The sequence below is a fragment of the Amia ocellicauda genome, unplaced genomic scaffold, assembly GCF_036373705.1.
Source record: "Amia ocellicauda isolate fAmiCal2 unplaced genomic scaffold, fAmiCal2.hap1 HAP1_SCAFFOLD_138, whole genome shotgun sequence".
NCBI classification, from domain to species: Eukaryota; Metazoa; Chordata; class Actinopteri; order Amiiformes; family Amiidae; genus Amia; species Amia ocellicauda.
The window spans coordinates 11,725-155,370 of record NW_027102701.1 but is presented as its reverse complement, the minus strand read 5'-3'; the positions used below and the strand labels follow the sequence as shown (position 1 = coordinate 155,370).

Below are 143,646 nucleotides of genomic sequence, written 5' to 3'. Positions count from 1 at the left end.
CCCCACCCCATATCTTGTTCATTTTCCAAAATACTTCAATTTTTGCCCTCTATCTGTTTCACTTCATCCTTTATTGACCTCTTGCTGTTGTAGTATTGAAAAAAGCTCTTTGCATTCGTTATAGAGCTATGTTTCTTTCTATTTCCCTCTTTGCTTTCCTGATCCCTTTCTTAAGATCTATTTGCAGTTCACCATATTCTTTGTATTTTGTTTAGTCTCTATCCCTTTTGTATGTGCTATACCACATTTTCTCTCTCTTCAAATTTTTTTGCATACTTCCATTAAACCATTTTGGCCAATGTTTTTTGGTCCTCAATTTGCTAAGTTTTGGTATAAATTTCTCCTGAGCCTCAAGTAGTATATTCTTAAATATACCCATCCATTTTCAACTGAATCTGATCCAGTGTGCTCCAGTCTACCTCTTCCAAGTGTCGCCTCATACCTTCAAGGTTTGCTTTTCTAAAATTGTAGACCATTGCTTTAGACTTGGGCCTTGTTTCTAGAAAGAATGCCTCAAAGATGACCATATTGTGATCACAGTTTGCTATTGATTCTATAACTAATGTCCCTCTGACTCTATCTAACATCTCGGTTATTTGAAGGGAAATCTGTCAAGGTCACTGTTAAGGTACAACGCTTCAGTTGAAGCAGCCCTTCGGATCCCAGTGAATCGGGCAGTCAGGCCAGTCAGCGTTTCAGCTACAGGGGAGACTTTTCAGCAGGAGACGAGCGCTCGGGAAGAAAAATGCACAGACACAGAAGTAGTCCGTTCGTTTATCTTCAGTTTATTTAAAGTTTCACACAGCCTTTATACAGTCTAACAAACATCTTCAGTGATAGTTACGGGGCAGTCCCGATATGTAGTTACACACCATAATAGTACTGATTTTGCAGTGTTCCCACAAGCAGGTACACATGTCATGCCTCGTGGGAATGTTATTGTCCGAGGATGTGTGTAACCCATAATATATTTGTGTTTCGGGAAGGGGAAAATGTAGCACATACTGTACGAACAACATGTTTTGTGTCTGCCACAGCTGCTTGGATTACAAGCAGTTCTGCAAGCTATTTCAGCAGTGTGCATAAGACATAGATAATAAGTAAAGTTATGAATAACTCACAGTTCCTAACTAGTAACTTACTGGAAAGTTTCCTATATTTTCTAACAGTTATACAGTGGGTATATACAATACATAGGAGGCAATTTTACCCCAACAGTCACCGTTGACAATTGGAAACAGCTCCTCAGTGGAAATAGGCCAGTAATGAGGACATAAGTGTACAAACATAAAGAAAGTCCTGCTATTACAAACTGCCAGCAAATGCATGTAATGCATTACTCATCTATTCAAAATACCTAGTTTACTGCATTACTATGATTATTATTATCCAATATAGAAATATATTAACACATTAGTCTCAGTAACGTGCATTTTTCACCTTTAATTGTGTGTAATTTCCAGGAAAATAGTGTTGATACATTTTGAATAGTCAGTGAAACATATCAATTTTCAAAGACTTCATGTCCCTCTTAACAGCCCTAGCAAACAATGCATTTACAGCATATTAATAAATAAAGAATACTTTAAGGGGGATGGTGTAAAACATCCATAGGAACAGCAGAGAAACTGTAAGTTAAACATGAACCTGAGATATTTCCACAATGTTTCTGGGTTAAAAAATAGGATCACCAAATAAATAAGCAAGTAAATCTTAAAGTACAGCTATAGATAATTCATTTTTGTAAGGATATTATACATTATTGACAATGTTTTCTGTACCAGTTGTTAAAACCCCTAAAAAGAGCACATTATAAATGGTCAATGTGATATATTTCCAGCACACAATCCCCAAAGAAATGACAGGAATTTAGGACTGTGTTGTGGAAATACCATTTTAACTTGTATAAAAGGAAAGCTTTAAAGTTAATCTCTACTTTCTTTGGGTCTCAAATATTTAATTCTTAATTCCCCTAACTGGTCTTGGTTTGTATCGTTGAAATGCAATTTGATCACAGAATTTATCTATTTAACATGTCAAACAGTAGGTGGCAGAGTTTACATTACATTATTTGTCATTTAGCAGACGCTCTTATCCAGGGCGACTTACATTTGTACCCATTTATTATTATTATTATTATTATTATTATTATTAATATTTTTATTTCTTGGCAGACGCCCTTATCCAGGGCGACTTACAACATAACTGCAAAAATACAGTGAAGTACAATCAATCAATCAATCCATTTTTATTTGTATAGCGCCCTTCGCAGGGTAGCCACAGAGTGCTTTACAGACTGGTAAACATACAACAAACGTACAGCAAAATAAAAAACATAAATACAATAAAATCAAATATAGACCTGTAAACATTTTACATGATCTAGAATAAAGTGAGTGAACATTTAAGTAAATAAAGCATTTAGGAACGGAGGAGAGAAAAACAAGAAAACTCCTAAGGATGGCATGTAGGAGAAAATGAATCTCTGGGGGTCCACGGCCTAGGGCCTAGGCCTAATGGTTGCCTCCCCTCCAGGCAGTATACTTATTACAGCAGCAAGGAGATCAGAAAGTTCTTTATCGGTGCTGCTGGCTGTGGTCTTCCCTGTGGAGGAGGCCTCTCGCTGGCCATCGGGGGTGGAGGGTTTGGACCATCAATAGGCTTTGGGTTGCGATGGCTCATCAAACCTTGGGTGTGGATGCCCCGTTGACCCTCCATTGTGAGGTGCTTCTGGGATGGGTTGTGCCTCATCAGACGGGTAGGGAGGTGCCAGTCCCTTTAGTGCTTTAAATGTTAATAAGAGCACTTTAAAGTCTATCCTGTAGTGCACGGGCAGCCAGTGAAGAGAAGCCAATACTGGAGTGATGTGTTCATGTTTTTATGTTTTTGTTAGGATTCTTGCAGCAGCATTTTGGACTGAAGTGCACAAATAGCTCTGTTTGTGCTGCCTGACAGAATGGCATTACAGTAGTCCAATCTAGATGTAACAAATGCGTGTATCAATTTCTCAGTGTCCTGTAACGAGAGGAATTGTCTTAGTCTAGCAATGTTTCTAAGCTGGAGGAAGGAAGATCTCGACACATTCTGAATGTGTGATTCAAAAGATAGATTATGATCACAGATGACACCCAGGTTTCATGCCATCCCCTTAGGGGAGAAATTAAAGTTATCATTACTCAGTTTTGTTAGTGAATGATGAACAGTTCGATTTTTGTCTCCTAAAATTATGACTTCTGTTTTGTCAGAATTAAGCATAAGAATTTTTTTTCTCATCCATGTTTTAATCTCAGACAGACAGCAGATTCGTTTTTCTAGGTCTATGGTGTTGTTAGGATTTACTGACAGATATAATTGTGTGTCGTCTGCGTAACTGTGAAAGTTAATATTATGTCGTCGAATGATATCACCTAAAGGGAGCATGTACAATGAAAAAAGTATAGGTCCGAGGACTGAGCCCTGTGGGACTCCGTACTTAACCTCAGTTAAATTTGAGTGGTTCTCGTTAATCTGTGCATATTGGAGTCTGTTTGACAGATATGATTTAAACCATGAAAGCACATTGCGAGATAGGCCAATACGGTTTTCTAAGCGGTGTATCAAGATTTTGTGGTCGATTGTGTCAAAAGCAGCACTTAAGTCTAATAAAATAATAACACTGGTGTGCCCTACATTGGAGGACTGAAACACGTCATTCAATACTTTTAACAGGGCCGTTTCTGTACTAAGGCCGGAACGGAAGCCTGATTGAAATTCTTCATAAAGATGATTATCGGTTAAAAAAGCTTGCAGTTGGTTTTCAACTACTTTCTCTAGAACCTTAGAAAGGAAGGGAAGGTTTGAGATAGGTCGATAGTGTTTAAGTTGGTTAGGGTCGACACTGGGTTTCTTAAGAAGTGGTTTAATTACAGCTATTTTAAATGATTCAGGAACAGATCCTGAGAATAAAGAAACATTGATAATATTGTGTATTCTGTGAATAATTCATGGCAGAGATTGTTTTAGCAGTTTAGTGCGTATAGGGTCTAGTGCGCAGGTTGTTGTTTTCATTTTAGTAATTAAGGAGACCAATTCCTGGTGATTTACTACGTTAAATGAGTCCAAGGTAGGCAGGGGCTGTGAAGGACTGCATGTGTCAGCTATAGTATCTGTGTATGTTTCCTGTTCTATCTGTTTTCTAATGCTGTTAACTTTGCTATTGAAATGATCCATGAAGTCACTACAGGTGAAATTGGGGGGGATGACCTCTGAAGGCTTTACCTTCTGGTTAGTAAGTGTCGCTATTGTATTAGAAAGAAAACGCGGGTTATTCTTATGCGTCTCTATTAAATTGGAGTAGTAGGCAGACCTAGCAGAGGACAGGGCCTGCTTGTATCTTATTATACTGTCATTCCATGCCATGTGAAGACCTCTAGTTTTGATTCTCTCCATTTACGCTCACATCTACGGCATTCTGTTTTAAGTGAGCGAGTGTGTTCGTCAAACCACGGTGAGTGTTTTGTTGGTTTTTATTTGTCGTGTCCTTAATGGGGCTACTAAAGCAGTGCTTAGTGTATTGTTGAAATTATTTAATAATTCATCTGCAGATCCTTCTTTTGATAAAGCTAGCATTTGGCAACAGGGTAGTGAATTTATGAATAGCAGTGGGATTTAGGCAGCGAGTTTCTATGTTCCTTTCCGTGTGTCTAATTCTACTCCTCCTACAAGGCAATCAATCATTACAAATTAAATTTAGCTAAAACAGCAATTCAAAATAATACATTTTACAATTTTCAATTTACAATTTACACAAGTACAGTAAGTGACATCCTACATCCTTGACAGTGAAAGCTAAGTGCTGTCAAGATGTAGGGTCACAGTCAAGGGCTACGGGAAAGGGAGCAAGGAGGAAAACAATCAAGAACGCGAGAAGCATAATACAATTGTGAAGTGCTATCTAGCAGGGATAGAGGACTAATATTACAAGTGCTGTCGGAAGAGATGCGTCTTGAGTAAGTGCCGGAATGAGGTCAAGGACTCTGCTGTTTTAACTTCGGTGGGCAGGTCGTTCCACCATTTAGGTGCCAGGGATGAGAAGGAGCGGTTCTGGAGGAGGCAGAGTTGGTCTATACAACTGGGTATTTTACTGGAGCAATCTAAGTGAAGTACCTTGCTCAAGGGTACAACAGCACTGCCCCACCTGGGATTTGAACCCAAAACCCACAATATGAGTCCAGAGCCCTAAGCACTACTCCACAGTGTTGCATTAATCACAGACTGTACCAAGGCTCCATGTGATTCTTTATTGCACTTATACTGTTATTATTGTTTATTTGATTTAATTTTAATTATTCACTGATTGAGTCGTGTTCTCAAATTGTTTGTTTTCATTGATTGTATTCACTGATTGATTGACATTAATTGATATTCACTATTATTGAACAGGCAGAAGCTTTGATCCCCAATGCGGCGCACCTGTATCACTGAGCAGCGGCCGAATTCCCTCATGGCCACTACACCTGTGGACACTCAGCTGGAGATAAAGGCTGCCCTGCCAGAACAAAGGGGCACGGCGGAGCACCAGCAGGGACAGTGACTGCGGGACGGGTTACAGAGGAGAGGATATCGGCTGTGAGGGTGCCAGCCGGTAGGCACTAACTCCTCGCAGGGTCGGAGCGGGTCCCTGCAGATCGGGAGCTGCCTGGAGAAACATTAGCCGCTGGACGCAGTGACTCGACAGCGACAAGAGGATCTAAGGGACTATTACTGGCCAGAGACATTGACTTGGCTTCTACAAGACTGTATTCCTGGACTTGCCTTCTTGGCTCTGCGGTTTCCAGCTTCTCGGCGATAGACGGCACTTTGGGGCTCCGGACCAGCAGCCGGAGGGAGAAGCACATAGCGGACGGGTGAGAGGGACGCGCTCAATATCCCTGTGAGCTTGTGATCGCAGCACTTGCCAGTGAGCGAGCGTATCCTCCTCCTGAGACTGCTCTTTGTCCTGGATTGGGGCTGCTTGTGCGGACGAGCTGCTCGTTTGTGAGGATCTCTAGCCTGGGACGGAACCGGAGGCCGAGCCGGGTTGGGACTGTGTAATTGAGACCATTCTCTCGCCATTCTCCATCGTTTCATACATACGTTTTTTGATTGTGAATATAGGGGGTATTGTCTGGGCTTAGTTTTATTTGGGAATTTAGTATAGTTTATTATATTTTCAGCTTTTGTATAGGTTTCTGTATTTTTATTTTTGCCCAGGTGATTAAAGGCAATTTTAATTGTAAAAAAAACATTGAGAGAACGGTCAGATTTCGTGCCCTGCTAGTTGCCCCTGTTGTATTGTACATGGTGAATTTTATTTAATGGACTAGAATAAGACCTTTCTTATTTACTGGTGACGTCTGTCCTGGGACCTTACCTGCAGGGGGAAATAAGTGAGTGGGAGCGAGTCCCCACCTCGCGTAACTCAGTTGGGATGGCGTAGCGAGACTTCATGCGACCCAGTCAGAGGTGATTCTAGGGTATGTGGGGGCCCCAGGCAAAATAAATCCTGATGGTGAAGCCAGGGAGAGCATGGTGGGGTTTCCCATTTGCGACACCCCTGGACCCACTGTTCACTGCCACTCGTGACAATTTTCAGGTTTTTCTGAATGCTTAAACACTAACAGTGATTCTTGAAGTACTATCTCTGAAATAATTAACACTTTTAGGCAATGTATTTAACAAGTGAGCAATGGGTTCAATCAAATATGAGCTGTTATACTGTTGCAGGTATAATTGGGATATTTTGAGATGGAAACCGGTAAGTGCTGTAGTCTTACTGGTACAGTAATATGTACTGTACTTTCATAATGTGAAGGATCTCTCACTACAGTTTCTCAGTCGTTTATACACCGTGACCGAAAGCATGCACAGAGTGATCCGAGGTTCAAGCTAACATCCCAGAACCACTTCTGCAGGACTATGCACACCTTCACCTTGCTTCAACTCAATTGGTGAGTCCAGTTCACTCATGTTGCAAAACATTACTCGCAACTCTCAATGTGTTGGCACAATTGTCATTGAGAAAACACCTGTACCTTTTGTGCAATACATGAGTCATCAGACAAAACTCAAAGTGCTAATGTACTACAACACACTTCACGTCTGCAAACCCATCCATCCATTTTCAAAACACACAATTCCTGTGAGGGTCGCGGGGCAGCCAGAGCCGATCCCGGCAGTGATAGGGCACAAGGCAGGAATACAACCAGGACAGGATGCCAGGCCATCGCTGGGCAACATATACACAGCAATTTAACATAACCTAAACTGCATGTCTTTGGACAGTGGGAGGAAACTGCAGAGCCTGGAGAAAACCCACACGGCACATGGCAAATAATGCGATTAGACTCAGAGAAATCCAAACGTGTATAATAGAGGATAATGGGATGTTTCAGAACATAGACCATGTTTCAATATCCACTATTGATCGTTTGCTGAGAAGGCACAGGATGAGCATGAAGCAAATATATCGTGTACCATTTGAGAGGAACTCTGATCGTGTGAAAGAGATGTGCTACTTTTACATGCAAGTGAGTATGAAACTGTTTCCAGTACTATTGTGCACTTGGAAGAGACAGAGGTCCAGGAAGTGCAGTAATGCACCATGTTCTAATCACTGTTCCTACATGGTCAGAGAATACTCAAGCTTGATGCCAGCGATGACCACATTGAGTTCATCTATGTGGACGAGGTAGGATTCAAGAGGCGGTGCTGGGGAAGGAACATCATTGGCCAGCGAGCAGGTCCCTGGCCAAAGGGGTGGAAACATAACCATGTGGGCTGCTATCAGTCATTGCATTTTGTTGCTTGTTATATATAAATACATTGATAATTTTTGGGTAGGCAGGATCATCCATGCATCCATCCATTTTCAAAACCACTTAGGGTCGCAGGGAAGCTGGAGCTGATCCTAGCACGCATAGGGTGCAAGGCAGGAACACACCCAGGGCAGGATGCCAGGCCAGCACTGGGCAACACACACACACACATACAGGGCAATTTAGTATGGTCAATTAAGCTAACCCACATGTCGTTGGACGGTGGGAGGAAACCCACATGTACCCGGGGAAAACATGCAAACTCCATACAGACAGGCAACCCAAGCTGGGTCTTGAACCTGGGACCCCTAGAGCTGTAAGGCAACACACCACTGTGCCACGACTGGCCAGGATCAAACATTGTATAATATAAAGTTCTTTACTGTCTGTGTTGATGGATTCTTTTTGTTTTCCTACATGAATCTTCCATTTTGAGGAGAGAGTTTTATTTTTCTAAACACAGTGTATTCTTAATGCTCAGTGTGAGAAACAGATATGATGTATGTGTGTGTGATTCTGACCCAATTCTTTGATTTTGAGGGCTGTGTATATAGTTTTTAGGCCAGAATTTTCCCCTGTGTGTGTTTAGCAGATGTGACTTTTTATTATGGGCATTGTGTTAACAGTTTAGGAGTATTGTGGTATAATAGTGTGTATGCAATTGGGAAAAACTATAAAACCATTCAAATGTTTTTAGAGAACTGCAAGAAAACCAGTATCTGGTCGACTGTTCACCCCAGAGCAGGAAACGCACATTGTAAATATAAAATAACTGCATCACACTCAGAGAACTGCAGGACCACATAATGGCAGATAACACACATTCCACAACATCAACAGAGTGAGTCTCTCGGCACTCTCTCGTCTACTGAAACTTAATAGAATTGGGATGAAGCAGCTATACAGAGTTCCTTTCGAACAAAACTCAGACCGTGTAAAACAACTGAGATATGAATATCTGCACGTAAGCTATACTATCCTATCATTGGTACTGGATCTGGAAGTGCACGGTGCTACATCATATTGACTGATCCCTGTCTTTTCATACTGTGCTACATTGTTTTGTCATGGAGCTAGAAGCAGATTCAGTGCATCGTGAGCTAATATATGTGGACGAGGCAGGTTTCAATCTTGCAAAAACAAGCGGCCACGGCAGAAATATCATCGGACACCGTGCAATCATCAACATCCCAGGACAACGTGGTGGCAACGTAACAATGTGTGCGGTCCTTCACCATCATGCAATCCTTGGCCCATACAACACTGCACACATCATCACATTTCTGGACACCCTCCACAAACAGACTAATCCCTAATGACTGGGTGCCAGAAAAGCCCAGGTACGTTATCATCTGGGACAATGTTAGTTTCCACCGGGCTGCTGTGGTCCGCAATTGGTTCACAGGTCACCCACTTTTCATCAAACTCAATCGCCCCCATAATCTGCGTTCTTGAATCCTATTGAAGAATTCTTCTCTGTATGACGTTGGAAGGTGTATGATCGCCAGCCCCACCAACGCATACCCCTTCTACAGGCAATGGAGGAGGCTTGTGGAGACATCGATCAGGGGTCATGCCAGGCCTGGATATGGCACTCCAAGCGATACTTTCCATGCTGCCTGGCTCAAGACAACATCGCATGTGATGTGGATGAAGTCTTATGGCCAGACCCACAAAGAAGGTGAGATGTAGCCTAATTTTTTCTGTTCTTTTTCCTAGCACAAATGTCTTTTCTTCTACTGCATTTTTGTTGTTTGAGGAGTGTTAGAACATTGAGAGAAAGAAAAAAAAACATTCCCCTTATTTGTATTGATAATGGGTTACAGTGAGGGAAAAAAGTATTTGATTCCCTGCTGATTTTGTACGTTTAAGAGAGTGCTCCCTTTAAGAGAGTGCTCCTAACCTCAGCTCATTTCCTGTATTAAAGACACCTGGGAGCCAGAAATCTTGCTGATTGATAGGGGATCAAATACTTATTTCCCTCATTAACATGCAAATCAATTTATAACTTTTTTGAAATGCGTTTTTCTGGATTTTTTTGTTGTTATTCTGTCTCTCACTGTTAAAATACACCTACCATTAAAATTATAGACTGATCATTTTTTTGTCAGTGGGCAAACGTACAAAATCAGCAGGGGATCAAATACTTTTTTCCCCTCACTGTATGTTCGGGAATACACATTATTAGTATTATTTTTATTTCTTGGCAGACGCTCTTATCCAGGGCGACTTACAAAATAGAAGCGCAATACAAAGTGCAAGAATACAATTCAGTACAAGGCATCAAACATTACAAATTCAAATTTACATTATACAAGGCAATTCAAAACATAATACATTTTACAACTTCCAATTTACACAAGTAAATACAATAAGTAAAGTCATACATCCTGGAAAGTGAAAGCTAAGTGCTGTCAAGATGTTAGGTCCCAGTCAAGGGCTACGGGAAAGGGAGCAAGGGGGAAATCAATAATACAAGTATTAGTAATACAAGGCAAGAAGCATGGTAAAATGTTGTGAAGTGCTACCTTACAGGAGAGTAAAGGGACTAATATTACAACTAATATATCCTTCCGGCGCTAACTCAAGACATCTTTTCAGACAGTACTTGTAATATTAGTCCCTTTAATCCCCGTTAGATAGCACTTCATAGCATTTTGTCATGCTTCTTGGATTATTGATTGATTTTCCTCCTTGCTCCCTTTCCTGTAACCCTTGACTGTACCTTACATCTTGACAGCACTTAGCTTTACTTTCCAGGATGTATGTCCGCACTTACTGCACTTAACTGTATAAATTGGAAGTTGTAAAATGTATTATATCTTGAATTGCTTTGTTTAATGTAAATTTGAATCTGTAATGTTTGATGCCTTGTATTTAACTGTATTCTTGCACTTTGTATTGCACTTATTTTATAAGTCGCCCTGGATAAGGGCGTCTGCCAAGAAATAAAAAAAATAATAATAATATTGTGTCGGTATCGGGAGCCAGTGGCGGGAGCGGAGCAGTGGAGTAGTGTGTGCGAGGGAAAGAGATTACCAGGCGAGCCGCAGAGTTCTGGATGAGCTGGAGCGGCGGGTAGTAGTTGCAGGCAGGCCGGCCAGGAGGGAGTTGCAGTAGTCCAGGCGGGAGAGGACCAGTGACTGGACGAGCAGCTGAGTCAAGAAGTTGGTGCGGAAGGGACGGATTCGGCGTATGTTGCTCAGGAAAAATCTGCAGGTGCCTGTCAGTGTGGTGATGTGCTGGGTGTAGGAGAGCGCAGGATCAAGAATGACTCCTAGATTTTTAGCGGAAGAAGCAGGAGAAAGTGTGGTGGATTCCAAGGGGATTGAGATGGGGGGATCAGCAGAAGGTGAGGAAGAGTGGGGGAAAAAGAGGAGATCCGATTTAGAGAGGTTGAGCTTGAGGTGGTGTGACTGCATCCAGGCGGAGATAGCAGACAAACAGGAAGAGATGCGAGAAGGGATGAGAGGGTCAGAAGAGGGAAAAGACAGGAAGATCTGGGCATCATCTGCATAGAAGTGGTAGGAGAAACCATGGGATGCGATGAGGGGGCCCAGGGAGCGAGTGTAGAGAGAGAACAGGAGCGGGCCCAGGATGGAGCCTTGGGGTACGTCTATGAGGAGAGGTTGGGGGGTGGATGAGGAACCTTGCCATGTCACTTGGTAGGTCCAGTCGTTGAGGTAGGAGGAGATCCAGGTGAGAGCAGTTCCAGAGATACCGAGGTCAGCGAGGTAGGAGAGGAGGATGGAGTGATCGACAGTGTCAAATGCTGCAGAGAGATCAAGGAGGATGAGGACTGAGGAGAGGGAGGCCGCCCGAGCACACCGGGGGGAGTCAGTGACTGCCAGGAGAGCCGTCTCGGTGGTGATTCTGAGTCTGAGATGTCCAGGGGTGTCACGAAGAGTTGCGAAGGGGAACAGCCTCTAGACAAGATGAGGTCTAACTGGCAGCCTGCACTGTGAGTGGGTGGAGACGGAGAGAGAGAAGTTAAAGGAGTAAAAGAGAGGAAGAAATCCGGCAGAGTGGGAGGGTTTGGAGAGGATGGTAGGTGAGGACAGCGAGGGGAGGGAGGAGAGAAGAAAGTCGAGTTCATCCAGGAAGGTGGTGAGTGGACCAGGAGGACAGTAGAGAACTAGAAGAAAGAGGTGAGAGGGAATTCAAAGCTGTTGGAGGCGATAGAGGAGAGAGAGGGGGGTGGCACAGAGAATAGCAGAGAAGGGGAGAGCAGGAGCCCTATTCCCCCCCCACCCAGTAAGACAGGGGGAGTGGGACAGGACAAACACAGAGGATAAGGCAGCAGGGGTGGATGAGTTCTCCGGGGAGATCCATGTCTCAGTGAGAGCGAGGAAATCCAGAGAGTGGTGGGAGGCGAAGGCGGAGATGAAGTCGGCCTTGTTGGAAGCATACTTTACACATTTGGATGCCTGTGTGTATGTGTGTTTACTACATGTATGAATAAACTTTATTGCAAACTGCTATGCCCTGTACATGAAAAAGCAAAAGCCACAAGTGTTTTTCATTTATACTATCATTCATGCTTAGTTGGCGCTTTGTGTGCCTATTCAAATAATGGTTTGTGTGTACTGTATTGCATACGCAACCTATCGTTATCTTTCAAGTCGGAAGCACTGCCCAAGGGGGAGGGGTTGCTGTATAACAAAGCCGTCGCAGGGGCGGAGGCAGCGAGCTGATAAGGGAGCCTGCCACGAGGTGCACCGCAAGGGTGCCTAGGCAACACAACTCCAGACAGTTACCTCAGGGATCCCGTAGGGCCGCACCTGAGCCGTCCAGGAGCGAGGACCATAGTCACGCTCTACCGGGAGCTGTCTGCTATCAGCATATACAAAGCGGGGCTACAGAGGTTAACTCTTATGCCCTCCACTTACAAGAACAAGGCCGGCTGCTCTACTAGTGCAGCTAGGAGCGAGGCCGTAATCTACTTGCACAATGTCTGGTGTAGGCAATCAAGCACTTGTGCGGCCTCCGCGCAATATCATGGCAGTGGACCCCTGATCCAATAGGAGCGGGTCACAGACCCAATGAGAAAAATACAATATAATACATAGCTGGCTAATCAGAAAGAGTAGCCGAGCTGAACAATATACAATATAAACATATCGCATGACAGGAAGACAGGACAGGAAAACTTCGGAGGTTTCAGGAGAAGCATGCAATCTGCCTTAATGTTTCAAAATAGCCCTATTGTAAATATAAACCAAAGATATTAAATGTTGTAATTTCCAAAACAGGGCAGTTGCCATAATATCAGGTACTGTCAAATGTTCTCTAGCCGAAAACTGTTTTTTTCAGTTTGTTACGCCATGGCGTCCAACTCGTAACACCTTTTTTCACTATGTCACCATAGAGACATTTCAAGCCAGGCAGTTTATTAGGTTTACAAATAATAATAAATAATCTAACTGCTGTTTGACGTCTCCCATGTCAGCTTCTCCTTGTACTGCTTCGAGACAGGACAGAAGATTGCTTTAGTTTCTATGTCGCCACAGTTTCAATGAAGGCACTGTTCCTCGGAAGATGTCACAGAAAATATACAGTATCCTCTTGGACTGGGGCTGGTATTGCGAGACCATGACCGTGCAGGCCCCACACCCCCATCTCCACAGCCATACTTCGTCCCAGTCAGCCTCACTGCGGAGACAAAGGAGTCAAGGAAAAACATCCTTGGCAAGAATCCATGAGCTCGGCAGGATGACGCAAAGAAGGAAATACTACAGAGTAACGAAACAATCACCAATCTAGATGTACACGTAATGTCACTTAAGGAAATATTGAAAGTTTAAAGTTTTTAAATACTGATTATCCCCCAGTCCATTATACTGTGGGTGCAAATATTATATTTCCTCATAGTTTACATTTGCTTACTATAGTATGTTTTTCCAAGGTTTTGCATGTAAACAATACAGCTGGTCTTCTCTTATAATATTATTATTGTTATACTGTTTAAAGTTATTGGATCCTATAGGGTATAAAGTTAAAAGTCACACATAAAAGAAAACAACAACATGCCAAAAAATGCAACGAAGTATCCCATAACCACAATATGTAATCTTTACATGCAAAAGTTAATAGAAACAAGAATATCGAAGTTGCCATGGTAAGAATACATAATGTCTCCGTATAGAATAGTATTCAAAGTTATACAGTATATCTAACCTTTAATTAGTTATTTTAAATCAAACTTATGTGTAATGATTGTAGGCTATTCATATTGCAGATATTAAACAACTAAAAACATGATCCTAAGTCAAACTCACTAACAAGCCATTCAGCGGTGGTTCTAGCCCCTTTCATCTCGGGGGGCATGGCTGGGGCCAGTTGTAATCGTAGCGGGGCCATCATCGGGGGGGTGTATTGTCCATGATGTTAGTGGTGGGGGGGGTGCTGACAGTGTTTTGTCCACGGTGCCAGTTAGGGGGGCCACAGGGGGTATGTGCCTATCCTGCGTTTTCTTTTCTTTCTTATTTCTTTTTTTTTTTACATACCAAAGTAAAGCTGTGACCTTATTTGGCAAAGTAGGGTTCAGGATTTAAATTCACAGTGGCTACCTGAACTAACAGTAATGGGGCACACAACAAGTAAACAGAGAAAATAACTACACTATTCCTACCCTCCCAAATCTTACAGGACAGGTGAGATGCCCCTACTCCAAGATACTTATACAATAGAAAAACTATGGTAATAATAATATAGCCCAAGACAAAAAATATTAATCTTTCTAGACTGTATTAAAGTTCAGCACTTCGGAAAAATAGAATTATTTTGTATTTCAATAAAACAAAAATAATTACTGGTATCCACACACCCAACCAATGTAAATGTCACGGACGGTGTTAATTAGCTCCTTAATCACCATTACTTATTATATTTATATTTCACTTCACTTTATGCAATATGGCTTGTGTATTTTGTTTGGTTCTATATTGCCATTATTTTGTGTGTTGATTATCTTTCACTTTATTGTTTAATTTGTTATTCACTTAGTATTATTTTGATTGTTTGCACGCGTGCCTTATTATTTGTGTTTCTTTGAGCCAATCACCACCGCACAACTCACCTGGGTCCACCTGCACTCTTCACACGCGTCCCCACTTAATCACCCTGCCCTGGGAGAGGAGAGGAGGGAGCGTCTGATACGAGCCGCAGAGACCTCCCACATTGGAAAGTGGACTTCAGCAGACAGGAGGGGAGGTGGCAGACCTGGGAGCAGGACCCAGATCAACACGGCGCACAGGGACAGAATAGGGATGTCGTTCGCGAATGTGCCGGGTCCCGTCTGAGAAAGGATGTCTGTTCTTATGTTTTTATTTCTTATAAATGAATACAAGACAGAATAAAAGTATGAATGTTGTGTTGATGTGCTGCGTATGATGACATTGTCCCGGTGCTCCCGTTTGGTGCAGCACACACACCTCAACACAACATTCAGTCAGTGCGAGTGGTGCGGCCGAGCAGTGTGGCGAAAAGTTCATCTTTAATTACGGGTCAGAAAACAAGATGAGTGACAGGCACAAACGAAGTAGCATTTGGATGCATTTTGATAATATAAACAACAAAGGCAGAATGTAAAAATTGTAAAGTATCATATCAAGCAGGGTCTACTAACAACCTTCACAGACACATTAGAATTATAAATCCATCAATGCAGTTGGAAGAAAACAGGAAGCTAGCATGCCTGCTACTGAAAATGAAAATACCTGTGCGATTACTGGAACCATTGCTGCTGCAGTGCTCACAGCCATCCCTCAGGCATCAGGTACTGCGACCTATTGCAACCCATAGTTCTATAAGCCAATTTATGCCAAAGGCCATGACCCCAGCAAGACCAAACACAATTGATGAGGTATTGGCTAAAATTATTGCAAGGGAATTCCAACCATTCTCAGTCGTGGAGGACAAGGGATTTAGAAGCTACACCCATGCTCTCAATCCAATGTATGTTCTTCCAAGCAGGAAAACACTCTCCCAAACAACTATTCCAAGACTGTATGACAGACAATGTGCTTCACTGCAAGAAAGGGTTAAAAAGGCTACAGCAGTTTGCCTGACAACTGACTGCTGGACATCCAGAGCCACCACTTCCTTCATGTCTGCTACATGTCACTTCATTGAAAATTATAAAAAATGGTGTCCAATCTTCTGGACTGTTTTGAGTTTAGTGGCAGACACACTTCAGATAACTTGGCAGAGGGACTGCTAAGAGTGCAAAAAAAGGGTGGCAAGTAGAAAACAAAGTGGATTGCTGTGTTACTGACAACGCAGCTAACATCACCAAAGCTTTTTAACATCTTGAAATGGACCCACCACCCATGTCTCGTGCACACAATCAACCTGGTTGTAAGAGATGCCCTGAAGGTGATGAAGCCCACTGTGAACAAAGTGAAGGCGATGCGGGAATTCTTCCATAAGAGCACACGAGCCACAGAGAAGCTGAAGTCTTCTCAACGCCAGATGGGTATGCCTGAGCTGAGGTCCAAACAAGAAGGTGGAATTCAACATTTCATATGCTGAAACGGGTTCTGGAGTCCAAGGATGCAATCATCTCTACCTTGGCCATTATCAATGCACCTGTTGATGCTCTGAGCCAAGAAGAGTGGGAGGAAGTGCGAGAGACATGCACTGTTCAGGAACCCTTTGAGCAGTCACTGTGGAGATCAGTGCAGACAGGTACAATGGACAACTGTTTTTACATTAGTATTACATAATTGCATATTTGAGGTGCATATTAGAGGGGAATGGCAGTAATAATAGACAAGAATAAACTGAACAAAGTCCATATACCACATAATAAAACAAAGCATAATTCTGAGTTTTCTCTTTTTTTTCAGCTACGTGACAGCCTCCAAAATGCTACTCCTGTGCAAGGGTCTGCAGAGAATAACAGCCCACCACCAGACAGGAGGAACAGTAACCAAAGGGAAAGAGAGAGAGTTGGTGACTGCTCTCTGTGCATCTATGGAAAGAAAGTTCCACAGAATGGAATACAATACCGTTCTCTCAGAAACCACCATAATGGACCCAAGGTTCAAACAGCTGTCCTTCAATGACAACAGAGCTGTTGATGAGGCACCTCAAAGAGTAACAGCAGCAGCAAGATGCAGCCCCAGCAGCCAGCAGGCTACACCACTAGGAGGCCAAGAGGGAGAAGAGGGAGCAGGGGCACTAGAAGTGGAGCCACAAACGTCTGCTGTTTGGAGGTTCTTTGATGAAAGAGCAACAGGAGACACTGCAAGAAGGAATCCCACAGCAGATGCTATACTGGAAGTAAGATCCTATCTTGAAGAGCCCCTTATCCAAAGAGCCACAGACCCGCTGAGCTGGTGGGAGACCGAGGCTTCAGTCTACCCACGACTGGTCAAGGTGATGGCAGGGAGACTCTGCATCGTAGCAACATCAGTCCCTTCAGAAAGAATCTTCTCCAAAACAGGGCAGATAATAACAGAAACCGGATCAGCCCCTGTAAGCTGAGGCACTTAGACTTTCTTAATGCCAGTCTGCACTAAAGACAAGGTCACTGGTAATATATACATCTAGAACTGTTGGATGCTGCCGTTATGCGCATTGTAATTCATTTTTTATTTGTTATATGGTTCCATTTTGAGTGTGGTTTGCTTGGAATGGTTTGTGTTTTGGATAGTTCAATATAAATAAAACGTTCAACACACATGTGTAATAGTGTTTGATGTTTTCACATGATTTACGTTTTTTTTTTTAATACAAAACATGTAAATTATGGTATTCTGGAAATTATAAGATTAAGTATAATTACATTGAATAAGTGATGTATGTGCACACATACCAATCATAGGTCCAAACATTGCTAAATTTGCCTGAATTATAAAAGCCAGAAGTGGTACTAAATGAAGAGCCATTTGGGAGCCGAAAGAGCCGGCTCTTATTGCTGAATTGAGCCAAATGGTCTGGCTCACTGAAACCAGCCGGAATTCCCATCACTAGGACAGAAGCAGAGAGAGATGGATTCCTCTGGAGGCTACAGTGAGTGCACCTTTGGTTTCGCTGATTTCCATGGAGTGTGGAAACGTAGAGAAGTTTAAGACGCCAAGCTGCGAGTGATTTCCTGCTGTGCCCACCCCTCTCCCCTCCTTGGATTATAAGCGATCGAGGAAAGACATTGAACATTACAGTGTCTGTTTACATACTGGACCTACTAACCTGGGCGCTGTGTTGCTTGGGTATTCCTCCATGCAGTGGGCAGGGCAGCTGGAAACCGGCAAACAGGGAAACCGGCAAACAGAGAAAGCGAGAAGAGGGTTAACATTAACGTTAACGAGGCTGACCCGGCAGTCCACTGTCCAGATTCCGCCCTGCAGTGAGATGGTGCTGTGGGCACAGGTGCCAGAGTTCCCCCACATAGCGGAATACTGTGTCCTGATCGAGGCTTGGGATGAGGAGCGAGAGCGGCAGGTGGCACGGACCATCACGTGGGTATGCCAGGGTAGGGTCCCGTTGCCAGTGTTAAATCTTTTCCCCTACCCTGTAGATGTGCCCCAGCGCTGCCCACTGGCTAGACTCTCCCGTATAGACCAGCAGGACATTATCACTGAGGATGAGGCGACATTCCAGTTCCGATATCCAGACATGGTAGAAGTGGGGGTCCGTCCGGTCCAGACACAGGGGGTGACAGGGACCGTGGACTGGACAGGGGGAGCCACCGACTAGTCCAGGGAGCAGTGAGGATGGTTAGGCCCTGTTGCAAAAGTGGTGTTGCATCTAGTAATGTAACCATTCCTTATATCCCAGGACATTAGTTTATAGACACTGTTGCACCGTTTGTAGTAGAACACTTGCATTTACTCATAAGGCAGTTCCCTAATCTCAATCCCTTACACTGGTTTATTTATGGACTTCCTGCCTAATTGATAGGGTATTACTGTTTGTGAAAGAACTATTTACATACAGTCAAAGTTTCATGACATTAGACTTTAAACTAACTCATATCTCATTCAATTATTTATTCATTTATTCTACATCAAGTTATATCTTCAGTAACGTCCGTATTTTCCCACGTTTCATTCAATCACCATCAGAAGCTCTCTGTGCTAAAAGTGGCAGCACATTTGTCTCACACACATCAAACTCGCCTTTTCCTGCTTCCCAAGCCTTATCAACTTACTCAGACCCTCGTCAACTTACTCAAACCCTCTTCAACTTTGGTCAACATTGCTCTGCATTCTAACAGATATTCTTTCTCCTATTCTTAATTTCTTACAAGAAATGTATTCAGGTTTTTTTATCAATATGTTTTATTTATATTTATACAGATGTCACTCCATTATTCGTTTATTGAAGTCATATATGTACCTAACAAAATATTAGCCAATAGGCCATTGATCTCAATAATGATTCCCATAATCCTAGGACACCTTCTCTTTTACTCTTCCTTTCCATTCTTACTTTTCTCCTGTAAAGCATTTTATATTACTTGAGCTTACTTATTCTATAGTTGTAATCTTATACTTCTGCGGTATCTTACCCTTTTCCTACATCACTCATCTTAAAACCATGGTCTACTTTGACTTTCATTTCAGGTATTATATGCTAGGCACCAATAACCAAACATTTTCTGAAAGACTGTAACATGTCACCAGACTGTTTACATTCTCCTGCTTTCACAGGCTGTCAGGGCTGCACCAGGCTCTCTTCTAGCCTTTCGTTTCCTTGAATTTGACTTTTGACAGAGCTTGTCCATAACATGATGTTTAACAAACAAATTCTGGTTCTTCTTGTGGAGACACCATGACTATTTATGTATTACTATTATTATCCATCTGTTTATTCAATGTATATTTTGGATTACTTTTCTTATAATAGTCTTTCTTTCTGATTTCTGATGCTTGAGGCACTCTGTATAGAGCCAAAGATCCTCATGAATATGATAAATCTGTTGTTACATTTTTAAATATAATTCTAAAATGATTGCCAAAACATAGACATTTACCTTATATCACCTTCAAACTATACATATACATAAACACACAAAGCACATACACATTGATATCTAAAGATAATTCAGATATCCGATCTGTGGCATGTTTTATTGACCCTGCAGTGTCTCAAACAGCCCTTATAACTTATTATTTAAGCTTATGATTATTTAGAATAAAATGTCAAATAATCCCACTCGATTATTTCATTATTTCACTATCTCAGTTTTCTTGATCCATTGTGAAAAAGTTCTGTTATTTCCTCCTCATCTGTAGAGGCTACATTAGCCCACTCCCCGGTCTGATATTCTCGTAGTAACTGTATCCAAATGTTGGGCGGACATTTAGCCTTCACGATGATGTGTACATCGTGCGGGTGAAGGAGGTGAATAACCATCTTTTCATCTAGAATATCCCAAAAAGTTGTGTTACCCTGGTTTGGTTTTAATTTTGGGAGGGACGCCCATATCATTTCTTTTTCTCCTGGGGAGAAGGGGACATGGGTTTTAGTCATATAGACTATTGATTGACCTTCCTCTTTACTCTGTCTAGTTTTGACTTGCATGGGTGCAGCTGGGACTGTTTTCAGAGCGGTCAGATCTGGATACAATGTATTATTATAACCAAAATCAGTGATTGATTTATATTCCGGATTATATGGGGGAGGAGCGCTAGCAAAACCTCCTTTTTCATATTCCCATGCTTTGCGATCTAAATCATCCCAATCGGGCCTGTCGTCCTCGGAGTGATCTGTGTCGCGACGCGCTCCTAACACGGCAGCACATCGCGCACCTACACCTTCACCTTTTCTGACCACTTTTCTTGCCCTTCTAATTTGCCTTGTAGTTCTATTAATTCTATCGTATTTTTCACAACTTCTGCTCTCAATTCACATTACTGTTTATGATGATCTTCCATTTCTGTTATTTTCTTTTCTTGATTCTCACCAACCTGACACAATATCACAATTCCTTTCTCTGTCTTATCTGGTTGTTGTTGCTTCCACCAGTCCCGGTGCTCCTTCGAAGACCAGTCTTTCTCCCAACTTCCTTCCAACATTTTCTTCTCTACATTCTGTTTTTTTATTTCTCAAAAAACCAATAATGCTGGTGTCACTCATTGTGACGATTTATCTGAAATATTACATTATTATATATTATAATATATATATATATATATATTATAATAAAAACAAACACTCTAGTAAGGTACGGACACCCGTACATGACACTGGCTAAGGTAAGGGAACCCATAAACAACCATAAGCACCCCCGGACCTAGGACAGCCTGTAACTTGCTAACTTGCTGTTTTGTTTGCTTCTCATCGCTTGCTGCTAGTTGCATGCCAAACGAGTTAGTTCTGTCCAAAATATAAGCTTTTTTTCTTCTAATAAACTCAATACAAATACAGTGCACTAGCAACTATTTCCCTTTCAAAAGTTGTAGTCCCGTTTCAGTTAAAACAAAATGTGTGCTTCAAAGAAAGAAAATACTATTGCTGCTGACTTGTGTTTCTTTTCCCTCTTTACCTGCTCTTATCACAAAGCTTCTCAACACAATCTCAGGTGCAGGTGCACTCTGCGCTATCCTTTGCCCGAGCTTTGTCCAGGAAAACTCACTGTAGCCATCTTAGTTCAACACGGGCTCTCCTTACCTGCGAGTCACACGGGTCCAGTTCACTTTGCAAGTGAACAGTCTCTTCTCAGAAACAATAAGGAAACTTGGAAAGAAACACAATCCCAGGTCGGTGTTAAAAAAAAGTTCTTTGTTTTCATATTAAAAGAAAACATTTGTATTTTCTCTGCACACTTCACAGCTCCAATTAGCACACTCAACTAATCCCTGCCCCCCTCAGAACCGTCAATAAAGAAAGGTACTCACAGTCATTTTAAATATGACATCCTGTAGTGTTTCATTTCAAAATATGATCTTATTATCACTTGAACCAAATAAATCCTTTGACCCACTAATAACAAATTACAGTTAGGGGGGCCACAGGTGTGATTTGAAAATACGATCTTCCATGTCTTTCTGTTGTGTTTTGACCTGGGGATCTGTAATTGTCCAAGTGGCTACTGCACATGTACTTATTTAATATTAAATGTGTTATTTAATTAGGCTTGGTTCTGGTGAGCATGTACAAGACGTCAGCTTTTTAAATAACTGTGTGTATTGGATCATACACATTTTAGAAATACTCTCACAAACTTCCCGCATTGGTACCTCACCAGGGAGGTAGAAAACAGCAATAGCATTGAAAAAGTGTGATTGTAGTTCTGCTCTTCTGCAATATATTTCTACAAGATCTTTAACATCTTCTTTAACATTGTTTTAAAGGCTGGGACCAATATGGTGGAATATCTCCAACACACGGACATTGAGAGACTCGACCCCTTTGTGCTGCTGCTCAGAGACCAACTCTCAGTTGTCTCTGAGTAGGCTATGGATCAACTTCCTTTCCTAATATGAAGGAGACAATGGATACAAAACCTATAGGCAACTATGAAAAACAGGCGATTATTGTTATTCTTCTCATTATAAACTACTTAATACATCTCTCGCATAAAGTACAACAGGATAGTGGTGACGTCATTCAGGATTGGATTGCCACTGGTCAAAAGCCCTCTGAGAGAAATTGTGTGGCGACACTCCACACTCTTAGAAGAAATTGTTCTGCACAGAACCATAAAGGGTTCCTCGAGTAATCGCTCTGGTGGATCCCTTTATGGTTCTATGTAGAACCCCTTCAAAGGGGTTACATGAAGAACCCCCAAACATAGCGTTCTATACAGAACCATTCGTTTTAAAATGTTATATATAGAACCCATTCAAAAGGGGGACACGTGCTATACCTGAATTTGTTTTCCAAATACAATCTTTAAAAAATGTATGAGTTCATATATACAAACACACATACACAACGTAGAAATCACACTACTAGTGAAGTAACTTCATTTACATTATATGCCACAACTCCTCAATTTGGAACGCAAAAACAAGACATCTGATGTAAAAGTGTAAACTAATTACGAACAGCACTTTTGATTTTTATCTTCAATTCAGGGGCTACTTATTCGAACAGTAAACTGTATTCTCTCTTCAGAGTGACTGGAATGTTTTTGCCTACATTCAACTTAAATATGAAAGTTTCCAAAAACGGCATAGTTTTCTTTAAGGCTATTCAATGCCAAACACAAAATTCTCTCTGCTTTCAGTGCTTGTCCTTCAGCACAATTACACAGGTTCATGATGTTCTCATTTCAATACATTGTTTTCTTATTTAAACTATTTGACTTTGAGCTTACATTGAGAATAAAATCACTTTTGCAAGTAAAACCTGGCCAAGAAAGGAAGCAGCACTACAATAAAACAATACACAGAATACAAAGCAGTTCCTTCAAAAGTGAAAGTGATAAAGAGTGATGTCTGTCAGTAAATTACGTTGAGATACATATTGGTTATTTTGAATTAGGAGTCCAACTTCAATATCTTCTATTAACAAGCCAAAATACAGATCAGAATTACGGGTAATTGAAAAGAATATGTAGCGCCTAGGTAAGCTTGGATGTGTTCAGAGAAACACTAAAAACGGATTGGCTTTATTTGTGGAATGCAATCCTGAAGAGTATTTGATATTTTGGGTAATAAGCTGACCGAAAATATTAGGAGAGCCATATGCACAAAATAGTATAGTCTCCTAGTGCACGTCACCGCCCTCTATTGCATAATCTACAACACCTTATACATCAAACCCAATTTACTAATATTATTGTTATGCATTCATTTGTCACATCTGCCTTTGCTGGCAAGGATAACAGTACAGGATCATCAAAATGTACTGTAACGAAACCTGTCCTAGTAAGGTCGTGTCCTAACTGGATTTGACAGAGGAGCGTGTAGCTGCCACCACCTTTGGTTTACCGGACGGTCTGGTCGAATAACGCTGGAAGCTAAAATTAGTGATGTTAAAGGGAGAGTGAAAAGCCAAGAGGAAGTATATAACCAAGTCTTTTTAATAACCAATTTAATACGCTGGGTACACAATGTGCAATTTAGGCAAATAGAATAACAATCACAGTATCACTAAACAATCCATAAAAAGTAAATATCCATTAAACAGTTAAGTTAATTTCTCCCTCAAATACATACGACCAATTAATATAATAAAACCGCAATTGACCTTCATTAAAGAAATACTAAAATAAACCATACAATAAACACCAATGTAAGTGAAAAGAAACCACAATATAAACATCAGATAAACCATACAATAAACACACCAATATAAGTTACCACAATTACAACAGCAATTTCAACTATAAAAGCAAAATACAAACTCTTCAATGTAAAGCCAAAAAAAAACAAAAAACGGGTTAATTGTTGTTTTAGATCAATTGATTGGAATATAGCTAATAGGATCAGCACAATCCAATCAATCAATCACTCACTTGGCCCCGTTACACAGACTGATTAATAGCAGTATGTTTAAGTCTAACCATAAATTCATAAATTAGAGCAAAGAAACTGTTACTATGTTTAAACTTGGTTTTATACAAGTCCTTGCCCAATGAAAACATGTAATCAAATACACATAATCCCACAAACAAACACATATAGATTTAAAATAGAGTCCGAGAGCTCCCGTCAACTGAACAGCTCCCCAGCATTTGGCGCACACTGCACACTGCACACTGCACACTGCACACTGCACACTGCACACTGCACATGTAAAAACAAGCAGCCCCCTATTATCTGCACACAAACCAACACAAGCAATGCTAGCCGTAGAAAGAGTCTCTCTTGTGTCTTCTGAGCACTGCTTATATCCCCATCTGCTCCCGGTATGACATCCCGTGATTGGTCGCAATGCTCAGTCCAATTAGGGTTAATAAGAGCCAATTCAATCAGTGACAGAGCCGACTGGCTCATCACAGTACTACTATATTTACAGCATGACATAACAGCGCGGCGCTGGAGCGGGAAAGTGCGCTTCTTTTTGCACATCGTCTACATGCGCGAAAAGCCTGGACACTTGGGCTAAAAAAAAGACAAACATAGAAAGTGTGAAATATGAACGTTAACATTGTAGCGCAAACATTGGGCTTCGAGCCACGTGTAACAGACAGTGCGATTCAGAACAAAGTCAAAAATAGCTTCTGCACAACAATACAACTCTTAGCTAGTAAATTCATGTGGAAAATGGACGCCCCGTCTACAGGGCTGCGGCAAGTCGTGGCCTATTTGTTGGGGAAGGATGTTGAGCTCGGTTTTCCAAACGAGCCGCTGCATATTGACCTATGTCTATTGTCTAAATGTCTATTTATTTATTGATGTATTCATTTATTTATTTCAACATGTATTGATTCATTGATGATTTTCTCTGTGTATTCATTTTTAATTCTGGCATGGATTATCCTGCATACAAAAGCAAAGGCCCGGGACAGTGCGAGCATGACTTATACAGCGCAGTGCAATCATGGTCGCTGCTTGACATCGTCCTGCAAATAAAAAAACATTGGCTGGATGTCAAGTCACACATTGCCGGGCCAGACCTCGAACCCGGATCCTCCGGATCGTCACCCTGCTGCTCTCCAGCTGAGCTACTCCGGCAACGGAGCATCGGCGCGGAAGGGCGCTATTAAGTGTGCGCTGTTTCTGCCGTCACTCATCTCCTGCAATGCCGTGTTTATGTGAGAGCTGTGACGCGCTGTAGCAGCAACTACATGTTTACTACATCTCATCTCCTCTGGGGTTTCAGTGTTTGTGAGACGGTGACACTAAACGCTGAAGTATAATGTCGGCCAATAAGCGCACTGGACACCGCCCACTGGCTGTGATTGACACAGCGGGCTTGTATGACGTCACTCACTGCTACAATGATCGAGCGCAGAAATACACCGTGGTCGTGCAAAAATGCTTTTTCTACTCTTGCGGTTTTTATTTTACACTACAGGAATAAATAACTAAACCAATATTAAATACATAGATACATGTCCCTGCCGATTCCAATGTTGGCGATTCATTGAACATGTAGCACTATTTGCACATGCATGTATTTATTGTCTCACATTAGAGATGAGATGTAGAAAACATGTAGTTGCTGCTACAGCGCGTCACAGCTCTCACATAAACACGGCATTGCACATGCCTGTAGCCAAAGTCCGTTTTTTTGTCTTCATTAAAATGATCCTTTACAGGAGTATTACATGCGAAGCCAAGGCCGGCCCTATCGGAACAGGCAAATGCTAGGGGCGCCCGAAAGAGTGAACATTTGTACGGAGGTTTGTTGCACTCAGTGCTTGTTATTGTGTGGAACCAAGTCACAGCAATTCCTGGTTATTAGCCAATAGGATGTGAGTGTTAATATGGGATGTCCTGTATAGAGCTGCTGTTAGGGAGTCAGTCAGTGAGTTGCACTGGGCAACAGCGGCACTTTGTACTGTCAAAAACAACACAAACACAGCTATTGGGTTTTGCTGATTTCTATACATAAGCAGCTAAAATTGGACATTGTCAACCTCGCCTCTAAAATATAAAAGTGCGCACACGACCGGGGGTCACGGTGCCATAGCTTGTGTTCACCTAGAAACTCGTCCGGCAGCGGCGGACGCAGCGGATTTCAGTGCAGACGCGTTTCAGCAGCGACACGTTTCCATCACACCCACCGGCACCGCGTCCAGTTTGCATATATAATGTTGCTTGATATGGGATTTTCCGCTGCTGATGTGTGGTTGTGAAGCAAAGATATGTTTGAGTCCAAATCTGCCTGATTTCATGGAGATTTTGAGCTGTTTTTTGACTTGTCTCCAGTTGTTAACATCTTCCCCAGAACCCGCACCCTGAATTACTCAATCGTCTTCGCCCTCATTTTTCAACACTAATTTTGTGCAGTGCACAGTGGGACAAAGGGAAATGGTACAGACTTGAATCTAATAAGACACAAAATGCTTGAAAGTTTCTATTATGTTTATCTATATGACTACAATAATCTTTAACAAATTAAAATGTAAGTGGTTTTAATACAAATATATACATTTATTTAACCAGTTGATTTTTGTACTTTGTGAAATGAATGTACTAAATATAAGCAACGGGGTAAATGACTAATTCACAGATTTAGTCCATGTCTGGACCTTGACTATACCTTGACCAAGAAATGTGGACCCTGACACAACATAATTGACTACCCCTGCTGTAGAACATTGCTACATTATGCATATTGCACTAAGGTGTCTGTAATATCGTTTTTTCGTGCAATACTTTTATAATACTGTATTTATAATTCATTTTATGTCACTTGTTTCTTTAATACTGTTTTTATACTGTTTGTGTGGGGGTTTTGTTTCTAAAATAAAGAAGATCTCAAAGACATAAAGCTATGCAGTCTGTGAGTGTATGAACACAATGACCCTGCGATGCAGGGGGCACCACTTAAAATCTTGCCTAGGGCACCAAATTGGCCCTGTGCGCAGCAACTGACGTTATGCAAACGACATCAAGCTGGATAGTGAGTATGGGGTGAAAAGAGCAGGAGAGACGGGAGAGAAAGCAGGCAGCAGCGTCATTGTCGCAGAATATTGAACATATGTTCAAAAACACTGCCAAACAGGGTAAGGTTGTTATATTTACTACCTAATCTAACAGTTGAGATAGATAACGCTAACTACGTGCTAGCAAACAGTCGTCAACTCCACGCAGAAGGTAGCTAATGTTTTTACTCGTGTGTGTCTGTGTCTGTCAGATTACACAAAAACTACAAGACCGATTTTCACGAAACTCAGTGGAGGGGTGTAGCATGGGTCAAGGAAGAACACAGTAAATTCTGACCATTATCCATCCAGTGGGACTAGCTAGCTACAGTGACCGATTCAGAAGATTTTTACCCTGAATATGTGTGATGTGTCGGCGCTCCATTCACGTGTGTGTGTGTGTGTGTGTGTGTGTGTGTGTGTGCGCATGTGTCTGTGTGTCTGCGTGCGTGCATGCGTGTGTTTGGACTGAAAAAGGTGGTACATGATCTTGGTAAGCAATTTGACAACATTGTAGTAAATATTTTCGGTGCATCAAAAAGCGTCCTCGTTAAGATACCAGCAGACAAGCTAATCCAGCACAAATTAGTGCATAAAAAGTAACCAAAATGAAGTATTTAAACCTCATAATTGAATACAAAATGAGGGGAAAAACTGCAAAAAGGTCCACTTTTTGAAAAAAAGAACCCCCCTTCCACTAGGCTGGCTACGGGCCTGTTGCAGGAGATGAGTGACAGCAGAAACAGCGCACAGTTAATAGCACTCTTCCGGGTCTTTCCGGAGTTGCCCGAGTAGCTCAGTCGGGAGCGCGTCAGACTGAAGGTATGAAGCCCCAGGTCCGATCCCTGGCTCTGGCAATGAGCTACACTGTTTCCACTTCCACACTTTTACTCTGCACAACAATCTGACGCAGAGCAACCATGATTTTACAGCAAAGTGAAATCATGGTCACTCTGCTTCAGATTGTTCTGCAAAGTAAAAGCTTTCATTTCATGTTGTGTAAAAAAAGTGCAAAAGTCCAAAAGTGTCTTGACAAGTGTTGAAATTAAAGCTAGACCCACGCTAACGCGATTCTTTAAATCCCAGACGATATTTAAAATGGTGGGCTGCTCACATTTAACGACAGGCAGGATTTCACGGAATTTAGGTCTTTTGCATCATGATGCCCCAAAACAACTATTGTTATTTGAGGTATTTGAATCAATACTTATGAAAGTCAAAATCAAAAACTCAAAATAATGTAACTTGTTTTCGTGGATGTGCTCGACTCTCATTGGCTGCTGCCGGTCTCGGACCCGAGTCGCATCTTTAATATGAATTGTGTTGGATCTACTCGCCTGCCTGGCGAGCTGCAGGTTTGAGCAGAGGGCAGCGGCTCATCGGTTAGGCCCCGACCTGCTGCTTTCTGTTCAACCGGACACTCAATGACTCCATTAAATGAACAACCGGCTTAGATTGTACTTTTCAAATTGTGTAAAAAATAGTTGGTTCTTTAATATGTTATTCATACAATTCTATGCTTAACTTAAACCCTCTACAGTTAAAAATAATGAAAATGCTCTGATTAAGGTTCAATTAAGCAATCGAGAGCTCTGTTGGAACAGATACCACAGGCAGTGCCCATCTTGCCCATCTTGCCAAAGACTATCAACATCAATATTATTAGCATTAGTAATGTAACTATTCTCAATTTCCCAGCTGAGCTCACAGACACTTTCACTGACCCCCCCCTCCTTCCTGGGGGGTGAATCCCTTCCTAATTGATAGGGTATTTCTGTTAGTGAAAGGACTATTTCCATACAATATCATGACTTTAGACTTTAAACTATCTCATTCAATGATTTATTTATTTTACATTAAGTTATACCTTCAGTAACTTCCTTATTTTCCCTCATATTCCATTCAACCACCTTCACAACTCTCATGCTGAAAGTGGCAGCACATGTCTTTCACACATATCAAACTCCCTTTTTCCAGCTTCCCAAGCCTTATCAACTCTTAAACCCCTCGTCAACTTCCTCAAACCTTCCTCAACATCGCTCAGACCCACTAAATTGCTCTGTATCCTAAAAGCTGTTCTTTCTCCTTTTCCTAATTTCTTACAAGAAAATTCAAGTTATATTTATTGACATGTATTATTACTATTTATACACACATTTCACTCCATTATTTTAACTAAAATATTTACTTAACAAAATATCTTTTAGAAAATAAGCCTTTTAATTGATTTCAATAATGATTCCCAGGTACCTCAGGAAAACAAAGTTTCAAAAAATGTGTCCAGTCAATGATTTCCCCAATGAAGAGTTTGCGTGGGCACTAAGACTGTCCACCTGCGCGGCTCATATGTCCTTATTGTGTCAACTTCCTCCTATTGAAGTCCAATCTACACCGGTACATGTTCAGAAGAACTGTTCCCGAAACTAGGTTGAACTGATCAATAGTTAATTTCTTACCTACACATTGTATTTAGGGATCTTATATCTGGGAATTTCAAAAACTCTTCATTGTGGAACTCACAGCTACCAAACGACCCTTTAATTTCCTGGAGTATCTGGTTATCTATTGAAGACTCTGTATAGGAAGTTGAAGAAAGTGTTTTGTGATAATTATATAATGTTTTATATTAATACTAGCATTAGAAGTAGTTTGTATACAGACTGAGCAGATTAGATTTAGCAGCACAAGTAAAGGGTCAACAAGGTTGATTTGTTAGAAACTCCTGTCAGAAATGAAAGATCACCCAGTGCCGAAATAGCCTACAGATGTCTGCTGAGAATTTGTTTATGACTTAATCGTTTCTCCAGATAGGCAGGAATTGTTTCTGTTAACGAGCGATTGACACTAGGTAAATGACGACCGTGGGATCGCATCTTCCTAGTGCACATCAAAGACGGACATCTGCTTTGGATCCATCACCTCTTCACGGGAGGACAGATCATAAAACGGACCCGGACCTGTATCTTCTGATTGGATGAACGGCCATAAGATGTTACGTCATTTTCCTATAAAGCTGCACTCATGTTGGTAAACATTAAGTTCTCACTGAAGGAATTATTCCTGACGTGGGGCTTCCGAGCGGCTTGATTAAAGTTCTATTTGCTTTATCTCCACGATTTCTCCACTTATTTGCGAGACGGTTCTACATCTATGTATTCATATCTTCACCATATTTTACTGTTTCCTCAGATTCCCATTTCAGAAATTAGCTCAAATTCAATTTTCAACATTTTATTTTGTATTTCTGGGTTGTAAAATAGTATTTTATTTTTATTTTCTCCTTTAAATGGTTCAATGTTAATTTAGCTCACTTCTTCAATGCTTGTCATTTTATATTTCTATAGTATCCTTCAAATTCGTACCCTTTGACTACTTCACTCATCTTAAATCCAAGGTCTAATTTATTTCAGGTATTTTATGCTGGCCCCAAACATTTTCTGAAAATAAGACTATAATATATCACTATTCTGTTTACATTCTCCTGCCTGGATTTTACATCAGGCTGTCAGGGCTGCACCAGAGTGCTGCTCCTGTGGATGTCAGCCTTTCATTTCCCTTTAATTTGACTTTATAGAATTTGTCCATAATATGATTTTTAACAAACAAATCCTTGTCCTTCTGGGTCTTAGACGACACCATTACTATTTATTTACTTTATTATTACTTTATTTTTATTATTTAGTGTATATTGTGTATTACTTTAACATTATTCTCAAACTAGAATATATAATTTATTTATAATTTGTGATGCCTTATGCACTCTATATACAGTTAAATGTTTAGATCCAGCCTGGAGCTGAACCTCTGGAGCCACTGGGGAGCTGTTCAGTTGACGGGAGCTCTCTGACTCTATTTTAAATCTATATGTGTTTGTTTGTGGGATTATGTGTATTTGATTACATGTTTTCATTGTTTAAACTTGGTTTTATACAAGTCCTTGCCCATAGTAACAGTTTCTTTGCTTTAATTTATGAATTTATGGTTAGACTTAAACATACTGCTATTAATCAGTCTGTGTAACAGGGCCAAGTGAGTGATTGATTGATTGGATTTTGCTGATCCTATTAGCTATATTCCAATCAATTGATCTAAAACAGCAATTAACCCGTTTTTTTTTTTTTTTTGGCTTGTTGTGAATTTTGGCTTTACATTGAAGAGTTTGTATTGTGTGCTTTTATAGTTGAAATTGCTGTTGTAATTGTGGTAACTTATATTGGTGTGTTTATTGTATGGTTTATCTGATGTTTATATTGTGGTTTCTTTTCACTTACATTGGTGTTTATTGTATGGTTTATTTTAGTATTTCTTTAATGAAGGTCAATTGCGGTTTTATTATAATAATTGGTCGTATGTATTTGAGGGAGAAATTAACTTAACTGTTTAATGGATATTGACTTTTTATGGATTGTTTAGTGATACTGTGATTGTTATTCTATTTGCCTAAATTGCACATTGTGTACCCAGCGTATTAAATTGGTTATTAAAAAGACTTGGTTATATACTTCCTCTTGGTTTTTCACTCTCCCTTTAACATCACTAATTTTAGCTTCCAGGGTTATTCGACCGGACCGTCCGGTAAACCAAAGGTGGTGGCAGCTACATGCTCCTCTGTCAAATCCAGTTAGGACACGACCTTACTAGGACAGGTTTCGTTTCAGTACATATTGATGATCCTGTACTGTTATCCTAACCAACAAAGGCAGATGTGACAAATTAATGCATAACAATAATATTAGTAAATTGGGTTTGATGTATAAAATGTTGTAGATTATGCAATAGATCTCAACGTAATTTACTGACAGACATCACTCTTTATCACTTTCACTTTTGAAGGAACTGCTTTGTATTCTGTGTATTGTTTTATTGTAGTGCTGCTTCCTTTCTTGGTCAGGTTTTACTTGCAAACGTGATTTTATTCTCAATGTAAGCTCAAAGTCAAATAGTTTAAATAAGAAAACAATGTATTGAAATGAGAACATCATGAACCTGTATAATTGTGCTGAAGGACAAGCACTGAAAGCAGAGAGAATTTTGTGTTTGGCATTGAATAGCCTTAAAGAAAACTATGCCGTTTTTGGAAACTTTCATATTTAAGTTGAATGTAGGCAAAAACATTCCAGTCACTCTGAAGAGAGAATACAGTTTACTGTTCGAATAAGTAGCCCCTGAATTGAAGATAAAAATCAAAAGTGCTGTTCGTAATTAGTTTACACTTTTACATCAGATGTCTTGTTTTTGCGTTCCAAATTGAGGAGTTGTGGCATATAATGTAAATGAAGTTACTTCACTAGTAGTGTGATTTCTACGTTGTGTATGTGTGTTTGTATATATGAACTCATACATTTTTTAAAGATTGTATTTGGAAAACAAATTCAGGTATAGCACGTGTCCCCCTTTTGAATGGGTTCTATATATAACATTTTAAAACGAATGGTTCTGTGTAGAACGCTATGTTTGGGGGTTCTTCATGTAACCCCTTTGAAGGGGTTCTACATAGAACCATAAAGGGATCCACCAGAGCGATTACTCGAGGAACCCTTTATGGTTCTGTGCAGAACAATTTCTTCTAAGAGTGTGGAGTGTCGCCACACAATTTCTCTCAGAGGGCTTTTGACCAATGGCAATCCAATCCTGAATGACGTCACCACTATCCTGTTGTACTTTATGCGAGAGATGTATTAAGTAGTTTATAATGAGAAGAATAACAATAATCACCTGTTTTTCATAGTTGCCTATAGGTTTTGTATCCATTGTCTCCTTCATATTAGGAAAGGAAGTTGATCCATAGCCTACTCAGAGACAACTGAGAGTTGGTCTCTGAGCAGCAGCACAAAGGGGTCGAGTCTCTCAATGTCCGTGTGTTGGAGATATTCCACCATATTGGTCCCAGCCTTTAAAACAATGTTAATGAAAGGTACTCACAGTCATTTTAAATATTACATCCTGTAGTGTTTCCTTTCAAAATATAATCTTATTATGACTTGAACTAAATAAATCCTTTGACCCACTAATACCAAATTACAGTTAGGGGGGCCACAGGTGTGATTTGAAAATACGATCTTCCATGTCTTTCTGTTGTGTTTTGACCTGGGGATCTGTAATTGTCCAAGTGGCTACTGCACATGTACTTATTTAATATTAAATGTGTTATTTAATTAGGCTTGGTTCTGGTGAGCATGTACAAGACGTCAGCTTTTTAAATAACTGTGTGTATTGGATCATACACATTTTAGAAATACTCTCACAAACTTCCCGCATTGGTACCTCACCAGGGAGGTAGAAAACAGCAATAGCATTGAAAAAGTGTGATTGTAGTTCTGCTCTTCTGCAATATATTTCTACAAGATCAAGAACGGGCTCTGAAAACACTGAGGGTACAGGACGAGGACAGCGAAGCAATGAGCAACACTTGATACAGGATAAGAGCAACGGATACTTAGAATTTATAGGTGTAGGCCCCGTAGTAAAATATTCCCATCCGTTTTCATGGTACAATACTTTGATAATGACCCCCAATAGTCTTTCAAATGCCTGAATATCTGATAAACATTTTTTTTTCTGAATTGAAAACCCCAGCTGGCTATGCATTCGTTTGGCACCATATAACATTTCGGAATCTGTGCATTCTTTACCCTTCCACAGGCGGTACACACTGGCAGCAAAACATAAATTGTTACCTTGGTTTATGTCTATTATTTTACTAAATAATATACCTTTTAAGCGCCTCCGCGCACCACCACCACCTTGCATATTTCTAATCACAGTGACCGTTATTCGCAAACTCACATGTGATAGAATTTTGTTGTGACTTTGTAGTAAATTAGCTATGCTCTCTAAGAAATCTGCAGCGTCCAGCTCCCCCACATTTCGCCTCCTCGATTAGAAAGGATTATTTAATGACCCCGAGCTCGGTCTCAGCTGTACAAAATCATTAGGACCCACATTGTGTGATATTTCATTTAGCAATCCTTGCACAGCTCCATGCACAATACGGACAGCATTCATATAAGATTGTACCAGATCCAGGTTCACAAACCTGAATTCTTCATAAAACTCCATAGCCCGAAACCTATTAATTTCTCGGTCATAGCGACGAATAATCTCCAAAAACCCCCAAGGAGGGTCCCCGCCAACGCCACCCTCAGCCATTTGTTCATCATTTTCATTATTCATCTCTAACATAGCAGCATCACCACCCCCGAACTGATTATCATTGTTATTAGCTACCGATGCTAGTTCCTTAGATACATCCTGATCTATATATTCCTGAATTTCCAAGTTTACCGGATGGCCTCCCGTCTGGAGAGTGTGCAACAGTGTCTGTGACCGTGCTAATTGTGACACATTTGTTCTAAATTTAAGCCTACGCAGCATTCTTTTCGCAGCATTAATTTTATTTCGCATTACCCCCCTAATTACACAAGCAGACTGACAGTTTTTGTGCTTCTCCTTTTTCATTGTTTGTCAATTGTTGTTTTCAGAATTGGTTGTTTTTTGTAACAACCCTTCTCGATCTTGCAGAGACTGATTGATTCACAGTGTGAATTACAGATTCATCAAACTCTCATCAGAAACGGGTCAATTCCCTATTTGTTTTAACAAATTTGTCAAAACATGTATTTTGCACTGAGCGGTGTTTAACGCCTCCACAAGCTGACTGCATATCTTGCTAAACACCAGGGCCCTACAATCACCAGGGGTCTGTATGTCAACACAGGGTGATTGATCACATTTCATCTCAGTATCCCCACTAGTGGTGGCTTTAACCGTGCTTTTACCCCGTTTACCTCTTTTTACAGTAGCGGAGCTCGGTCGGTTCACTTTCACACATTGCACCCCCACATCGGTGGTGTCGTGTGCCACCCGGTTTGTCTTACTCAGGGCTTTTCTGGGCGCTGTGTTTCCCCTTTGTGTGACTGGTGGCTGTCTCCCCCGCTGTAGAACGGACCTCCCTTTATCAGCACGATCGGATCTCTTCAGCTGTTTTCCACTTGACACGCCTCTCAAGCAGGGCAATGCAGGCTGTGCCGCATTTTTAGTTATAATAAAACAAACATGTCAATTACACTTTATACAGTGACTTTTCACTACATTTCGAACAAATACAAAATATAATATTATTATTATTATTATTATTATTATTAATAACATTGGTAAAAACGGTGAATGTTACACACCTCCATTCAAAGTTTGCTCTGTGACTTGGGGTGGGTGGGGGAGTGTGTAGTTATGTGGGTTAAACAACTGTCAAATCAAAAAACAAACATTGGTCACATAAATGTACACGATATTATGTTTTAGAAGATGTAATTAATTCATAATATGTAACAACTTGTTCTATGGCATACCATGAAATCTGAATAAAACTGGCCATTAAACACATTGCTTTGGCCCACCTTCAGAACACGTGTCTCCTGCGGTTTGGAAGGCGCTGTTCGGGACGTAGGCGTTGGGGGTTGTGAGTTCCACTCTCCGTGGTCCCCTGCGGGGTGCTCGGCCCGACAGTCTCGGCTCTGTTATTCTGTGCTGTAATATCTCGGTTCTCTCTCACCTTAAATTATACAAACCATGAACTATGCATGATATACTAACACTTTTAAACCCAACTCTATTACTATAAAAAACATTCTTACCATCAATACATGATAACGCATTTACTAGCTCTTCCTCATCAAATGGACCCCAGTCAGATGCCATTATGAAGAGTGTGTCCCTTCATATATTATATTGGATGTGTAAAATTAACTGCTTGGAGCGGCTTATTTATGGGGGGGCAAAATGGTATTTCATAATTTTTCTAAGAATCACACAAAATTGTATTCCACATAACATACCAGGAAACCGCCAAAAATGTTGTTCTTATTACAGAATTCAGTTGGGGCGGTATGTTGGGGTGTCTATTTCACTCCGATAAAGTTGATCTCCAACAGACATCTGTATCTATGCGTGCTATGGTCATGGTCTCACGTTCAAAACAACGTGTACACACTGGGTGAGGTGACCATTTGGAGAGATAAATTGTTATCACATATTTGTTATGGACACGAGCCTAATGGGTACAAATGACTGTACCCACGTGGCACCCATACACGCACCCAACTCCGCCCACACTCCTCCTCCTCCTCTGTAGAGCCACTGCCCCCAATTTACCCACGTGTCCCCACACACGCCCCCAACCCCACCCACACCCCGCCTCCTCTGTAGAGCCGCCGGCCACCATTTACAGTATAAAGAGCATGCTGGTAAACACAGAAAACATGTCACCCGTTCGGGACAGAACAGGTCTGCGGTAACTGGTGGAAACCCCCATAGTGCACTATGGCTACACCAGCTAAGAAGACACCCCCTAGCGACCACGCTGCTGATGAAGATGCGGGGGCACCTAACACAAAATTAAGATGGTCGGAAGACAGGGACCCAAAAGAGGTAACACTTTATTTTACTTTAAAAACGTGTTTAGAATATTATTATTAATTTTAAACGTATGCCGGTGTTTACATGCTGTTAGGCCGTATGTGTGTATATATAAATTTCAATGCAAAGTGAATTTAAATGCATGTTTTCTTCTTTGTATGTTTATCAAAAGAATAGTGTCAGCGCTCCTCCTCCGAGCCCCAGGGATGCTCTCCCAATGTCTGATGAAGACGAAGGTGTCAACACTGGTGATGAGTCTGAAGATGATGACAAGGACCATGAACATGGCAGGGAGGATAAAACCTCAGACACTGATGATGGATTTGGACCATCAATGGAAAGAGAGGTAAATATAGAGGTCCTACAACTGTGTTTAGTTGTGTACTTCTTTACTGACCGACACACATTACAGTTTTAAGTGTTATTTTCTTTTCTCTTCATTAGAATAGTGGAGTACCAGACACCAGTGATATGGATTCCTCTGTCAACTCTTTAAGACCCCGAACAAGATTGAACATTGCATGCTTCTGTTCTTGCCTTGCTAGAACCCACAAGAGTTTTGATTCAGACAGGGAAGTTCCGAGATATAATTGTAAAAACTATGATGATCATGTAACACTAGTGATGACACACACCATAAAGGGCATTTTTGCGCTAGTGTTACAACATTGTATTGGCCGTGAATTAGTTGATAAGTGTGAGGCCTGTCTGATAGGTGACCCCAGCCAAGCACAGCATCTCTGTCTAACTTTAGATCACGAGCAAGGGAGTGTCTGGAGTAGTGTCGCTCTTATATGTAACAAAATAAGTGTCACCCACTTTCTAAATGTTGTGTTATGTGTTGCACGTGCCCTATGTGGGCTATGCATCACCAGACAGACTGAGAAAGAAGTGAAATCTCTTTTGCATAGCTTAGAAACATGCACAACGGAATTAATGTTTAGTTCCCCCCCCCCGCTGTACCGAACCCATAACGAACCGAGACTTCAAAACCGAGGTACGTACCGAACTGTCAGTTTTGTGTACCGTAACGTTACACCCCTAACAAATGCTGTTAAACGGCATATTTGAAACAATACATTTTTGGGAAACAGTCGCGGCTATCTAAGTTTATTTATTCAACGTTGCAGAACCTGAAGGGGAGGGAGTCATATCTCAAAGGAGATCTGATAACACTTTATTTTAAGGGGCCAGAAGTATGCATTAGTTAAGCACAAACACACTTGTAATTAATTTTTACCTTTACATATTAGTCATTATTTATTAAACATTTGAAGGATCCACATTCATGCAATGAATAAACATAAACCTAGTAATTAATGATTAACCGAATGCACAGTAAATGCATTTTAGCCATTATTTACAACTTAGCAAACCATATATTATTGTAGTGTTATGTTGGGTGTATTTTGATAAGAGCATTTTAGCTCTGAGCTGAAGCACTGATCTAAAGAAGACCTCTCCCCCCACCAAAAGTTATCAGAGTTCCTTAACTCATCAGCTTGGAACTGGTTTACATCAAAGTGACAGTTTTGGGGAGGATGGCACCGAGAATAGGCCAAATAGTTTGGAATCCTGCTATGAGATAGGAGAAAGGGGCCTGTAGGTAATAAAAACTCTTTGAAGTGGACGAGAGCCGAAATCCCGACATAGAGCTACGAACCCGGGCCAACCGGCATTTCCAAAAGATGGCATGGATTGACATCAGTCATAAATCAAGCCCCCCTCCAATAGGACACTGGGGGCTGAAACCGAAATCCAATCTAAAAAAATCAAGAACCAATCACCTATTGATCTGACAGACTATAAAGAACAGCGCACGGTCTCTCTCTCTTACTCTCTCTCTCACCTGAACCAGAAACTCGCAACCTGTAGCTCTGTTGCCAGAACCGGAACCAGAAACCAACCAAGTCTTTGCCGGCAACAGAAGAATTAAACTGGGAGAAGGAGATTGAGCCGTACGAAGAATTCTTTTAAAGGACTTTATTAAATAAATAACTTTACAGACCCACCTGATCAGTGGAGTTTTACAGCTGGACAATTGACTAAGTCGACTGAATACGAAAGTGTCAGTCATTTAAATAGCTATTTGAGTCTTAAGAAACTTGACCCTTGGAACGAACAGGGCCCTGCTTTCCTCAAAGACTTTGTCTTCAAGTAACTACGGTGGAACCCTGCTTACAAAGAAGATTTTGTGCACAACCTTGGAGCCTTCAAACCAATGGAAAATCTGTTTGGAAAAGACTCTACATTCGCGAAACCCCAACTTCCAGGTGCATCGACTGAGTGGAAGTTCTTGGACAAAGCCGAACCGGACTGCCTTTGTTCCAAACCACACGGACCTCGTGCCGTGTGCTGTTATCTGAGCCCGAAGCCAGAGAGGCCTCTCTGCGACGAAGTTCAGATAAGTTTAACAGTTTGGAGTTTGTGATTCATGACATTTAAGAAATCAATTAGAAATGTTAATCTGTGATTCATAACTCTAGAATGTGTAATATCATTTAGTTTTCTTAAATATAAATGTGAGTTGCATTAAACTGTTTTGTTGATAATTTTAGAAATAAAATCTGTCAACGCCGAGAAATATCTTCTCATTCCTGTTTAACTGTTTAGTCTGAAATTGACACAAGTGAATAGACATTAGATTATTGGTGGCCCTGCCTATCCTTAATCATTGAATAATAATCAGTTAAGGGAAATTGTGGTAACAAGTAATGATAGGATCTTTCTCTGTACCTAAACGTTAATGAGACTGATATATATATATATATATATAACGAGAAGTTACCTGACATAAATACTAACCTGCGTAGTTATTTAATGTCTGACTAACAATACTAATGAGAGACTCACCTTCGTCTTACTAACCGGTGTTGTAGTCAATGTGTTTATAACCTTTTTTGTTTAAAGATTTGTGTGTTATCATATGCGATCCCATGGTCTTTGATTTGGTCACGGAAGTGATTTGTCTTTGATTTGTTGATCTAGAGTTGAATTTTAATTAGTTTTTCCCTTTTGTATAATTAGTGTAGTGCTACATTTAGTCTTTGTTTTTGAATAAATTTGACAATTTATATCTGTCTGCGTCCAATTATTACAGAAATTGAGTTCTACAAGACTCCAGGATTCGTGATAAGGTAATACTATAAATTCACTTCTTTAATTGAAATTTATAAGTGTACCTTATACATAATGTATCTATTAAATTAACTGAACAATATGAAGCTAGTAACTATGTTTAATTAGTGCTGGTTTTACAGTTATAAATTGCTCAAATATTGTAAGAAAGACAATTTGACCGCCTGTTCTAAAGTGAAAGTTATATTCACATTAATTATTGCACTAATTCAGTGATATTTATGTTTATTGGCCTAGAATAAGGCAATAATTATGGCTAAACTGCCAACAACACAGTACTAAAGAGAATTGGACTCCCTGTTGTAAAGATTTACACTAGGGGTGTCCCGAAGCACAATACCTTATTCGGAAAGGCACGGATAATGGCTTCAAAACCAATAACGAATAATTTTGCCGAATAATATGCGGCTAAGGCTGAGACAGTCACAGCTTGTGTTTGATGGATAACAGGTGAGCCAGGGGATCATATCACGAAACTTAAATGTCTGAAATCACTAGGCAATAATGTCCGTGTGAAATGAATGTGTGTAAACTTAGGAATGAAATGAGCGCAAATCAAATAGCAGCTCTCTGCGCTTCTCTCTGAAATCAGAGCTTTAACGGGGTGCTTGAATATGATTTCACTTTTCTAACTTTAGTTAGTGTGTAATGTTGCTGTTTGAGCATAAACAACATCTGCAAAGTTACGAAGCTCAAAGTTCAAAGCAAAGGGAGATATTTGCTGTTAAAGAAATCGTTTTTTAAGGACTACAACAAACGGCTGGGTTAGTGACATCACTAACCCTAGAATTGACATAAACCCCGTCCCCTGAACACAATTCAGAGATTATCAAGACAGAATATGCTAATCAATGGGTAGAAGATAACTAAACATAGTCCAGTTAACATAATAGATGGTGAGGTACATTACTACACACAAATAATATGGTTTGCTAAGTTGTTAATATGAAAGAATGTTGATCCTTCAAATGTTTAATACATGTTAAATAATGGGTAATATGTCCTTACTAATCAGAATTACTAGTGTACTTATGCTTAACTAATGCATCATTCTGGACTATTCAAATAAAGTGTTACCACAGTTCTTAATGACATGCATATTTTGGACATAGTCAGGTGCAAAAACAAGAAGGTTACTTTGTTGTCGGTGTTTGCGCAGAGGTTGCGTATGTTTGCGCACAGATAGCGGATAATCGCTCGCACCTTGGAACCTATTTCCGGGAGCGCGTTGTTGAGCCACCAGGCTCTGTTTTGTGCGGATGGGCGGCCGGAGCGCGTTAAGGGTTTTCTGTTACAACGTTGTCGTTAATAACTAATGATCTTCGCATGCAAGTCAATCAATCAAAACTAACTTGAGCTGGACAATAACTTTATTCTAGAGCTGCTGTAAAGCCAAAACAATCTCTGTCACTTTCATTTCTTATCACTGGAAAGCTGCTTTCAAACAATTCATATTGTTAAAAGCGCTATATAAATGAAGGTGATTGACTTCCCTTGCATAGACTTTTTGTCACTGCTGGTTTTACTGTTCTAAATAACAGTAGGACTTAGCCTAGATTTAATACCAGATTTCTTTGTTTTTTAAGTTCAAATGTATTATTATGTGAATTGGTACTTAAGTAAATGGTGTGTGATTATATGCATGACATTCATTCGGTGACAGTGGAATACAAACAGTCTTACCGGTGTATTCTCAACATCAGTTTCATCTGAATCCGTATATCCGTGTATCATAACAGCTTCACATTATTTATTGGCCCCGACAGTGTAAAAACAAATTAAATGCATTAGATAGGTCTACTTACTGCTCACAAACTTGATAGAGGCAGCGTACACTGGCCAGCCATGTTTTGGCTTTTTCCCTTTCTGCCATCCCACAGCAGCTGAACAGTCAGTTTGCGGGTATCCATCGTCATCCATCTTGGTGTCATCATATTTACGTATGGCTTCGGTTTCCACCTCGCTATACATCCCAGCATCCTCCCCACTGACCCATTGGACCACTGCAAACTTTCTCATCACACCTTGGGCTTTAGAAGAGTTTGGCTTTTAGTGAATTTAGATCACGGCTGTTTCATCAGATCTCACATGGGAAGGTCACAGTTTTGTGTCTTGTGAGTCTGATTGTAGCGTCATGGGCATCATTTTTGCTTTGTAAGACCAGTTTGCCAGACACAGACATAATGCTAGGCCAGCTAAATGTCAGCTGCATGCAAGTTAGCTGCAGATCTGTGAAAGATTAGTACAATCGATAATGAGGGCTGTCGATTTAACGCGGTAATCTGATTCATTGACGTTAGTTGTGAGAAACTAACGCGATTCAAATATTTTAACTCAATTAACCCACCCGCCCCTGACCAACGTAGGTAGATTTGTGTAATGAAATAGATTCAAAACTGAATCGCTTGACAGTAAAAAAGTAAATGTAGTCTAATGTTAACGGTATAATACCCATTCAACATAAACCAACAAATACATGAATCCAGTTCACGTTACCTAAATACACGAAGCAAGGGCAATATCAAAGTTGTTGCTGGCTCAGTTAGCTCCTAGCAAGGTAACCTTAACTCTTGCAACTGTTGTCTTATTGAACAAACCAACTACTTTGCTTATAAATTACTAAATGAACCAACCTGAATCAACACAAATCCCTGAGTAATAATTACAACAAGATACAATTATTCTTTCCTTCGGGGTGACGTTAGAAATCCATGTTTAATCGATCTGAAACCTCTGTTGAAACTTAAAGCAACGGCCCGTGTTACCGCTGTCTGGCTGCTTCAATGAGTCAGTGATCTGGATTTCTATTGGATCCCGCGCAGCAGTTCAAACATCAACCAATCGGCATATTGTATGGTCTTATGGCCCTAATGCACTTGCCTACATGTAGCGATGTGTTTTCTATTATGCAAAATGGCGAAACGAAAATTGTGTTGCTTTAACAGTTGCCAAGAAGAAAGAATGATTCCTCGTCGTACTCGGACCAGGTGGAAAACAAGGCAAAACTTGTTTTTCCAGCAAAGTTTTGGTCATATTGATAATTTATAGGCCCTAGAAATGTGTGTATTAAATATGATAAACTATAATATATTCATAAATAGGCATTATACTTATTGTTGAACATAATTGTACAAATAATGTTTAGTTTAAGTTATGTTAAGTTTTAAGGTTTTAAAAATGTGTTTAAAATGTTGTAAAATGCATTGACAAACATATCTGAAGGCGAGTAGATTTCCCACTACAGCTGGTCATGTTGTTTTTAAATGCTGCCCGTGAACTGAACAATGAACGAAGTCACCATATCTAAATATTCACAACAAACACCCTTTCGACATGAAACCAAGAAATGAGAGCAATGCTTTCACTGCTCGCCATAGCGTCTCAATGTTAGTGTCCCTCAGCAGGATATGTCGCCCATTTTAGGTTTACAGGCATTCTATAAATTAGCAGCCTGGCATTAGTACTGTCAGTAAAATATTATGCATGGCTAATAATTTTATGTCATAATAATATATTCATCTGTAGCCTATGGAGATGGCTTCCATCTCAAGACACCAATATAAATCTAAGCACAACAGCAATGCTAAAATGTAATGTATTATTGTGTCTGTAAAAGTGAAAGGAGCATACAGGTAGATGGTGGGGTGGGTTGTGAACACTAGCTTTAATCTTGATGAACATCCTGGGAATTAATAACAGTCAAAACAGCTTGCCATATTGTTGAACAAGAATATCAACATTTAGAGTAAAACAGGTTTCTTTTGGTACACACTTTGCTTATGATCACTCAAATTTGGATTCTTTCCCATTTGTTACAGAATACCAACCAATCAAACCTGGTGTCTTCAGGTCCCTCAAATGACCATGTCACAGATGCCAGTTGGCTGAACATCCTCGCATTTTCCATGAAGCACAATGTAACAGAGGCTTTAATGGAGGACCTACTGAAGCTGTTAAGGTTATGTAGTGGGGATGCTGCAAGCATCCCAAGTAGCAAGTACATGCTAGAGAAGGAGTTTAAAGATTATGTAGACAAATCAGAATACCATCTGTGAGACAAAGTTTAGAGCTGGGTCAATTTTTTATTTGTATACCTTTGAGGAATCAACTTCAAGCTCTTTTGGAGAATGAGCCTATTCCAAATATTTACAATGACCAAAACAGATGGAATAACAGATTTTTCAGATGGGAAGTTGTACAAATATCTGAAATCAGTTAGTGATTCATTCTTTTCCCTGTCTTTCAATTGTGATGGAGTGCCAGTGTTCCAGTCATCTAAATACAGCATATGGCCCTTACTATGCTCTGTTAATGAATTACCCCCAGAGGAAAGAGATACAAATGTCATACTATGTGCCTTGTGGTTTGGGTCATCAAAACCACAAATGACTAGCTTCCTCAAACCTTTTGTGGAGGAATGCAAAAGTCTTGGACAAACAGGTCTTCAGTGGCAGGATCCAGTAGATCACTCAATCAAAACGACAAAGGTCTATGCATTATGTGCCATATGTGATGCTGTTGCACGACCTTTACTGCAAAATTTCAAGCAGTTTAATGGAGAGTATGGGTGTGGGCACTGTCTTCATCCAGGTGTTCCTTAGAGATCATGACACAACTGTGCAAATAGGTGAGATTGCCAAAAATAATGAACAGAGCATTTTGGGCATAAAAGGGCCATCTCCAATTGTGGACTTGCCAGATTTTGACCTGATCAATGGCATGGTCCCTGATTACATGCATTGTGTGTTGCTGGGGGTTTGCCGGCAAATAGCCACTTTATGGTTTGATTCCAAAAGCTATAGTAAACCATGGTATGTTGGTTTGAACACTGTAACAGTGGATGTAAATCTTTTAGCAATCAAGCCTCTAAGCATTTTTTCCAGAATCCCATGGTCTATTGTTGAGCTAAGGTTTTGGAAAGCTCACGAATGACAGAACTGGCTTTTATATTACAGTTTGCCAGTCCTGGAGGGGATACTTCCAAACAGGTATCTTTGCCACTGGGCTCTACTTGTGGAGGGTGTGAGCATTTTGCTAGGTTCAGACATTAGCCAAGAGGATATTGACCATGCTCATGAGGCTCTTGAGCTTTATGTTAAATCAGTTCAGTCTTTGTATGGCGAAGATCAGGTGACCTACAATATGCATTCACTTCTGCATTTGACTAAGAGTGTTGAGAATTTGGGTCCTCTCTGGGCCCAGTCTGCTTTCATGTTTGAGAGCTATAATGGCTACTTGCTCAAGCAAGTCAAAAGCAGTAATGCAGTGCCTCAGCAGCTTTGCAAAAGAGTAGCATGGTCTCGGGCATTGCCACGCATAGCTAAGGCCTGCTCATCCATTGATGTTTCACCTGAAATTAAATCATTCTACACAGAAATGACCTCTGGTAAACGTCATGTAAAGAATTATACTAGATATGACTTGCACTTGGAGTGCCAAAGATTAGGCCAGTGTCTGAAAATAATATGAATGCATTGCATGCATTGCTAGATGTACCTGGGACCTCTATTGGCAGGTACTACAACAGAATAGTTATCAACGGAGAGGTCATTCAAAGCCAAACATACACAAAGACAAAGAAAAGGAACAACTCGGTTGTGATATTGAAAGATGGCAGTATTTTCACGGTTTCACACTTTCTCTGTGTCAGTGATGACCAATTTCACTTATATGCAGTTGGCAAATTTGGAAATTGTACAGTGCAGAAACTGGTTCGAGGATCTGCTGTCAAAATATCACTGACCTTTATGCGGACTGTTCATTTTCCTACAGGATTTGAAAGAGCAGTTGATCTAAGGTTGATTATACAGTATATGACCATGTTTGATTATAGGCATAGGGCTCCACTTAGGACAAGGCAAGAGCATGAGTTAAGTACAGCCTTATACTGCTAAACTGCACTGTGTTTTATACATGTCTTCATATGCTGGACATTCATATTAAATTTGCACTATTTTCCTATGTTTTTACTTCATCAAAAACTATATGCCTTTAGTTGTATGTAGGACATATATGATTAAAAATACATTAATATTATGCAATTTATATATGTGTTTTTTGCAGCATATATGTCCCTTACAATATTCGGTTTGAACATATAAGAATCACAGGTTTTTTTAGGAAAAGGAAAGGATCCAAGTGCAGGCTTTAGAGTTGAAGCAGATAATCCAATAAGGGCAAAACGAGAGAGCATAAACAGGGACAGTCCAGGTCAAACGATCAAGCGAACAGGCTAGTAGAGAGATCCGAAAGGGGTAAACGAGAGAAGGAAGCAAGAGGTCAAAAATACACGGGAAGGCAATCAAGAAACAAGGCTTAGAATTGATTCAGGAGAGAATGCAAGACTTCGCGATGAATCTAGGAAACAGAGGGGTACTGTGTACTGTGAAGGAGAGAGGGATTGAACGAGGTGAATGAAGGATTGACCAATGATAGGAGAGGAGAACAGAACAGGTGCACCTGGTAGGGAAGAATGTGGAAAGACTGGTTTGACTGGACAAAGGACAAGAGAAGCACTAAACTAGTATTTGGGAGAGGGAGACCTCTGGTGGTGAACTAAGGTAGAAGCAGGGGAGACCGTGACAGTCTCCAAGGTTCTCATCGTAAATAACAAACAGAAATCAAACTACCTTCTGGCCTGACCTTCCAGCTTGACCTTATCTTTCTTAAGTATACAAGAGAGATTAACAGGTGTGAGAAAAGAATTTCTAACTTTCCTTCCACACATACATACATACATACATACATACATACGGAAAATAAATAATAGAATTTTGAATCACAATAAGATGTTATCAAGTACAGAAAAAGAAAATGTAATAAAATGTGATCTTAAATACATACAAATAAAGAAAATTGGTTTACTATTTCCAGATTCCTTTTTTGAAATACAATGACATGCATTACAAATGAGTATTTACATTATATTTACAGCCGGTGCTCGTGTGTCACTGTGTCCCTCAGGCTGTGGTAGGCGCTGACATATTGGGCAGCCAGGGTGGCTGTGTGTCCCTCCCCCAGGAGGACTGACCGTTTTTCTTTTTTCTAAGTTTTGTCACAGGTTGGGTGGGCATCCATTATGTTGTTACAGAATGGGTCCCTTATTTTGGGCTAAAGCTTTCCGTGGAGGGGAACGTGGATCAGTTTGTACCATTTTTGGGAAGATCTGCCTTGTTGGGGCGGAGCTGTGATCCAGGTGAACAGCAGATCGGGCATAGGTGGGCATGTGGGCAGAGGAGTAGGAAGGCCGGTCAAGCAAATAAGCTTGCTAAGGTACGCAGCAGCAGCAAGCAGCCCCCCCATCCAGCCAGCCAGCCAGTCTGGCTAGCAGTGACTGAGTGGTTGACAGACGGCAAGCAACGGAATGTACGTGCTCTGTGATGTCATAGCAGTCAGCTGAGAGAGGCTCGTGATGTCATCGCTGAGCTGTCTGTCTGTCTGTCTGTCTCTCTCTCTCTCTCTCTCTCTCTCTCTCTCTCTCTCTCTCTCTCTCTCTTCCTCTCAATTCAATTCATTTGTATTGTCAAAGCAATTGGACATACATACATACATCCATACATGCTAGAAAGTCATCACTATGTTATCTTAAAGGCTAACTAAGCAGAACATATATCATTATAGAACAGAGTTCATAGGTCAACACATGGTTTTAGGGAACAGGCACGTAGGTCAAACCGTTTGACATTGTCTCCAAGGTTCTCATCGTAAATAACAAACAGAAATCAAACTATCTTCTGGGCTGACCTTCTAGTTTGACCGTATCTTTCTTAAGTATACAAGAGAGAAAAACAGGTGTAAGAAAATAATTTCTAATTTTCCTTCTACACATATATACATACATACATACATATGTAGCGTTATGTTGGGTGTATTTGGATAAGAGCATTTGGGCTCTGAGCTGAAGCACGGATCTAAAGAAAACCTCTCCCCCCCCAAAGTTATCAGATTTCCTTAGCTCATCAGCTTGGAACTGGTTTGCATCAAAGTGACAGTTTTGGGGAGGATGGCACCGAGAAGAGGCCAAATAGTTTGGAATTCTGCTATGAGATGTCTGGAGAAAGGGGCCTGTAGGTGATAAAAACTCTTTGAAGTGGATGAGAGCCGAAATCCCGACATAGAGCTACGAACCCGGGCCAACCGGCATTTCCAAAAGATGGCATGGATTGACATCAGTCATAAATCAAGCCCCCCTCCAATAGGACACTGGGGGCTGAAACCGAAATCCAATCTCAAGAACTCAGGGACCAATCACCTACTGATCTGACAGACTTTAAGGAACAGTCTTTCTCTCTCTCTTTCTCTCACCTGAACCAGAAACTCGCTGCCACAGCTCAACCTGTAGCTCTGTTGCCAGAACCGGAATCAGAAACCAACCAAGTCTTTGCCGGCAACAGAAGAGTTAAACTGGGAGAAGGAGATTGAGCCGTACGAAGAATTCTTTTAAAGGACTTTATTAAATAAATAACTTTACAGACCCACCTGATCAGTGGAGTTTTACAGCTGGACAATTGACTAAGTCGACTGAATACGAAAGTGTCAGTCACTTAAATAGCTATTTGAGTCTTAAGAAACTTGACCCTTGGAACAAACAGGGCCCTGCTTTCCTCAAAGACTTCGTCTTCAAGTAACTACGGTGGAACCCTGCTTACAAAGAAGATTTTGTGCACAACCTTGGAGCATTCAAACCAGTGGAAAATCTGTTTGGAAAAGACTCTACATTCCCGAAACCCCAACTTCCAGGTGCATCGACTGAGTGGAAGTTCTTGGACAAAGCCGAACCAGACTGCCTTTGTTCCAAACCACACGGACCTCGTGCCGTGTGCTGTTATCTGAGCCCGAAGCCAGAGAGGCATCTCTGCGACGAAGTTCACATAAGTTTAACAGTTTGGAGTTTGTGATTCATGACATTTGAGAAATCAATTAGAAATGTTAATCTGTGATTCATAACTCTAGAATGTGTAATATCATTTAGTTTTCTTAAATATAAATGTGTGTTGCATTAAACTGTTTTGTTGATAATTTTAGAAATAAAATCTGTCAACGCCGAGAAATATCTTCTCATTCCTGTTTAACTGTTTAGTCTGAAATTGACACAAGTTAATAGACATTAGATTATTGGTGGCCCTGCCTATCCTTAATCATTGAATAATAATCAGTTAAGGGAAATTGTGGTAACAAATAGGATCTTTCTCGGCACCTAAACGTAAATGAGACTGATATATATATAACGAGAAGTTACCTGACATAAATACTAACCTGCGTAGTTATTTAATGTCTGACTAATAATACTAACGAGAGACTCACCTTCGTCTTACTAACCGGTATTGTAGTCAATGTGTTTATAACCTTTTTTGTTTAACGATTTGTTAAACGGAATGTACGTGCTCTGTGCTGTCATAGCAGTAAGCTGAGAGAGGCTCGTCATGTCATCACTGAGCTGGCTGGCTGGCTGGCTGGCTCTCTGTGTGTGTGTGTGTGTGTGTGTGTGTGTATGTGTGTCTCTCTGTCTGTCTGTCTGTCTGTCTCTCTCTCTCTCTCTCTCCCTCTCAATTCAATTCATTTGTATTGTCAAAGCAATTGGACATGCATACATACATACATACATATATATGGAAAATAAACAATATGTGTACATCTCTTTCGGCATTAGTGGTGCCCTCACAGATGTGCAAGTTACATGACAGACAGACAGACACACACACACACACTTTCACACACAGACAGACAGACAGACACAGACACACACAGACACACACACACATACTTTGACAGACAGACAGACAGACAGACAGACAGACACACGCATATTATGGGTCTTTGTTGGGTAGTGAAATGGGTAGCATCAGTCGCAGTGTGGGTAATGTCAGGGAGCCAATCATAGTCCCCGTTATTTGCATATCGTGGCGCAAAGCATTCTGGGAAAAGCAACTAAACACGTTTAGTCATGTATTTGTCCATAGTTTACACATGAGATGAAAGAGACAGTATGACGTATTGAGCACCTGGGATTCCTCATGTGTATGTGAGGGGCAGAGGAACCGGATCCCAAGTGTGCGTCCCAGGTGCTATAGGTTTCAAAGCATGCAGGGGAATAGGCACCCCACCCTGACACCTATAGAAGACTGGATAGGGAGATATAAATAGCAATGGGGAGACTCTTGTACTTGGTGTGGCTCTATCCATATAGTGGGGCCAGCAGGTGCAGCAATAGAAGCTCAGCCTGGGGAGACTGGATTTAGCATTTCCTCTCCATTTTGATAACTATCCATAATCATTTCTGCAAAATACTTCTATGATACCTATGTATGTTTTTTACTTGTACTATATTATACTATCAAGTATCAGTGTACACATACAATGTGACCTGTTACATTAATACAGAGGCCACGGAAGGCCAGATCACTAATAGCCACTGTCCCCTGATATTACACTTTTTTACAATCACTTTGGCACTCATTTCAGAACCTTGATGTCATTTTTCAAAACTCTAGACACTAAACTCACACCCGATGATCAAAATGCACATTTTTCAAAACTCTAACACTTTTTTACAATTGCTTGGATACAATACACATCAACCTCAGATCATTTGTTCATTGAACTAAAATGACACAACTTACATCAAAGTATTACCATTTCAAAATGCAATTCACACATTACATCTGAGATCACTGTCTATTCATTTCATTACAAAGATCTAACTATCAATTGATACAGCTGCTCAAAATGATAAGTGACTGTTGCATTACTCTTAATGCATAATTTTATGGAAACTGACAAACAATATTCCATGTTTCGATCATGAAAGTTTCAGGATAATGAGATCCATTGACACCAATAACCGAGGAGCATGAACCAGTTGGACTACATTATCTATGGATGTAATATTTCATCATCATTCATCATCATGTAGCACTTTTCCACACCATGTTTTCAGTGTGGAAGGAAAGTTAGAAATTCTTTCTCTAATACCTGTTTTTCTCTCTTGTATACTTAAGAAAGATAAGGTCAAGCTAGAAGGTCAGGCCAGAAGGTAGTTTGATTTCTGTTTGTTATTTACGATGAGAATCTTGGAGACAATGTCAAACAGTATGATTGAAGTGCCTGCTCCCTAATCCATGTGTTGATCTATGAACTCTGTCCTATAATGATATAAATTCTGCTTAGCTAACTTTTAAGATAACATAGTAATGACTTTCTGATTATAACCAGCTCTTTGATTTTTGTGTATAAAAGCTCTGACTGTTAAAATGAAGGCAGAGCGACTTTGGGATCTACTTGAGTCACTGTTCCTCTCCACGCTGCGTGTATTAAAGGCATTGCAACTAACGCTCCAACCTGGTTGAAGATGATTGTTCTTCCACATCAGATTTGACATTACTGTATGTATGCAGGCCCTTGTAATTGCTTTTCCAATACTGCCAACTGGTTATTGATGATTGATTTCACATTGTGGTACGAGTATCGAGTGAAATGAGTGCTATCCACCCCAGCAACACAGTGATAACATGGAGCCGGCAAGTCATCCAGGTCACAATAGAGGTCAAGCAGTGGGAGGAGGAAGACGTGGTGGTCAAAGGAATGGAAGGGGACATGCACCCCTTCTGAGAGGTGGTCGTGGGCCTCGTCATAGAGGAGGGCTTAGGCCTCACCAGAGAGGCAGCCATGGGCCTCATTTGAGAGGTGTTGGGGGAACGTGGTAGAGGACAAGGCCACGGACCAGACAGCGGCAGCAACAGCAAATAGTGTCCAGTGAAATCCGAGAAATAGTTGTAGAGCATGTTGTAAATCATGGCATGACCATGACTGAGGCAGCTACAATGATTCAATCAAACCTCAGAATCAACTCAGGATCAACTGTGGCCTCAATCATCAGAAATTTCCGTACTGAGAAGCGGCAAGTCTTCAGCATGCACTAAACATTAGGCTACTCTCAATTGTCAAATGACTGTATACTGCATACCAATGTGTAGCACAGAGTATAGTGTGCCTTTTGAAAGAAATGCAGACAGAGTGAAGCAGCTGATGACTGAGTATGTTCAGGTATGTTCAGTTTCAAGATGCCTCTTGTGAAAAATGGTTGTGAGAACCTGAACCTGAACACAGGGCTGATGGAAATTTAGAAGTACAGTAATCAATCCTTTGTTTTGCTTTTTACACTAAGCCAGGTGAGGAACACTGCAGTTGACATTTTACTGTAGTTTTGTTCTTTTTTGTAGCTAATTATTGTTGCATGGATTCAAAGAAACCTATGGTGTGATTTGATTGTATTGCATCAATACATTTCAGATTTTGTTCAATGATTCCACTGTGTCTGTAGTATTCTCTCTACTAGTCCTTTTACAGTGATGTATTTATGTGTAGTACCATAATGAAACATGTATCACATATTTTGTACTACAATATTTAATGATTGTACGAACAACTACACAGTGAAACTATCGGTATCTTCTGTGTTACTATGTTACTATGGTATTTCATGATAAATGAGTTATTTGAACCAACAAGTCTGCAAGTGCAAGGTTTCTTTAAAGATATGAAAGGCTGTCCAATGTTCAAAACATTGTATTGTGCAGTGTTACAAGTGATGACCGTTTTGAGTTTTGTGTCTAGTTTTGAAAAATGACATCAAGGTTCTGAAATTAGTGACAAAGTGATTGTAAAAAACTGTATATTCATCCTATTTAATGTGCTCTTTTAAAATGTACTTTTCTTTTTTATGTTGCCATTTCTGTTCTACCAATGTTTCAGTTGTTAGCCAAAGATTGACAGAGTACATCTCATACACACAGGCCAGACAGCAAGGATTTCTTTTTGAAATTCAATTACAAATGCTGCATGAATTCATCAATACGATTAGAGCTCCTGAAAACTCACTCTACAGCATCTCATTAGCAGTGAAAAGAAACCAAGAAAGTTGGGACAGTCGACTGTTTACCACTATGTAACATCACCTTTTCTTTTAATAACACTTATTAAGCACTTGGGCACTGAAGACACCACTTGGTTAAGTTTAGCAAGTGGGATTTCCCCCCATTCATCCATTATGCATTTCCTCAGCTGCGCAACTGCACAGGGCCTTCGTTGTCTTAATTTGCACTTCATAGTGCGCCACACATTCTCAATTCGGAGACAGGTCAGGACTGCAGGCAGGCCATGCTAGCACCCGCACTCTCTGCCTACGCAACCATGCGCTTGTAATCTGGGCAGAATGTGGTTTGGCGTTATCCTGCTGAAAAATGCAGGGACGTCCCTGGAAAAGATGATGTCTCGATGGCAGCATATGTTGCTCCAAAATGTGTACATCTCTTTCTGCAAAAATGGTGCCCTCACAGATGTGCGAGTTACATGACAGACAGACACTCATACACACTGTCACACCCACACACACACACACACTTTCACAGAGACAGACACACGCACACACACACACACTTTCACAGACACACACACACACACACACACTTTCACACAGAGACAGACACACACACACTTACATACATACATACATACATACATACATACAGTGAGGGAAAAAAGTATTTGATCCCCTGCTGATTTTGTGCGTTTGCCCACTCACAAAGAAATGATCAGTCTATAATTTTAATGGTAGGTGTATTTTAACAGTGAGAGACAGAATAACAGCCAAATAATCCAGAAAAACGCATTTCAAAAAAGTTATAAATTGATTTGCATGTTAATGAGGGAAATAAGTATTTGATCCCCTATCAATCAGCAAGATTTCTGGCTCCCAGGTGTCTTTCATACAGGTAACGAGCTGAGATTAGGTGCACTCTCTTAAAGGGAGTGCTCCTAATCTCAGCTCGTTACCTGTATAAAAGACACCTGTCCACAGAAGCAATCAATCAATCAGATTCCAAACTCTCCACCATGGCCAAGACCAAAGAGCTGTCCAAGGATGTCAGGGACAAGATTGTAGACCTACACAAGGCTGGAATGGGCTACAAGACCATCACCAAGCAGCTTGGTGAGAAGGTGACAACAGTTGGTGCGATTATTCGCAAATGGAAGAAACACAAAATAACTGTCAGTCTCCCTCAGTCTGGGGCTCCATGCAAGATCTCACCTCGTGGAGTTTCAATGATCATGAGAACGGTGAGGAATCAGCCCAGAACTACATGGGAGGATCTTGTTAATGATCTCAAGGTAGCTGGGACCATAGTCACCAAGAAAACAATTGGTAACACACTACGCCATGAAGGACTGAAATCCTGCAGCGCCCGCAAGGTCCCCCTGCTCAAGAAAGCACATGTACAGGCCCGTCTGAAGTTTGCCAATGAACATCTGAATGATTCAGAGGAGAACTGGGTGAAAGTGGTCTCAGATGAGACCAAAATCAAGCTCTTTGCCATCAACTCAACTCGCCGTGTTTGGAGGAGGAGGAATGACCCCAAGAACACCATTCCCACCATCAAACAAGGAGGTGGAAACATTATGCTTTGGGGCTGTTTTTCTGCTAAGGGGACAGGACAACTGCACCGCATCAAAGGGACGATGGACGGGGCCATGTACCATCAAATCATGGGTGAGAACCTCCTTCCCTAAGCCAGGGCATTGAAAATGGGTCAAATACTTATTTCCCTCATTAACATGCAAATCAATTTATAACTTTTTTGAAATGCATTTTTCTGGATTTTGTGGCTGTTATTCTGTCTCTCACTGTTAAAATACACCTACCATTAAAATTATAGACTGATCATTTCTTTGTCAGTGGGCAAACGTACAAAATCAGCAGGGGATCAAATACTTTTTTCCCCCACTGTACATACATATATATGGAAAAGAAACATTACAAGTATAAATCACAATAAGATGTAATAAAGTACAGATAAACAAAATGTAATAAAATGTGATCTTTTTGAAAATGCAGGGACGTCACTGGAAAAGATGATGTCTGGATGGCAGCATGTGTTGCTCCAAAATGTGTACATCTCTTCTGCAAAAATGGTGCCCTCACAGATGTGCGAGTTACATGACAGACAGACAGACAGACACTCACACCCACACACACACACTTTCACACAGAGACAGGCACACACACACACACACATACATACATACATACATATGGAAAAGAAACAATACATTTATAAATCACAATAAGATGTAATAAAGTACAGAAAAAGTAAATGTAAGAAAATGTGATCTTTAATACACACAAATATGTATGGCTGGTCGGATGCGTCTTGGACTCGGGTTCCTCTTCATTACGTATAACGCTTTTGCCTTTTGCTAAAGCTTTCCGTGGAGGGGATCGTGGGTGAGTTTGTACCATTTTTGGGAGGATCTGCCTTGTTGGGGCGGAGCTGTGATCCAGGTGAACAGCAGATCGGGCATAGGTGGGCATGTGGGCAGAGGAGTAGGAAGGCCGGTCAAGCAAATAAGCTTGCTAAGGTACGCAGCAGCAGCAAGCAGCCCCCCCATCCAGCCAGCCAGCCAGTCTGGCTGGCAGTGACTGAGTGGTTGACAGACGGCAAGCAACGGAATGTACGTGCTCTGTGATGTCATAGCAGTCAGCTGAGAGAGGCTCGTGATGTCATCGCTGAGCTGGCTGGCTGGCTGGCTCTGTGTGTGTGTGTGTGTGTGTGTGTGTCTATGTCTGTCTGTTTTTCTGTTTGTCAGTCTGTCTGTCTGTCTCTCTCTCTCTCTCTCTCTCTCCCTCTCAATTCTATTCATTTGTATTGTCAAAGCAATTGGACATACATACATACATATATATATGTAGCGTAAGGTACACTTTTAAATTTCAATTAAAGAAGTGAATTCATAGTATCACCTTATCACGAATCCTGGAGTCTTGTAGAACTCAATTTCTGTAATCATTGGACGCAGACACCAATTCCAAAGATATAAATTGTCAAATTTATTTAAAAACAAAGACTAAATGTAGCACTACACTAATTATACAAAAGGGAAAAACTAATTAAAATTCAACTCTAGATCAACAAATCAAAGACAAATCACTTCCGTGACCAAATCAAAGACCATGGGATCACATAGGATAACACACAAATCGTTAAACAAAAAAGGTTATAAACACATTGACTACAATACCGGTTAGTAATTCTAGGAATCACTAAGAAACAGTTGAAAGTGCTAAATTGCAGTTTCAGAAGATGAAAAAAAACTGTAACTGATGGGATAATTACTGCAAATATTAAATAAATGTATTGCAGGATTGTTTTTTTTTAAATAATTTTCATATATATATATATATATATATATATATATATATATATATATATATATTCATTTTAAACTCTTTTTCTCTCTGAATACAGCACAAAATAAGAAAGAAAACCGATGGAGCTTCAAGAATTAGATCCCGTCATATTCTACAGACATTTAAAGAGTCCAGTGAAGTTGAGCTACAGCAAAAAGTTAAGCAGCTCGAAAAGGAAAACACAAGACTTAAAAATGAAAACCAATGTCTTCGAAACCGTATGATTGATGGTAAGTTTTTTTATTTATAGCAAATAATTCCTTACCTTGATAAATGTTATTCTTCAGTAATTTAGATTCCAGAGTAATGTATTATAGTTGATCATACTGAAGTAATCTAGAACCACAATACAGACTCTTAATGTGCACTGTCTAATAGTTTAATAATACTGATTATTAAATAAAGTTTTTCAACATAACTTCATAATCCTACATTAATGACTATATGCATTACATTAGACCTGGTAATTCTTGTATTTTATCTCTTCTATTTTTTTCGTAGCTAATGTTAATGACCCACAAAAAGGTCAGTTTGCCAATAACATAGAGCAAGTCTCTCAAGTATAATTGCAGGCATTGATGGTTTTGTTTTCACTTTGTATTAAATATATTACTAGAAATGATTATCATTTAATACTAAGGTTTTTTTCTCCAGAGATTCCAGACCTTTTGGACAATCTGAAAAAAATTGTAACAAAAGCCACATTTATCAGCAATGAAGACAAAAGTGTGTCACCATCAAGTGGTTCTGACAGCCCCACAGCAAATTGTTCTGAATCTGACAAAGAATCACCAAAACAGGTATAACACTCTTGGTCTACAATATTACAAAGACAAGGTAAAAATATATATATTGAAAACAAATATTGGTTGTAAACAATCTAATGATGCTACATTATCAGTTATATTCATAGTTATAGTTGATAATAAGAATGTAATTGAATTATGGGTGTCACAGATTCACTGACTTTATTATGTCTGTAAATTAATAAACTTAGAATTGAGACATACTGTGGTCTTTAATAACACATTTCTGTAACAAAATCACAGCCTTACTGATAATGTATTCCACTTAACATAATATAAGAATAGTTTGGGGATAAACTTGTTTTTTATTTACCATTGTCTTTTAGGTGGAAATATTCCCAGGCACTGGAGTTTACATTGACAAACTGTCCTGGATCCTTGCAGAGAGGTGCAGCACGAATACGTCATATGCAAGAACCCTGACGGTTGCTGTAAAAACTCTCCTTTTTAACTGTATAGAACACAAAGGGTTAGCATTTGAAATGTTCCTTTGGCCTTTGTTTTAGTTTCAGAGACTAGAGTTAATTTATTAATAAATAATAATACCTTACATGTAGCAGCTGGAAAGATCCCAAAGTGCTCTACAGACTCACTTCACCCACCACCCTCTGGGGTGCAGCCATTTTGTACCAGCAGATTACTACACAGCAGTAAAGGTGGAGTCATAACAAATTTGTTAGACCTGATTGAGGGAAGCCTGACTTAGAATTCAGCCACGTCACTCTTTCAACAACACCTTGTAAATCACCTTGGATTAATGCTTCAGACATATTAATACATAATAATAATGAATAGTGCCATGGGATCCTTGACAATATAAACTTTCATGTCTCATTTAAATTTGACTTTTGAGCAAATACTTCACATTTCAGTCCAGTTGTGCCACATCAATGTAATGCTTAAGCAAGGTATTAATGGAGAAAAGACTGCCTTTGCATAGCTGCTTCGCCAAGTACAGATTTTACTATGAACTAGTGTAAGACAAGTTTAAGAGCATACACCAAAACGTTTAAATACACCCACACACAAAAATGTTGATTTACTGTGGCAATATGTAACTAATGAACCCTTCTCAAAGATATGTGGTATGTTTATTAAAAGATTTTTATATATCTATGTGCAAGTCATTAAATCTATGTGATACATGTTTTTTAGGGGCTACCTCGAAAAAATTGCCCAGTACCCCAAAGAGTGTAATTGGTGGTGCAATTAACAGCAAGATAAATGAACTACGACACAGAATGAAACCAGAGTGAAGATTTGAAGAACCAGATCTGTATTTTTTGTTTTGTTTTCAACAGGGTTGGGGTCAATTCCAATTCAATTTTTAATTCCCTTTTCAATTCAATTCCAATAAAGAATATTCTGTGAATGCAAAAAGTAATTGCAATTTTGAATTGATTTGTAGGAGGAATTGGAATTGAAAAACAGGAATTGACCCCAACCATGGTTTTCAGTGAGTGTTGTACAAATTGATAGGTCAGGGTTTCTGTAAAAACTTAATAGAGGCCAGCAGGCGTGCACGATCTGGGAAAAACTGCTCCACTACAACAGACCTCTTTCCCTTCGTTTTCTCTAAAAACCTCCTGATATCCTTCACTGCAGCTCTGACTCACCGAGGACGAGGAGGCGAGAGAGGAATCCGTGAAGCCGCCCTCACTGTCACTCCGAGCCGCGATGCTCCAGCGTGTAGCCGGACCTTTCCCCACCAAGCCGCTCGCTACCCCAGCTTCACTACTGTGCCACCACTTCTTTTACTGCCACTATTTACCAACACCGTCCGTGCTCCCTCCCAGCACCTTCTTAGTGCGTTTTTTCCACCCGGCGCCTCGGCTTGTACCGCCGAGCCTGGCCCTGCCTCCTCCTCGGCTACACCCTGTGTGTCTGTCCGCCCGTCTGCTGGCTGCTGAGGTTGTTCCTCGTCACTAACCAGCGCCCCGTGCACCGCCTCAACACCATCTCCCCCCGGCGTCTCGGTCGTCACTATCCCCCGCTGCCTCGACCCCGTCCCCCAGCTGTGCGTCATCGCCTCCGGGCAGCTCTTCCCCCGTCACGGCATCAGTGGTACCATCGGTCCGACCGGCGACTGTCTCCTCCGCCGGGGCTCGATCTCTGTCTGCCCGCTGCATCTGTGGCTGCGGGCCGGTGTCTCTATTCCTCCCCGCGTCGCCCCGCTCCTCCTCCCGCTCCCTGTCCTGCTCGGGACAGTTCCTCACGACATGCCCCTCGCTCCCACACCTGAAACACTTCATGGACTCCGAAGTAGCGAACACGACGTAGTCGGTATTGTCGATCTTAAATTTAAAAATGACATTAAGATCCTCATTGATGTTATTGAGGATCATATACAGCTGCCTTCGGAAGGACACGACGTGTTTCAGTTGCGGGGCTTTGCAGCCCAGCGGGACCCTCTTAATGCCGGACATCAGCTGCCCGAGCCGGTGCGGATGAACGGAGGGACGTTAGACAGCGTTACCTTCCGGGCAGGAGCAGCGAGCGGCAACACCGGGGTGAAAGTGTCGTCTAACACTGTGCCATTAGCCACTAGCTGATTGAGCAGATCAGTGGTTTTTAAGAAGATAACAATGGCAGCAGACTTGATATTTTCACACCCTGCTACCTCCCCAACCGCTAACACACACTGCTCTAGGGGGCAGAACTGCACCGGAGCGATCTTGACTCCATGGCGTCGGGTCAGTTTTTCAAAAGACGCATTCAGGGGGTCCGACCCCCCGACCCGGGAAGAACTACCGGTACTCCCCCCTCCCCTCCCCTGTTCCCCCACAATAAGAAAAGCACTGAAAACAGAAGACAAAATAAACAAACTGAAAAAAGTAAAGCAACAAAAAAACGCAGCCAAAGGACAGAGCTCTCAGCAGCACTCCCGCTCACTGCAGACCCCTCCCACACACTCCCAGCTGAGAGAGAGAGAGAGAGAGAGAGAGAGAGAGAGAGAGAGAGTGTTAGTGTCTGTCTGTCTCTCTCTCTCTGTAGATGCATCATAGGGAACATATGTAACAATCTCTCTTTTTGTTTACCAAAAATGAGAATGAACGTATTTCAAGTGGGTGTTGCCTTGGTTGGAAACGTTTTAAGATTATTTATGAAGTGTAAAGTGGATTTGTCTCAGTTCTCCGTAGTTTTCAATGTATGTGCCATTCAGTAGCGTTCATGTTACAGATGTGCCCTATGCAGTGGTAGGGTCAATAAAATGTCAGTAAAACTTTATTTTAGCAATTATGGAGGGGAAGAACTGCAAATAGCGGGTCCCCACTAATTATCTAACTTACCAACAACGTTTCAAATTAGGTCTTGCGAAGCTGCCAAATAATGCTGTATAATCGTATGTGTCTTCATACACCGGCTGCTATAGTCTGATAGCTTTGATTATATATATATATTTTCTCGTGAACCACAAATGCTATTTGCTTGATTTTTACAGAGTATGTTATAAATACCATTCTTATGAAGCCTGACAAATTGTATGCTGTAATTATGAATATTTTCAAATCATTTGTTTGTTTTTCCTAACATGTTACAAATGTTCCCTATGTGAAAGATGCATTATATCTTAATAACGTCTAAACAATTAAAGATATACAGATTATTATTTTTGGTAAAGTTATAATACATTGCTATTAACTATGTGTGTCAGTAAAAGTTTAAATTTCCTAAAGGATTTTTATTGATCTTGCAAAATAAGTGTTTAGGGAACATTTGTAACATAGAGGTGGGTTAGCCACCGGCTAAGGGCAGCGGCTCCGGCTCCAGCACCGGCACCATGTCGCTGGAAAAGCGCTAAGTGAGCTCACAGTGAGCTCAGTGTAATGTCTGCTCTGGTGAGCTCACAGTGTGACCTAGTCGTGAGTTCACGTCTTCACTGGGTAGTCCTTGACAACTTAATTGACTCAAATCTTGGGCTTAATTGGTCAAAATGACCATTGGTTGAAGGTACTCAGGGACTGATGTGTAGAGAGACTTATTAAACCTGCAGGATTGTGGTTTTCCCAGATCAGAATTAACCAGATCACCACAAAGGAACATGGTAGGTGCTATTGCAACACAGATTACACAAATACATTGAAATCCAAGTTTGCAGTGGTCCTTGGGCCATTGTGTGGTGATCCAGATCACTTCAGCAGGAATTTTGCAGTGGTCTGGACTACAACTCTCTCTCTCTCTCTCTCTCAATTCAGTGCATTTGAATTGTCAAAGCAATTGGACATGCATACATGCATACATACATATACACTCACGTAAAGGATTATTAGGAACACCTGTTCAATTTCTCATTAATGCAATTATCTAACCAACCAATCACATGGCAGTTGCTTCAATGCATTTAGGGGTGTGGTCCTGGTCAAGACAATCTCCTGAACTCCAAACTGAATGTCTGAATGGGAATGAAAGGTGATTTAAGCAATTTTGAGCGTGGCATGGTTGTTGGTGCCAGACGGGCCGGTCTGAGTATTTCACAATCTGCTCAATTACTGGGATTTTCACGCACAACCATTTCTAGGGTTTACAAAGAATGGTGTGAAAAGGGAAAAACATCCAGTATGCGGCAGTCCTGTGGGCGAAAATGCCTTGTTGATGCTAGAGCTCAGAGGAGAATGGGCCGACTCGATTCAAGCTGATAGAAGAGCAACTTTGACTGAAATAACCACTCGCTACAACCGAGGTATGCAGCAAGGCATTTGTGATGCCACAACACGTACAACCTTGAGGCGGATGGGCTACAACAGCAGAAGACCCCACTGGGTACCACTCATCTCCACTACAAATAGGAAAAAGAGGCTACAATTTGCACAAGCTCACCAAAATTGGACAGTTGAAGACTGGAAAAATGTTGCCTGGTCTGATGAGTCTCGATTTCAGAGTCAGAATTTGGCGTAAACAGAATGAGAACATGGATCCATCATGCCTTGTTACCACTGTGCAGGCTGGTGGTGGTGGTGTAATGGTGTGGGGGATGTTTTCTTGGCACACTTTAGGCCCCTTAGTGCCAATTGGGCATCGTTTAAATGCCACGGCCCGTTGTTTCTGACCATGTCCATCCCTTTATGACCACCATGTTCCCATCCTCTGATGGCTACTTCCAGCAGGATAATGCACCATGTCACAAAGGTCGAATCATTTCAAATTGGTTTCTTGAACATGACAATGAGTTCACTGTACTAAACTGGCCCCCACAGTCACCAGATCTCAACCCAATAGAGCATCTTTGGGATGTGGTGTGTAACGTTATGTTGGGTGTATTTGGATAAGAGTATTTGGGCTCTGAGCTGAAGCACGGATCTAAAGAAGACCTCTCCCCCCCAAAGTTATCAGATTTCCTTAGCTCATCAGCTTGGAACTGGTTTGCATCAAAGTGACAGTTTTGGGGAGGATGGCACCGAGAAGAGGCCAAATAGTTTGTTATTCTGCTATGAGATGTCTGGAGAAAGGGGCCTGTGGGTGATAAAAACTCTTTGAAGTGGATGAGAGCCGAAATCCCGACATAGAGCTACGAACCCAGGCCAACCGGCATTTCCAAAAGATGGCATGGATTGACATCAGTCATAAATCCAAAGTCACAAAAGATTAAGTCTGTTTTAGTTACTTGTGATAAATTGTTGATATCCTAAGCGTTGGCATTAGAGTCATTAGGTGATTAATCGAGTACTGTTCTGTTGGGTTGTTACTGAATAGCCAAAACAATGATTACCCAAATGTCCCCATGTGAAGCATTGATTGTTAAGGTACCAGGAACAGAGATTCCTGAATTCCTTGGACGCCTAGGCAGTTTGGACTTTGAAGTAGAGTCGCGTCGAACTCAGTTGGTAAACGACACTACGACGCAACTCGAAAAAGAGTCGATAGAGGTGATGAAAGTTATGGCTAGCTTAGCACTTGCGAGCTCAAGGGTAGTGAACTGGATCATAAGCAAGTTTGAAAAACTGAAAAAGCTAGGAGAAAAGTATGCTAAAGCGAAAGAAGAAAGAGCCAAACGGCATGGAATGGTTTTAGAATTTGAAGGAAAGCTAGATACTTGTGGAAAACAAGTCATTGTGTTGAATGCTGAAAAAGAGGACTTAATTGAACAGAGAGAGCAATTAGGAAATGATTTAAGACAATGTCAAGTTGAATTGGAAACAACTCTGATCCAAGTAAAAGGTCTGCAAAATGACAGATGTAAAGCGGTTGAAAATGAAAGGATAGTTTTGAAGGACCGGGATGTTTTGGAAATGCGTCTTTGCAAAACAGTCAGGGAGAAAGATTTGGGCACTGTAAAAATGGAGATACTCGAAGGCGAGGTCATACATTTAAAAAGGGACAGTGAAGAAATGAGGAGAGTAAATCAGGTGCTTAGGGGAGAACTCAAATCAACTGAAGTTGAAAATGAGCGTCTCAAGCAACAAATAGGGGCCCTGAAAGCTGCCTCTTGGTGGGCTGCAAAGCTGACACCTGACAGCATAAAGGAACAGCCGGAACCGGCCAATGCACGGAGTCGCACACCGTCTCCACATTTAGGCCCCGGGTTGCCTCGTCCTGATCGTACCCCTCCCTGTAGTCTTTCTCCACCCAGGGTAAGAAGCTCGTCGCACAGACGAACTTCCTCTCCCGAGAGTCCAGACCGAAAGGTTAACATGCGCCAGTTGAGAGAACTGGCTAAAGATTGTGAAACCTTTAACCCAGCAGACAAGGAAGGAAATGTGGAAGCGTATATTAAGGACATTAAGTATGCTTTGAGTTTCTATCCTGAGGCTACGGAGAAGGAAAAGGTTCTCCTAATCCGCAAAACTACCTCTCGCCAAGTCCATTCTTGGATGGAGAGGCAAGGGTCCATGGTCTGCGATAGGTTTCAACGCTTGTGCAGAGCATTAGTTAGGGACTATTCCAGGTTCATTGATCCAGTGGCAGCAGTGACTGCCGCACACCAGATCAAACAGGGTAAGCATGAGTCCCCCCGTGATTACTATGAAAAGCTTAGGAAAACCTATTTTGCGGGTCAAGATCGACCCGGGGCCGAGGAAGAGGTGAGCTTTAAAGGGTTGTTTGTTGCTAATTTGTTCCCAACGATTAAGGAAATGATCATATTACATGCAGACGCAATGTATATGAACATAGCTGAAATTCGAAAAAATGGCACAGAAAGCTTGTGAAAGCAAGTACAATAGCACTTCTGATCGTAAAGATTCAAGCACCCAAGTACTGGCAAGGCGCTCTGAGAGCCCTATTTCTCCACTGGAGTTAGAGGGGACAGAGATTCAAAGAAGGAAAGAACCTCCCAAGGATGGAATCCAAGACACCCAGGCTTACAATAAAAAAAAGAAATCTGCTCCTAGCCTAGGTGGGTTAACTCAGTCTCTGAGCAATGTTGCAGTTTCTGAGCTACTGCTACGCTTAGCTCTGCTCCCTTTGCCCCCTCTTCCCAAACTGGAAGTTAGTAGCCAGGGTAAAGGGCCGGACTCGCCACCTAAGGAATGACTAGCTCTGGAACCACCCCCTGTCCCCGCCTCTGTGTTTTTGATTGGATGTGAGGAACAGCAGGGGGGTTTCTCTGACACATCAGCCCACTGGGACCTCCCAGTGGGGGAAGTTGCCTGCAGGCAAGCTGAACCTTTGGTGATGTTACTGGGTGATCTGACACAGAGAGGCAGAGCCAAGCAAGTTTACATAGAAGTGACCATTGAGAATGTGTGGGAGTGAGGAGCCTTGTTGGACACTGGGGCTGAAATTTGTTTAATGTCTGCCACCACAATGGGCAACCTGAAACAAATTATGGAAACCTCAGACCAACGACTGAAAGTGGAAGCTTGTAGTGTGAACATTACAAGTTACACAGAGACTAAGGCACAGCTCACTCAAAAGGCATTGTTAGAGTTCACCTTTGGGAAGATTAAGTTGGTTCATCCAGTTTATATTTCCAAATTTGAAACAGAGAAGTTGATCATTGGTCAGGATCTATTGAACAGGTTGTGGGCTCAAGTTGAATCACCAAAGCCGGTGGAATTGAATGACAGATATGATACAGCCACCAAGGTACAACTTCCCAATGAGACCATTTTTTGTGCATGTCCCTAAAGGGGGCACCGGCTTACCATGTAAGCCAACCATTCGAACCCAGGTCCCTACCAACTATTATAGACATAGTGAAGGTCAGGTGCCTGAATAACACCTGAATTCCCAGTCACCTCCCTCTGTTAATCAACTTCCACCTATTGGTTACCGTCAGTAACCATACTCAATACTGAGTAATACCAATTGTTTTTTTGTTTTAATGTACTTGTGTTATAATATGTAACCTGTATATGTGCTAGTATAGGATTGTCAATTTGATTGGAATACATTCTGCTTAAATAATGAACTATTAGTTTGTTTTCTTTGATTTCTCGGGGTCATGAATGGTGAAGTCCACTGTTGAATTCTGTTACATAACTTTGAGATAAATGCTTAACGTCTTATTTTGTCTTGAAGGGGATAACGTCCTAGTCGACCTCAGTCCCATTCAAGAAAGGGGGTATGTAGCGTTATGTTGGGTGTATTTGGATAAGAGTATTTGGGCTCTGAGCTGAAGCACGGATCTAAAGAAGACCTCTCCCCCCCAAAGTTATCAGATTTCCTTAGCTCATCAGCTTGGAACTGGTTTGCATCAAAGTGACAGTTTTGGGGAGGATGGCACCGAGAAGAGGCCAAATAGTTTGTTATTCTGCTATGAGATGTCTGGAGAAAGGGGCCTGTAGGTGATAAAAACTCTTTGAAGTGGATGAGAGCCGAAATCCCGACATAGAGCTACGAACCCAGGCCAACCGGCATTTCCAAAAGATGGCATGGATTGACATCAGTCATAAATCAAGCCCCCCTCCAATAGGACACTGGGGGCTGAAACCGAAATCCAATCTCAAGAACTCAGGAACCAATCACCTATTGATCTGACAGACTATAAAGGACAAACACGGCCTTTCTTTCTCTCTCTCTCTCACCTGAACCAGTAACTCGCTGCCACAGCTCAACCTGTAGCTCTGTTGCCCGAACCGGAACCAGAAACCAACCAAGTCTTTGCCGGCAACAGAAGAGTTAAACTGGGAGAAGGAGATTGAGCCGTACAAAGAATTCTTTTAAAGGACTTTATTAAATAAAGAACTTTACAGACCCACCTGATCAGTGGAGTTTTACAGCTGGACAATTGACTAAGTCGACTGAATACGAAAGTGTCAGTCACTTAAATAGCTATTTGAGTCTTAAGAAACTTGACCCTTGGAACAAACAGGGCCCTGCTTTCCTCAAAGACTTTGTCTTCAAGTAACTACGGTGGAAACCTGCTTACAAAGAAGATTTTGTGCACAACCTTGGAGCCTTCAAACCAGTGGAAAATCTGTTTGGAAACGACTCTACTTTCGCGAAACCCCAACTTCCAGGTGCATCGACTGAGTGGAAGTTCTTGGACAAAGCCGAACCGGACTGCCTTTGTTCCAAACCACACAGACCTCGTGCCGTGTGCTGTTATCTGAGCCCGAAGGCAGAGAGGCCTCTCTGCGACGAAGTTCAGATAAGTTTAACAGTTTGGAGTTCATGATTCATGACATTTGAGAAATCAATTAGAAATGTTAATCTGTGATTCATAACTCTAGAATGTGTAATATCATTTAGTTTTCTTAAATATAAATGTGTGTTGCATTAAACTGTTTTGTTGATAATTTTAGAAATAAAATCTGTCAACGCCGAGAAATATCTTCTCATTCCTGTTTAACTGTTTAGTCTGAAATTGACACAAGTTAATAGACATTAGATTATTGGTGGCCCTGCCTATCCTTAATCATTGAATAATAATCAGTTAAGGGAAATTGTGGTAACAAGTAATGATAGGATCTTTCTCTGTACCTAAACGTTAATGAGACTGATATATATATAACGAGAAGTTACCTGACATAAATACTAACCTGCGTAGTTATTTAATGTCTGACTAATAATACTAACAAGAGACTCACCTTCATCTTACTAACTGGTATTGTAGTCAATGTGTTTATAACCTCTTTTGTTTAAGATTTGTGTTATCATATGCGATCCCATGGTCTTTGATTTGGTCACGGAAGTGATTTGTCTTTGATTTGTTGATCTAGAGTTGAATTTTAATTAGTTTTTCCCTTTTGTATAATTAGTGTAGTGCTACATTTAGTCTTTGTTTTGAATAAATTTGACAATTTATATCTTTGGAATTGGTGTCTGCGTCCAATTATTACAGAAATTGAGTTCTACAAGATTCCAGGATTCGTGATAAGGTGATACTATAAATTCACTTCTTTAATTGAAATTTATAAGTGTACCTTACGCTACAGGTGGAACGGGAGCTTCGTGCCCTGGATGTGCATCCCACAAATCTCCATCAACTGCAAGATGCTATCCTATCAATATGGGCCAACATTTCTAAAGAATGCTTTCAGCACCTTGTTGAATCAATGCCACGTAGAATTAAGGCAGTTCTGAAGGCGAAAGGGGGTCAAACACAGTATTAGTATGGTGTTCCTAATAATCCTTTAGGTGAGTGTATATGGAAAAGGAACAATATGTGTACATCTCTGCATATGGTGCCCTAACAGATGTGCAAGTTACATGACAGACAGACACTCACACACACTTTCAAAGACAGACAGACAGACAGACACTCACACACACTTTCACACACTCACTTTCACAGACAGACAGACACAGACACAGACACACTCACTTTCACACAGAGACAGGCACATTTTCACACAGAGACAGACACACAAACACACACAAACAGACACAGACACACATACTTTGACAGACAGACAGACAGACACATGCATATTATGGGTCTTTGTTGGGTAGTGAAATGGGTAGCATCAGTCGCAGTGTGGGTAATGTCAGGGAGCCAATCATAGTCCCCGTTATTTGCATATCGTGGCGCAAAGCATTCTGGGAAAAGCAACTAAACACGTTTAGTCATGTATTTGTCCATAGTTTACACATGAGATGAAAGAGACAGTATGACGTATTGAGCACCTGGGATTCCTCATGTGTATGTGAGGGGCAGAGGAACCGGATCCCAAGTGTGCGTCCCAGGTGCTATAGGTTTCAAAGCATGCAGGGGAATAGGCACCCCACCCTGACACCTATAGAAGACTGGATAGGGAGATATAAATAGCAATGGGGAGACTCTTGTACTTGGTGTGGCTCTATCCATATAGTGGGGCCAGCAGCCACTTAGCAGGTGTAGCAATAGAAGCTCAGCCTGGGGAGACTGGATTTAGCATTTCCTCTCCATTTTGATAACTATCCATAATCATTTCTGCAAAATACTTCTATGATACCTATGTATGTTTTTTACTTGTACTATATTATACTATCAAGTATCAGTGTACACATACAATGTGACCTGTTACATTAATACAGAGGCCACGGAAGGCCAGATCACTAATAGCCACTGTCCCCTGATATTACACTTTTTTACAATCACTTTGGCACTCATTTCAGAACCTTGATGTCATTTTTCAAAACTCTAGACACTAAACTCACACCCGATGATCAAAATGCACATTTTTCAAAACTCTAACACTTTTTTACAATTGCTTGGATACAATACACATCAACCTCAGATCATTTGTTCATTGAACTAAAATGACACAACTTAACATCAAAGTATTACCATTTCAAAATGCAATTCACACATTACATCTGAGATCACTGTCTATTCATTTCATTACAAAGATCTAACTATCAATTGATACAGCTGCTCAAAATGATAAGTGACTGTTGCATTACTCTTAATGCATAGTTTTATGGAAACTGACAAACAGTATTCCATGTTTCGATCATGAAAGTTTCAGGATAATGAGATCCATTGACACCAATAACCGAGGAGCATGGTTTCTTAGGGTTACCATAGACTTGACTGTGTCTTCTTGTTTGTGAAGGAACAGGACTGTGTTTTCCTGTCTGGGTTCCCGCAGGCTTAAGTGTGTTTGTAAACTGCAGCGTAGGTTTGACCTACTATTAGAAAAAAAAAAAAAAGGAGCGCTAATTAATTGTTCAATATCTGATACGCCGGTGATAATATAAAATAACGTGTTTATAGTTTATAGAAGTTTATAGTGTTTATGGTAAATGAAGAAAAGTCATTAAGTTATATACAAGTTCTATAAATGCAAACATTGAAAAGCATGTTTGTTGTTATTCCTATATAGGATTTAGTATTATTTGTGTTTTCTTGTTTTTTGCTATGTTTTCTCCCCTGTCGTTTATTGTTATTTTGCGGGCTTGCACGCCTTGGTTGTTGTGTACAAAACGATACATAGAAAATGGGAAAACGTGTTACTGTGTGGGAACAGCTCTAGTAAGACGGGCGACCCGCCACTTAAAGGTACACATGTAAGGTACATGTATGATAACTATGGAGTGAAGCGGTGCGTTTGACTGGACAATAGGTGACAGAAAATTAAGGTTTCCAGAAGATGGGACTTTTGATTCAGATAGACTTGAGCACCTAAAAACGGTTTTGCAAAATAGGAATACAAAGCATTAAGAAATGAGAAACCAAAGCTAGCTATCTTAAAACATTTGTTAGAGAAAAGAAAGAAAAGACAACAGGCATAATTCAATCTGAATGCCCCGAAGACAAATTAAAAATATATATATATGTTTTTCAGTATAAATGACAGTCCTCAAGATACTGAAGGAAAATTACTAGATAAGTAATAAATAAGGGTAGTTTGAGACACTGCAGGTCAATATAACATGCCAACCAAAACCATGGTATCTGAATTTACTATGGATATAAATTAATATGTGTCTCTTTGTATGTTTGTACGTTTTCAGTTTGCGCAAGGTAAATGTCCATATTTTGACTTTTTCATGTACTGTATAGTCCAGAATATGACTAAGAGAGTCATAAGTCACAAATAGTTACAGAATGATAGCTAAAAAACGCCAGTTAAATATGTTGTAATAACAGACCTACAAGAAAGTCAGCATTTAACTGTACACAGAATGCTATTGCAAACAGAAATAATAATACAAAATTAAGTTATTTAAATAGGTCTTACGAATACAGAAGTTAAAAGTAACATGTTAGAAATGGAATTAGAGCCAAATTTAGAAATAGGAATCCGAGGCAACCACAAACATTCGGTGAAGGTTTCTTACATATTGATAAATAGATAACCAGATACTCCAGGAAATTAACGATGTGCTCATTTGGAAGCTATGAGTTCCACAATGAAGAGTTTTTAAATCCCTAGAAATAGATCCCTAAATACAATGTGTAGGTAAGAAATTAACTATTGATCAGTTCAATCTGGATTCGGGAACAGTTCTTCTGAACCTGTACTGGTGTAGATTGGACTTCAATAGGAGGAAGTGACACAATAAAGACATGAGCCGCGCAGGAGGACAGTCTTAGTGCCCACGCAGGTTCTTAGTTGGGGAAATCATTGACTGGACACATTTTTTGAAAATGTGCTTTCCTGAAGTACCTGGACATCATTATTGAGATCAATGAAAAGGCTTATTTTCCAAAGATTAAATACATTCATTAACTACAATAATGTAGTGAAATGTATATAAATAGTAATAATACAAATCGATCAAATATAACTTGCATTTTCTTGTAAGAAATTAGGAATAGGAGAAAGAACAGCTGTTGGGATGCAGTGCGATGTTATCCAAAATTGAAAGCGGTTGAGAAAGGAGAGTTTGTTCTGTGTGAGACAAATGTACTGCCACGAGAGACTCTGATGGTGATTGACTGGAATATGAGGGAAAATAATGAAGTTACTACAGGTATAACTAAAGGTGTAACATAACTAATTTAATGAAACATAGTCATGGCAAGTTATAAAACTGTTTGGAAATAGTCCTTTCACAAACAGAAATACCCTATCAATTAGGAAGAGGGGGGCAGGGGGCAAGGACCGTATGTGCTCCTCTGCTCCCCCTGTTCGCCTGAGCAGACAAGCAGCCTGAGATGAGAGAGAGAGAGAGAGAGAGAGAGAGAGAGAGAGAGAGAGAGAGAGAGAGAGAGAGAGAGAGAGAGAGAGAGAGAGAGAGAGAGAGAGAGAGACAAGGCAGAGACTGTAAGTACGTGTAATGGTTCATAACTTATTACAAACAGAGCAAGAGTGTAATGAATTGTAATTTACACTGCTTGTATTAATAATGATAATAATATTGATGTTGATACAGACGAATACATCACATACTAGATGACAACCGCATAAAACTAATAATAATGAAAATAGGAATAATAGGAGTATGGAAATAATTTCAAATTATGGTTTATTGGTAAAAAATGAATTGAGAAACAAAGATTAATAACTGCCATCATTTACCCAACTACTATTAACTATGGTGTTGAAGGAGCTGCTGTAATAGTTATTGTAATGTTCTCAGGTATTTAAGTTAGATAAAAGGACAAAGATAAGCACATTGTTTTGAAACTTTGACAACTCCACACAAAAAGAGTATCTACACTAGGAAGTAAAGCTGATTCAATAAACACAGGAGATATGATGCTGCTGACGACAGCTGAGTGCTGTACTGAAATAATTTGATAAATGAGATAAATTGGAATCAAGATTATTATTATTTTGAATTGTCCCTTTACTAGAAACCTTATAGATTGTGCGAATGTCAACTAATGTGATAGAGATGCCTTTTATAAGGACGATCTCTGATGTTGTGTGAACCACACATTGTGTCTTCAGACTGATTTATTCCACATGGCAGATATGCATATTATGAATCGTGTCCTGAAGGAACCGATGTCTGACCCATATGGAGAAGATGCTGGTGTTCTTGTTGAGACACAGTAGGCCGAGGGCGCGGCTTTAAAGACAGCCTCACAGCAACTTGAACAGACCAATGCTGAGGTCCACTACGCTGAAGTGATGCTTGACTCAGTGGAGAAATAAGTTAAAATACTATAATTAAAGGTTTTCCAGATTATAGGAATCTACAATATATTGTGAAACTGCTCAGATGACGTCCGCAGTAGCACATATTCTTCTATTGATAGTTTAATTTATAATGTACTATTAGTGGAGATGTCACATTATTCAAATGAATAGAATGACAGCCATGAAGTCAGAATCAGTCCATTGCCCTTCACTTAAGATTTGTACAATGTATAATGTTTATAAATCAAAACGCAACAAATATATGTACAATACAGTTTACAAACTGAATTTGTAAAAAAGAATGTTTTGCTGACTTTTGTATTCTCTTTGAAGCAACAAAATGTATGTGTTATGTATGTCGTAACTAGGGTTTGACTTTTATGACCTGGGGCTGGATGAAATTTAATTTGAGATGCACTGTAAAAGCTCCAGGAAATTGCAACTGGCCACTGCACCTTCCATAAGAGAGCTCAAACATTTGCTAATGCATTGGTTGCCTCACAGGCACTCTTTCCCTGGTTTGCCCATGTGGCGCATGGTGTTGGCCACACGGGCAAAGGGGGGATGTGTGCATCAGTCTTTTAAATTGGTTTGCCCCAGGTTTTATAGTAACAGCTTAGCAATATTGTAGAACTTGCCACATTTGTCAAGCTCATAATCCTGCAATATGCAAATAGATTGTGTTCAAAAGCTTAAATGTTGTGGATATGAATATATACTTGTAATAATATATAGGTGTTCTAAATGGGTTGAAGCCTATCCCGTAGGAAGGCTGAAGTAGTAAAAGTAGCAAAAATACAGTTAAGGGATGTTATATGTAGATTTCGCATTCCAGGGAAATTTCCAGTGATAGGAACACTCACTTCACTGGGACAATAGTGCAGGAACTATGCAAAGCCCTGCGAGGTAAACAACATTTTCACTGCCCCATCAGGCTCAGTCAGCTGGAGCAGTGGAGAAACAAAATGGGATATTAAAGAATAAGCTGTCTAATATATGCAAACAAACAGGACTCAAACGTCCAGATCCCCTTCCTATAGTCCTAATGACAATGAAATCGTCAGCAAATTGAGAAAAACAGGTCTTTCTCCGTGTGAGATTATTATGGGATGACTTATGAGACTCTCCATCACTCCTCCATTGTCTGTAAGGGAAATGGACATCCACTTGATGGATGATGCTATGTTGTCTTTTTGTATGGGACTAACACGTGCTTTCGAAGCTGTCCATTCACAGATGAAAGCCGCCCAGACTGAACCATCCCAGCAGGTTTACCACCCCTTCCAGCAAGGTGACTGTGTATATCAAAGCACACAAGAGAAAGTCCTCCCAACAGCCCAGGTGGACAGGGCCCTACCAGGTGCTCCTGACCACCCACACAGCTGTGAAGTGCCTAGGAACGACGACATGGATCCACTCCTCACACTGCAAACTTGCCAATCGAGGCGAACAGCACAACCCTGGTGGAGAACAGAGGGATAAAGGAATTGTTCTTCCACATCAGATTTGACATTACTGTATGTATGCAGGCCCTTGTAATTGCTTTTCCAATACTGTCAACTGGTTATTGATGATTGATTTCACATTGTGGTACGAGTATCGAGTGAAATGAGTGCTATCCACCTTAACAACACAGCGATAACATGGAGCCGGCAGGTGATCCAGGTCACAATAGAGGTCAAGCAGTGGGAGGAGGAAGACGTGGTGGTCAAAGGTGTAGCGTAAGGTACACTTATAAAATTCAATTAAAGAAGTGAATTTATAGTATCACCTTATCACGAATCCTGGAATCTTGTAGAACTCAATTTCTGTAATAATTGGACGCAGACACCAATTCCAAAGATATAAATTGTCAAATTTATTCAAAAACGAAGACTAAATGTAGCACTACATTAATTATACAAAAGGGAAAAACTAATTAAAATTCAACTCTAGATCAACAAATCAAAGACAAATCACTTCCGTGACCAAATCAAAGACCATGGGATCGCATATGATAACACACAAATCATTAAACAAAAAAGGTTATAAACACATTGACTACAATACCGGTTAGTAAGACGAAGGTGAGTCTCTCATTAGTATTGTTAGTCAGACATTCAATAACTATGCAGGTTAGTATTTATGTCAGGTAACTTCTCGTTATATATATATCAGTCTCATTAACGTTTAGGTGGAGAGAAAGATCCTATCATTACTTGTTACCACAATTTCCCTTAACTGATTATTATTCAATGATTAAGGATAGGCAGGGCCACCTATAATCTGGTGTCTATTAACTTGTGTCAATTTCAGACTAAACAGTTAAACAGGAATGAGAAGATATTTCTCGGCGTTGACAGATTTTATTTCTAAAATTATCAACAAAACAGTTGAATGCAACACACATTTATATTTAAGAAAACTAAATGATATTACACATTCTAGAGTTATGAATCACAGATTAACATTTCTAATTGATTTCTCAAATGTCATGAATCACAAACTCCAAACTGTTAAACTTATGTGAACTTCGTCACAGAGAGGCCTCTCTGGCTTCGGGCTCAGATAACAGCACACGGCACGAGGTCCGTGTGCTTTGGAACAAAGGCAGTCCGGTTCGGCTTTGTCCAAGAACTTCCACTCAGTCGATGCACCTGGAAGTTGGGGTTTCGCGAATGTAGAGTCTTTTCCAAACAGATTTTCCACTGGTTTGAAGGCTCCAAGGTTGTGCACAAAATCTTCTTTGTAAGCAGGGTTCCACCGTAGTTACTTGAAGACAAAGTCTTTGAGGAAAGCAGGGCCCTGTTCGTTCCAAGGGTCAAGTTTCTTAAGACTCAAATAGCTATTTAAATGACTTTCGTATTCAGTCGACTTAGTCAATTGTCCAGCTGGATGGCTGGGCACAGGCGGGCAGCGCAGTCTGTAAATTTCTTTATTTAATAAAGTCCTTTAAAAGAATTATTCGTACGGCTCAATCTCCTTCTCCCAGTTTAACCCTTCTGTTGCTGGTAAAGACTTAGTTGGTCTCTGGTTCCGGTTCTGGCAACAGAGATACAAGTTGAGCTGTGGCAGCGAGTTACTGGTTTAGGTGAGAGAGAGAGAGAGATGCCGTGCGTTACCCTTTATACGCCTGTCAGATCAATAGGTGATTGGTTCTTTAGTTTGTGAGATTGGATTTCGGCTTCAGCCCCCAGTGTCCTATTGGAGGGGGGCTTGATTTATGACTGATGTCAATCCATGCCATCTATTGGAAATGCCGGTTGGCACGGGTTCGTAGCTCTGTGTCGGGATTTCGGCTCTCGTCCATTTCAAAGAGTTTTTATTTCCTACAGGCCCCCTTCCCCAGACATCTCACAGCAGGGATTCCAAGCTATTTGGCCCATTCTTGGTGCCATCCTCCCAAGACTGTCACTTTGATGTAAACCAGTTCACATGCTGATGAGTTAAGGAAATCTGATAAATTTGGGGGGGAGAGGTCTTCTTTAGATCAGTGCTTCAGCTCAGAGCTAAAATGCTCTTATCAGAATACACCCAACATAACGCTACACTGGTTAATTCTGTTCTGGGAAAACCACAATCCTGCAGGTTTAATAAGTCTCTCTACACATCAGTCCCTGAGTACCTTCAACCAATGGTCATTTTGACCAATTAAGCCCAAGAATTGAGTCAATTAAGTTGTCATGGACTACCCAGTGAAGACGTGAACTAACGACTAGGTCACACTGTGAGCTCACCAGAGCAGACATTACACTGAGCTCACTGTGAGCTCACTTAGCGCTTTTCCAGCGACATGGTGCCGGTGCTGGAGCCGGAGCTGCTGCTCGGCCTGGGATCCAGCTGATCTTTTTTGAACCGGCCCGCTTTTCCAACGGTTTTGACGTCACTGGATGTGGGCATTCCCAAGCATGGAGTAGAAGTGGAGAAACACAGCAATAGTAATCAGCACCGAGGCGACTGCGTCTTTAAACCCCATTTAACATCACAATCAAACTCATTCCGCGTCTATGGCAAATCGTAACCCTAATGTTACAAATGTTCCCTAAACACCTATTTTGCAGGATCAATAAAAAATTATTAGGATTTTTTAAACTTTTACTGACACACATAGTTAATAGCAATGTGTTATAACTTTACCGAAAATAATAATCTGTATATCTTTAATTGTTTAGACGTTATTAAGATATAATGCATCTTTCACATAGGGAACATTTGTAACATGTTAGGAAAAACAAACAAATGATTTGAAAATATTCATAATTACAGCATACAATTTGTCAGGCTTCATAACAATGGTATTTATAACATACTCTGTAAAAATCAAGCAAATAGCATTTGTGGTTCACGAGAAAATATGTATATATAATCAAAGCTATCAGACTATAGCAGCCGGTGTATGAAGACACATACGATTAAACAGCATTATTTGGCAGCTTCGCAAGACCTAATTTTAAACGTTGTTGGTAAGTTAGATAATTAGTGGGGACCCGCTATTTGCAGTTCTTCCCCTCCATAATTGCTAAAATAAAGTTTTACTGACATTTTATTGACCCTACCACTGCATAGGGCACATCTGTAACATGAACGCTACTGAATGGCACATACATTGAAAACTACGGAGAACTGAGACAAATCCACTTTACACTTCATAAATAATCTTAAAACGTTTCCAACCAAGGCAACACCCACTTGAAATACGTTCATTCTCATTTTTGGTAAACAAAAAGAGAGATTGTTACATATGTTCCCTATGATGCATCTACAGAGAGAGAGAGACAGACAGACACTAACTCTCTCTCTCTCTCTCTCTCTCTCTCTCTCTCTCTCAGCTGGGAGTGTGTGGGAGGGGTCTGCAGTGAGCGGGAGTGCTGCTGAGAGCTCTGTCCTTTGGCTGCGTTTTTTTGTTGCTTTACTTTTTTCAGTTTGTTTATTTTGTCTTCTGTTTTCAGTGCTTTTCTTATTGTGGGGGAACAGGGGAGGGGAGGGGGGAGTACCGGTAGTTCTTCCCGGGTCGGGGGGTCGGACCCCCTGAATGCGTCTTTTGAAAAACTGACCCGACGCCATGGAGTCAAGATCGCTCCGGTGCAGTTCTGCCCCCTAGAGCAGTGTGTGTTAGCGGTTGGGGAGGTAGCAGGGTGTGAAAATATCAAGTCTGCTGCCATTGTTATCTTCTTAAAAACCACTGATCTGCTCAATCAGCTAGTGGCTAATGGCACAGTGTTAGACGACACTTTCACCCCGGTGTTGCCGCTCGCTGCTCCTGCCCGGAAGGTAACGCTGTCTAACGTCCCTCCGTTCATCCGCACCGGCTCGGGCAGCTGATGTCCGGCATTAAGAGGGTCCCGCTGGGCTGCAAAGCCCCGCAACTGAAACACGTCGTGTCCTTCCGAAGGCAGCTGTATATGATCCTCAATAACATCAATGAGGATCTTAATGTCTCCGAAGTTGGATCTCTCTTGCTGCCACCACCACGAAGATTGCTCTTTAGTAATGTTGGAAAGTCAAAGACAGCAACCGTCAGGGTTCTTGCATATGACGTATTCGTGCTGCACCTCTCTGCAAGGATCCAGGACAGTTTGTCAATGTAAACTCCAGTGCCTGGGAATATTTCCACCTAAAAGACAATGGTAAATAAAAAACAAGTTTATCCCCAAACTATTCTTATATTATGTTAAGTGGAATACATTATCAGTAAGGCTGTGATTTTGTTACAGAAATGTGTTATTAAAGACCACAGTATGTCTCAATTCTAAGTTTATTAATTTACACACATAATAAAGTCAGTGAATCTGTGACACCCATAATTCAATTACATTCTTATTATCAACTATAACTATGAATATAACTGATAATGTAGCATCATTAGATTGTTTACAACCAATATTTGTTTTCAATATATATATTTTTACCTTGTCTTTGTAATATTGTAGACCAAGAGTGTTATACCTGTTTTGGTGATTCTTTGTCAGATTCAGAACAATTTGCTGTGGGGCTGTCAGAACCACTTGATGGTGACACACTTTTGTCTTCATTGCTGATAAATGTGGCTTTTGTTACAATTTTTTTCAGATTGTCCAAAAGGTCTGGAATCTCTGGAGAAAAAAACCTTAGTATTAAATGATAATCATTTCTAGTAATATATTTAATGCAAAGTGAAAACAAAACCATCAATGCCTGCAATTATACTTGAGAGACTTGCTCTATGTTATTGGCAAACTGACCTTTTTGTGGGTCATTAACATTAGCTACAAAAAAAATAAAAAAGATAAAATACAAGAATTTCCAGGTCTAATGTAATGCATATAGTCATTAATGTAGGATTATGAAGTTATGTTGAAAAACTTTATTTAATAATCAGTATTATTAAACTATTAGACAGTGCACATTAAGAGTCTGTATTGTGGTTCTAGATTACTTCAGTATGATCAACTATAATACATTACTCTGGAATCTAAATTACTGAAGAATAACATTTATCAAGGTAAGGAATTATTTGCTATAAATAAAAAAACTTACCATCAACCATACGGTTTCGAAGACATTGGTTTTCATTTTTAAGTCTTGTGTTTTCCTTTTCGAGCTGCTTAACGTTTTGCTGTAGCTCAACTTCACTGGACTCTTTAAATGTCTGTAGAATATGACGGGATCTAATTCTTGAAGCTCCATCGGTTTTCTTTCTTATTTTGTGCTGTATTCAGAGAGGAAAAGAGTTTAAAATGAAAATATATATATATATATATATGAATATGATTAAAAAAAAACAATCCTGCAATACATTTATTTAATATTTGCAGTAATTATCTCACCGGTAACTGTGGTTCATCAAGGTCACTATCATCTGAAATTTGAAGTTTTTTGTTTGGTTTAGGTACTCTCTTCATTTTAGGACAGGGCATTTTTGTTAGGTCATTAAGTTTTCTTCTTAGTTCGCCTTCTTTTCCTAAAATAAAAATAAAATAAATAAAACCCTGCATTATGTCCACAGATATTTGGGGATTATATTTATTTGTCATAAAAATACTGTGCTTTGACCATACAAATTAAGATGAACAGCCAACACTGAATCAAAACTGAAGTTAAATTATATCTGGTTTAATTTATTTTGTGATTTGGGGGATTTTATTGTAAAGCACAACACACAATAAATCGTTCTTACAAATGCCAGTCAAGTATGACGAGTTTTTAGCGCCCTCACCACCACCTACCATGTTATAAGAGTATGTTAGACGTACAACACATTAATAACTTAAACATTCATTTCAAATATACTGTGATTGTATATATCAAATAGCATGTAAAGACTTTAATGTTTTTTTTTTTTTAAATAAACATTGTTACCAGTCATAATGATCTGCGCTTCATGGACAGGCCATCCACCTTTTGGAGGTTTGTTCGTGTCTCTCCACTCTGCTCTGAAGTTTCGAGTCGTCTCTTCGTCATCATCAGCAATGCTGAATAAATCAAAATTGCGAAAGCAAGCAGTGGGAATCACGCTGTAAGAGTCTTTGTCGACCCCGCTTTCCCACTTCACCAACGCGTGCATCACCGCCATACTACCTTCACCTTCTCGTCCGTTTTTTCTGCGCCTTTTTCCCCCGACAAGTCACGGCACAAAAAACAGTCCCGCTCTGCATTCTGGTACTTGGCGTTCTTAATAACACCAACAGGGTGTAATCGCATAGACCACTCGAGTATAAAGTACTACATATCCCATCTGTTACAGTTTTTTTTCTTCTTCTGAAACTGCAAGCGCACTACATAAAGTTTGGCAAATGAAGAAATTTGGATGATGACTTTACAATCTTATAAACAGTATTTAAGTAAACCTAGATATGCAATTCCAAAAAGAACAGCATCGAGATGGAGAAACAGGATACAAAAATAATAATACAATGTTTATACTTTTTGTATTTTAATTACAGTATGTAATTATTGCCTTTTGATTTACATTTACAGAAAAAGAACGGCGGCAAACGTGGACTACCCAACAAGAAGCAACAAAGTTACTAAAATATCAGATTCTCAGGTAAGCTTCATGCAGCCATACATGTATAATTATAAAATCAATCCAAAAAATAGACCTTGTTTACCCTACAACTGATTTGAGTGTTAATTCTATTTAAGATATAAAAAAACATTTTATTTTCTGAACTAATAATCTGTGAACATTCTATTATCTCTATAATTTTAATTAATACATTTATTTTATTATTGGTGGAACATTATATTTTTCAGCTCAGATGATTTCACGTACCATAAATTTTTCTGTTAATAAATGTGCAAAAACAAATCAGATGGATAGGCCCCTACATATGAACATTAAGTTAAAGGCCTAGAGTGAGTGTTCTTCACTTCCAGTCATGGCGGGCCACAATCCAGCTCTTTGTAACTCATCAACAACCAAAGACCTGGGAAAAGGGTTAAATGGCTTCAGTTAAGCCAATTAGGTAATTAAGAGCTCAACTGGAAAAAAAACAGCAGGCATAGGGGTACTTTAGGACCACAGTCACTGATATAACCTACAATGTTGTTGTAATGAAAATCAGCAGACAGTGGGCCTCCTCCAGGACTAAGGTTGAGAAGCACTGGTCTTGAAGACCACAATAACAATCGACCTCAAGGGCTAGGGATATTCGAGGTGATGCTAAACCAGTCCTGAATGTTTAAATATAATGTTATTTTCTTGTAGTGTGCCGTTGCTGTTAATGCAACCAGTTATATTGAGCCATCAAATACAGAAGCTGACGAAAGACATCAACATGTAAATTTAGTTGTAAATTTAAAGTGTGTGTGAAAAGTATTTTGTATATGGAGATTAACCCATAGTTTCACAGATAAATTGTGGACCAGTGATATTCAGGATCTTCAAAACAAGTCCTGAATGCTCAAACTTAACACTTCTTTTTTTAGAGTGTCGTTGCTGTCAATCCAGCCAGTGATGTGGAGCCATCAGATACAGAAGCTGATGAAAAACAACATGTAAATTTCCTAAATTAATATGGTGCATCAAAATACTTATTTAGCACTTTCAACTGTTTCTTTGTGATTCCTAAAATTACTTTACAGGCTGGGGCTGGGGGAAGACACTGCGCCTGCCTGGAGAAGCCTGTACAAGCCCCCCTCAATAAGAGAGCTGGCAATCTGCAGTGGAGGGTGTTACACACCATTATTGCTGTCAATTCTTTTATTACTGTTCTTAACCCTGCTGTGTCCGACGCCTGCCCATTCTGTGCTCAGAGAGAGACCGTGTTTCACTGTTTCAGCACTTGCTCTCGGTTGTCACCCATTTTTAGTCTTTTAACTCGTCTTTTTACTGATCTTAACCTGATTTTTAACACAAAGGTTTTTATTTTAGGGGCGCGATACACCAGAAAGACCAAACATGTGGACCAGCTGGTAAACTTCTTGCTGGGCCAGGCTAAAATGGCCGTCTATAAGACTAGGAAGAACAGAGTGTGTGGGGAGGGCAGTGAGGATGCAGTGAGAGTGTTTGCCATGCTGGTCAAGTGCAGAGTCAGACTAGAGTTTAACTATTACAGGCTGATGAATGATTTGGAGAGTTTTGAACAGGTCTGGTGTATTAATGATGCCCTTTGTGAATTGTATGACGGGGAGTTGGTTTTTATTATGTAATTCATTTATAGGGTTTAGTATTTGATGGTTGTTTTGTTGTGTGTATTGGGTTGCTTTCTTTAAAAGTGTACAGATCAGTGGCGGAGTTAATGCTTGTTGGGGGGAGACAAACAAAGGGGAACACTATTTTTTATTTATTTATTTATTTTCTTTTGTATGAATTATTGCGTGTTGCAAACAGGCAATGAAGTCTGATAAAAGTCAAAAAGTCTCTCTCTCTCTCACACACACACACACAGCCAGCAAGACACACAGAGCCAGCCAGCTCAGCGATGACATCACAAACATCTCTCTCAGGTGACTCCTATGACATCACAGAGCACGTACATTCCGTTGCTTGCCGTCTGTCAACCACTCAGTCACTGCCAGCCAGACTGGCTGGCTGACTGGATGGTGGGGCTGCTTGCTGCTGCTGCGTACCTTAGCAAGCTTATTTGCTTGACCGGCCTTCCTCCTCCGCCCACATGCCCACCTATGTCCGATCTGCTGTTCACCTGGATCACAGCTCCGCCCCAACAAGGCAGAGCCTCCCAAGAATGGTACAAACTCACCCACGATCCCCTCCACGGAAAGCTATAGCAAAAGGCAAAAGCATTATACGTAATGAAGAGGAACCCGAGTCCAAGACGCATCCGACCAGCCATACATATTTGTGTGTATTAAAGATCACATTTTATTACATTTAGATTTTCTGTACTTTATTACATATTTTTGTGATTTTTAAATGTATTGTTTCTTTTCCTTATATATGTATGTATGTATGTATGTATGTGTGTGTGTGTCTGTGTGAAAGTGAGTGTGTGTGTGTCTGTCTCTGTGTTTGTGTGTCTGTCTCTGTGTGAAAGTGAGTGTGTGTGCGTGTGTCTGTCTGTGAAAGTGTGTGTGTGTGTGTGTGGGTGTGACAGTGTGTATGAGTGTCTGTCTGTCATGTAACTCGCACATCTGTGAGGGCACCATTTTTGCAGAAAGAGATGTACACATTTTGGAGCAACATATGCTGCCATCCAGACATCGTCTTTTCCAGGGACATCCCTGCATTTTTCAGCAGGATAACGCCAAACCACATTCTGCCCAGATTACAAGCGCATGGTTGCGTAGGCAGAGAGTGCGGGTGCTAGCATGGCCTGCCTGCAGTCCTGACCTGTCTCCGAATTGAGAATGTGTGGCGCACTATGAAGTGCAAATTAAGACAACGAAGGCCCTGTGCAGTTGCGCAGCTGAGGAAATGCATAATGGATGAATGGGGGGAAATCCCACTTGCTAAACTTAACCAAGTGGTGTCTTCAGTGCCCAAGTGCTTAATAAGTGTTATTAAAAGAAAAGGTGATGTTACATAGTGGTAAACAGTCGACTGTCCCAACTTTCTTGGTTTCTTTTCACTGCTAATGAGATGCTGTAGAGTGAGTTAGTTATATTGCTTTCAGGAGCTCTAATCGTATTGATGAGTTCATGCAGCATTTGTAATTGAATTTCAAAAAGAAATCCTTGCTGTCTGGCCTGTGTGTATGAGATGTACTCTGTCAATCTTTGGCTAACAACTGAAACATTGGTAGAACAGAAATGGCAACATAAAAAAGAAAAGTACATTTTAAAAGAGCACATTAAATAGGATGAATATACAGTTTTTTACAATCACTTTGTCACTAATTTCAGAACCTTGATGTCATTTTTCAAAACTCTAGACACAAAACTCAAAACGGTCATCACTTGTAACACAGGCTGTCCAATGTTCAAAACATTGCATTGTGCATTCATATCTTTAAAGAAACCTTGCACTTGCAGACTTGTTGGTTCAAATAATTCATTTATCATGAAATACCATAGTAACATTTATTTAGATCACCCACACAGAAGATACCGATAGTTTCACTGTGTAGTTGTTCGTACAATCATTAAATATTGTAGTACAAAATATGTGATACATGTTTCATTATGGTACTACACATAAATACATCACTGTAAAAGGACTAGTAGAGAGAATACTACAGACACAGTGGAATCATTGAACAAAATCTGAAATGTATTGATGCAATACAATCAAATCACACCATAGGTTTCTTTGAAGCCATGCAACAATAATTAGCTACAAAAAAGAACAAAACTACAGTAAAATGTCAACTGCAGTGTTCCTCAACTGGCTTAGTGTAAAACAAAGGATTGATTACTGTACTTCTGAATTTCCATCAGCCCTGTGTTCAGGTTCAGGTTCTCACAACCATTTTTCACAAGAGGCATCTTGAAACTGAACATACCTGAACATACTCAGTCATCAGCTGCTTCACTCTGTCTGCATTTCTTTCAAAAGGCACACTATACTCTGTGCTACACATTGGTATGCAGTATACAGTCATTTGACAATTGAGAGTAGCCTAATGTTTAGTGCATGCTGAAGACTTGCCGCTTCTCAGTACGGAAATTTCTGATGATTGAGGCTACAGTTGATCCTGAGTTGATTCTGAGGTTTGATTGAATCATTGTAGCTGCCTCAGTCATGGTCATGCCATGATTTACAACATGCTCTACAACTATTTCTCGGATTTCACTGGACACTATTTGCTGTTGCTGCCGCTGTCTGGTCCGTGGCCTTGTCCTCTACCACGTTCCCCCAACACCTCTCAAATGAGGCCCATGGCTGCCTCTCTGGTGAGGCCTAAGCCCTCCTCTATGACGAGGCCCACGACCACCTCTCAGAAGGGGTGCATGTCCCCTTCCATTCCTTTGACCACCACGTCTTCCTCCTCCCACTGCTTGACCTCTATTGTGACCTGGATGACTTGCCGGCTCCATGTTATCACTGTGTTGCTGGGGTGGATAGCACTCATTTCACTCGATACTCGTACCACAATGTGAAATCAATCATCAATAACCAGTTGGCAGTATTGGAAAAGCAATTACAAGGGCCTGCATACATACAGTAATGTCAAATCTGATGTGGAAGAACAATCATCTTCAACCAGGTTGGAGCGTTAGTTGCAATGCCTTTAATACACGCAGCGTGGAGAGGAACAGTGACTCAAGTAGATCCCAAAGTCGCTCTGCCTTCATTTTAACAGTCAGAGCTTTTATACACAAAAATCAAAGAGCTGGTTATAATCAGAAAGTCATTACTATGTTATCTTAAAAGTTAGCTAAGCAGAATTCATATCATTATAGGACAGAGTTCATAGATCAACACATGGATTAGGGAGCAGGCACTTCAATCATACTGTTTGACATTGTCTCCAAGATTCTCATCGTAAATAACAAACAGAAATCAAACTACCTTCTGGCCTGACCTTCTAGCTTGACCTTATCTTTCTTAAGTATACAAGAGAGAAAAACAGGTATTAGAGAAAAAATTTCTAACTTTCCTTCCACACTGCAAACATGGTGTGGAAAAGTGCTACATGATGATGAATGATGATGAAATATTACATCCATAGATAATGTAGTCCAACTGGTTCATGCTCCTCGTTTATTGATGTCAATGGATCTCATTATCCTGAAACTTTCATGATCGAAACATGGAATATTGTTTGTCAGTTTCCATAAAATTATGCATTAAGAGTAATGCAACAGTCACTTATCATTTTGAGCAGCTGTATCAATTGATAGTTAGATCTTTGTAATGAAATGAATAGACAGTGATCTCAGATGTAATGTGTGAATTGCATTTTGAAATGGTAATACTTTGATGTTAAGTTGTGTCATTTTAGTTCAATGAACAAATGATCTGAGGTTGATGTGTATTGTATCCAAGCAATTGTAAAAAAGTGTTAGAGTTTTGAAAAATGTGCATTTTGATCATCGGGTGTGAGTTTAGTGTCTAGAGTTTTGAAAAATGACATCAAGATTCTGAAATGAGTGCCAAAGTGATTGTAAAAAAGTGTAATATCAGGGGACAGTGGCTATTAGTGATCTGGCCTTCCGTGGCCTCTGTATTAATGTAACAGGTCACATTGTATGTGTACACTGATACTTGATAGTATAATATAGTACAAGTAAAAAACATACATAGGTATCATAGAAGTATTTTGCAGAAATGATTATGGATAGTTATCAAAATGGAGAGGAAATGCTAAATCCAGTCTCCCCAGGCTGAGCTTCTATTGCTGCACCTGCTAAGTGGCTGCTGGCCCCACTATATGGATAGAGCCACACCAAGTACAAGAGTCTCCCCATTGCTATTTATATCTCCCTATCCAGTCTTCTTTACGTGTCAGGGTGGGGTGCCTATTCCCCTGCATGCTTTGAAACCTATAGCACCTGGGACGCACACTTGGGATCCGGTTCCTCTGCCCCTCACATACACATGAGGAATCCTAGGTGCTCAACACGTCATACTGTCTCTTTCATCTCATGTGTAAACTATGGACAAATACATGACTAAACGTGTTTAGTTGCTTTTCCCAGAATGCTTTGCAAATATGCAAATAACGGGGACTATGATTGGCTCCCTGACATTACCCACACTGCGACTGATGCTACCCATTTCACTACCCAACAAAGACCCATAATATGCGTGTGTCTGTCTGTCTGTCTGTCAAAGTATGTGTGTGTGTGTCTGTGTGTGTCTGTGTCTGTCTGTCTGTGTGTGAAAGTGTGTGTGTGTCTGTCTGTCTGTCTGTCATGTAACTTGCACATCTGTGAGGGCACCACTAATGCAGAAAGAGATGTACACATATTGTTTATTTTCCATATATATGTATGTATGTATGTATGCATGTCCAATTGCTTTGACAATACAAATGAATTGAATTGAGAGGGAGAGAGAGAGAGTAAGAGAGAGAGAGAGAGACAGACAGACAGAGACACACACACACACACACACACACACACACAGAGAGCCAGCCAGCCAGCTCAGCGATGACATGACGAGCCTCTCTCAGCTTACTGCTATGACATCACAGAGCACGTACATTCCGTTTAACAAATCGTTAAACAAAAAAGGTTATAAACACATTGACTACAATACCGGTTAGTAAGACGAAGGTGAGTCTCTCGTTAGTATTATTAGTCAGACATTAAATAACTACGCAGGTTAGTATTTATGTCAGGTAACTTCTCGTTATATATATATCAGTCTCATTTACGTTTAGGTGCCAAGAAAGATCCTATTTGTTACCACAATTTCCCTTAACTGATTATTATTCAATGATTAAGGATAGGCAGGGCCACCAATAATCTAATGTCTATTAACTTGTGTCAATTTCAGACTAAACAGTTAAACAGGAATGAGAAGATATTTCTCGGCGTTGACAGATTTTATTTCTAAAATTATCAACAAAACAGTTTAATGCAACTCACATTTATATTTAAGAAAACTAAATGATATTACACATTCTAGAGTTATGAATCACAGATTAACATTTCTAATTGATTTCTCAAATGTCATGAATCACAAACTCCAAACTGTTAAACTTATGTGAACTTCGTCGCAGAGAGGCCTCTCTGGCTTCGGGCTCAGATAACAGCACACGGCACGAGGTCCGTGTGGTTTGGAACAAAGGCAGTCCGGTTCGGCTTTGTGCAAGAACTTCCACTCAGTCGATGCACCTGGAAGTTGGGGTTTCGCGAATGTAGAGTCTTTTCCAAACAGATTTTCCATTGGTTTGAAGGCTCCAAGGTTGTGCACAAAATCTTCTTTGTAAGCATGGTTCCACCGTAGTTACTTGAAGACGAAGTCTTTGAGGAAAGCAGGGCCCTGTTTGTTCCAAGGGTCAAGTTTCTTAAAACTCAAATAGCTATTTAAGTGACTGACACTTTCGTATTCAGTCGACTTAGTCAATTGTCCAGCTGTAAAACTCCACTGATCAGGTGGGTCTGTGAAGTTATTTATTTAATAAAGTCCTTTAAAAGAATTCTTCGTACGGCTCAATCTCCTTCTCCCAGTTTAACTCTTCTGTTGCCGGCAAAGACTTGGTTGGTTTCTGATTCCGGTTCTGGCAACAGAGCTACAGGTTGAGCTGTGGCAGCGAGTTTCTGGTTCAGGTGAGAGAGAGAGAGAGAGAAAGACTGTCCGCTGTTCCTTATAGTCTGTCAGATCAGTAGGTGATTGGTCCCTGAGTTCTTGAGATTGGATTTCGGTTTCAGCCCCCAGTGTCCTATTGGAGGGAGGCTTTATTTATGACTGATGTCAATCCATGCCATCTTTTGGAAATGCCGGTTGGCCTGGGTTCGTAGCTCTATGTCGGGATTTCGGCTCTCATCCACTTCAAAGAGTTTTTATCACCTACAGGCCCCTTTCTCCAGACATCTCATAGCAGAATTCCAAACTATTTGGCCTCTTCTCGGTGCCATCCTCCCCAAAACTGTCACTTTGATGCAAACCAGTTCCAAGCTGATGAGCTAAGGAAATCTGATAACTTTGGGGGGGGAGAGGTCTTCTTTAGATCAGTGCTTCAGCTCAGAGCCCAAATGCTCTTATCCAAATACACCCAACATAACGCTACATATGTATGTATGTATGTATATATGTGTAGAAGGAAAATTAGAAATTATTTTCTTACACCTGTTTTTCTCTCTTGTATACTTAAGAAAGATACGGTCAAGCTAGAAGGTCAGCCCAGAAGATAGTTTGATTTCTGTTTGTTATTTATGATGAGAACCTTGGAGACATTGTCAAACGGTATGACCTATGAACTCTGTTCTATAATGATATATGTTCTGCTTAGTTAGCCTTTAAGATAACATAGTAATGACTTTCTAGCATGTATGGATGTATGTATGTATGTATATATATATATATATATATATATGTATGTATGTATGTCCAATTGCTTTGACAATACAAATGAATTGAATTGAGAGGAAGAGAGAGAGAGAGAGAGAGAGAGAAAGAGAGAGAGAGAGACAGACAGACAGACAGCTCAGCGATGACATCACGAGCCTCTCTCAGCTGACTGCTATGACATCACAGAGCACGTACATTCCGTTGCTTGTCGTCTGTCAACCACTCAGTCACTGCTAGCCAGACTGTCCCTAAGACAAAGTGTACAATACTTCAATTATATCTCCTCCAGACAGATAAAGAGTATTAAGAGCTACGATGAAGTTACCAAGGAGACGTAAAAAGCTTGCATCACCTGGTATTTCCTGGAGGTCACCCATCCAAGTACTAACCAGGCCCTGGCCCGTTTAGTTTCCAAGGTCTGACGAGATCGGGCACGTTCAGGACGGTGTGGCCGCAAGCCGAGATGCCTGGCTGCATGATGTCTCTTAAAGGCTGGCGGGTATTGACGGAACTGCCAGCAGAAAAAAAAGAAAAATAAAGGGAAATATACCAGTGCAGCAAAGGGTGTTGAAAGTAGCCGGGTACGTGTACAATTCTTCAATTATATCTCCTGGAGACAGAAAGAGAGTATTAAGAGCTACGATTAAGTTACCCAGGAGACGTAAAAAGCTTGCAGCACCTGGTATTTCTAGGAGGTCTCCCATCCAAGTACTGACCAGGCCCTGCCCCGTTTAGCTTCCGAGATCTGACGAGATCGGGCGCGTTCAGGATGGTGTGGCCGCAAGCCGAAAGGCCTGGCTGCATGATGTCTCTTAAAGGTTGGCGGGTATTGACGGAACTTCCAGCAAAAAAAAAAAAAGAAAAATGGATGGAAAAATATCAGTGCAGCAAAGGGTGTTGAAAGTAGCCGGGTACGTGTACAATTCTTCAATTATATCTCCTCCAGACAGAAAGAGAGTATTAAGAGCTACGATAAAGTTACCCAGGAGACGTAAAAAGCTTGCAGCACCTGGTATTTCTAGGAGGTCTCCCATCCAAGTACTAACCAGGCCCTGCCCCGTTTAGCTTCCGGGATCTGATGAGATCGGTCGCGCTCTGGACGGTGTGGTCGCAAGCAAGAGGCCTGGCTGCATGATGTCTCTTAAAGGCTGGAGGGTATTGACGGAACTTCCAGCAAAATAAAAAAGAAAAAAGAAGAATGGAGGGAAAAATATCAGTGCAGCAAAGGATGTTGAAAGTAGCCGGGTACGTGTACAATTCTTCAATTATATCTCCTCCAGACAGAAAGAGAGTATTAAGAGCTACGATGAAATTACCCAAGTGATGTAAAAAGCTTGCAGCACCTGGTATTTCCAGGAGGTCTCCCATCTAAGTACTGACCAGGCCCTGCCCCGTTTAGCTTCCAAGATCTGACGAGATCGGGCGCATTCAGGACGGTGTGGCCACAAGCCGAGACGCCTGGCTGCATGATGTCTCTTAAAGGCTGGCGGGTATTGACGGAATTTCCAGCAAAAAAAAAAAAAAAAAAAAAAATAGAAAAATGGAGGGAAAAATATCAGTGCAGGAAAGGGTGTTGAAAGTAGCCGGGTACGTGTACAATTCTTCAATTATATCTCCTCCAGACAGAGAGAGAGTATTAAGAGCTACGATAAAGTTACCCAGGAGACGTAAAAAGCTTGCAGCACCTGGTATTTCCAGGAGGTCACCCATCCAAGTACTGACCAGGCCCTGCCCCGCTTAGCTTCCGAGATCTGATGAGATCGGGCGTGTTCAGGACGGTGTGGCCGCAAGCCAAGAGGCCTGGCTGCATGATGTCTCTTAAAGGCTGGCGGGTATTGACGGAACTTCCAGCAAAAAATAAAAAATAAATAAATAGAAAAATGGAGGGAAAAATATCAGTGCAGGACAGGGTGTTGAAAGTAGCCGGGTACATGTACAATTCTTCAATTATATCTCCTGGAGACAGAAAGAGAGTATTAAGAGCTACGATGAAGTTACCCAGGAGACGTAAAAAGCTTGCAGCACCTGGTTTTTCTAGGAGGTCTCCCATCCAAGTACTGACCAGGCCCTGCCCCGTTTAGCTTCCGAGATCTGACGAGATCGAGCGCATTCAGGACGGTGTGGCCACAAGCCGAAAGGCCTGGCTGGATGATGTCTCTTAAAGGTTGGCGGGTATTGACGGAACTTCCAGCAAAAAAAAAAAAAAAAAATGGATGGAAAAATATCAGTGCAGCAAAGGGTGTTGACAGTAGCTGGGTACGTGTACAATACTTCAATTAAATCTCCTCCAGACAGATAGAGAGTATTAAGAGCTACGATAAAGTTACCCAGGAGACGTAAAAGCTTGCAGCACCAGGTATTTCCAGGAGGTCTCACATTCATGTACTGACCAGGTCCTGCCCCGTTTAGCTTCCGAGATCTGACGAGATCGGGCGCGTTCAGGATGGTGTGGCCGCAAGCCGAGATGCCTGGCTGCATGATGTCTCTTAAAGGCTGGCGGGTATTGACGGAACTGCCAGCAGAAAAAAAAGAAAAATAAAGGGAAATATACCAGTGCAGCAAAGGGTGTTGAAAGTAGCCGGGTACGTGTACAATTCTTCAATTATATCTCCTGGAGACAGAAAGAGAGTATTAAGAGCTACGATGAAGTTACCCAGGAGACGTAAAAAGCTTGCACCACCTGGTATTTCTAGGAGGTCTCCCATCCAAGTACTGACCAGGCCCTGCCCCGTTTAGCTTCCGAGATCTGACGAGATCGGGCGCATTCAGGATGGTGTGGCCGCAAGCCGAGATGTCTGGCTGCATGATGTCTCTTAAAGGCTAGCGGGTATTGACGGAATTTCCAGCAAAAAAAAAAAAAAAAAAAAGAAAAATGGAGGGAAAAATATCAGTGCAGGAAAAGGTGTTGAAAGTAGCCGGGTACGTGTACAATTCTTCAATTATATCTCCTGGAGACAGATAGAGAGTATTAAGAGCTACGATGAAGTTACCCAGGAGACGTAAAAAGCTTACAGCACCTGGTATTTCTAGGAGGTCTCCCATCCAAGTACTGACCAGGCCCTGCCCCGTTTAGCTTCCGAGATCTGACGAGATCGGGCGCATTCAGGACGGTGTAGCCACAAGTCAAAAGGCCTGGCTGCATGATGTCTCTTAAAGGTTGGCGGGTATTGACGGAACTGCCAGCAGAAAAAAAAGAAAAATAAAGGGAAATATACCAGTGCAGCAAAGGGTGTTGAAAGTAGCCGGGTACGTGTACAATTCTTCAATTATATCTCCTGGAGACAGAAAGAGAGTATTAAGAGCTACGATGAAGTTACCCAGGAGACGTAAAAAGCTTGCAGCACCTGGTATTTCTAGGAGGTCTCCCATCCAAGTACTGACCAGGCCCTGCCCCGTTTAGCTTCCGAGATCTAACGAGATCGGGCGCGTTCAGGATGGTGTGGCCGCAAGCCGAAAGGCCTGGCTGCATGATGTCTCTTAAAGGTTGGCGGGTATTGACGGAACTTCCAGCAAAAAAAAAAAAGAAAAAAACAAAAAAGAAAAATGGATGGAAAAATATCAGTGCAGCAAAGGGTGTTGACAGTAGCTGGATACGTGTACAATACTTCAATTATATCTCCTCCAGACAGAGAGAGAGTAATAAGAGCTACGATAAAGTTACCCAGGAGACGTAAAAGCTTGCAGCACTAGGTATTTCCAGGAGGTCTCACTTTCATGTACTGACCAGGTCCTGCCGCGTTTAGCTTCCGAGATCTGACGAGATCGGGCGCGTTCAGGATGGTGTGGCCGCAAGCCGAGATGCCTGGCTGCATGATGTCTCTTAAAGGCTGGCGGGTATTGACGGAACTGCCAGCAAAAAAAAAAGAAAAATAGAGGGAAATATACCAGTGCAGCAAAGGGTGTTGAAAGTAGCCGGGTACGTGTACAATTCTTCAATTATATCTCCTGGAGACAGAAAGAGAGTATTAAGAGCTACGATGAAGTTACCCAGGAGACGTAAAAAGCTTGCAGCACCTGGTATTTCTAGGAGGTCTCCCATCCAAGTACTGACCAGGCCCTGCCCCGTTTAGCTTCCGAGATCTGACGAGATCGGGCGCATTCAGGACGGTGTGGCCACAAGCCGAAAGGCCTGGCTGCATGATGTCTCTTAAAGGTTGGCGGGTATTGACGGAACTTCCAGCAAAAAAAAAAAATAAAAAAAAGAAAAAAGAAAAATGGATGGAAAAATATCAGTGCAGCAAAGGGTGTTGACAGTAGCCGGGTACGTGTACAATTCTTCAATTATATCTCCTGGAGACAGAAAGAGAGTATTAAGAGCTACGATGAAGTTACCCAGGAGTCGTAAAAAGCTTGCAGCACCTGGTATTTCTAGGAGATCTCCCATCCAAGTACTGACCAGGCCCTGCCCCGTTTAGCTTCCGAGATCTGACGAGATCGGGCGCGTTCAGGATGGTGTGGCCGCAAGCCGAGATGCCTGGCTGCATGATGTCTCTTAAAGGCTGGCGGGTATTGACGGAACTGCCAGCAGAAAAAAAAGAAAAATAAAGGGAAATATACCAGTGCAGCAAAGGGTGTTGAAAGTAGCCGGGTACGTGTACAATTCTTCAATTATATCTCCTGGAGACAGAAAGAGAGTATTAAGAGCTACGATGAAGTTACCCAGGAGACGTAAAAAGCTTGCAGCACCTGGTATTTCTAGGAGGTCTCCCATCCAAGTACTGACCAGGCCCTGCCCCGTTTAGCTTCCGAGATCTGACGAGATCGGGCGCGTTCAGGATGGTGTGGCCGCAAGCCATGATGTCTGGCTGCATGATGTCTCTTAAAGGCTAGCGGGTATTGACGGAATTTCCAGCAAAAAAAAAAAAAAAAAAAAGAAAAATGGAGGGAAAAATATCAGTGCAGGAAAAGGTGTTGAAAGTAGCCGGGTACGTGTACAATTCTTCAATTATATCTCCTGGAGACAGAAAGAGAGTATTAAGAGCTACGATGAAGTTACCCAGGAGACGTAAAAAGCTTACAGCACCTGGTATTTCTAGGAGGTCTCCCATCCAAGTACTGACCAGGCCCTGCCCCGTTTAGCTTCCGAGATCTGACGAGATCGGGCGCATTCAGGACGGTTTGGCCACAAGTCGAAAGGCCTGGCTGCATGATGTCTCTTAAAGGTTGGCGGGTATTGACGGAACTTCCAGCAAAAAAAAAAAAAAAAAGAAAAATGGATGGAAAAATATCAGTGCAGCAAAGGGTGTTGACAGTAGCTGGGTACGTGTACAATACTTCAATTATATCTCCTCCAGACAGATAGAGAGTATTAAGAGCTACGATAAAGTTACCCAGGAGACGTAAAAGCTTGCAGCACCAGGTATTTCCAGGAGGTCTCACATTCATGTACTGACCAGGTCCTGCCTCGTTTAGCTTCCGAGATCTGACGAGATCGGGCGTGTTCAGGATGGTGTGGCCGCAAGCCGAGATGCCTGGCTGCATGATGTCTCTTAAAGGCTGGCGGGTATTGACGGAACTGCCAGCAGAAAAAAAAGAAAAATAAAGGGAAATATACCAGTGCAGCAAAGGGTGTTGAAAGTAGCCGGGTACGTGTACAATTCTTCAATTATATCTCCTGGAGACAGAAAGAGAGTATTAAGAGCTACGATGAAGTTACCCAGGAGACGTAAAAATCTTGCAGCACCTGGTATTTCTAGGAGGTCTCCCATCCAAGTACTGACCAGGCCCTGCCCCGTTTAGCTTCCGAGATCTGACGAGATCGGGCGCGTTCAGGATGGTGTGGCCGCAAGCCGAAAGGCCTGGCTGCATGATGTCTCTTAAAGGTTGGCGGGTATTGACGGAACTTCCAGCAAAAAAAAAAAAGAAAAAAACAAAAAAGAAAAATGGATGGAAAAATATCAGTGCAGCAAAGGGTGTTGACAGTAGCTGGATACGTGTACAATACTTCAATTATATCTCCTCCAGACAGAGAGAGAGTATTAAGAGCTACGATAAAGTTACCCAGGAGTCGAAAAAGCTTGCAGCACTAGGTATTTCCAGGAGGTCTCACTTTCATGTACTGACCAGGTCCTACCCCGTTTAGCTTCCGAGATCTGACGAGATCGGGCGCGTTCAGGATGGTGTGGCCGCAAGCCGAGATGCCTGGCTGCATGATGTCTCTTAAAGGCTGGCGGGTATTGACGGAACTGCCAGCAAAAAAAAAAAAGAAAAATAGAGGGAAATATACCAGTGCAGCAAAGGGTGTTGAATGTAGCCGGGTACGTGTACAATTCTTCAATTATATCTCCTGGAGACAGAAAGAGAGTATTAAGAGCTACGATGAAGTTACCCAGGAGACGTAAAAAGCTTGCAGCACCAGGTATTTCTAGGAGGTCTCCCATGCAAGTACTGACCAGGCCCTGCCCCATATAGCTTCCGAGATCTGACGAGATCGGGGGCGTTCAGGATGGTGTGGCCGCAAGCCGAGATGCCTGGCTGCATAATGTCTCTTAAAGGCTGGCGGGTATTGACGGAACTGCCAGCAAAAAAAAAAAGAAAAATAGAGGGAAATATACCAGTGCAGCAAAGGGTGTTGAAAGTAGCCGGATACGTGTACAATTCTTCAATTATATCTCCTGGAGACAGAAAGAGAGTATTAAGAGCTACGATGAAGTTACCCAGGAGACGTAAAAAGCTTGCAGCACCTGGTATTTCTAGGAGGTCTCCCATCCAAGTACTGACCAGGCCCTGCCCCGTTTAGCTTCCGAGATCTGACGAGATCGGGCGCATTCAGGATGGTGTGGCCACAAGCCGAAAGGCCTGGCTGCATGATGTCTCTTAAAGGTTGGCGGGTATTGACGGAACTTCCAGCAAAAAAAAAAAAGAAAAAAAGAAAAAAGAAAAATGGATGGAAAAACATCAGTGCAGCAAAGGGTGTTGACAGTAGCTGGATACGTGTACAATACTTCAATTATATCTCCTCCAGACAGAGAGAGAGTAATAAGAGCTACGATAAAGTTACCCAGGAGACGTAAAAGCTTGCAGCACTAGGTATTTCCAGGAGGTCTCACTTTCATGTACTGACCAGGTCCTGCCGCGTTTAGCTTCCGAGATCTGACGAGATCGGGCGCGTTCAGGATGGTGTGGCCGCAAGCCGAGATGCCTGGCTGCATGATGTCTCTTAAAGGCTGGCGGGTATTGACGGAACTGCCAGCAAAAAAAAAAGAAAAATAGAGGGAAATATACCAGTGCAGCAAAGGGTGTTGAAAGTAGCCGGGTACGTGTACAATTCTTCAATTATATCTCCTGGAGACAGAAAGAGAGTATTAAGAGCTACGATGAAGTTACCCAGGAGACGTAAAAAGCTTGCAGCACCTGGTATTTCTAGGAGGTCTCCCATCCAAGTACTGACCAGGCCCTGCCCCGTTTAGCTTCCGAGATCTGACGAGATCGGGCGCATTCAGGACGGTGTGGCCACAAGCCAAAAGGCCTGGCTGCATGATGTCTCTTAAAGGTTGGCGGGTATTGACGGAACTTCCAGCAAAAAATAAAAATAAAAAAAAGAAAAAAGAAAAATGGATGGAAAAATATCAGTGCAGCAAAGGGTGTTGACAGTAGCCGGGTACGTGTACAATTCTTCAATTATATCTCCTGGAGACAGAAAGAGAGTATTAAGAGCTACGATGAAGTTACCCAGGAGTCATAAAAAGCTTGCAGCACCTGGTATTTCTAGGAGGTCTCCCATCCAAGTACTGACCAGGCCCTGCCCCGTTTAGCTTCCGAGATCTGACGAGATCGGGCGCGTTCAGGATGGTGTGGCCACAAGCCGAAAGGCCTGGCTGCATGATGTCTCTTAAAGGTTGGCGGGTATTGACGGAACTTCCAGCAAAAAAAAAAAAGAAAAAAAGAAAAAAGAAAAATGGATGGAAAAATATCAGTGCAGCAAAGGGTGTTGACAATAGCTGGATACGTGTACAATACTTCAATTATATCTCCTCCAGACAGAGAGAGAGTATTAAGAGCTACGATATAGTTACCCAGGAGACGTAAAAGCTTGCAGCACTAGGTATTTCCAGGAGGTCTCACTTTCATGTACAGACCAGGTCCTGCCCCGTTTAGCTTCCGAGATCTGACGAGATCGGGCGCGTTTAGGATGGTGTGGCCGCAAGCCGAGAGGCCTGGCTGCATGATGTCTCTTAAAGGTTGGCGGGTATTGACGGAACTTCCAGCAAAAAAAAAAAAAAAAAAGAAAAATGGATGGAAAAATATCAGTGCAGCAAATGGTGTTGACAGTAGCTGGGTACGTGTACAATACTTCAATTATATCTCCTCCAGACAGATAGAGAGTATTAAGAGCTACGATAAAGTTACCCAGGAGACGTAAAAGCTTGCAGCACCAGGTATTTCCAGGAGGTGTCACATTCATGTACTGACCAGGTCCTGCCCCGTTTAGCTTCCGAGATCTGACGATATCATGCGCGTTTAGGACGGTGTGGCCGAAAGCCGAGAGGCCCGGCTGCATGATGTCTCTTTAAGGCTGGCGGGTATTGACGGAACTTCCAGCAAAAAAAAAAAGAAAAAAGAAAAATGGAGGGAAAAATATCAGTGCAGCAAAGGGTTTTGAAAGTAGCCGGGTACGTGTACAATTCTTCAATAATATCTCCTACAGACTGAAAGAGAGTATTAAGAGCTATGATGAAGTTACCCAGGAGACGTAAAAAGCTTGCAGCACCTGGTATTTCCAGGAGGTCACCCATCCAAGTACTGACCAGGCCCTGCCCCGTTAGCTTCCGAGATCTGACGAGATCGGGCGCGTTCAGGACGGTGTGGCCGCAAGCCAAGAGGCCTGGCTGCATGATGTCTCTTAAAGGCTGGCGGGTATTGACGGAACTTCCAGCAAAAAAAAAAAAAAAAAAAAAAAGGAAAATGGAGGGAAAAATATCAGTGCAGCAAAGGCTGTTGAAAGTAGCCGGGTACGTGTACAATACTTCAATTATATCTCCTCCAGACAGATAGAGAGTATTAAGAGCTACGATGAAGTTTCCCAGGAGACGTAAAAAGCTTGTAGCACCTGGTATTTCCAGGAGGTCTCCCATCCAAGTACTGACCAGGCCCTGCCCCGTTTAGCTTCCGTGATCTGACGAGATCGGGCGTGTTCAGGACGGTACGGCCGGAAGCCAAGAGGCCTGGCTGCATGATGTCTCTTAAAGGCTGGCGGGTATTGACGGAACTTCCAGCAAAAAATAAAAAATAAATAAATAGAAAAATGGAGGGAAAAATATCAGTGCAGGACAGGGTGTTGAAAGTAGCCGGGTACGTGTACAATTCTTCAATTATATCTCCTGGAGACAGAAAGAGAGTATTAAGAGCTACGATGAAGTTACCCAGGAGACGTAAAAAGCTTGCAGCACCTGGTATTTCTAGGAGGTCTCCCATCCAAGTACTGACCAGGCCCTGCCCCGTTTAGCTTCCGAGATCTGACGAGATCGGGCGCGTTCAGGATGGTGTGGCCGCAAGCCGAAAGGCCTGGCTGCATGATGTCTCTTAAAGGTTGGCGGGTATTGACGGAACTTCCAGCAAAAAAAAAAAAGAAAAAAACAAAAAAGAAAAATGGATGGAAAAATATCAGTGCAGCAAAGGGTGTTGACAGTAGCTGGATACGTGTACAATACTTCAATTATATCTCCTCCAGACAGAGAGAGAGTATTAAAAGCTACGATAAAGTTACCCAGGAGACGAAAAAGCTTGCAGCACTAGGTATTTCCAGGAGGTCTCACTTTCATGTACTGACCAGGTCCTACCCCATTTAGCTTCCGAGATCTGACGAGATCGGGCGCGTTCAGGATGGTGTGGCCGCAAGCCGAGATGCCTGGCTGCATGATGTCTCTTAAAGGCTGGCGGGTATTGACGGAACTGCCAGCAAAAAAAAAAAGAAAAAAGAAAAATGGAGGGAAAAATATCAGTGCAGCAAAGGGTGTTGAAAGTAGCCGGGTACGTGTACAATTCTTCAATTATATCTCCTGGAGACAGAAAGAGAGTATTAAGAGCTACGATGAAGTTACCCAGGAGTCGTAAAAAGCTTGCAGCACCTGGTATTTCTAGGAGGTCTCCCATGCAAGTACTGACCAGGCCCTGCCCCATATAGCTTCCGAGATCTGACGAGATCGGGGGCGTTCAGGATGGTGTGGCCGCAAGCCGAGATGCCTGGCTGCATAATGTCTCTTAAAGGCTGGCGGGTATTGACGGAACTGCCAGCAAAAAAAAAAAGAAAAATAGAGGGAAATATACCAGTGCAGCAAAGGGTGTTGAAAGTAGCCAGGTACGTGTACAATTCTTCAATTATATCTCCTGGAGACAGAAAGAGAGTATTAAGAGCTACGATGAAGTTACCCAGGAGACGTCAAAAGCTTGCAGCACCTGGTATTTCTAGGAGGTCTCCCATCCAAGTACTGACCAGGCCCTGCCCCTTTTAGCTTCCGAGATCTGACGAGATCGGGCGCATTCAGGATGGTGTGGCCACAAGCCGAAAGGCCTGGCTGCATGATGTCTCTTAAAGGTTGGCGGGTATTGACGGAACTTCCAGCAAAAAAAAAAAAGAAAAAAAGAAAAAAGAAAAATGGATGGAAAAATATCAGTGCAGCAAAGGGTGTTGACAGTAGCTGGATACGTGTACAATACTTCAATTATATCTCCTCCAGACAGAGAGAGAGTAATAAGAGCTACGATAAAGTTACCCAGGAGACGTAAAAGCTTGCAGCACTAGGTATTTCCAGGAGGTCTCACTTTCATGTACTGACCAGGTCCTGCCACGTTTAGCTTCCGAGATCTGACGAGATCGGGCGCGTTCAGGATGGTGTGGCCGCAAGCCGAGATGCCTGGCTGAATGATGTCTCTTAAAGGCTGGCGGGTATTGACGGAACTGCCAGCAAAAAAAAAAGAAAAATAGAGGGAAATATACCAGTGCAGCAAAGGGTGTTGAAAGTAGCCGGGTACGTGTACAATTCTTCAATTATATCTCCTGGAGACAGAAAGAGAGTATTAAGAGCTACGATGAAGTTACCCAGGAGACGTAAAAAGCTTGCAGCACCTGGTATTTCTAGGAGGTCTCCCATCCAAGTACTGACCAGGCCCTGCCCCGTTTAGCTTCCGAGATCTGACGAGATCGGGCGCGTTCAGGATGGTGTGGCCGCAAGCCGAGATGTCTGGCTGCATGATGTCTCTTAAAGGCTAGCGGGTATTGACGGAATTTCCAGCAAAAAAAAAAAAAAAAAAAAGAAAAATGGAGGGAAAAATATCAGTGCAGGAAAAGGTGTTGAAAGTAGCCGGATACGTGTACAATTCTTCAATTATATCTCCTGGAGACAGAAAAAGAGTATTAAGAGCTACGATGAAGTTACCCAGGAGACGTAAAAAGCTGGCAGCACCTGGTATTTCCAGGAGGTCTCACATTTAAGTACTGACCAGGTCCTGCCCCGTTTAGCTTCCGAGATCTGACAAGATCGGGCGCGTTCAGGACGGTGTGGCCGCAAGCCGAGATGTCTGGCTGCATGATGTCTCTTAAAGGCTGGCGGGTATTGACGGAACTGCCAGCAAAAAAAAAAAAGAAAAATAGAGGGAAATATACCAGTGCAGCAAAGGGTGTTGAAAGTAGCCGGGTACGTGTACAATTCTTCAATTATATCTCCTGGAGACAGAAAAAGAGTATTAAGAGCTACGATGAAGTTACCCAGGAGACGTAAAAACCTTGCAGCACCTGGTATTTCTAGGAGGTCTCCCATCCAAGTACTGACCAGGCCCTGCCCTGTTTAGCTTCCGAGATCTGACGAGATCGGGCGCATTCAGGACGGTGTGTCCACAAGCCGAAAGAACTGGCTGCATGATGTCTCTTAAAGGCTGGCGGGTATTGACGGAATTTCCAGCAAGAAAAAAAAAAAAAAAAAGAAAAATGGAGGGAAAAATATCAGTGCTGGAAAGGGTGTTGACAGTAGCCGGGTACGTGTACAATTCTTCAATTATATCTCCTGGAGACAGAAAGAGAGTATTAAGAGCTACGATGAAGTTACCCAGGAGACGTAAAAAGCTTGCAGCACCTGGTATTTCTAGGAGGTCTCCCATCCAAGTACTAAACAGGCCCTGCCCCGTTCAGCTTCCGAGATCTGACGAGATCAGGCGCGTTCAGGATGGTGTGGCCGCAAGCCGAGATACCTGGCTGCATGATGTCTCTTAAAGGCTGGCGGGTATTGACGGAACTGCCAGCAAAAAAAAAAAAGAAAAATAGATGGAAAAATACCAGTGCAGCAAAGGGTGTTGAAAGTAGCCGGGTACGTGTACAATTCTTCAATTATATCTTCTCCAGACAGAAAGAGAGTATTAAGAGCTACGATGAAGTTCCCCAGGAGACGTAAAAAGCTGGCAGCACCTGGTATTTCCTGGAGGTCTCACATTTAAGTACTGACCAGGTCCTGCCCCGTTTAGCTTCTGAGATCTGACAAGATCGGGCGCGTTCAGGACGGTGTGGCCGCAAGCCGAGATGTCTGGCTGCATGATGTCTCTTAAAGGCTGGCGGGTATTGACGGAACTGCCAGCAAAAAAAAAAAAGAAAAATAGAGGGAAAAATACCAGTGCAGCAAAGGGTGTTGAAAGTAGCCGGGTACGTGTACAATTCTTCAATTATATCTCCTGCAGACTGAAAGAGAGTATTAAGAGCTACGATAAAGTTACCCAGGAGACGTAAAAGCTTGCAGCACTAGGTATTTCCAGGAGGTCTCACAATCAAGTACTGACCAGGTCCTGCCGCGTTTAGCTTCCGAGATCTGACGAGATCGGGCGCGTTCAGGACGGTGTGGCCACAAGCCGAGAGGCCTGGCTGCATGATGTCTCTTAAAGGTTGGCGGGTATTGACGGAACTGCCAGCAAAAAAAAAAAAAAAAAAGAAAAATGGATGGAGAAATATCAGTGCAGCAAAGGGTGTTGACAGTAGCTGGGTACGTGTACAATACTTCAATTATATCTCCTCCAGACAGATAGAGAGTATTAAGAGCTACGATAAAGTTACCCAGGAGACGTAAAAGCTTGCAGCACCAGGTATTTCCAGGAGGTCTCACATTCATGTACCGACCAGGTCCTGCCCCGTTTAGCTTCCAAGATCTGACGAGATCGGTCGAGTTCAGGATGGTGTGGCCACAAGCCGAGACGCCTGGCTGCATGATGTCTCTTAAAGGTTGGCGGGTATTGACAGAACTTCAAGCAAAAAAAAAAAAAAAAAAAAAAAAAAAAAAAAATGGATGGAAAAATATCAGTGCAGCAAAGGGTGTTGACAGTAGCTGGGTACGTGTACAATACTTCAATTATATCTCCTCCGGACAGATAGAGAGTATTAAGAGCTACGATGAAGTTACCCAGGACATGTAAAAAGCTTGCAGTACCTGGTATTTCTAGGAGGTCTCCCATCCAAGTACTGACCAGGCCCTGCCCCGTTTAGCTTCCGAGATCTGATGAGATGGGGCGCGTTCAGGATGGTGTGGCCGCAAGCCGAGACACCTGGCTGCATGATGTCTCTTAAAGGCTGGCGGGTGTTGACGGAACTGCCAGCAAAAAAAAAAAAGAAAAATAGAGGGAAAAATACCAGTGCAGCAAAGGGTGTTGACAGTAGCCGGGTACGTGTACAATTCTTCAATTATATCTTCTCCAGACAGAAAGAAAGTATTAAGAGCTACGATGAAGTTCCCCAGGAGACGTAAAAAGCTGGCAGCACCTGGTATTTCCAGGAGGTCTCACATTTAAGTACTGACCAGGTCCTGCCCCGTTTAGCTTCCGAGATCTGACAAGATCGGGCGCGTTCAGGACGGTGTGGCCGCAAGCCGAGATGTCTGGCTGCATGATGTCTCTTAAAGGCTGGCGGGTATTGACGGAACTGCCAGCAAAAAAAAAAAAGAAAAATAGAGGGAAATATACCAGTGCAGCAAAGGGTGTTGAAAGTAGACGGGTACGTGTACAATTCTTCAATTATATCTCCTGGAGACAGAAAGAGAGAATTAAGAGCTACGATGAAGTTACCCAGGAGACGTAAAAGGCTTGCAGCACCTGGTATTTCTAGGAGGTCTCCCATCCAAGTACTGACCAGGTCCTGCACCGTTTAGCTTCCGAGATCTGACGAGATCGGGCGCATTCAGGACGGTGTGTCCACAAGCCAAAAGCCCTGGCTGCATGATGTCTCTTAAAGGTTGGCGGGTATTGACGGAACTTCCAGCAAAAAAATAAAATAAAAAAAGAAAAAAGAAAAATGGATGGAAAAATATCAGTGCAGCAAAGGGTGTTGACAGTAGCTGGATACGTGTACAATACTTCAATTATATCTCCTCCAGACAGAGAGAGAGTATTAAGAGCTACGATAAAGTTACCCAGGAGACGTAAAAGCTTGCAGCACTAGGTATTTCCAGGAGGTCACACATTCATGTACTGACCAGGTCCTGCCCCGTTTAGCTTCCGAGATATGACGAGATCGGGCGCGTTCAGGATGGTGTGGCTGCAAGCCGAGATGCCTGGCTGCATGATGTCTCTTAAAGGCTGGCGGGTATTGACGGAACTGCCAGCAAAAAAAAAAAAGAAAAATAGAGGGAAATATACCAGTGCAGCAAAGGGTGTTGAAAGTAGCCTGGTACGTGTACAATTCTTCAATTATATCTCCTGGAGACAGAAAGAGAGTATTAAGAGCTACGATGAAGTTACCCAGGAGACGTAAAAAGCTTGCAGCACCTGGTATTTCTAGGAGGTCTCCCATCCAAGTACTGACCAGGCCCTGCCCCGTTTAGCTTCCAAGATCTGACGAGATCGGGCGCATTCAGGACGGTGTGGCCGCAAGCCAAGAGGCTGGGCTGCATGATGTCTCTTAAAGGCTGGCGGGTATTGACGGAACTTCCAGCAAAAAATAAGAAATAAATAAATAGAAAAATGGAGGGAAAAATATCAGTGCAGAACAGGGTGTTGAAAGTAGCCGGGTACATGTACAATTCTTCAATTATATCTCCTCCAGACTGAATGAGAGTATTAAGAGCTACGCTGAAGTTACCCAGGAGATGTAAAAAGCTTTCAGCACCTGGTATTTCCAGGAGGTCACCCATCCAATTACTGACCAGACCCTGCCCAGTTTTTCTTCCGAGATCTGACGAGATCTTGCGTCTTCAGGACGGTGTGGCCTCAAGCCAAGAGGCCTGGCTGCATGATGTCTCTTAAAGGCTGGAGGGTATTGATGGAACTTCCAGCAAGAAACAATAGAAAAAAGAAAAATGGAGGGAAAAATATCAGTGCAGCAAAGCGTGTTGAAGGTAGCCGGGTAGGTGTACAATTCTTCAATTATATCTCCTCCAGACAGATAGAGAGTATTAAGAGCTACGATAAAGTTACCCAGGAGACGTAAAAGCTTGCAGCACGAGGTATTTCCAGGAGGTCTCACATTCATGTACTGACCAGGTCCTGCCCCGTTTAGCTTCCAAGATCTGACGAGATCGGGCGAGTTCAGGATGGTGTGGCCGCAAGCCGAGATGCCTGGCTGCATGATGTCTCTTAAAGGCTGGCGGGTATTGAGGGAATTTCCAGCAAAAAAAAATAAAAAAAAATAGAAAAATGGAGGGAAAAATATCAGTGCAGGAAAGGGTGTTGAAAGTAGCCGGGTACGTGTACAATTCTTCAATTATATCTCCTGGAGACAAAAAGAGAGTATTAAGAGCTACGATGAAGTTACCCAGGAGACGTAAAAAGCTTGCAGCACCTGGTATTTCTAGGAGGTCTCCCATCCAAGTACTGACCAGGCCCTGCCCCGTTTAACTTCTGAGATCTGACGAGATCGGGCGCATTCAGGACGGTGTGGCCACAAGCCGAAAGGCCTGGCTGCATGATGTCTCTTAAAGGTTGGCGGGTATTGACGGAACTTCCAGCAAAAAAAAAAAAAAAAAAGAAAAATGGATGGAAAAATATCAGTGCAGCAAATGGTGTTGACAGTAGCTGGGTACGTGTACAATACTTCAATTATATCTCCTCCAGACAGATAGAGAGTATTAAGAGCTACGATAAAGTTACCCAGGAGACGTAAAAGCTTGCAGCACCAGGTATTTCCAGGAGGTCTCACATTCATGTACTGACCAGGTCCTGCCACGTTTAGCTTCCGAGATCTGACGAGATCGGGCGCGTTCAGGATGGTGTGGCCGCAAGCCGAGATGCCTGGCTGCATGATGTCTCTTAAAGGCTGGCGGGTATTGACGGAATTTCCAGCAAAAAAAAAAAAAAAAAAATAGAAAAATGGAGGGAAAAATATCAGTGCAGGAAAGGGTGTTGAAAGTAGCCGGGTACGTGTACAATTCTTCAATTATATCTCCTGCAGACTGAAAGAGAGTATTAAGAGCTACGATAAAGTTACCCAGGAGACGTAAAAGCTTGCAGCACCTGGTATTTCCAGGAGGTCTCACATTCAAGTACTGACCAGGTCCTGCCCCGTTAGCTTCCGAGATCTGATGAGATCGGGCGCGTTCAGGACGGTGTGGCCGCAAGCCAAGAGGCCTGGCTGCATGATGTCTCTTAAAGGCTGGCGGGTATTGACAATACTTTCAGCAAAAAAAAAAAAAAAAAAAATGGAAAATGGAGGGAAAAATATCAGTGCAGCAAAGGGTGTTGAAAGTAGCCGGGTACGTGTAGAATTCTTCAATAATATCTCCTCCAGACTGAAAGAGAGTATTTAGAGCTACGATAAAGTTACCCAGGAGACGAAATAACTTGCAGCACCTGATATCTCCAGGAGGTCACCCATCCAAGTACTGACGAGCCCTTGCCCCGTTTAGCTTCCGAGATCTGATGAGATTGGGCGCGTTCAGGACGGTGTGGCCGCAAGCCAAGAGGCCTGGCTGCATGATGTCTCTTAAAGGCTGACGGCTATTGACGGAACTTCCAGCAAAAAAAAAATGGATAAAGAAAAATGGAGGGAAAAATATCAGTGCAGCAATGGGTGTTGAAAGTAGCCGGGTACGTGTACAATACTTCAATTATATCTCCTCCAGACAGAAAGAGAGTATTAAGAGCTACGATGAACTCACCTAAAGGATTATTAGGAACACCATACTAATACTGTGTTTGACCCCCTTTCGCCTTCAGAACTGCTTTAATTCTACGTGGCATTGCTTCAACAAGGTGCTGAAAGCATTCTTTAGAAATGTTGGCCCATATTGATAGGATAGCATCTTGCAGTTGATGGAGATTTGTGGGATGCACATCCAGGGCACGAAGCTCCCGTTCCACCACATCCCAAAGATGCTCTATTGGGTTGAGATCTGGTGACTGTGGGGGCCAGTTTAGTACAGTGAACTCATTTTCATGTTCAAGAAACCAATTTGAAATGATTCCACCTTTGTGACATGGTGCATTATCCTGCTGGAAGTAGCCATCAGAGGATGGGTACATGGTGGTCAAAAAGGGATGGACGTGGTCAGAAACAATGCTCAGGTAGGCCGTAGCATTTAAACGATGCCCAATTGGCACTAAGGGGCCTAAAGTGTGCCAAGAAGACATCCCCCACACCATTACACCACCACCACCAGCCTGCACAGTGGTAACAAGACATGATGGATCCATGTTCTCATTCTGTTTACGCCAAATTCTGACTCTACCATCTGAATGTCTCACCTCTTTTTCCTATTTGTAGTGGAGATGAGTGGTACCCAGTGGGGTCTTCTGCTGTTGTAGCCCATCCGCCTCAAGGTTGTACGTGTTGTGGCATCACAAATGCTTTGCTGCATACCTCGTTTGTAACGAGTGGTTATTTCAGTCAAAGTTGCTCTTCTATCAGCTTGAATCAGTCGGCCCATTCTCCTCTGACCTCTAGCATCAACAAGGCATTTTCGCCCACAGGACTGCCGCATACTGGATGTTTTTCCCTTTTCACACCATTCTTTGTAAACCCTAGAAATGGTTGTGCGTGAAAATCCCAGTAACTGAGCAGATTGTGAAATACTCAGACCGGCCCGTCTGGCACCAACAACCATGCCACGCTCAAAATTGCTTAAATCACCTTTCATTCCCATTCAGACATTCAGTTTGGAGTTCAGGAGATTGTCTTGACCAGGACCACACCCCTAAATGCATTGAAGCAACTGCCATGTGATTGGTTGATTAGATAATTGCATTAATGAGAAATTGAACAGGTGTTCCTAATAATCCTTTAGGTGAGTGTATATGTATGTATGTGTATGTATGTCCAATTGCTTTGACAATACAAATGAAATGAATTGAGAGAGAGAGAGAGAGAGAGAGAGAGAGAGAGAGAGAGAGAGAGAGAGAGAGGAATATGAGCTCCTAAAAAACATTTGTTTTTATACATAAGCGGATTTAATTTGTGATTTACAAATGAATATATAGCACTATAAACATACACAGAAGACATGGAATAGAAATTCAGAAGAAAAAGTATTCAAAAAATAATAATTTTAAGAGAAACACAAAAAGAAGAAAGCAGAGAGACAGTTCAGGAAGAAAAGTCAGAAAAGAAAAGCTGAAGACAAGAATTGGAGGTAAGAGACAAATAATTAAACAAAAAAATATGTATTAATAAAATAAATAAGCATTCTCAGTAGTTGACTCAGCCAATGAAAATGCAGAGCTCCGATTTGAATAGAGTGACAGTAGGAGAGAGCCCAACTGCCACTGAGACTGATAGAAATCTATCGAACAGCAGTCTGACTGCAGAGCTGCCTTTTGAAATCCGATACCCTGAAGACATTCGCTCTGCACAGGCTAAGAAGGACTACAAACAAGCTGTGATGAGAGCATCTCCTGAGACCCTCATCCTAGACTACACCGGTAAAGGAGAAAACAGGGTCAAGAACAATCTACTGTTCTACACCGCCTTTCACAAAACCCTGTGCCAGACATACCCCAATAACAACAAGAGGGGCATTAGCAGAGGCAGGCAGATCTCAGTGCTGGTAGAGAAAGACACAGACAGTGTGATGCTCACTTTTAATGTATACCACAACGGGACCATCATGGTGCAGGGCAGCGAGAGCAGCCTGGACCAATTAGCTCTCGGCTTCCACACCTCACAAAGCAGCAGACTGAGGTAGAGAAACAAGAGCCAGAGCCGGCCACCCTGCAGTCTGCCCCCAGCCACACGGAGCCAGACAGTGCCCCATCTCCCACAGACTGCCCCCCTGTCTCCCCAAAACTCTCCAGCAACATTAAAACACTAAAGGAATGCCTATCAGTGCTGGAGCTGGAGTTTGCGGAGTTCAGGGAGCAGACCTTGAGCACCCTGGCCCAGACCTCCTTGTGTGATCAGCTCCGGGATGAGATGCACAGACTAAAGATGCAGCACAAGGCTGAGATCCATGAGCTGAGAGCAGCAGTGAGAGACCTGGAGGAGCAGAGCCAAACCCTGAGGACGGAGCTGCGCAGAGCGAGGGAGGAGCTGACCTGGACACCCCAGCACAGCTAGCTGAGGAGCCTGCAGAGCCAGCTGGAGGAGCTAAGAGAGGAGCTACACATCACTGGAGCACAGAGACTGCACTGCACTGACCCCACAACACCTCCAACCCCTGACACACCCACTGATCCACCCACACTCCCCACCACTCCTGACACACCCACTATCACCAGACCTGCCACTAATACACAACCCCCTGAAACGCCACTCCCCCAAAACACACCCGCTGCCCCCACCACTCCCGACGCAAACCCGGAGTGGCAGGTCAACGCAGAGGTGGTCATTCTGAGCGAATCCAATGGGAAGTTCCTGGTTGAGAGGCGCCTCTTCCCTAGGCGAAAAGTAAAAAAGCTTTGGTGCTCCACAGCACAGAGAGCCCTGGAGCTGCTCTCCAAGAGGAGGCTTTGCCAAGTCAAACACATCCTCATCCACACCGGCACTAACGACCTGAGTGCCCGCAGGGGCGATGTGGCCTCAGCCCTGAGACAGGTAGCAACGAAAGCCACAGAGGAATTCCCAACTGCCAAAATTTCCATCTCCACACTGCTGCCCCGCACAGACGTGCCCCTGCACATCATCCAGCAATTTATGGAATTTATATGCCACCCGCAGACTCCCCCTACTATAATGAGGAAGGCTTTCATGAGCTTCAAAACGAAATCTGCCACTTCCAGACCCTGGGCTCTGTACTGCTGTGTGGCGATCTCAATGCCAGGACTGGCAGAGAGATGGACTACATCAATACAGAGGGGAACACACACCTGTTCGGAGACTCCCCGCTGTGCCACACACACACCTCCACACTGACACAGCCACGACAGCGTGGTAAACAAGAGCAGGAAGCAGGTAGTGCGCCTATGTAAAAGCCTGGGTCTATATATCATCAATGGCAGGACCAGGGGGTACTCTCTGGGGAGATTCACATACTGCTCGGCTCTGGGCAGCAGTGTGGTGGACTACGCCATAACTGACCTGGACCCACAAGCCAACAATGCGTTTATAGTCAGACAACAATCTCCACTATCAGACCACAGCCAAATAACACTTTACCTAAAAAGATCAGCGCAGCCACAAGTCAGAGCCAAACTTCCCACAAAACTGGTCTCCCTGCCACCCAGTTAGAGATGGTCCGAGCCCAGCACAGAGAACTACACAAGAGCCCTGAATAGTGATGAGATTGAAAACATGTTAGACAGATATCAATCCTCACACTATCAAATAAACCAAAACGGAATAAACTCAGCCACCAAAACACTGAATGAAATATTTGAGAGACTGGCTTTAAAATCAAACATTAAAACAATTAAAAACCAAAATATGAAATCGTCTAAAAGAAAAAAAGAACAGTGGTGTGACCAGGAGTGTGAAACTTCTAGGAAACACCTGAGACATCTCTCCAACACTAAACACAGAGAGCCCGACAACCAGGAGGCTCGCCTCAGCTACTGCCAGGCCCTGCGGCACTACAAGCAACTCCTCAGTAAGAAAAAAGACCACTATATGGGCAGAATAAATACCCCAAAATCAAAAAATGAAATACCAATTCAAAATGGAGAAATCTGGAAAACACACTTTGAAAAACTTTACCAAAATGTTGAAAACAATCCAAAGCCAGAACAGGTTAAAATATTAAAAAACCTAAATAAATTGGAAGAAATCATTAAGAATAACCAAAATCCCTTAGATAACCCATTTACAATACAGGAACTAAAACATCAACTCAAAATCCTCAAACCCAGGAAAGCCAGCGGCCCCGACAGCATCAGCCCTGAGATGCTGAAGCACAGCAGCCCGCAGCTGCAGGAGGCTCTGCTCAAACTCTTTAACCTGGTGCTGAGAGCCGGGTGTTTCCCTGAGGTCGGGAATCAAGGATTGATCACCCCGATTTTTAAAAGTGGAGACAAATTAGACCCCAATAACTACTGGGGCAGCTGTGTGAGCAGTAACCTGGGGAAGGTGTTCTGCAGTATCATCAACGCCCAGATACTGGCCATCCTTACCAAGCACAGTGTCCTGAATAAGAGTCAGATTGGCTTCCTACCAAAACACAGCACAACCGATCATATTTACACTCTACACACCCTCATAAATAAATATACCCAAAACAATAAAGGAAAAATATTTGCCTGTTTTGTAGACTTTAGAAAGGCATTTGACTCAATCTGGCACAAGGGATTATTTTATAAACTTCTACAGAGTGGTGTAGGGGGTAAAGTTTATGACATCATTAAATCAATGTATTCTGAAAACAAATGCGGAGTTCAAATTGGCAACTCAAGAACAGAGTTCTTCACTCAGGGGCGGGGAGTGAGACAGGGCTGCAGTCTGAGTCCAACACTGTTCAACATCTACATCATCGAGTTGGCCACAGTGTTGGAGCAGTCTGACGCCCGCAGCCTAACTCTCCATGACACAGAGATCAAGTTCCTGCTCTATGCAGACGACCTGGTGCTGCTGTCGCCCACAGAGCAGGGGCTTCAGCAGAACCTGGCACTGCTAGAGCAGTACTGTCAGAAATGGGCCCTGGCAGTCAATCTGGACAAGACCAGAGTTATGGTTTTCCAGAAAAAAGCCCCATCTCAGGGAAACAGGTACCGCTTCACTCTGGGCAGCACTGGATTAGAGCACTGCACCAGATACAACTACCTTGGCCTGACCATCAGTGCGTCAGGGAGCTTCAGCCTGGCTATAAACGCATTAAAAGACAAGGCACGCCGGGCATTTTATGCCATAAAGACACAATTTGGGAAAACAACAATACCAATAACTATTTGGATTAAAATATTAAACTCCATCATCCAACCAATCCTGCTATATGGGAGCGAAGTGTGGGGTCCCCTCATGAACCTCAATAACAACAATTGGGACAAAAGCCCCATGGAAATATTCCACCTAGAATTTAATAAAAACATCTTACACGTACACAGAAACGCCCCCACGGCTCTGAGGCTCACAGAGCCCGAACACACAATGACCAAAACAACAACAATTGGGAAAATTGACATGTACCTGAAAAGCAAATACACAAAAGATTAGAGACACGAATTAGAATTACAAAACAAATTGGAATGCTACCGGGCCCTGAATAGAAACATTACATTGGCTGAATACTTAAAAATCCAAAATATAAAAGAGAGACAAAATCTAACTAAATACAGGCTCAGTGACCACAGCCTCGCCATTGAAAAAGGCCGCTACAGAAAATTCTGGGTTGCCAGAGAAGAGCGGCTGTGCAGCCAGTGTGACCTAGGGGAGGTCGAAACACAGGCGCATTTCCTGCTGTCCTGCCCTAAATACACAAAAATCAGGGAGACATACTTTAAAATATTAAAAATGCATATCCCTGAGTTCAGCATGATCCCCGATTGCTGCAAACTCCCCGTCCTGCTGGGAGAGGAGGAGCGCACTGCCTTCTTAGCAGCGCAATATGTATCCACCTGCCACAGCCTGCGAGACAGTGTGTAGACACCAGCCTGTGGCACTCCATTTGCAAAACAAAATAAAAACAGTGATTTTTCTGATGTCATGACACAAATTTTGATACAAACAACAAATATGGTTTATATCCTACTTAATTTTATTTCAATGTGTACTATATTTGTTCCACTGAATCTTGTATTGCAATGTTTTGTCTTGATTGATAGAACATTTGTATCTGCTTTGGCAATATTGTGATAGATCATGCCAATAAAGCACCTTTGAATTGAATTGAAATGAATTGACAGACAGACAGAAACACGCACACACACACACACACACACACACACACAGAGCCAGCCAGCCAGACAGCCAGCCAGCTCAGCCATGACATCACGAGCCTCTCTCAGCTGACTGCTATGACATCACAGAGCACGTACATTCCGTTGCTTGCCGTCTGTCAACCACTCAGTCACTGCCAGCCAGACTGGCTGGCTGGCTGGATGGGGGGGCTGCTTGCTGCTGCTGCGTATCTTAGCAAGCTAATTTGCCTGACCGGCCTTCCTACTCCTATGCCCAAATGCCCACCTAAGCCCGATCTGCTGTTCACCTGGATCACAGCTCCGCCCCAACAAGGCAGATCCTCCCAAAAATGGTACAAACTGATCCACGTTCCCCTCCACGGAAAGCTTTAGCCCAAAATAAGGGACACATTCTGTAACAACATAACGAATGCCCACCCAACCTGTGACAAAACTGAGAAAAAAGAAAAACGCTCAGTCCTCCTGGTGGAGGGACACACAGCCACCCTGGCTGCCCAATATGTCAGCGCCTACAACAGCCTGAGGGACACAGTGACACACGAGCACCGGCTGTAAATATAATGTAAATACTTGTTTGTAATGCATGTCATTGTATTTCAAAAAGGAATCTGGAAATAGTAAACCTATTTTCTTTATTTGAATGTATTAAAGATCACATTTTATTACATTTTCTTTTTCTGTACTTCATTACATTATATTGAGATTCATAATTCTATTATTTATTTTCCGTATGTATGTATGTATGTATTATTGTATGGAAGGAAAGTTAGAATTGATTTTCTTAAACCTGTTTTTCTCTCTTGTATACTTAAGAAAGATAAGGTCAAGCTAGAAGGTCAGGAGGCCATAAGGTAGTTTGATTTCTGTTTGTTATTTACGATGAGAACCTTGGAGACAATGTCAAACGGTATGACCTACGTGCCTGTTCCTTAAAACCATGTGTAGATCTATGAACTCTGTTCTATAATGAAATATGTTCTGCTTAGTTAGCCTTTAAGATAACATAGTAATGATTTTCTAGCATGTATGTATGTATGTATGTATGTATGTCCAATTGCTTTGACAATACAAATGAATTGAATTGAGAGGGAGAGAGAGAGAGAGAGAGAGAGAGAGAGAGAGAGAGAGAGAGACAGACAGACAGACAGACTGACAAACACAAACAGACACACACACACACACACACACACACACACACACACAGCCAGCCAGCCAGCCAGCCAGCCAGCTCAGCGATGACATCACAAGCCTCTCTCAGCTGACTGCTATGACATCACAGAGCATGAACATTCCGTTGCTTGCCGTCTGTCAACCACTCAGTCACTGCCAGCCAGACTGGCTGGCTGGCTGGATGGGGGGGCTGCTTGCTGCTGCTGTGTACCTTAGCAAGCTTATTTGCTTGACCGGCCTTCCTACTCCTCTGCCCACATGCCCACCTATGCCCGATCTGCTGTTCACCTGGATCACAGCTCCGCCCCAACAAGGCAGATCCTCCCAAAAATGGTACAAACTGATCCACGTTCCCCTCCACAGAAAGCTTTAGCCCAAAATAAGGGACACATTCTGCCCAATATGTCAGCGCCAACCACAGCCTGAGGGACACAGTGACACACGAGCACCGGCTGTAAATATAATGTAAATACTCGTTTGTAATGCATGTCATTGTATTTCAAAAAAGGAATCTGGAAATGGTATACCTATTTTCTTTATTTGTATGTATTAAAGATCACATTTTATTACATTTTCTTTTTCTGTACTTCATTACATCTTATTGTGATTCATAATTCTATTATTTATTTTCCGTGTATATGTATGTATGTATGTAATGTGACAAACCAAGGGGCAGGGTCATACATGGCAGATATGTCAGGCCAGGTCTGCTGCAAGGTGTGTACTCTAGGGTAGAATACCGACCCTAGGCAACTACACTCCCCAGAAACCCTCAGGCAGCCATTCTAGCACCTAATGTGGTCACTTGGTGTTACTTCCTCAATTATTCACCAGGTATATAAGGCGGGCCTGAGAGAGAGAGAAGTGAGAGACAATAGGGTGAGTTATCTGGAAAACAGAGGTAGCTCATAAGGAGAAAGCCAAGACTTATTTATTCCAGACTTTGTTTAAAATAGAATGATTATGTAAGATTAGTTACAACTCCAGTGTGAGTTAGGTTTTGTTTTCAGATTTGTTTTGTTTGAAGTAAACATACAGGCACAGCCCTGTATTTGCAACCTCCTCCCTGGGTCATGACTGGTTTTTACTCCTAAGAAGATCACAGAGAAGACCCACACATGTGTACAGCCAAGGCGTTTTGTCACATTTGGTGTAGAATGCGGGCAGCACCTCATGAAACCCAGACTGGCTGAGTGAATTTTTTTATCCAAAAAAAAAAAAACTACAGGCTGTAATAGCCCAACAGGAAGCGACCAGGGTGCAGCAGGTGGCTCACCAGGATGCTATGCGGATGCATCAGGAAGCACTGCAGGTCCAGCATGATACAAATAAAATGTTTAGAGAAGAGCAGGAAAAGGTGACTAAAGAGCTGAAAGAGAGTGTTGAAGCACTTGCAACCAGGATTGGGCCACAGGGGGCTGCAACCCATTCCACTCCCCGCACCAATCACTTTCTGCAGAAAATGACAAAACAGGACGATGTTGAGGCCTTCCTTATGACCTTTGAGAGGACAGCGGAGAGAGGGATGGCCAAAAGATTCCTGGGCAGGGCTTGTGGCACCTTATCTGGCAGGGGATGCACAGAAAGCGTACTTTGATCTGGAGCTGAAGGACGCCCAGGACTATGATAAATTGAAAGCGGAGATAATGACCCGATTGGGCGTGACCACCGCAGTGAGGGCACATCGGTTTCAGCAGTGGGCCTACCAACCAGGACAACCAATCCGAACGCAGATGTTTGATCTGATCCATCTGGCCAGGAAATGGCTACAGCCAGAGGTCCATTCATCAGCCGAGGTGGTGGAGGCCATAGTCCTTGACAACTACCAACGCTGTTTGCCCAAGGATGTTCGACGCTGGGTTGGCCAGAATGAGGTGCTGTCCGCTGACACCTTGGTGGCCATTGTAGAGCGGTTCTATACAGCCGGAGCAGCAGAGCATGTACCGGAGGTTAAAAACTCGTTCCCCAGGCCATGACGAACCAGCGGACCGGGTAAGATGGTTCCAAAGTACTCTGGGAAACATGACGCGCTGGGTTGGAAGAAAAGAGCAAGACTGGGGGGGGCAAAGGTGGGGCCTAAAGCCGAGACTAAGGGTTATAGGGGGTCACCATCACAACCAATTGTCTGCTACAATTGTGACAAAGTAGGACATATTGCGGCCCACTGCCCAGGTAGAGAGGAACCAATGCAATGTAATGTGTGTGATATGGGGAAAGAGAAACCGGTATTTTATGCCTGCCCTGTTGGGACGGATGTTTTCATAGGCGGAGTACCTAATCCAAAACACATGTGTACAGTGATAGTCGATGAGAAAGAAGTGGCTGCTCTACTCGACTCTGGCAGTATGGTTACACTGGTCACAGAAAAACTAGTAGCGACCAACAAGCTGGATAGACATCAGGAGCTCAGTATCACATGCACACATGGTGACACACGCCCCTATCCCACAGCCCTTGTAAACATACAGACAGAGGCCGGGAAACTAGATTACGAAGTCGGTGTGGTACCCAACATGCCATATGATGTGATACTGGGACGATATTTTCCTAATTTTGGAAAACTAGATAGAAAACATAGTAAATTGGAAATGCACACTGAAAACTGTAAGCCAGAAGTTGCCTCGATCCCACAACTAGAGCTAAAAGTAGACCTGGTTCCAGTTGAGTCGACAGTGAAGGTTTTGGTTGGGGAAAATTAAACTGAAAACATAGGGGTGGAATGTAGTGACGTAGATGACCCTATGGAGGGTGAGGAACCCAGCACTAGCAGGGTGGGTGAGAATCCATTCATAGAGACCCCTGAAGCTGACAATGTAGAAGTGTCAGTGTTAGAGGGACTCCCCACTGATTTTGGCAGCGCACAGGTGCGAGATCTCACTCTACACTATGCTAAAGAAAATGTGAAGGTAGTAAATGGGACCCCTATGACTACTGCAGACCCGCCAACAGCTTATCCTTATTTTATGGTAAAAAATGACCTATTGTACCGTGTAAATAAGATAGGGGTGGACATTGTGGAGCAATTGCTAGTTCCCACCCCATTCAGACGAACAGTTCTCAATCTGGCACATGGGCATATCCTGGGGGGACATCTGGGGATGGACAAAACCAAGGATAGACTCCTGAGGAGGTTTTACTGGCCAGGCGTACATGCAGACGTGACAGAACATTGTAGCTCATGTCCTGAATGTCAACTACATGCTCCTAAACCAGCCTTCAGAAGCCCACTGGTCCCTTTGCCCATCATAGAGACCCCCTTTGCTAGGATAGCTATGGATGTGGTGGGACCTCTCCCGAAATCAGCCAGAGGGCATCAGTATATACTGGTTATTTTGGATTATGCCACCAGGTACCCAGAAGCCATTCCACTGCGGACCATGGCTTCAAAAGGTATTGCAAAAGAGCTAATGTTGATGTGTAGTAGGGTGGGGATACCGAGGGAGATATTAACAGATCAGGGCACACCCTTTATGTCTAAGGTTATGACCGATCTGTGTAAATTGTTGCAGGTTAAGCAGTTGAGAACATCAGTCTACCACCCACAAACAGATGGGTTGGTTGAGAGATTTAATAGGACCCTGAAGTCCATGCTAAGAAAGGTAATCGATAAGGATGGGAAAAATTGGGAATTCATGCTGCCCTACTTGATGTCTGCCATTAGGGAAGTCCCACAGGCTTCCCTGGGCTTTTCGCCTTTTGAACTGTTATATGGGAGGCACCCCAGGGGGATATTAGACATAGCCCGTGAAACGTGGGAACACGAGTCCACTCCTTTCCGGAGTGTAGTCGAGCACATCAATGCTATGCAAGAGAGAATAGCCACAGTCACTCCCATTGTGAGAGAGCACCTAAGGCAGGCACAGGAACACCAACAATTCGCCTATAATCGTCAGGCTACACTGAGGGTGTTCCAGCCTGGTGATAGGGTGTTGGTGTTGGTTCCCACTGTAGAATGTAAATTTCTGGCTACGTGGATGGGACCTTATGAGATTATAGAGCGAATACGGGAAGTGAACTATAAGGTTCAGCAACCCGGCCGCCGACCCCCAGAACAAATATATCATGTCAACTTAATAAAAGCCTGGAAGGACAGGGAAGTGTTGATGTTGACTTACCCCCCTCAGCCACTAGGGACACCGAAGGTGAATATTGCAGCTGCCTTGTCACCTGACCAGTTGAAGGAGGTGAACGACTTGATAATACGTAATAGGGAAGTTTTCTCAGGCATACCGGGGCGTACCCATTTAGTCTCTCACAACATTGTGTCTCTCCCAGGAAAGAAGGTAAATATGAGGCCTTACAGGGTACCAGAAGCTCGCAGGAACACTATTAGAAATGAGGTTAAGGAAATGCTGGAGGCAGGGGTTATTGAAGAATCCCACAGTGAGTGGTCCAGCCCTATAGTCATGGTTTCCAAACCTGATGGCTCCTGGAGATTCTGTAATGATTTTAGAAAGGTTAATGAAATTTCAAAGTTTGATGCATACCCAATGCCCCGAGTAGATGAATTGTTAGAGAATATTGGGAATGCTCGCTATATTTCAACTATTGACTTAGCCAAGGGCTACTGGCAGATTCCCTTGACCCCGGGTGCCAAAGAAAAAACAGCCTTTGCAACCCCAGATGGTCTGTTTCACTACACAGTGATGCCCTTTGGCCTGCATGGTGCTCCTGCCACCTTTCAAAGGTTGATGGACCACATACTTAGACCACACAGGACGTATGCGGCAGCATATTTAGATGATGTGGTCATTCACAGTCCAGATTGGGAATCACATTTGTCTCAGCTCCAAGCGGTATTGGATTCAATACATGCAGCAGGCCTGATGGCTAATCCAACCAAATGCAATTTGGGGTTGGAAGAGGCCAAATACTTGGGCTATACAGTAGGGAGGGGTATGGTGAAACCCCAAATATCCAAGGTTGAAGCCATAAACTCTTGGCCTAGGCCTGTCAATAAAAAGCAGGTTAGGGCATTTTTAGGGTTAACTGGGTATTACCGGAGGTTTATTCCCAACTATGCTACCTTAGTGGCCCCTCTGACTGATATGACTAAGGCTACAGAACCCAATATGGTTAGATGGGGTGATACAGCAAACCGGGCTTTCCGGAGCCTACAGGAGGCGCTCTGCCGCAACCCCGTTTTAATGGTACCTGACTTTCAGAAAGAATTTATAGTCCAGACGGACGCCTCTGAGGTGGGGATCGGAGTGGTTTTGTCCCAAAGAATGGGTGATCACGAACACCCGGTGTTGTTCCTTAGCAGAAAGTTGGAATCCAATGAAATAAATTATTTGGTAGTTGAAGAAGAATGTTTGGCAGTGAAGTGGGCTTTGGACAGTCTTCGATACTATTTGTTGGGCAGGCACTTCACCCTGATCACTGACCATGCCCCCCTCACTTGGATGCATCGTTCGAAAGACAGGAATGCCCGTGTGATGAGGTGGTTTTTGAGTCTCCAACATTTTCATTTCACCCTGCAGCACAGGCCAGGGAAGGCCATGGGGAATGTTGATGGGCTGTCCCGGGTGCATGCTTTTTTGCGGCTGTCGCTCGACCTATGGGGTCGCAGCTGGGGGGGAGGATGTGGGACAAACCAAGGGGCAGGGTCATACATGGCAGACATGTCAGGCCAGGTCTGCTGCAAGGTCTGCACTCTAGGGTAGAAAACCGACCCTAGACAACTACACTCCCCAGAAACCCTCAGGCAGCCTAATGTGGTCACTTGGTGCTACTTCCTCAATTATTCACCAAGTATATAAGGCGGAAAGATAGAGTCAAGCTAGAAGGTCAGGCCAGAAGCTAGTTTGATTTCTGTTTGTTATTTACGATGAGAACCTTGGAAACAATGTCAAACGGTATGACCTACGTGCCTGTTCCCTAAAACCATGTGTAGACCTATGGACTCTGTTCTATAATGATATATGTTCTGCTTAGTTAGCCTTTAAGATAACATAGTAATGACTTTCTAGCATGTATGCATGTATGTATGTCCAATTGCTTTGACAATACAAATGAATTGAATTGAGAGGGAGAGAGAGAGAGAGAGAGAGAGAGAGAGAGAGACAGACAGACTGAAAAACAGACAAACAGACACACACACACACACACAGACATACACACACACACACAGAGCCAGCCAGCCAGCCAGCTCAGCGATGACACCACGAGCCTCTCTCAGCTGACTGCTATGACATCACAGAGCACGTACATTCCGTTGCTTGCCGTCTGACAACCACTCAGTCACCGCCAGCCAGACTGGCTGGCTGGCTGGATGTGGGGGATGCTTGCTGCTGCTGCGTACCTTAGCAAGCTTATTTGCTTGACCGGCCTTCCAACTCCTCTGCCCAAATGCCCACCTATGCCCGATCTGCTGTTCACCTGGTCACAGCTCCGCCCCAACAAGGCAGATTCTCCCAAAAATGGTACAAACTGATCCACGTTCCCCTCCACGTAAAGCTTTAGCCCAAAATAAGGGACAAATTCTGTAACAACATAATGGATGCCCACCCAACCTGTGACAAAACTGAGAAAAAAGAAAAACGCCAGTCCTCCTGGGGGAGGGACACACAGCCACCCTGGCTGCCCAATATGTCAGCGCCTACCACAGCCTGAGGGACACAGTGACACACGAGCACCGGCTGTAAATATAATGTAAATACTTGTTTGTTATGCATGTCACTGTATTTCAAAAAAGGAATCTGGAAATAGTAAACCTATTTTCTTTATTTGTATGTATTAAAGATCACATTTTTTTACATTTTCATTTTCTGTACTTCATTACATCTTATTGTGATTCATAATTCTATTATTTATTTTCCGTGTAGATGTATGTATGTATGTATGTATGTATGTATGTATGTATATGTATGTATGTCCAATTGCTTTGACAATACAAATGAATTGAATTGAGAGGGAGAGAGAGAAGAGAGAGAGAGAGAGAGAGAGAGAGAGAGAGAGAGAGAGAGAGAGAGAGAGAGAGAGAGGAATATGAGCTCCTAAAAAACATTTGTTTTTATACATAAGCGGATTTAATTTGTCATTTACAAATGAATATATAGCACTATAAACATACACAGAAGACATGGAATAGAAATTCAGAAGAAAAAGTATTCAAAAAATAATAATTTTAAGAGAAACACAAAAAGAAGAAAGCAGAGAGACAGTTCAGGAAGAAAAGTCAGAAAAGAAAAGCTGAAGACAAGAATTGGAGGTAAGACCTTTCACCTATAGAGACAAATAATTAAACAAAAAAATATGTATTAATAAAATAAATAAGCATTCTCAGTAGTTGACTCAGCCAATGAAAATGCAGAGCTCCAATTTGAATAGAGTGACAGTAGGAGAGAGCCCAACTGCCACTGAGACTGATACAAATCTATCGAACAGCAGTCTGACTGCAGAGCTGCCTTTTGAAATCCGATACCCTGAAGACATTCGCTCTGCACAGGCTAAGAAGGACTACAAACAAGCTGTGATGAGAGCATCTCCTGAGACCCTCATCCTAGACTACACCGGTAAAGGAGAAAACAGGGTCAAGAACAATCTACTGTTCTACACTCAGTACCCCACCGCCTTTCACAAAACCCTGTGCCAGACATACCCCAATAACAACAAGAGGGGCATTAGCAGAGGCAGGCAGATCTCAGTGCTGGTAGAGAAAGACACAGACAGTGTGATGCTCACTTTTAATGTATACCACAACGGGACCATCATGGTGCAGGACAGCGAGAGCAGCCTGGACCAATTATCTCTCGGCTTCCACACCTCAAAGCAGCAGACTGAGGTAGAGAAACACGAGCCAGAGCCGGCCACCCTGCAGTCTGCCCCCAGCCACACGGAGCCAGACAGTGCCCCATCTCCCACAGACTGCCCCCCTGTCTCCCCAAAACTCTCCAGCAACATTAAAACACTAAAGGAATGCCTATCAGTGCTGGAGCTGAAGTTTGCGGAGTTCAGGGACTAAAGATGCACCACAAGGCTGAGATCCATAAGCTGAGAGCAGCAGTGAGAGACCAGGAGGAGCAGAGCCAAACCCTGAGGACGGAGCTGCACAGAGCGAGGGAGGAGCTGACCAGGACACCCCAGCACAGCCAGCTGAGGAGCCTGCAGAGCCAGCTGGAGAAGCTAAGAGAGGAGCACAGAGACTGCACTGCACTGACCCCACAACACCTACAACCCCTGATGCACCCACTGACGCACCCACTGATCCACCCACACTCCCCACCACTCCTGACACCCCCACTATCACCAGACCTGCCACTAATACACAAACCCCTGAAACGCCACTCCCCTAAAACACACCCGCTGCCCCCACCACTCCCGACGCAAAACCCGGAGTGGCAGGTCAACACAGAGGTGGTCATTCTGAGCGACTCCAATGGGAAGTTCCTGGATGAGAGGCGCCTCTTCCCTGGGCGAAAAGTGAAAAAGCTTTGGTGCCCGACAGCACAGAGAGCCCTGGAGCTGCTCTCCAAGAGGAGGCTGTGCCAGGTCAAACACATCCTCATCCACACCGGCACTAACGACCTGAGTGCCCGCAGGGGCGATGTGGCCTCAGCCCTGAGACAGGTGGCAAAGAAAGCCACAGAGGAATTCCAAACTGCCAAAATCACCATCTCCACACTGCTGCCCCGCACAGACGTGCCCCTGCACATCATCCAGGCCATCAACGCAGAAGTATCCCGAAGATGTGCCCTCCTCCCCAACGTCCACCTGGCACACACTGAGACATCCAGCCACATCACCTGTATGACCACGTCCACCTCAACAAGACGGGTGTGAGGAAGGTCCGTTTTTAGTGTTTCTCTGAACACATCCAAGCTTACCTAGGCGCTACATATTATTTTCAATTACCCGTAATTCTGATCTGTATTTTGGCTTGTTAATAGAAGTTATTGAAGTTGGACTCCTAATTCAAAATAACCAATATGTATCTCAACGTAATTTACTGACAGACATCACTCTTTATCACTTTCACTTTTGAAGGAACTGCTTTGTATTCTGTGTATTGTTTTATTGTAGTGCTGCTTCCTTTCTTGGCCAGGTTTTACTTGCAAAAGTGATTTTATTCTCAATGTAAGCTCAAAGTCAAATAGTTTAAATAAGAAAACAATGTATTGAAATGAGAACATCATGAACCTGTGTAATTGTGCTGAAGGACAAGCACTGAAAGCAGAGAGAATTTTGTGTTTGGCATTGAATAGCCTTAAAGAAAACTATGCCGTTTTTGGAAACTTTCATATTTAAGTTGAATGTAGGCAAAAACATTCCAGTCACTCTGAAGAGAGAATACAGTTTACTGTTCGAATAAGTAGCCCCTGAATTGAAGATAAAAATCAAAAGTGCTGTTCGTAATTAGTTTACACTTTTACATCAGATGTCTTGTTTTTGCGTTCCAAATTGAGGAGTTGTGGCATATAATGTAAATGAAGTTACTTCACTAGTAGTGCGATTTCTACGTTGTGTATGTGTGTTTGTATATATGAAATCATACATTTTTTAAAGATTGTATTTGGAAAACAAATTCAGGTATAGCACGTGTCCCCCTTTTGAATGGGTTCTATATATAACATTTTAAAACGAATGGTTCTGTGTAGAACGCTATGTTTGGGGGTTCTTCATGTAACCCCTTTGAAGGGGTTCTACATAGAACCATAAAGGGATCCACCAGAGCGATTACTCGAGGAACCCTTTATGGTTCTGTGCAGAACAATTTCTTCTAAGAGTGTGGAGTGTCGCCACACAATTTCTCTCAGAGGGCTTTTGACCAATGGCAATCCAATCCTGAATGACGTCACCACTATCCTGTTGTACTTTATGGGAGAGATGTATTAAGTAGTTTATAATGAGAAGAATAACAATAATCACCTGTTTTTCATAGGTTTTGTATCCATGGTCTCCTTCATATTAGGAAAGGAAGTTGATCCATAGCCTACTCAGAGACAACTGAGAGTTGGTCTCTGAGCAGCAGCACAAAGGGGTCGAGTCTCTCAATGTCCGTGTGTTGGAGATATTCCACCATATTGGTCCCAGCCTTTAAAACAATGTTAAAGAAGATGTTAAAGATATTGTAGAAATATATTGCAGAAGAGCAGAACTACAATCACACTTTTTCAATGCTATTGCTGTTTTCAACCTCCCTGGTGAGGTACCAATGCGGGAAGTTTGAGAGAGTATTTCTAAAATGTGTATGATCCAATACACACAGTTATTTAAAAAGCTGACGTCTTGTACATGCTCACCAGAACCAAGCCTAATTAAATAACACATTTAATATTAAATAAGTACATGTGCAGTAGCCACTTGGACAATTACAGATCCCCAGGTCAAAACACAACAGAAAGACATGGAAGATCGTATTTTCAAATCACATCTGTGGCCCCCATAACTGTAATTTGGTATTAGTGGGTCAAAGGATTTATTTGGTTCAAGTGATAATAAGATCATATTTTGAAAACAAACACTACAGGATGTCATATTTAAAATGACTGTGAGTACCTTTCTTTAGTGACGGTTCTGAGGGGGGCAGGGATTAGTTGTGCTAATTGGAGCTGTGAAGTGTGCAGAGAAAATACAAATGTTTTCTTTTAATATGAAAACAAAGAACTTTTTTTTAACACCGACCTGGGATTGTGTTTCTTTCCAAGTTTCCTTATTGTTTCTGAGAAGAGACTGTTCACTTGCAAAGTGAACTGGACCCGTGTGACTCGCAGGTAAGGAGAGCCCGTGTTGAACTAAGATGGCTACAGTGAGTTTTCCTGGACAAAGCTCGGGCAAAGGATAGCGCAGAGTGCACCTGCACCTGAGATTGTGTTGAGAAGCTTTGTGATAAGAGCAGGTAAAGAGGGAAAAGAAACACAAGTATTTTCTTTGTTTGAAGAACACATTTTGTTTTAACTGAAACGGGACTACAACTTTTGAAAGGGAAATAGTTGCTAGTGCACTGTATTTTTATTGAGTTTATTAGAAGAAAAAAGCTTATATTTTGGACAGAACGAACTCGTTTGGCATGCAACTAGCAGCAAACGATGTGAAGCAAACAAAACAGTTAGCAAGTTAGCAAGTTAGCAAGTTACAGTCTGTCCTAGGTCCGGGGGTGCTTATGGTTGTTTATGGGTTCCCTTACCTTAGCCAGTGTCATGTACGGGTGTCCGTACCTTACTAGAGTGTTTGTTTTTATTATAATATATATATATATATATATATATAATATATAATAATGTAATATTTCAGATAAATCGTCACAGTGAGTGACACCAGCATTATTGGTTTTTTGAGAAATAAAAAAACAGAATGTAGAGAAGAAAATGTTGGAAGGAAGTTGGGAGAAAGACTGGTCTCCGAAGGAGCACCGGGACTGGTGGAAGCAACAACAACCAGATAAGACAGAGAAAGGAATTGTGATATTGTGTCAGGTTGGTGAGAATCAAGAAAAGAAAATAACAGAAATGGAAGATCATCATAAACAGTAATGTGAATTGAGAGAAGAAGTTGTGAAAAATACGATAGAATTAATAGAACTACAAGGCAAATTAGAAGGGCAAGAAAAGTGGTCAGAAAAGGTGAAGGTGTAGGTGCGCGATGTGCTGCCGTGTTAGGAGCGCGTCGCGACACAGATCACTCCGAGGACGACAGGCCCGATTGGGATGATTTAGATCGCAAAGCATGGGAATATGAAAAAGGAGGTTTTGCTAGCGCTCCTCCCCCATATAATCCGGAATATAAATCAATCACTGATTTTGGTTATAATAATACATTGTATCCAGATCTGACCGCTCTGAAAATGGTCCCAGCTGCACCCATGCAAGTCAAAACTAGACAGAGTAAAGAGGAAGGTCAATCAATAGTCTATACGACTAAAACCCATGTCCCCTTCTCCCCAGGAGAAAAAGAAATGATATGGGTGTCCCTCCCAAAATTAAAACCAAACCAGGGTAACACAACTTTTTGGGATATTCTAGATGAAAAGATGGTTATTCACCTCCTTCACCCGCACGATGTACACATCATCGTGAAGGCTAAATGTCCGCCCAACATTTGGATACAGTTACTACGAGAATATCAGACCGGGGAGTGGGCTAATGTAGCCTCTACAGATGAGGAGGAAATAACAGAACTTTTTCACAATTGATCAAGAAAACTGAGATAGTGAAATAATGAAATAATCGAGTGGGATTATTTGACATTTTATTCTAAATAATCATAAGCTTAAATAATAAGTTATAAGGGCTGTTTGAGACACTGCAGGGTCAATAAAACATGCCACAGATCGGATATCTGAATTATCTTTAGATATCAATGTGTATGTGCTTTGTGTGTTTATGAATATGTATAGTTTGAAGGTGATATAAGGTAAATGTCTATGTTTTGGCAATCATTTTAGAATTATATTTAAAAATGTAACAACAGATTTATCATATTCATGAGGATCTTTGGCTCTATACAGAGTGCCTCAAGCATCAGAAATCAGAAAGAAAGACTATTATAAGAAAAGTAATCCAAAATATACATTGAATAAACAGATGGATAATAATAGTAATACATAAATAGTCATGGTGTCTCCACAAGAAGAACCAGAATTTGTTTGTTAAACATCATGTTATGGACAAGCTCTGTCAAAAGTCAAATTCAAGGAAACGAAAGGCTAGAAGAGAGCCTGGTGCAGCCCTGACAGCCTGTGAAAGCAGGAGAATGTAAACAGTCTGGTGACATGTTACAGTCTTTCAGAAAATGTTTGGTTATTGGTGCCTAGCATATAATACCTGAAATGAAAGTCAAAGTAGACCATGGTTTTAAGATGAGTGATGTAGGAAAAGGGTAAGATACCGCAGAAGTATAAGATTACAACTATAGAATAAGTAAGCTCAAGTAATATAAAATGCTTTACAGGAGAAAAGTAAGAATGGAAAGGAAGAGTAAAAGAGAAGGTGTCCTAGGATTATGGGAATCATTATTGAGATCAATGGCCTATTGGCTAATATTTTGTTAGGTACATATATGACTTCAATAAACGAATAATGGAGTGACATCTGTATAAATATAAATAAAACATATTGATAAAAAAACCTGAATACATTTCTTGTAAGAAATTAAGAATAGGAGAAAGAATAGCTGTTAGAATGCAGAGCAATGTTAACCAAAGTTGAAGAGGGTTTGAGTAAGTTGACGAGGGTCTGAGTAAGTTGATAAGGCTTGGGAAGCAGGAAAAGGTGAGTTTGATGTGTGTGAGACAAATGTGCTGCCACTTTTAGCACAGAGAGCTTCTGATGGTGATTGAATGAAACGTGGGAAAATAAATAAACTTGATGTAGGATAAATGAATAAATAATTGAATGAGATATGAGCCGCAGAGACCTCCCACATTGGAAAGTGGACTACAGCAGATAATCCTCTCCTCTCCCAGGGCAGGGTGATTAAGTGGGGACGCGTGTGAAGAGTGCAGGTGGACCCAGGTGAGTTGTGAAAGAAAGAAGAAACAAAAATAATAAGGCACGCGTGCAAACAATCAAAATAATACTAAGTGAATAACAAATTAAACAATAAAGTGAAAGATAATCAACACACAAAATAATGGCAATATAGAACCAAACAAAATACACAAGCCATATTGCATAAAGTGAAGTGAAATATAAATATAATAAGTAATGGTGATTAAGGAGCTAATTAACACCGTCCGTGACATTTACATTGGTTGGGTGTGTGGATACCAGTAATAATTTTTGTTTTATTGAAATACAAAATAATTCTATTTTTCCGAAGTGCTGAACTTTAATACAGTCTAGAAAGATTAATATTTTTTGTCTTGGGCTATATTATTATTACCATAGTTTTTCTATTGTATAAGTATCTTGGAGTAGAGGCATAGGTGGGCATGTGGGCAGAGGAGTAGGAAGGCCGGTCAAGCAAATAAGCTTGCTAAGGTACGCAGCAGCAGCAAGCAGCCCCCACATCCAGCCAGCCAGCCAGTCTGGCTGGCAGTGACTGAGTGGTTGACAGACGGCAAGCAACGGAATGTACGTGCTCTGTGATGTCATAGCAGTCAGCTGAGAGAGGCTCGTGATGTCATCGCTGAGCTGGCTGGCTGGCTGGCTGGCTGGCGGGCTGGCTGGCTCTGTGTGTGTGTGTGTTTGTGTGTGTGTCTGTTTTTCTGTTTGTCAGTCTGTCTGTCTGTCTCTCTCTCTCTCTCTCTCCCTCTCAATTCATTTGTATTGTCAAAAGCAATTGGACATACATACATTCATACATATATATATATATATATATATATATATATATATATATATATACATACATACATACATGCTAGAAAGTCATTACTATGTTATCTTAAAGGCTAACTAAGCAGAACATATATCATTATCGAACAGAGTTCATAGGTCTATACATGGTATTAGGGAACAGGCACGTAGGTCATTCTGTTTGACATTGTCTCCAAGGGTCTCATTGTAAATAACAAAGAGAAATCAAACTACCTTATGGCCTCCTGACCTTCTAGCTTGACCTTATCTTTCTTAAGTATACAAGAGAGAAAAACAGTTGTGAGAAAAGAATTTCTAACTTTCCTTCCACACATACATACATACATACATACATACATACATACATACATACAAACCAGAGGCATGCAAAAAAATATAAAGAGGAAGAAAATGTTGTATAGCACATACAAAAGGGATGGTGATGAAACAAAATACATAGAATATGTTGAGCTGCAAAGAGATCTTAAGAAAGGGATCAGGAAAGCAAAGAGGGAAATAGAAAGAAACATAGCTCTTGGAGCTACAACCAATGCAATGAGCTTTTTTCAAAATTACAACAGCAAGCGGTCAATTAAGGAGGAGGTGAAACAGATAAAGGGCAAAAATGGAGGTATCTTGGAAAACGAACAAGATGTGGCAAATATTCTATATGAGTATTTCACAGAGGTTTTTACAAAAGAAAAAACAGATGACATGCCACAGGTTGACAATCAATCCAGTCAAACCCTAAGAGAGATCAGGATAAATGAGGAGGAGGTACTAAAGGGACTAGCAGAATTAAAATCAAACAAATCACCTGGGCCAGATGGGATATTTCCAACAGTACTTAAAGAAATGAGGGAAATTATGTATAGGCCGTTAACTCGATTATTTCAAATGACACTTAGAACAGGGGATGTTCCCACTGACTGGAAGACAGCAAATTTCATACCAATCCACAAGAAAGGGGACAAAACTGAGCCAGGAAATTACAGACCAATCAGTCTCACCTACATCACCTGTAAAATGTTGGAAAAAATTATTAGACAGAAAATAGAGGAGCATCTCAATGAAAACCATATTCTTGGAGATAGTCAACATGGGTTTAGACGAGGCAGATCATGTCTTACTAACTTAATACATTTTTTGAACATGCAACTGCAGCTGTAGATCACGTGAAAGCATATGATATGATATACTTAGATTTCCAAAAAGCTTTTGATAAGGTTCCACACCAAAGACTGATCCTCAAATTGGAAGCTGTAGGCATTCAGGGTAATGTAAGTAGATGGATTATGAACTGGTTGATGTATAGGAAACAGATTAGAGGAGTCACTTCTAACTGGAGTGAGGTTGTTAGTGGAGTTCCACAGGGATCAGTACTAGGGCCTTTGCTTTTTCTAATCTATATTAATGATCTGGACTCTGGGATACTTAGCAACCTTGTCAAATTTGCAGATGATACTAAAATAGGTGGCTTAGCAGATACAATCTTGGCAGCACATGCTATTCAGATGAACTTAGATAAATTCAGTTGTGGGCTGACACCTGGCAAATGAAATTCAATGTGGACAAGTGCAAGGTAATACATGCAGTAAAACAAAAATGTCCACTATAATTACACTATGGGAGGTACAGATCTAGATGAAGTAATGCATGAGAAAGACCTAGGAATCTATGTGGATTCACTTTCTCCATCCAAACAATGTGGGGAAGCAATACAAAAGGCATACAGAATGCTAGGGTATATCGTCAAAAGTGTAGAATTTAAGTAATGTTAAGACAGTACAATGCGCTAGACCTCATCTGGAATACTGTGTACAGTTCTGGGCACCACACTTCAAGAAGGATATTGCTGCTTTAGAGACAGTTCAGAGGAGAGCAACCAGACTTATTCCAGGTCTGAAGGGAAAGTCCTACTCGGAGAGACTGAGGGAACTGAACCTTTTCACCCTGGAACAGAGGAGATTACGTGGGTACTTGATCCAAGTCTTCAAAATCATGAAAGGTTCCTCAAACCAGAGGAGCTTTTCCAGATCAGCAGGGACACACGCACCAGGGGACAACAAATGGAAATTGGGCTTCAAGGCATTCAAGATGGAAAGTGGTAGAAGCTGAAAGTTTGGGAACATTTCAAAATAGACTGGATAGGATCCATGGATCACTTAGATATTAATGGACACCAAACGAGCATGATGGGTCGAATGGCCTCCTCTCGTTTGTAAACTTTCTTATGTTCTTATGTTCTTATGTTCTTATGAATGTTCCCTAAGCATGTTTCAAATGTTCCCTAATTTATGTTACAAATGTGCCTTAGCACCTCTCTCTCTCTCTCTCTCTCTCTCTCTGTCTCAATTCAGTGCATTTGTATTGTCAAAGCAATTGGACATGCATACATACATACATACATATATATGGAAAATAAACAATATGTGTACATCTCTGCATTAATGGTGCCCTAACAGATGTGCAAGTTACATGACAGACAGACAGACAGACACTCACACACACTTTCACACACACACACACACACACACTTTCACAGACAGACAGACAGACAGACACACACACACACACACACACTTGTATACCTGACACGTATAGAAGACTGGATAGGGAGATATAAATAGCAATGGGGAGACTCTTGTACTTGGTGTGGCTCTATCCATATAGTGGGGCCAGCAGCCACTTAGCAGGTGTAGCAATAGAAGCTCAGCCTGGGGAGACTGGATTTAGCATTTCCTCTCCATTTTGATAAGTATCCATAATCATTTCTGCAAAATACTTCTATGATACCTATGTATGTTTTTTACTTGTACTATATTATACTATCAAGTATCAGTGTACACATACAATGTGACCTGTTACATTAATACAGAGGCCACGGAAGGCCAGATCAGTAATAGCCACTGTCCCCTGATATTACACTTTTTTACAATCACTTTGGCACTCATTTCAGAACCTTGATGTCATTTTTCAAAACTCTAGACACAAAACTCACACCCGATGATCAAAATGCACATTTTTCAATTGCTTGGATACAATACACATCAACCTCAGATCATTTGTTCATTGAACTAAAATGATACAACTTAACGTCAAAGTATTACCATTTCAAAATGCAATTCACACATTACATCTGAGATCACTGTCTATTCATTTCATTACAAAGATCTAACTATCAATTGATACAGCTGCTCAAAATGATAAGTGACTGTTGCATTACTCTTAATTCATAGTTTTATGGAAACTGACGAACAGTATTCCATGTTTCGATCATGAAAGTTTCAGGATAATGAGATCCATTGACACCAATAACCGAGGAGCATGAACCAGTTGGACTACATTATCTATGGATGTAATATTTCATCATCATTCATCATCATGTAGCACTTTTCCACACCATGTTTTCAGTGTGGAAGGAAAGTTAGAAATTCTTTCTCTAATACCTGTTTTTCTCTCTTGTATACTTAAGAAAGATAAGGTCAAGCTAGAAGGTCAGGCCAGAAGGTAGTTTGATTTCTGCTTGTTATTTACGATGAGAATCTTGGAGACAATGTCAAACAGTATGATTGAAGTGCCTGCTCCCTAATCCATGTGTTGATCTATGAACTCTGTCCTATAATGATATAAATTCTGCTTAGCTAACTTTTAAGATAACATAGTAATGACTTTCTGATTATAACCAGCTCTTTGATTTTTGTGTATAAAAGCTCTGACTGTTAAAATGAAGGCAGAGCGACTTTGGGATCTTCTTGAGTCACTGTTCCTCTCCACGCTGCGTGTATTAAAGGCATTGCAACTAACGCTCCAACCTGGTTGAAGATGATTGTTCTTCCACATCAGATTTGACATTACTGTATGTATGCAGGCCCTTGTAATTGCTTTTCCAATACTGCCAACTGGTTATTGATGATTGATTTCACATTGTGGTACGAGTATCGAGTGAAATGAGTGCTATCCACCCCAGCAACACAGTGATAACATGGAGCCGGCAAGTCATCCAGGTCACAATAGAGGTCAAGCAGTGGGAGGAGGAAGACGTGGTGGTCAAAGGAATGGAAGGGGACATGCACCCCTTCTGAGAGGTGGTCGTGGGCCTCGTCATAGAGGAGGGCTTAGGCCTCACCAGAGAGGCAGCCATGGGCCTCATTTGAGAGGTGTTGGGGGAACGTGGTAGAGGACAAGGCCACGGACCAGACAGCGGCAGCAACAGCAAATAGTGTCCAGTGAAATCCGAGAAATAGTTGTAGAACATGTTGTAAATCATGGCATGACCATGACTGAGGCAGCTACAATGATTCAATCAAACCTCAGAATCAACTCAGGATCAACTGTGGCCTCAATCATCAGAAATGTCCGTACTGAGAAGCGGCAAGTCTTCAGCATGCACTAAACATTAGGCTACTCTCAATTGTCAAATGACTGTATACTGCATACCAATGTGTAGCACAGAGTATAGTGTGCCTTTTGAAAGAAATGCAGACAGAGTGAAGCAGCTGATGACTGAGTATGTTCAGGTATGTTCAGTTTCAAGATGCCTCTTGTGAAAAATGGTTGTGAGAACCTGAACCTGAACACAGGGCTGTTGGAAATTTAGAAGTACAGTAATCAATCCTTTGTTTTGCTTTTTACACTAAGCCAGGTGAGGAACACTGCAGTTGACATTTTACTGTAGTTTTGTTCGTTTTTGTAGCTAATTATTTTTGCATGGATTCAAAGAAACCTATGGTGTGATTTGATTGTATTGCATCAATACATTTCAGATTTTGTTCAATGATTCCACTGTGTCTGTAGTATTCTCTCTACTAGTCCTTTTACAGTGATGTATTTATGTGTAGTACCATAATGAAACATGTATCACATATTTTGTACTACAATATTTAATGATTGTACGAACAACTACACAGTGAAACTATCGGTATCTTCTGTGTGGGTGATCTAAATAAATGTTACTATGGTATTTCATGATAAATGAATTATTTGAACCAACAAGTCTGCAAGTGCAAGGTTTCTTTAAAGATATGAATGCACAATGCAATGTTTTGAACATTGGACAGCCTGTGTTACAAGTGATGACCGTTTTGAGTTTTGTGTCTAGAGTTTTGAAAAATGACATCAAGGTTCTGAAATTAGTGACAAAGTGATTGTAAAAAACTGTATATTCATCCTATTTAATGTGCTCTTTTAAAATGTACTTTTCTTTTTTATGTTGCCATTTCTGTTCTACCAATGTTTCAGTTGTTAGCCAAAGATTGACAGAGTACATCTCATACACACAGGCCAGACAGCAAGGATTTCTTTTTGAAATTCAATTACAAATGCTGCATGAACTCATCAATACGATTAGAGCTCCTGAAAGCAATATAACTAACTCACTCTACAGCATCTCATTAGCAGTGAAAAGAAATCAAGAAAGTTAGGACAGTCGACTGTTTACCACTATGTAACATCACCTTTTCTTTTAATAACACTTATTAAGCACTTGGGCACTGAAGACACCACTTGGTTAAGTTTAGCAAGTGGGATTTCCCCCCATTCATCCATTATGCATTTCCTCAGCTGCGCAACTGCACAGGGCCTTCGTTGTCTTAATTTGCACTTCATAGTGCGCCACACATTCTCAATTCGGAGACAGGTCAGGACTGCAGGCAGGCCATGCTAGCACCCGCACTCTCTGCCTACGCAACCATGCGCTTGTAATCTGGGCAGAATGTGGTTTGGCGTTATCCTGCTGAAAAATGCAGGGACGTCCCTGGAAAAGACGATGTCTGGATGGCAGCATATGTTGCTCCAAAATGTGTACATCTCTTTCTGCAAAAATGGTGCCCTCACAGATGTGCGAGTTACATGACAGACAGACACTCATACACACTGTCACACCCACACACACACACACACTTTCACAGACAGACACACGCACACACACTCACTTTCACACAGAGACAGACACACAAACACAGAGACAGACACACACACACTCACTTTCACACAGAGACACACAAACACATACACTTTCACACAGACACACACACACATACATACATACATACATACATACATACATATATAAGGAAAAGAAACAATACATTTAAAAATCACAAAAAGATGTAATAAAGTACAGAAAATCTAAATGTAATAAAATGTGATCTTTAATACACACAAATATGTATGGCTGGTCGGATGCGTCTTGGACTCGGGTTCCTCTTCATTACGTATAATGCTTTTGCCTTTTGCTATAGCTTTCCGTGGAGGGGATCGTGGGTGAGTTTGTACCATTCTTGGGAGGCTCTGCCTTGTTGGGGCGGAGCTGTGATCCAGGTGAACAGCAGATCGGACATAGGTGGGCATGTGGGCGGAGGAGGAAGGCCGGTCAAGCAAATAAGCTTGCTAAGGTACGCAGCAGCAGCAAGCAGCCCCACCATCCAGTCAGCCAGCCAGTCTGGCTGGCAGTGACTGAGTGGTTGACAGACGGCAAGCAACGGAATGTACGTGCTCTGTGATGTCATAGGAGTCACCTGAGAGAGATGTTTGTGATGTCATCGCTGAGCTGGCTGGCTCTGTGTGTCTTGCTGGCTGTGTGTGTGTGTGTGAGAGAGAGAGAGACTTTTTGACTTTTATCAGACTTCATTGCCTGTTTGCAACACGCAATAATTCATACAAAAGAAAATAAATAAATAAATAAAAAATAGTGTTCCCCTTTGTTTGTCTCCCCCCAACAAGCATTAACTCCGCCACTGATCTGTACACTTTTAAAGAAAGCAACCCAATACACACAACAAAACAACCATCAAATACTAAACCCTATAAATGAATTACATAATAAAAACCAACTCCCCGTCATACAATTCACAAAGGGCATCATTAATACACCAGACCTGTTCAAAACTCTCCAAATCATTCATCAGCCTGTAATAGTTAAACTCTAGTCTGACTCTGCACTTGACCAGCATGGCAAACACTCTCACTGCATCCTCACTGCCCTCCCCACACACTCTGTTCTTCCTAGTCTTATAGACGGCCATTTTAGCCTGGCCCAGCAAGAAGTTTACCAGCTGGTCCACATGTTTGGTCCTTCTGGTGTATCGCGCCCCTAAAATAAAAACCTTTGTGTTAAAAATCAGGTTAAGATCAGTAAAAAGACGAGTTAAAAGACTAAAAATGGGTGACAACCGAGAGCAAGTGCTGAAACAGTGAAACACGGTCTCTCTCTGAGCACAGAATGGGCAGGCGTCGGACACAGCAGGGTTAAGAACAGTAATAAAAGAATTGACAGCAATAATGGTGTGTAACACCCTCCACTGCAGATTGCCAGCTCTCTTATTGAGGGGGGCTTGTACAGGCTTCTCCAGGCGGGCGCAGTGTCTTCCCCCAGCCCCAGCCTGTAAAGTAATTTTAGGAATCACAAAGAAACAGTTGAAAGTGCTAAATAAGTATTTTGATGCACCATATTAATTTAGGAAATTTACATGTTGTTTTTCATCAGCTTCTGTATCTGATGGCTCCACATCACTGGCTGGATTGATAGCAACGACACTCTAAAAAAAGAAGTGTTAAGTTTGAGCATTCAGGACTTGTTTTGAAGATCCTGAATATCACTGGTCCACAATTTATCTGTGAAACTATGGGTTAATCTCCATATACAAAATACTTTTCACACACACTTTAAATTTACAACTAAATTTACATGTTGATGTCTTTCGTCAGCTTCTGTATTTGATGGCTCAATATAACTGGTTGCATTAACAGCAACGGCACACTACAAGAAAATAACATTATATTTAAACATTCAGGACTGGTTTAGCATCACCTCGAATATCCCTAGCCCTTGAGGTCGATTGTTATTGTGGTCTTCAAGACCAGTGCTTCTCAACCTTAGTCCTGGAGGAGGCCCACTGTCTGCTGATTTTCATTACAACAACATTGTAGGTTATATCAGTGACTGTGGTCCTAAAGTACCCCTATGCCTGCTGTTTTTTTTCCAGTTGAGCTCTTAATTACCTAATTGGCTTAACTGAAGCCATTTAACCCTTTTCCCAGGTCTTTGGTTGTTGATGAGTTACAAAGAGCTGGATTGTGGCCCGCCATGACTGGAAGTGAAGAACACTCACTCTAGGCCTTTAACTTAATGTTCATATGTAGGGGCCTATCCATCTGATTTGTTTTTGCACATTTATTAACAGAAAAATTGATGGTACGTGAAATCATCTGAGCTGAAAAATATAATGTTCCACCAATAATAAAATAAATGTATTAATTAAAATTATAGAGATAATAGAATGTTCACAGATTATTAGTTCAGAAAACAAAATATTTTTTTATATCTTAAATAGAATTAACACTCAAATCAGTTGTAGGGTAAACAAGGTCTATTTTTTGGATTGATTTTATAATTATACATGTATGGCTGCATGAAGCTTACCTGAGAATCTGATATTTTAGTAACTTTGTTGCTTCTTGTTGGGTAGTCCACGTTTGCCGCCGTTCTTTTTCTGTAAATGTAAATCAAAAGGCAATAATTACATACTGTAATTAAAATACAAAAAGTATAAACATTGTATTATTATTTTTGTATCCTGTTTCTCCATCTCGATGCTGTTCTTTTTGGAATTGCATATCTAGGTTTACTTAAATACTGTTTATAAGATTGTAAACTCATCATCCAAATTTCTTCATTTGCCAAACTTTATGTAGTGCGCTTGCAGTTTCAGAAGAAGAAAAAAAACTGTAACAGATGGGATATGTAGTACTTTATACTCGAGTGGTCTATGCGATTACACCCTGTTGGTGTTATTAAGAACGCCAAGTACCAGAATGCAGAGCGGGACTGTTTTTTGTGCCGTGACTTGTCGGGGGAAAAAGGCGCAGAAAAAACGGACGAGAAGGTGAAGGTAGTATGGCGGTGATGCACGCGTTGGTGAAGTGGGAAAGCGGGGTCGACAAAGACTCTTACAGCGTGATTCCCACTGCTTGCTTTCGCAATTTTGATTTATTCAGCATTGCTGATGATGACGAAGAGACGACTCGAAACTTCAGAGCAGAGTGGAGAGACACGAACAAACCTCCAAAAGGTGGATGGCCTGTCCATGAAGCGCAGATCATTATGACTGGTAACAATGTTTATTTAAAAAAAAAAACATTAAAGTCTTTACATGCTATTTGATATATACAATCACAGTATATTTGAAATGAATGTTTAAGTTATTAATGTGTTGTACTTCTAACATACTCTTATAACATGGTAGGTGGTGGTGAGGGCGCTAAAAACTCGTCATACTTGACTGGCATTTGTAAGAACGATTTATTGTGTGTTGTGCTTTACAATAAAATCCCCCAAATCACAAAATAAATTAAACCAGATATAATTTAACTTCAGTTTTGATTCACTGTTGGCTGTTCATCTTAATTTGTATGGTCAAAGCACAGTATTTTTATGACAAATAAATATAATCCCCAAATATCTGTGGACATAATGCAGGGTTTTATTTATTTTATTTTTATTTTAGGAAAAGAAGGCGAACTAAGAAGAAAACTTAATGACCTAACAAAAATGCCCTGTCCTAAAATGAAGACAGTACCTAAACCAAACAAAAAACTTCAAATTTCAGATGATAGTGACCTTGATGAACCACAGTTACCGGTGAGATAATTACAGTGACGATAATAAATGTATTGCAGGATTGTGTTTTTTAAATCATTTTCATATATATATATATATATATATATTCATTTTAAACTCTTTTTCTCTCTGAATACAGCACAAAATAAGAAAGAAAACCGATGGAGCTTCAAGAATTAGATCCCGTCATATTCTACAGACATTTAAAGAGTCCAGTGAAGTTGAGCTACAGCAAAACGTTAAGCAGCTCGAAAAGGAAATCACAAGACTTAAAAATGAAAACCAATGTCTTCGAAACCGTATGGTTGATGGTAAGTTTTTTTATTTATAGCAAATAATTCCTTACCTTGATAAATGTTATTCTTCAGTAATTTAGATTCCAGAGTAATGTATTATAGTTGATCATACTGAAGTAATCTAGAACCACAATACAGACTCTTAATGTGCACTGTCTAATAGTTTAATAATACTGATTATTAAATAAAGTTTTTCAACATAACTTCATAATCCTACATTAATGACTATATGCATTACATTAGACCTGGTAATTCTTGTATTTTATCTCTTTTATTTTTTTCGTAGCTAATGTTAATGACCCACAAAAAGGTCAGTTTGCCAATAACATAGAGCAAGTCTCTCAAGTATAATTGCAGGCATTGATGGTTTTGTTTTCACTTTGTATTAAATATATTACTAGAAATGATTATCATTTAATACTAAGGTTTTTTTCTCCAGAGATTCCAGACCTTTTGGACAATCTGAAAAAAATTGTAACAAAAGCCACATTTATCAGCGATGAAGACAAAAGTGTGTCACCATCAAGTGGTTCTGACAGCCCCACAGCAAATTGTTCTGAATCTGACAAAGAATCACCAAAACAGGTATAACACTCTTGGTCTACAATATTACAAAGACAAGGTAAAAATATATATATTGAAAACAAATATTGGTTGTAAACAATCTAATGATGCTACATTATCAGTTATATTCATAGTTATAGTTGATAATAAGAATGTAATTGAATTATGGGTGTCACAGATTCACTGACTTTATTATGTCTGTAAATTAATAAACTTAGAATTGAGACATACTGTGGTCTTTAATAACACATTTCTGTAACAAAATCACAGCCTTACTGATAATGTATTCCACTTAACATAATATAAGAATAGTTTGGGGATAAACTTGTTTTTTATTTACCATTGTCTTTTAGGTGGAAATATTCCCAGGCACTGGAGTTTACATTGACAAACTGTCCTGGATCCTTGCAGAGAGCTGCAGCACGAATACGTCATATGCAAGAACCCTGACGGTTGCTGTCTTTGACTTTCCAACATTACTAAAGAGCAATCTTCGTGGTGGTGGCAGCAAGAGAGATCCAACTTCGGAGACATTAAGATCCTCATTGATGTTATTGAGGATCATATACAGCTGCCTTCGGAAGGACACGACGTGTTTCAGTTGCGGGGCTTTGCAGCCCAGCGGGACCCTCTTAATGCCGGACATCAGCTGCCCGAGCCGGTGCGGATGAACGGAGGGACGTTAGACAGCGTTACCTTCCGGGCAGGAGCAGCGAGCGGCAACACCGGGGTGAAAGTGTCGTCTAACACTGTGCCATTAGCCACTAGCTGATTGAGCAGATCAGTGGTTTTTAAGAAGATAACAATGGCAGCAGACTTGATATTTTCACACCCTGCTACCTCCCCAACCGCTAACACACACTGCTCTAGGGGGCAGAACTGCACCGGAGCGATCTTGACTCCATGGCGTCGGGTCAGTTTTTCAAAAGATGCATTCAGGGGGTCCGACCCCCCGACCCGGGAAGAACTACCGGTACTCCCCCCTCCCCTCCCCTGTTCCCCCACAATAAGAAAAGCACTGAAAACAGAAGACAAAATAAACAAACTGAAAAAAGTAAAGCAACAAAAAAACGCAGCCAAAGGACAGAGCTCTCAGCAGCACTCCCGCTCACTGCAGACCCCTCCCACACACTCCTAGCTGAGAGAGAGAGAGAGAGAGAGAGAGAGAGAGAGAGAGAGAGAGTTAGTGTCTGTCTGTCTCTCTCTCTCTGTAGATGCATCATAGGGAACATATGTAACAATCTCTCTTTTTGTTTACCAAAAATGAGAATGAACGTATTTCAAGTGGGTGTTGCCTTGGTTGGAAACGTTTTAAGATTATTTATGAAGTGTAAAGTGGATTTGTCTCAGTTCTCCGTAGTTTTCAATGTATGTGCCATTCAGTAGCGTTCATGTTACAGATGTGCCCTATGCAGTGGTAGGGTCAATAAAATGTCAGTAAAACTTTATTTTAGCAATTATGGAGGGGAAGAACTGCAAATAGCGGGTCCCCACTAATTATCTAACTTACCAACAACGTTTAAAATTAGGTCTTGCGAAGCTGCCAAATAATGCTGTATAATCGTATGTGTCTTCATACACCGGCTGCTATAGTCTGATAGCTTTGATTATATATATATATATATATTTTCTCGTGAACCACAAATGCTATTTGCTTGATTTTTACAGAGTATGTTATAAATACCATTCTTATGAAGCCTGACAAATTGTATGCTGTAATTATGAATATTTTCAAATCATTTGTTTGTTTTTCCTAACATGTTACAAATGATCCCTATGTGAAAGATGCATTATATCTTAATAACGTCTAAACAATTACAGATATACAGATTATTATTTTCGGTAAAGTTATAACACATTGCTATTAACTATGTGTGTCAGTAAAAGTTTAAAAAATCCTAATAATTTTTTATTGATCCTGCAAAATAGGTGTTTAGGGAACATTTGTAACATTAGGGTTACGATTTGCCATAGACGCGGAATGAGTTTGATTGTGATGTTAAATGGGGTTTAAAGACGCAGTCGCCTCGGTGCTGATTACTATTGCTGTGTTTCTCCACTTCTACTCCATGCTTGGGAACGCCCACATCCAGTGACGTCAAAACCGGTGGAAAAGCGGGCCGGTTCAAAAAAGATCAGCTGGATCCCAGGCCGAGCAGCAGCTCCGGCTCCAGCACCGGCACCATGTCGCTGGAAAAGCGCTAAGTGAGCTCACAGTGAGCTCAGTGTAATGTCTGCTCTGGTGAGCTCACAGTGTGACCTAGTCGTGAGTTCACGTCTTCACTGGGTAGTCCATGACAACTTAATTGACTCAATTCTTGGGCTTAATTGGTCAAAATGACCATTGGTTGAAGGTACTCAGGGACTGATGTGTAGAGAGACTTATTAAACCTGCAGGATTGTGGTTTTCCCAGAACAGAATTAACCAGTGTAGCGTTATGTTGGGTGTATTCTGATAAGAGCATTTTAGCTCTGAGCTGAAGCACTGATCTAAAGAAGACCTCTCCCCCCCAAATTTATCAGATTTCCTTAACTCATCAGCATGTGAACTGGTTTACATCAAAGTGACAGTCTTGGGAGGATGGCACCAAGAATGGGCCAAATAGCTTGGAATCCCTGCTGTGAGATGTCTGGGGAAGGGGGCCTGTAGGAAATAAAAACTCTTTGAAATGGACGAGAGCCGAAATCCCGACACAGAGCTACGAACCCGTGCCAACCGGCATTTCCAAAAGATGGCATGGATTGACATCAGTCATAAATCAAGCCCCCCTCCAATAGGACACTGGGGGCTGAAGCCGAAATCCAATCTCACAAACTAAAGAACCAATCACCTATTGATCTGACAGGCGTATAAAGGGTAACGCACGGCATCTCTCTCTCTCTCTCACCTAAACCAGTAACTCGCTGCCACAGCTCAACTTGTATTTCTGTTGCCAGAACCGGAACCAGAAACCAACTAAGTCTTTACCAGCAACAGAAGGGTTAAACTGGGAGAAGGAGATTGAGCCGTACGAAGAATTCTTTTAAAGGACTTTATTAAATAAAGAACTTTACAGACTGCGCTGCCCGCCTGTGCCCAGCCATCCAGCTGGACAATTGACTAAGTCGACTGAATACGAAAGTCATTTAAATAGCTATTTGAGTCTTAAGAAACTTGACCCTTGGAACGAACAGGGCCCTGCTTTCCTCAAAGACTTTGTCTTCAAGTAACTACGGTGGAACCCTGCTTACAAAGAAGATTTTGTGCACAACCTTGGAGCCTTCAAACCAGTGGAAAATCTGTTTGGAAAAGACTCTACATTCGCGAAACCCCAACTTCCAGGTGCATCGACTGAGTGGAAGTTCTTGGACAAAGCCGAACCGGACTGCCTTTGTTCCAAACCACACGGACCTCGTGCCGTGTGCTGTTATCTGAGCCCGAAGCCAGAGAGGCCTCTCTGCGACGAAGTTCACATAAGTTTAACAGTTTGGAGTTTGTGATTCATGACATTTGAGAAATCAATTAGAAATGTTAATCTGTGATTCATAACTCTAGAATGTGTAATATCATTTAGTTTTCTTAAACATAAATGTGTGTTGCATTCAACTGTTTTGTTGATAATTTTAGAAATAAAATCTGTCAACGCCGAGAAATATCTTCTCATTCCTGTTTAACTGTTTAGTCTGAAATTGACACAAGTTAATAGACACCAGATTATAGGTGGCCCTGCCTATCCTTAATCATTGAATAATAATCAGTTAAGGGAAATTGTGGTAACAAGTAATGATAGGATCTTTCTCTCCACCTAAACGTTAATGAGACTGATATATATATAACGAGAAGTTACCTGACATAAATACTAACCTGCATAGTTATTGAATGTCTGACTAACAATACTAATGAGAGACTCACCTTCGTCTTACTAACCGGTATTGTAGTCAATGTGTTTATAACCTTTTTTGTTTAATGATTTGTGTGTTATCATATGCGATCCCATGGTCTTTGATTTGGTCACGGAAGTGATTTGTCTTTGATTTGTTGATCTAGAGTTGAATTTTAATTAGTTTTTCCCTTTTGTATAATTAGTGTAGTGCTACATTTAGTCTTTGTTTTTGAATAAATTTGACAATTTATATCTTTGGAATTGGTGTCTGCATCCAATTATTACAGAAAATGAGTTCTACAAGATTCCAGGATTCGTGATAAGGTGATACTATAAATTCACTTCTTTAATTGAATTTTATAAGTGTACCTTACGCTACACCTTTGACCACCACGTCTTCCTCCTCCCACTGCTTGACCTCTATTGTGACCTGGATCACCTGCCGGCTCCATGTTATCGCTGTGTTGTTGAGGTGGATAGCACGCATTTCACTCGATACTCGTACCACAATGTGAAATCAATCATCAATAACCAGTTGGCAGTATTGGAAAAGCAATTACAAGGGCCTGCATACATACAGTAATGTCAAATCTGATGTGGAAGAACAATTCCTTTATCCCTCTGTTCTCCACCAGGGTTGTGCTGATCGCCTCGATTGGCAAGTTTGCAGTGTGAGGAGTGGATCCATGTCGTCGTTCCTAGGCACTTCACAGCTGTGTGGGTGGTCAGGAGCACCTGGTAGGGCCCTGTCCACCTGGGCTGTTGGGAGGACTTTCTCTTGTGTGCTTTGATATACACAGTCATCTTGCTGGAAGGGGTGGTAAACCTGCTGGGATGGTTCAGTCTGGGCGGCTTTCATCTGTGAATGGACAGCTTCGAAAGCACGTGTTAGTCCCATACAAAAAGACAACATAGCATCATCCATCAAGTGGATGTCCATTTCCCTTACAGACAATGGAGGAGTGATGGAGAGTCTCATAAGTCATCCCATAATAATCTCACACGGAGAAAGACCTGTTTTTCTCAATTTGCTGACGATTTCATTGTCATTAGGACTATAGGAAGGGGATCTGGACGTTTGAGTCCTGTTTGTTTGCATATATTAGACAGCTTATTCTTTAATATCCCATTTTGTTTCTCCACTGCTCCAGCTGACTGAGCCTGATGGGGCAGTGAAAATGTTGTTTACCTCGCAGGGCTTTGCATAGTTCCTGCACTATTGTCCCAGTGAAGTGAGTGTTCCTATCACTGGAAATTTCCCTGGAATGCGAAATCTACATATAACATCCCTTAACTGTATTTTTGCTACTTTTACTACTTCAGCCTTCCTACGGGATAGGCTTCAACCCATTTAGAACACCTATATATTATTACAAGTATATATTCATATCCACAACATTTAAGCTCTTGAACACAATCTATTTGCATATTGCAGGATTATGAGCTTGACAAATGTGGCAAGTTCTACAATATTGCTAAGCTGTTACTATAAAACCTGGGGCAAACCAATTTAAAAGACTGATGCACACATCCCCCCTTTGCCCGTGTGGCCAACACCATGCGCCACATGGGCAAACCAGGGAAAGAGTGCCTGTGAGGCAACCAATGCATTAGCAAATGTTTGAGCTCTCTTATGGAAGGTGCAGTGGCCAGTTGCAATTTCCTGGAGCTTTTACAGTGCATCTCAAATTAAATTTCATCCAGCCCCAGGTCATAAAAGTCAAACCCTAGTTACGACATACATAACACATACATTTTGTTGCTTCAAAGAGAATACAAAAGTCAGCAAAACATTATTTTTTACAAATTCAGTTTGTAAACTGTATTGTACATATATTTGTTGCGTTTTGATTTATAAACATTATACATTGTACAAATCTTAAGTGAAGGGCAATGGACTGATTCTGACTTCATGGCTGTCATTCTATTCATTTGAATAATGTGACATCTCCACTAATAGTACATTATAAATTAAACTATCAATAGAAGAATATGTGCTACTGCGGACGTCATCTGAGCAGTTTCACAATATATTGTAGATTCCTATAATCTGGAAAACCTTTAATTATAGTATTTTAACTTATTTCTCCACTGAGTCAAGCATCACTTCAGCGTAGTGGACCTCAGCATTGGTCTGTTCAAGTTGCTGTGAGGCTGTCTTTAAAGCCGCGCCCTTGGCCTACTGTGTCTCAACAAGAACACCAGCATCTTCTCCATATGGGTCAGACATCGGTTCCTTCAGGACACGATTCATAATATGCATATCTGCCATGTGGAATAAATCAGTCTGAAGACACAATGTGTGGTTCACACAACATCAGAGATCGTCCTTATAAAAGGCATCTCTATCACATTAGTTGACATTCGCACAATCTATAAGGTTTCTAGTAAAGGGACAATTCAAAATAATAATAATCTTGATTCCAATTTATCTCATTTATCAAATTATTTCAGTACAGCACTCAGCTGTCGTCAGCAGCATCATATCTCCTGTGTTTATTGAATCAGCTTTACTTCCTAGTGTAGATACTCTTTTTGTGTGGAGTTGTCAAAGTTTC

At 41.6% G+C, this 143,646-nt stretch overlaps 22 non-coding genes and 30 pseudogenes across 22 annotated transcripts; 2 read left to right on the top strand and 50 right to left on the bottom strand.

Moving 5' to 3' along the window:
* The first annotated feature begins 55,090 nt into the window (after positions 1–55,090).
* Positions 55,091–55,205, top strand: LOC136722404 (U5 spliceosomal RNA). The gene has a single exon (XR_010806306.1). It is a non-coding gene; the product is annotated as a U5 spliceosomal RNA (small nuclear RNA).
* A 26,746-nt stretch (positions 55,206–81,951) lies between these two features.
* LOC136722407 (U5 spliceosomal RNA) lies at positions 81,952–82,066 on the bottom strand. The gene has a single exon (XR_010806308.1). It is a non-coding gene; the product is annotated as a U5 spliceosomal RNA (small nuclear RNA).
* A 6,429-nt stretch (positions 82,067–88,495) lies between these two features.
* On the bottom strand, positions 88,496–88,614 carry LOC136722430 (uncharacterized; annotated as a pseudogene).
* Positions 88,615–88,822: 208 nt separating this feature from the next.
* On the bottom strand, positions 88,823–88,941 carry LOC136722455 (5S ribosomal RNA). Its single transcript, XR_010806326.1, has one exon. It is a non-coding gene; the product is annotated as a 5S ribosomal RNA (ribosomal RNA).
* A 211-nt stretch (positions 88,942–89,152) lies between these two features.
* Positions 89,153–89,271, bottom strand: LOC136722439 (uncharacterized; annotated as a pseudogene).
* A 215-nt stretch (positions 89,272–89,486) lies between these two features.
* Positions 89,487–89,605, bottom strand: LOC136722418 (5S ribosomal RNA). Its single transcript, XR_010806318.1, has one exon. It is a non-coding gene; the product is annotated as a 5S ribosomal RNA (ribosomal RNA).
* A 223-nt stretch (positions 89,606–89,828) lies between these two features.
* LOC136722403 (5S ribosomal RNA) lies at positions 89,829–89,947 on the bottom strand. Its single transcript, XR_010806305.1, has one exon. It is a non-coding gene; the product is annotated as a 5S ribosomal RNA (ribosomal RNA).
* A 221-nt stretch (positions 89,948–90,168) lies between these two features.
* Positions 90,169–90,287, bottom strand: LOC136722420 (5S ribosomal RNA). The gene has a single exon (XR_010806320.1). It is a non-coding gene; the product is annotated as a 5S ribosomal RNA (ribosomal RNA).
* A 209-nt stretch (positions 90,288–90,496) lies between these two features.
* Positions 90,497–90,615, bottom strand: LOC136722432 (uncharacterized; annotated as a pseudogene).
* Positions 90,616–90,823: 208 nt separating this feature from the next.
* Positions 90,824–90,942, bottom strand: LOC136722421 (5S ribosomal RNA). Its single transcript, XR_010806321.1, has one exon. It is a non-coding gene; the product is annotated as a 5S ribosomal RNA (ribosomal RNA).
* Positions 90,943–91,160: 218 nt separating this feature from the next.
* Positions 91,161–91,279, bottom strand: LOC136722429 (uncharacterized; annotated as a pseudogene).
* A 208-nt stretch (positions 91,280–91,487) lies between these two features.
* LOC136722408 (5S ribosomal RNA) lies at positions 91,488–91,606 on the bottom strand. The gene has a single exon (XR_010806309.1). It is a non-coding gene; the product is annotated as a 5S ribosomal RNA (ribosomal RNA).
* A 224-nt stretch (positions 91,607–91,830) lies between these two features.
* Positions 91,831–91,949, bottom strand: LOC136722451 (uncharacterized; annotated as a pseudogene).
* Positions 91,950–92,157: 208 nt separating this feature from the next.
* Positions 92,158–92,276, bottom strand: LOC136722411 (5S ribosomal RNA). Its single transcript, XR_010806312.1, has one exon. It is a non-coding gene; the product is annotated as a 5S ribosomal RNA (ribosomal RNA).
* A 226-nt stretch (positions 92,277–92,502) lies between these two features.
* On the bottom strand, positions 92,503–92,621 carry LOC136722413 (5S ribosomal RNA). The gene has a single exon (XR_010806314.1). It is a non-coding gene; the product is annotated as a 5S ribosomal RNA (ribosomal RNA).
* Positions 92,622–92,829: 208 nt separating this feature from the next.
* LOC136722443 (5S ribosomal RNA) lies at positions 92,830–92,948 on the bottom strand. The gene has a single exon (XR_010806325.1). It is a non-coding gene; the product is annotated as a 5S ribosomal RNA (ribosomal RNA).
* A 218-nt stretch (positions 92,949–93,166) lies between these two features.
* Positions 93,167–93,285, bottom strand: LOC136722424 (uncharacterized; annotated as a pseudogene).
* Positions 93,286–93,499: 214 nt separating this feature from the next.
* LOC136722441 (uncharacterized) lies at positions 93,500–93,618 on the bottom strand (annotated as a pseudogene).
* Positions 93,619–93,826: 208 nt separating this feature from the next.
* LOC136722417 (5S ribosomal RNA) lies at positions 93,827–93,945 on the bottom strand. The gene has a single exon (XR_010806317.1). It is a non-coding gene; the product is annotated as a 5S ribosomal RNA (ribosomal RNA).
* A 224-nt stretch (positions 93,946–94,169) lies between these two features.
* On the bottom strand, positions 94,170–94,288 carry LOC136722445 (uncharacterized; annotated as a pseudogene).
* Positions 94,289–94,498: 210 nt separating this feature from the next.
* LOC136722434 (uncharacterized) lies at positions 94,499–94,617 on the bottom strand (annotated as a pseudogene).
* Positions 94,618–94,826: 209 nt separating this feature from the next.
* Positions 94,827–94,945, bottom strand: LOC136722409 (5S ribosomal RNA). Its single transcript, XR_010806310.1, has one exon. It is a non-coding gene; the product is annotated as a 5S ribosomal RNA (ribosomal RNA).
* A 224-nt stretch (positions 94,946–95,169) lies between these two features.
* Positions 95,170–95,288, bottom strand: LOC136722450 (uncharacterized; annotated as a pseudogene).
* A 208-nt stretch (positions 95,289–95,496) lies between these two features.
* LOC136722410 (5S ribosomal RNA) lies at positions 95,497–95,615 on the bottom strand. The gene has a single exon (XR_010806311.1). It is a non-coding gene; the product is annotated as a 5S ribosomal RNA (ribosomal RNA).
* Positions 95,616–95,841: 226 nt separating this feature from the next.
* Positions 95,842–95,960, bottom strand: LOC136722412 (5S ribosomal RNA). The gene has a single exon (XR_010806313.1). It is a non-coding gene; the product is annotated as a 5S ribosomal RNA (ribosomal RNA).
* A 224-nt stretch (positions 95,961–96,184) lies between these two features.
* Positions 96,185–96,303, bottom strand: LOC136722457 (uncharacterized; annotated as a pseudogene).
* A 550-nt stretch (positions 96,304–96,853) lies between these two features.
* Positions 96,854–96,971, bottom strand: LOC136722414 (5S ribosomal RNA). Its single transcript, XR_010806315.1, has one exon. It is a non-coding gene; the product is annotated as a 5S ribosomal RNA (ribosomal RNA).
* A 221-nt stretch (positions 96,972–97,192) lies between these two features.
* LOC136722437 (uncharacterized) lies at positions 97,193–97,311 on the bottom strand (annotated as a pseudogene).
* A 221-nt stretch (positions 97,312–97,532) lies between these two features.
* LOC136722431 (5S ribosomal RNA) lies at positions 97,533–97,651 on the bottom strand. Its single transcript, XR_010806324.1, has one exon. It is a non-coding gene; the product is annotated as a 5S ribosomal RNA (ribosomal RNA).
* A 224-nt stretch (positions 97,652–97,875) lies between these two features.
* On the bottom strand, positions 97,876–97,994 carry LOC136722447 (uncharacterized; annotated as a pseudogene).
* Positions 97,995–98,210: 216 nt separating this feature from the next.
* Positions 98,211–98,329, bottom strand: LOC136722433 (uncharacterized; annotated as a pseudogene).
* Positions 98,330–98,538: 209 nt separating this feature from the next.
* LOC136722423 (5S ribosomal RNA) lies at positions 98,539–98,657 on the bottom strand. Its single transcript, XR_010806323.1, has one exon. It is a non-coding gene; the product is annotated as a 5S ribosomal RNA (ribosomal RNA).
* A 224-nt stretch (positions 98,658–98,881) lies between these two features.
* LOC136722454 (uncharacterized) lies at positions 98,882–99,000 on the bottom strand (annotated as a pseudogene).
* Positions 99,001–99,208: 208 nt separating this feature from the next.
* Positions 99,209–99,327, bottom strand: LOC136722419 (5S ribosomal RNA). The gene has a single exon (XR_010806319.1). It is a non-coding gene; the product is annotated as a 5S ribosomal RNA (ribosomal RNA).
* A 218-nt stretch (positions 99,328–99,545) lies between these two features.
* On the bottom strand, positions 99,546–99,664 carry LOC136722444 (uncharacterized; annotated as a pseudogene).
* Positions 99,665–99,874: 210 nt separating this feature from the next.
* On the bottom strand, positions 99,875–99,993 carry LOC136722426 (uncharacterized; annotated as a pseudogene).
* Positions 99,994–100,211: 218 nt separating this feature from the next.
* Positions 100,212–100,330, bottom strand: LOC136722425 (uncharacterized; annotated as a pseudogene).
* A 210-nt stretch (positions 100,331–100,540) lies between these two features.
* On the bottom strand, positions 100,541–100,659 carry LOC136722453 (uncharacterized; annotated as a pseudogene).
* A 209-nt stretch (positions 100,660–100,868) lies between these two features.
* Positions 100,869–100,987, bottom strand: LOC136722446 (uncharacterized; annotated as a pseudogene).
* Positions 100,988–101,202: 215 nt separating this feature from the next.
* LOC136722458 (uncharacterized) lies at positions 101,203–101,321 on the bottom strand (annotated as a pseudogene).
* Positions 101,322–101,546: 225 nt separating this feature from the next.
* LOC136722428 (uncharacterized) lies at positions 101,547–101,665 on the bottom strand (annotated as a pseudogene).
* A 210-nt stretch (positions 101,666–101,875) lies between these two features.
* Positions 101,876–101,994, bottom strand: LOC136722442 (uncharacterized; annotated as a pseudogene).
* A 210-nt stretch (positions 101,995–102,204) lies between these two features.
* LOC136722435 (uncharacterized) lies at positions 102,205–102,323 on the bottom strand (annotated as a pseudogene).
* Positions 102,324–102,547: 224 nt separating this feature from the next.
* On the bottom strand, positions 102,548–102,666 carry LOC136722452 (uncharacterized; annotated as a pseudogene).
* A 210-nt stretch (positions 102,667–102,876) lies between these two features.
* On the bottom strand, positions 102,877–102,995 carry LOC136722415 (5S ribosomal RNA). Its single transcript, XR_010806316.1, has one exon. It is a non-coding gene; the product is annotated as a 5S ribosomal RNA (ribosomal RNA).
* Positions 102,996–103,216: 221 nt separating this feature from the next.
* LOC136722459 (uncharacterized) lies at positions 103,217–103,335 on the bottom strand (annotated as a pseudogene).
* A 215-nt stretch (positions 103,336–103,550) lies between these two features.
* LOC136722456 (uncharacterized) lies at positions 103,551–103,669 on the bottom strand (annotated as a pseudogene).
* Positions 103,670–103,888: 219 nt separating this feature from the next.
* LOC136722422 (5S ribosomal RNA) lies at positions 103,889–104,007 on the bottom strand. Its single transcript, XR_010806322.1, has one exon. It is a non-coding gene; the product is annotated as a 5S ribosomal RNA (ribosomal RNA).
* Positions 104,008–104,222: 215 nt separating this feature from the next.
* LOC136722440 (uncharacterized) lies at positions 104,223–104,341 on the bottom strand (annotated as a pseudogene).
* A 218-nt stretch (positions 104,342–104,559) lies between these two features.
* On the bottom strand, positions 104,560–104,677 carry LOC136722436 (uncharacterized; annotated as a pseudogene).
* A 218-nt stretch (positions 104,678–104,895) lies between these two features.
* LOC136722448 (uncharacterized) lies at positions 104,896–105,014 on the bottom strand (annotated as a pseudogene).
* Positions 105,015–132,938: 27,924 nt separating this feature from the next.
* LOC136722406 (U5 spliceosomal RNA) lies at positions 132,939–133,053 on the top strand. The gene has a single exon (XR_010806307.1). It is a non-coding gene; the product is annotated as a U5 spliceosomal RNA (small nuclear RNA).
* Positions 133,054–143,646: the final 10,593 nt, after the last annotated feature.